This window comes from Opisthocomus hoazin, chromosome 1 (genome assembly GCF_030867145.1).
Source record: "Opisthocomus hoazin isolate bOpiHoa1 chromosome 1, bOpiHoa1.hap1, whole genome shotgun sequence".
Classification (NCBI taxonomy): domain Eukaryota; kingdom Metazoa; phylum Chordata; class Aves; order Opisthocomiformes; family Opisthocomidae; genus Opisthocomus; species Opisthocomus hoazin.
Window position 1 is genome coordinate 123,506,981 of NC_134414.1, and position 129,203 is coordinate 123,636,183.

The 129,203-nt window shown below is 40.8% G+C and overlaps 1 protein-coding gene across 7 annotated transcripts; it reads left to right on the plus strand.

Annotated features, from left to right (window-relative positions):
* Window positions 1-11,771: 11,771 nt before the first annotated feature.
* Window positions 11,772-120,546, plus strand: POU2F1 (POU class 2 homeobox 1). Of its 7 annotated transcripts, none has more exons than XM_075434638.1 (16): window positions 11,772-11,870; window positions 74,781-74,846; window positions 81,765-81,865; window positions 84,777-84,830; window positions 86,457-86,666; window positions 88,243-88,422; window positions 94,476-94,602; window positions 103,071-103,165; window positions 105,456-105,629; window positions 109,366-109,507; window positions 111,669-111,814; window positions 112,658-112,837; window positions 115,492-115,597; window positions 116,022-116,367; window positions 117,210-117,298; window positions 118,509-120,546. In XM_075434638.1, exons 1-16 carry the CDS (start codon window positions 11,807-11,809, stop codon window positions 118,817-118,819), a joined length of 2,391 nt encoding a protein of 796 aa, XP_075290753.1. In that variant the 5' UTR covers window positions 11,772-11,806; the 3' UTR covers window positions 118,820-120,546. The 7 variants fall into 7 exon arrangements, with proteins under 7 accessions (XP_075290753.1, XP_075290714.1, XP_075290723.1 ...); XM_075434599.1 differs by having other exon boundaries at window positions 11,801-11,870; window positions 86,457-86,576; XM_075434608.1 differs by having other exon boundaries at window positions 11,801-11,870; window positions 86,457-86,576; window positions 94,485-94,602.
* The last annotated feature ends 8,657 nt before the right edge of the window (window positions 120,547-129,203 follow it).

A 129,203-nucleotide genomic window follows, 5' to 3' on the forward strand; every position in this document is an offset into this window, starting at 1 on the left:
GGCCATCGTGATTTTAGGTGAAATCAGCCAAGTGGCAGAAAAACCTGCTCGGAGGGAAATGTCTTCCCAACATTCATGCAGGCAGTGACAGGATTAGAAAGATATTACACATGGCACATTACAGTGGACACATGAAGAGTCTTCCTATTCCCTTATTCTACTACACGGACTGAGTTACACACACTAAAAACCATGTTCCTTGCACAAAGGAGCAGAATAAAATATGGTTTGGCTTAAATCTATTCCTGCTTGTGAATGTAAATTAAATCTGTTCTCCTTCATATATCTTTTGTTCTGCTGCTTTTATTTTTGTGGAAACTTTCCTTCGTGATGACTCTGTCATCAATCTGGCCCTGACTGGTGAAAATCATAAACTCTTCTAATGTCACAAGCTCTAGGAACATGCCCTTGGTATCTTCCTGTCTTGGCTGGAAGCAACATGGAGTTAGAGAACCCCAACTAGAGTGCACTGGTACATTGGCTTTTCCTGCCTCTCTTGCACAAGTATTTTGGGGAAAGCTATGAATCTAGGCCAGAGAAATTGTATTCGTAACATCCACTATTTAAGCTTCTCACTCAGGTTCTTTCCTTGCAGCGGGAGCCGACATACTGTCAAGGCTGACAGCACTATGCCAGTTTATTTCACCAGAAGACCTGGCCTTTTCTTTGCTCCCATCTTCTGAGCTCGATTGCTCCCGTTATATGAACCCTGCCTCACTCCTGTCCTTAATAAAATGTCCATGCTCCATATGCTCCCTCAGCCTCCCTTTGATTAGTGCTCCCAGAGTCTTCCTCACTGCTGACGTCAGGTGCATGCACAGCTCTCTATTTTCCCAACAGCTCTTTTCAAACACTGGCTTTTAATCAGGCGCTCTGTTTTACCAGCACTTCCTTCTCTCACAGAGTGCCTTTGAAACGAAACTGCCAATAGTAGTGTGGTGGGGTTTCTTCTCTGCTGCTCTTTTTTGTTGTTTCCACACAGGATTCTAGGACAGAAGGACAGAATTTCATGGCTTTTCAGATGCTCTGATTTTTTTTTTCTGTGTTGTGATCCTAATTTCCTTCAGGATTTCTTCTTCCTCTCCTGGGAAATTTGTCTCTATTTCTGGCATCTGTCCTTCCTAACCCTTCCCACTCTTTTTCCCTTCCAAAGACAGGGGAAAAGAATCCATTTAATATTTTTCTGTAGTAACGTCTATCTCATCTGTCAATAAATTACCCTTTGCCATCTCTGGGAGACCCCTTTGTCTCCCTTCACCGACCTTATTCTGTACCTTGCCTGTTTTTTTTTAAGGGAGGATGCAATATCCCTGGGCTGTCATTCCATGAAGAACAGCTGTCATTCCTCCCATAGTGTATGCGTATTTGTTTGAGGAGGGAGGGGAAAGGGAGGAGGGAATTAGGGGAAGACAGGGAGCTGCCACTGGGAAATATGATGGTCCTATTCACAGTGGTGAATGTTTTTTCATTCATGATATTCAGCTGCAATTCCATTTTTTTCTTCCAGTGGTTTTAGACATTCATTTTCTGATTAACAGAAATCTAACACTCATCTACCTGACATATAACCACAAGAATATTTATTAAAGTAAACATATTTTTAAAGGTCATTATGTATGCATTTTATAAATCTCTAATTTCTTCACAGCCTCTGCAACTCTGAATGCTATCTCACTGTCAGAGCTGCAGTCTGCTACAGAGTAGGATTCAGGAAGCATATCTGTGGCTAAAAAACACATGACTTTTCCATATATTTTCAGTGTTACAAACTGAAATGCTCACTGAGAGGGTTAAAGAGCAGGGTATAGTCCTGCATGCAACTAGCTAGCTGTGCAGACCAGCATAAGGAAGGGAAAGATCCATGAATCCATTTTTTTCCTGCCATTTCCTTATTCCTCCTCGTGCTGTTTGAAGCACTGCAGACTCCCAGAGAAGTCATTACGGAGCATTCCCTCTGTATGTTGTGGTCCAAGAGCTGCTTTGTGCTCCCACTGCCCCTCAAAATCTAGCCATAAATTAGTACAGTTTAGAAAAGTAAAATCTGGCTTTGATCAAATTTTATCAATATATTTAAAGAAACAAAAGAACGAAAATAAATCTATTGAAGATGGCCTCACCTCTGTAGCAGCTGGTAATTACACTTTTTAATGTATTTATTCTCAGAATATGGACATGAAATGCAGTTATTATCTATGATGCAGATGTGCAGTAATGACACATCAAAGTGATCTGAAGGTACAAGACATAGCACATGCCAGGGCCCTCATTCTCCAAGTGTCTGAGTCAAACACCTGGTAGAATGCACCATGAGTCTTGTTTGATCCACCCTTGGGATTTCCTTCATTTGGAAACCAGCAACAGGCACCATGTGTCTGTCACAGGCCAGATCCAGGCATGGCCAGACTCAGAACACCCCTCTGGACCTGCAAGCTCAGAGGTGTTCCAAGGCCCCAGATCAGCCAACTCGAGAGAGAGACTGAGGAACTTAAGCCAAATCAAAAAGGATGTCTAGGTATGACATTCACATCAAGCTTGTCGCTTCCTTGTCCTGTGCTAGTAGGACATCAGCAGAACATCTTTTCCCTTAAAAGCACTATACTACTTATTTTACAACTCTTTTGTGACTGATGTCTGCTCTGGCCCCTTCTCTCTCATCTGATGGCTCTGACTCACAGTCTCTGTTGGATTTAGCTGCCCTAAATGAAAAGGTAACCCATCTCCACAGCTAGATGTAATAAATTCTTTAGCTGCCACAGCAAAATACATTGATATGATCTTGAATTAAATAACTCATTTCTGCAGTTCTCAGTCCAGGGTATGAAAGTAAATTGGTATCAGTTGAAATCAGATGTACATTAGTCCATCAGGCTACGAACTGAAACAGTTAGCAGTGGACACACCATTCATTCGGCTGTATCTTCTTTCGGTTAACCACCTCCAGCACCTCAGCAATGCAGGCAGCTGAAGATGGTAAACTTCTCCAGGGTGAATCAGTAGGTCTTGGGAACCAGAGTCCTTACTTCCCTGGGATGTAAGATCAGGTGCTGGAAACAGTCCCAAGCCCTCAGGGAGCAAAGCTTTGTCTGCATATGGAAATAGGGTTTTCAAATGTGTCCTCCTACTGGTAACACCAACCCCGTTCCAGCACCAGGAACAATGCTGGGAGTGTACTGCAGAATGGCTCCTGGCTACTGCCATCTTCAGGACTACTCCATGTTAATTATTCACGCCTTTTGTAAAAAGACACCTGTGGCAACTGGCAGAGTACCTGCACAAACATTACCAGCCTTGAGGCTGAGAAAGTGTTAAATAGCCTTAGTATTAGAATATGAAAACCTTGATGATGAGTGAGCGTGGGTGGAATAACAGTCTGCTCAGAAAGAGGTGCCTTTTTCTCATTCTATTCCTGTGGCTGAATCCTTATCTCCTGGATAAATAAAAACAAACCTACCCAGTCATTATTGTTCCTGTTCACCTTTTGACTCTTGATTAGATTTACCCCAGATACATCCCTTCGGCAATGACAGTGGAATCAACATAGTTCTGATGCACTCCAGTGGAATTCGCACCCCTGCTCCACCTCAGACTGTCAAGCTCCTCCTTTTCTGAATGGCTGTTAATTACCCATCCGTCTAGCTCATGCCTGAGACAGACGTTTCCAAGCGATCACTGGCTCTGATCAACCGACTGTTCTGTATCACTTTGAATCATTATCTTATTTTTAATCCTCAGCACTTCGAGCCAAACCTGATACCCTTCTGAGGAGAGAAACTCACTCGTGGTGATAGCTGCCTCACTCGGGCTGCTTCTCCGTTCTATAGTTTTCAGTGTTCTCCCAGATGAGGCCCCAGGATTATTGCAAACCAGTCCCAGGAAGAAATGCTGCTCAATTAGGCGAAAAGAAACTCGAAGGAAAAAAGGAGTAGAGCCAGCAAATTGCTTGAGATAACAATCTCCCCCCACCCGTGTGTCTCTGTAACTAAGAGGATTAGCTGAACTTTCTGTGTCACACCAAAACTGACAATAAGCAACAGTGACTTCCCCCCGCTGGCACTTGTACCTTCACATGTTTCATTTTCTTGCCCATACTACTGCCTTGCCCCTTGCTGATTGTATGACAAACTTGGGGATGAACATGATGGCTCTTTCTTTTCCTTTAAGATTTATGACTCAAAGCCAAACAGAATCCAACTCTAGTTATTACATGCTCTGTTTCCTCCTAACAACAACTCACTTTTAACAGTATAAGCTAACCAAGGAAACATGGAAATACGGCCTACTTGATCTCACCTGATCTATCTGCTGTTTGCCAGAGATGCAAAGAGCAGCCTCAGGTCTGCTACCACAGGAGCAGGCATAAAGATGTCCCTTGGGAGCAGCACCAAATCTGCAGAATATATATAAAGCAGAAATCCCATTAAAATTCAAAGTGACTGAGACTCCATGTAGATACAGCACTGCCAGCAAGGAGCTGGATGTTTATTTCAGGTACAGATATATCACTGTGTGGTAGGAGGACTACCCAGGGTGCTTTTGCAGTGAGAGTGTAACCAGGGTTATGGAATCAGTTGACCATAAACATGAACAGTGCTGCTATGTTCCTGGTACAAGCCCTACCCACCTGGACATTAGGTTAGGAACGGAGGGTCTAGTCTCTAGGTAACCATTAACGTTAACCATAGTGGGTAATTGTGTTTTTGTCAAGAAAAATGATGAAGTGTGGTTCTGTGAAACGGACTGAAGAAACTGACCAGGTTTGCCAAGCTTGCGGGCCCAGTGGCCAAAAGGTAATTCTGCCAGGGGGAGATCGCGACCGCCGACTCACTGACCCCCTACTCAAGTAATACCACCTACCCAAAAAGAAACAATAGAAGAGGGTAACTGAGTCTGCGCAACAATTTACGTAAGAAGGGAGAAAAGTTTACACCAGTCGCCAAAGAGAATAATACTGAATATGCATGAATAAAATAAATATGTATATTTTTTATCTATATAAACTGCACGGGAAAGGTATGAGGCATGCACGTTCGGTGGAATTATCCCCCGTGCATCCAGCGCTGTAATAAAGAATGCCTGCCTTTTAACACTACATTGGTGTTACGAGGTTTTATTCACGGATTTTCGGTGACAAGAGGAAATTAACTCTGTTAAAGGACTCTCTCGCTAATTATGCTATCAGCCCCATGTTCCTCTGACAATGACGTGCACGTGGTGAAAAGAATATGGCTTGTGGCTGAAGGTGATCAAACATCAAATAATTTCAGTAGCAATAGTAAACCAATTGCTTTCTGCTGAGTTGCACAGAACATCACTTTAAACCAGGTGAGCAACCCCCTTCCATGAGCTTGCCACAGAACTTGTACGAAGAGAGGAAGTTTGTTCTAAAAGACAAGGCAAAGGATGAGTATTCTCCCAATGAAACATGTTCCCTCCTCTCCTCCACCCCGAGGTTCCACAGAAGACCACAGCAGAAGGTGGTGGAAATACGAAAGCTGAATGTCTCCGATACCTGAAGGGCCACATGCCAGCACACTGACCAAGTAAGCAGCTGTGCCACAGTAAGGAAGGAAGTGCAAAGCAAGAGGAGGCAGGAGAAGTAGAAATATGTTTGCATTGATGTAGGTACCAACATTTAAAAAGGAATATTGTGCTAAAACAAGTTGGGATGTGGGACTCAGGTGACCACCACCAGGGTAGGGATTGATGGAAAATACTGGCAGAGCAAAATCTGCAAGAAGTATTGGGGTTGGGTCATAAAATGCATGGGATTTGCCAGTTTTTGTGAAGCATTTTACTGCATTTTACTGGTATCTGTGCTGTGTACCCTCTCATTGCAACACAAGTCCCTGAACCTAAATTAAATCACTATGGCATTCCTGCCATGTTAAATGGTGTGAGCAGATACTCTCAGGCCACATAAATTCAGCAAAGTAGTGGTTTGGGGGTCCCTGTACAGCTTTATTTGTGATCAAAGGGTATGGTGTTGTGGGGGAGAAATACCTCCAGACAGATTTAGATTTTTACTCCAAAAATCTGTTCAGACAGAGGCATTGTAAAAAATGCCCAGTGTATTGCCATGGGGTAAGACTGCCTTGTCACTCTATAGCAACCCCTGTCTCGCCTATAGGGAGCGGCAGTTTTAGTTCAAAGGGCTCTAGGTCCATTCTCTTTCCCCATTTACATGAAATGGGACTAGAGTGGAGCGTGGCAGCCTTTTAACAGTGCCCCACAGCACTGCAAGAGTTCAGTCCAGAGAGTGAAGGACACCGTGTCCAATTGAAATTACAGAGGAATTTGGGGTAGGCAGAATGTAATTACACAACTGGAATTTAAACTGTGAAATTAAAAGGAAATATTCAAGGATGAAGGGGCAGAGAGAATCCCTAATCTCCAACCAGGCTAGGCTGTGTGCCAGAAAAGTCCCTTTCTGAAGAGGGAATAAGCAAACAGCCTGTCCTGGAAGAATAGGGAGGTAGAGAATAAAGACAATGTTTTCAAAAGCACCCTAACTCCAGCTGTGTGTTTGTTTCATAGGCTATGTCTATTCTACAGAAAACCTTGCGGTTGCTAAAAGGTGTCAGATGTGTCCCTCTTGTCCCCCTCTTCATTGAGGTCAAAACCAATTTGGTTCCTCATGTAATTGGCACCGAAGCATTCCCAAGGTCTACAGCAGAAAGCTTGCTGTATGTCTGGTCAAAAAAAGGAGTTCAGCCCTCTTTTTCATATAGGTGCAAACCAGTCTGTCTTTCTGTATAGGGTCTGCTAAACTGCAGCCACTCTCGCTGTAATAGCTGAGCATTTCCCAAGTCTGAGTTAATAATTTTCAGAAGTAAAAATATTCTGTATTTGTAAGGGTTCCCTTGTACTAAAGGGAGGCAGAGAAAACCACTGAAAACAGATCTGTGGCAGTTTTGAGAGGCAACTTGAATCAGGCTATTACAAATCCCACTCCCCAAGAGATCTGAATGGAGTTGTAGGACCCCATTGTTGTCTCTCGGAGTAGAGAGACAGGTAAAGACGGAGCCAGCCTTGTGCATCTCCCGGAGAGGAACGACAACAACCTGAGCAGGGTCTTTCAATCAAGGCACAATAGAGAGAATTCGGAGCTCCTCTTCCTGCGCTGCCCAGCCACACATGCAACTGAAGACAAGTTACTTAATTTCTCTGCCTTAGTTTACTGTTGCTAAAAAAGCACAGTTATAATTTCCTGAACCTTCTAAGCTGGTAAATTGTAAGAGGCAATTGATTAAAATTGGAAGGTGCTCAGATGCTGCATTGATGACAACCATTGAAATGCACACAAAGAATTGAGCTAGAAAAAGAAAGCGCACCCAAAGCATCAGAGAGTGAGAAAAAGATTGAAAAACCCACCTGAAAAGATAAGTGTCCTTTTAGTGATTACCTCTCCCTTTCCTGAGGATGTGTGAAGGTTCTGAATTACAGGGTTTTTTTAAAATATGAAAATGAAATCCATGTTTCTTTTCGTCTGTGCTTCATTTCTTATCTCCAAATAAAGACTTAGCTGCACCCGAGAGGGGCAGAGTATTATGAGATGGTACAACTTTCCTGCTACCGTTTCATTCGCTGGGAGCTTCAGAGGATTGGTGACAACTCTCAGAAACAGGAGGTTTGGGGCCATCCTTTTTCCAATCCAGAGACGACAAAAGAGGGGCAGAAACAGAGCTAGAAATCCTCTGGGTCTCAAGCCTCTGGGACGAGAGTGGACTGCCTCCTCCATGCTCTGTAACAGGAGGAGGGCAGGGAGCAACACAGGAGAGAAAGGAAAAACAGCTTTGTGGTTCAAGTACTGAACTGCGCAGCCTCAGAGCACCTAGGCCCAGGTCCAAGTACCACTGATGTCTCTGCTGTGACACTGGAGGAACTGCGCATAATCTTTATATTGCTTTTCTCCACTTCTACTCCTTGATCAAGGAGCTACTAATCCTACTTTTCCCTCGTTCTTCGCCTGCCATCTCCCAAAATTGCAGGCTTTTTGAGACATGCACTGTCTTTTGCTGTTCATATCTGTAGCCTGTTCAAAAAATGAGACTGTAACCTCTGTAACTATTACACAGACCGCAACACAGAGACTGCCGGTCTCTCTGTAACGGTGTGTGTTACGCATGAAAAATGGTAAACAAAGGCATAAATGTAAGTTTAATTAAAGGTGAGACAATCTGAGCAGTTTTAAAGGATTTGAGAGGTTTTTGGGGAGGTATGCACGAAAGCGTAAGGGGCAAAGAACAAATGTTTTGAGGCAGAAGCCTCTGTAGCAGTACCTGGAGGACAAAAGGGAAAGCTGAAGCAAACATGACTCCAGAAGCAGAGCCTCCTTGAGGACAGAAATCTGATGGGAAGAAAACATGACAGAGGGAAGGGACATTGTGTGAGAAAAGAAGCATCTGGGATTCGCATCTGAGTGACACAGTGGAATTGGAGCAGAGCAGATAAGTTTGCTCTTAATTTCTCTGTACACTAGAGCTGTGTGGGGAAAAGGAGAATTTCCCTCCCAATGTGCTTTTCGCTTAAATACTGCAATTTGTGTTTCTTTTGCCCCCAGCCTTCCCACCTTGTTCCTTTTGTCCCGTTTCCTCACCTTAAAAAAAAAAAAAAAAGTATCTGAAACACTACTGAATTAATTCTAGCGGGAGACAGAAAATTCAGAAGGTAATATAGCCATCATAAAAAATCTGGGGTTACAGGCACAAGTAGAGCAGGCCAAGGAGGTCTCAGGAATTAGGAGGTATCTGGATCAAATCAAAACAACAGACACAGATACAATGCAAAGCTTTAATAGATCCTGAAATACTATTTCTTCCCTTTACAGGTGCGTTGATTTTGAACATTGTATTGTTTCTCACTGCCAGAAAATATTTTTAAAGCAAAATCCCTGTGAGAGGTGATTCTACAAGGCTGACAAGTCCAGTCAGAGAACAGAAACACGGAGTCCTGTAAGGCACTCGCTGCTTTGGGCTCTGTTTCAGCAGAGAATATAAGTGTATTCCTAACCACCAGTGTGAGCGTAGTCTCGCTGACTGCAGCCAAACAACTCAGTTTCCACTTAGGTCTTTTTGTGAAACGAATCTAGAGTGCTCAGCTTCTTGTAGGACTAAGCTTCGTATCATCTTTGTGTCCAATTATCTCAAATTTCAAGTATTTCAGCAAGCTGCTAACGAGTAAGACACCAGTCAGGCACTGTGTGGCAAGTAACATCAAATAAGAAGTTTGCAGAAATCACAAGCTGTTTGCGGACAACTCACAACTGAAATAGAGGTAAAATTTATCTGATAAATTATTCATCACTAATGATTTGGGCAGCTTTCCTGGATATATAGCCACAGGGATGTATGACACCTTGGGGAAAGCATCAGATAGAGATACATTCAAACTAGAGAAGAGGATGCAGACATAGGTCCAAAGCAATATTTAAAGAGAGGGAGAGCAGCTATGCGGCCAAACAGAATGAAGTTCTCTTTATAGCTGGTCAATTAGAAAACACCAAGCAGGTTAGTTAACTCCCAGAAAAAAAAACAAACTAGTAACTATTTGTTTTCAGACACCTTTTCTTTGGCAGCTGTGGGTTCCAGCTAACTGTGCAGAAGCTGAGTAAGAGCAAAGGCTAAATCAGGTGTGGTAATGAGAGCAAATTCTTCCTGGTGAGAAGCTGCTACTGTCAGGGAGGAGGTTACTAGGAGGTAGCATGCAGGACTGAGAAGAGTCTATGGGTGAGATGTGAAGATATGGGAGAGAATATTCAGCGTAGGCAGGATTAGAGCTGTGCAGAGTCTTAATCTAGGCAGCCCTTTCTCTACACCTTTATCTGTCATGGTGCAGCCACTGCATGCTGCAGTGCTGGTATAACCTGGCCATAAAACTGGATTAACTGGCCTGCAAGGATCATGGCTGAACAGTAGAGGAGCACGACAATATGCCTTTGTTTACATGTTCACTTCCGCGAGTGAAACACAGATCTTCGTGAGACAAAGTGCTTAATTACTTGTATGGATTATCACCACACGAATGTGCAAGAGTAGAATTAGTGTTAAGGGAAGTTTTTGCTCCTTCATAGCGGAGTCCATTTCCTCTAATGTTTTCTGCAGTATCAAGACGCTATTTTATAGTGTGAGGGAAAAAAAAAATCCCATTACCGGAAGCACTTATTTTTAAATAAGAATGTCAAAATTACCTCTCTGATTCAGCCCTTGGAGAGAAACCCTGCTGTCTCCCTCTCTCAGCCTTTCGTTTTTGGCTCTTCCCTATCAATGAGAAAAATCTAGTGACTGCCTCTGATGCGACTCATAATTTCTTCAGCAACAGCATGCAAGAACAGATCCTTGCCAGTTGCTCTTATTCCAACACGTTTTGAGCCCCAGAAGAAAATCGGCTTGGACTCTGACCCACTGAAGTTAATGACGCTCAGAAAACAATTGAGATTGAGCCCTTATTAATGAACGCCATTCTATACCACCTTCTGGTTCTTCTTCTTTTTGTGGATGTACCTTACAAAGCTCAGGGATAACATGTATTTATGCAATATTAAGGTTACGAATATAAGCAAGTTTCGTGTTTACTCTGCCAAATTTGTGAAGAATCAGCAAAGTTTTGCCACTCTCCACGTTTTGCTGAGTGCTTGTCCCGATTTTATAACTTTTGAATCTAAAGCTAATTTTACTTTACTCTTAATGACGGAGGACTGAAGCCCGACTCCCTCTTCCTTTCAGGTTCGTCAAACTGGATGTGGGAAGTGGAGGAGGATACAATATTTGTTTGAGAAAGACACCCCAGGAGCATTGTACTGCCCAGAGCGAGGGGCACGTTACGGCAGGTTTCTTAACAGAGGAGAATCACTTCCCTGTAATTGCTCTTTTCTGAAGGAAAACCAGACCACCTCCTCCACGAACAACCGCCGGTTATGTTATTTCATTTTCCCCGTATGCAATTCCTTTTTATTCACTGGGGATTAATTTCGCTTGGCGCTTGGGGAGTACCTGTCGTGCAGACGCAGCTACGAGAGGTGTTTTCACACCACCGCTCGCAGACACAGCTCTTTTCGAAGCGCCCTTTCAGCCTAACGGCTGCGTCTGAAGATCTTGTCATCCAGTCGCCTCTCTTTTACCACCGCGGCTAACGATTTGCGCTGCTCCCTGGCGGGTCCGGGGGCTGAACAGTTAACGAAGGCAGGGCTGGAAATGCCCCCTCGGCTGGGAGCGGCTCCTCGCTGCCCCGCCGCCGTTAACCCGTACCAGCCTTCGCTCCGCCAAGGAGCCCCTGGCGCCGCGCGGTCGGGGGGGGGGGGTGGACTCCCCTCAGACAGCGGCGGGCCCGGCCGGGCGCCCTCGTCCCCCCCCCCCCCGGGGCCGCCGGCAGCCCCGACTGCGCAAGCGCCCGCGCCCCCTGCCCCCACCCCCCCAGCACAAAAGCGCGCGGGCCCGCCGCGCGACGGTTTACACATTAACGAGCCCTCGGCCAGAGGTGAAGGGAAGGCAGCCGCGCGCCTGCGCCGTGCCGCGCGAAAGCTGCCCGGCGGAGGGGGGGGGGGGTTGGGGAAGCTAGCGCGTTCCCTCGCTCGGCGCGTGCGCAGCGACGCGCCTCACGCCCGACGCGAAGGCGGCCGGCGAGGGCGGGGGAGGAGGGGAGTTTGCGCAGGCGCAGAGCGAGGCCGCGGGGCCGTCGGTTGGCGGCTGCGCAGTAGGGCGGCGGGGGGAGGGGGCGCGCGGCGGGGGGAGGGGAGGAGGAGGGGAGGAGGGGGGGGGCCGGGAGCGAGGGAGGGTTTATCGGGCGGCCGATTTTGGTTAAAATATTCAAAATGGCGGACGGAGGAGCAGCGAGTCAAGATGAGAGTTCGGCGGCGGCGGTGGCGGCAGCGGCAGGTAATCATTACTGCATTTTACATATTCATATTCATACTCGCACACGCGGCCCCCCCGCCGCCCGCCCGCCCCGCTTAGCATAATTTATTAGTACTCAGGATTATTATAATTAACGGCACAGGAGGGAGCGGGGGGGGAAGAAGGAAAGCAGCCTCCCCGTGCGGGGAGACACACACACACACGCACACACGCTCCCTCCCTCACACGGAGCCGCGCTCGCACCCGCCCGCACGGCCGGGGCACCGGCGCCGGGGCAGGCAGCGGGGCGATGGGGGGCGGCGGCGCGACGGCCAGGCGGTGGGGTCGGAGGTGGGGGGGGGGAAGCCGGGAGGGGGCAGGCATCCCCGCACCCAAAAGCGGTCGGAGGTGGCTGGCCGCCACCCGGCCGGGCTCCCCTCCGGCTCGCACGCCCGCAATAAAAGCCGCTTTACATATTCATAGCTTGGGGGGGGGGGGGGGGGGGGGGGATGCTGCTGGAGCGGTCCCGGGCGGGGGCCGCGGGAGGGGGCACGGCCCGCCGGGCTGGGGGCAGGGTTCCCCCGCCGGCACGGCGGCGGCGAGACGGAGGGGGACTGGGGTGCTGGCCCCTCGGTGGGGCCGGGTGAGGGTGAAAGACTTGGTTCCCTCATCTCTCCTCTCGTTTCCCCCCCCTCCCCGCCCTCCTCCTCATGCCCTCCCCCAGCCAGGGTTATTTCCCCAGAGACTGGGGCCTGCAGGCATGGGATGGATGGGTGCGGATGGCCTCGGGGAGGGGTAGGGCGGGAGCGTGGTTTGGCTTTTTATTTAAAGCCCCCCGGCCCCCCCTGTGTGAAGGGCAGTTTCAGTGCGGGGTGACTTGGGGGGGGGGTGTGTGCAGGCAGGGTTTCTCCGTGCCCCTCTCCGACGGGAGAGTCCGCGTGTTTGCACCCCCGAAGGCTGGATTTGCCCCGGCGGCGTTTGCCCTCCTCCTGCTTCCCCCCACTTTCCCCGGGCTCGGGGGGAGCGGGGTGCAGCGGCCCCGGGGCAAGGCCCCCCCACCCCGGGTCGGGCAGCGGCCCCTCGGGCCGGGTGGTGGTGCCGGCAGCCCCGGCGGGCTCTCACGACGGGTGCAGGTCCCGTCCCTCTCCCTCGCTCGCTCTCGCTCCCTGTCCTTCTCATTTGAATAATGTCTAATTCGGGGAGGTTTATATTATTGAAATGGCCGCCTGGCTTTCCCCGCCTCTCATGTTTAGTAATTCAGACCTTTAATAACAGCCACTCAGAGCCCAACGCCGTGTTTATATTTTACATTCGCCCCATGTGCTTTTGTGGTTCAATATGATTCTTCTTTCTCGCTCTCTCGCTTTTTTTAAATTTTCTTGGCAACCCGCAGGGCCCCGAGATCAAACCCAGGCTGTGTGAGGAGAGGAGGGGGGAGAGCTAGGCCCTGGCTCCTCTGGCAGGCGCCTAGGCCTCACTCTCTGCTGCTTGATTTATTTACTAATAACCAAAATGACCCCCCCATCTCCATTCCACCCCTGCCAGCAAAAACAAAACCCTCCTGGGGCTTGAGCAGCATCAGATCTACTCATAGATTCTCAAACACTCATGTCTTTTAAATAAGGAGCTTATTTTTAATTTATAGCAACTCAAGACTGTAAAGCTGTTCCTTTCATATCTGCTTTTCAGAGGCTTGGGCATTTTTGGTCCCTTTGTCCTTGATTCTTTTCCTTAAAGGAGAGTTGCTTCTAATTTACGTTTGCTGGCACTGAGAGAGCTACAGAAGACACACTCAAAATCTGAACAGCTTTCCTCCTCGCTCTGAACACAAACAGAATTGAATACATTGAAGATAATCTTATTCACCTTCTTTTTGTATAGCGTGGATACAGTTTAACAGTGCAAGTGTGTCAGATGCTTTTGTCACTGCTTGTATCTTTGACTGTTCTGGGTTGGGGTTTTTTTTCTTTCATTTAGATTTGTCTTTCAAGACAGAAGATACTACTAGGCAGTACTGGGTCTAGGAAGGAAGATAAGTTTCCTATGATTGTGTCATGAGAACACCAAGTGAAAATTGAAATTAATCCTCTTAAGTTGTCTGGAGTAATTCAGTTTGAAAACAGATATTAGTCTGCTTAGAAAGAAAGCAAATGGACTATTTTATTAGAAAGAGGCAGTAATTAAAAAAAAATATTTATGCAGGGATGGGTTTCAGATAAAAGTGTAGGTTTTCATTAGGGACCATTGTTTTCACTCTGTGGAGAAAACGGACCTAACAGCAGGGTACTTCAAAGTAGTTGTGCCAGATTAGCATGTAAACGTCTTTGAAACATGACTAGGAGGAGAGTTCACATAAAAATGCAGGTGGCATATTTTGTAGTTTGGTTCTAAATTTAATTTGTGACAAAATACTATGCTGCAGCTATTGAAAGGCATTTTGATTTCAAAAATAACGACTCGTTATTTATCCTTTTTCTTCACCCTTGGTGAAGATGGGCCTTGGATACTAGAAGGAAAAAAAAATCTGTAGAAGCAGTAATGAGACTGTTCAGGTGACTGACTGTTTCACAGACCAACAGCACAAGGCTGGCTGGACAAAAAGCAGTAATATGATTTCATGCCTTAAATAGCATATGTTTTTGCACTCGCTTCACAAGATGTGGTCAAGCCAATGATGTCATTGGCCAGAGGACAAGGTGCAGTTAATTTGATTTATTGACCTGGGGTGAGGTGTAGCACTGAAACCTTCTCATAGGGAAACCATTTATCTGAGGACAATTTCCTTTATAGCAGCAATTTAACCACTGCTGAGACTGTAGATATTTTATCCAGCGTGATAAAAATGTACATTGCATCTTGCAAACAAAATTTCTTTGTCACTGACGTTTCAGTAATTTTTATAGAATGGAATACTGGACAGTGGCCTTGTGCAGTCTTATAGCTGAGCTGGGTTTTACAACACTGAGTTCAGATATCTACATGCCAGAATACAGATGTATTTCTTTCAAACATATATTTGTGTGCCTGTGTGGTAGCTTAAAATTTCACTGGAACATGATGCAGATTGAAGTGTGTCTTCACCAGTGAAGCCCATCGGCAACATGTTAGTGGTAAGCTCCTTTTTGTAAACCCTGGCATCATCTTCACTCGTCAGAAGGTGCCGAGACTTGTGCGTGGGTATTAGTTCTCAGTCTTGAGTAAGGACTTTTATGTTAGTTTGTGGGTGTCAGATTTTAAGCTGCTTCTTGGACCTTCGCTATCAGTGGTGGGTGGGAGAGTAAAAGAAGCTTTTTTTTTTCTTGCCTGTGGACTACCTGGCAGTGGTGAGAATGGAGGGTTTTGCTACTGTTGCAGTGCGTCCTAGTTCTTACAAGGGGAATATGTTCTCCTGTTTTGACTGCCCTATCAGCTTTTATTTTATTATGGGTAGAAGGAAGAAGGCTTGTCCTCCCTGTGAAATAGTTCCACTGCCTGATCTGATTACCTCTGCTTAGTTATCAAGGCGGCTCTGCCTTTTTGCACTTTTTTTTTTCTGTTTTTTCTTTTTGCTTTCACAACTGACCAAAACTTACCAATCTAACAGCTGGTTGGAAAACAGACTAAGCTGTGTCAGTAGCCATGCCGCCCCACGTGTGGAGCAGAATTGGGAAGGTGTGTGTCAGTATGCTGATTTCACAACTAGAGAAGCTAGAGCTTACTCCTCACTTCCTAGGAGTAAGGGAGAAGAATCTGAGCTTCCCACCCTGTCATTTTAAGAGGAAAAATATCTCAGGTTTGTTGTCACTAACCATTTCTCAAAGATTAGCCTGCACTAATAATTCAAGCAAAGAAGTGTTAATACTGACTTCCTGGTCCTGAATGTGGATAGCTTCTGAGTGCTTGTCTTGGCGAGTAATGGTGATGATGTCTGGAGTTGCCTCACTTGATGGAATCAGTGGGGTGTAGCCTTCAGCTTGGTCTGTCTGTTAAACCTAGGAAGCACCAACATAATCTGTGTTAGGAGTCTTTTATGTGGCATGAAGAAGTGTTGTTCCTACTTCTGCTCGATCGTAATAATGTATTGCCCAGAATAATGAGGTTTTGAACACCATTGTCACTCAAATAATCTTTTCCAAATTTCAAGTGGTAAATTCTGCATTGAGTAGTGCATTTTTGCAGTTTTCTATAAGTTCTGATGTGCAATGATGCAAATAATTTTGGGGTAAATGTTTTGTCCATGCTGTCCAGAATGTTTTTGTTTGATTGACCTGTTGTCCAGCTTCTTTCTGTTAAATAGTATTTGTCTCCTCCATAGACATGTTGGTTTTCTCTCCTGGTTCTCTGGCAAATTTGTAGTAGTGTTTTCTAGCGTGCAGTAAGTTTTCATTTGCTTTCCTCAAATTTTGGCTCCTGTGAAGTTCAGGACTTCAGATTACAGCATTTTTAATATACAAATCTAGTCAGTTAATTTTTTTGCCTTTTTTCCAGCATTATTTTTTATTCCCCTCAAACTGTTGTTGCCCATAGGAGAATAATCTTGATACTGATATTTAACACAGCTGACAATTAGGCAGCCTCTGCTGCTTGCACTTACAGCTTTATTATTTTTATCTTGAGAGACTAAGCGACAGTTCTGGCAAATGACTGTCTCTTATGACATATGTATTTTCAGTCTCTGTGACAAAGCTATTGTCAAAAGAAGGTGTTGAACAAAATTAAGTATGACTTGAGTGTCCCAAATGTGATATGCTTGGTTTGAGTGCTTAAGCTAGTATGTGAATGAAAGACTGTCTCATGTTGCTGGATAGACTTGCAGTGCTGGCTGTTTACTACTGCAGAGATTTGCTTCTGCGTTCACAAATTTTCCCACCCCTCTTCCTATTGTGTTGCATTGTTGCACAGGGCAAGTTAAATGTGGGATTTGTTGGACTGAGTGCAGGACATAAATTTAAAGGAAAGATACTGGTCTTGGTTAGTGTGTTTTGAGTAATTGCTTGTATTTCCCTTGAAACTGTTTGACAGTTGCTAATCCAAGAAAAAACATGTACATAGATGTATTTCTCTTTCTATAGCTCTATGCATGAAATTTCTTGGGTTGTGTGAATAGGCCCTCATGCTGCTTCATGCGTGCTTATTTTTCTCTGTAGAAAAGGAAATAATTACTTAAGATCTCAGTATTACTCCTTTCCCTAGTTTCTTATTTCACAACTATTTAGGAAATATCCACATTTGTTAACATAACTGTATTATAAATTATGAACTCTAGTGCATTACAAAGTCTTTGCAAAAGGAGTTTTTTTTATAGACTGCTACTGGCTAATTGAATTAGTTTAGGGTTAATAAACAACACAGTTGGGTGATTAAGTGTTGGCTTAGTATAAAGGATTTACTGGGTTCCAATCCTGAGTTGGTCACCAGTTTTGCTTGCTTTGCTGTTCTGGACTACATCTGTGTAACAGGACTTACAGCGCACACTTTCACAGAGATGTTGTTTTGTAGTATTTCTGAAGGTAGGAGTACTGTGAGTCTTCTGCTTTTACATGTAATCATCCAAGCTTGTGCCCAGGTTAAACTTTGCTTAGGATGTTTCAGTGCTGGCACTGTTGGTGCACTCTCACCAGCAATGAAGGCCTCCTGTTGTAAAGGCACAGATTATTGTCAGTTCTAACTACGATGTGATGTAGGTCTGCTGTAGGGTATGCAGGTCAATGACGGTTTAAATCAGCCTGGGCCTGTCCTCATTGCCCTGAGTGTTCCTGCCCCCTTCTCTGCACTGGTGCAGATGCTTGCCTCATTCCCTTGGTGAGCTAGTTCAGGGAATTATGTTGGCAGAAAACAAGCCTTGCCAAAAATAATGAATAGTTTTTTTGTTGGTTTAGCTCTCTGAACTGGCTTACAATGAGATTAGACAAACAGCAGTACCAATCAAGGAAGGGAACAAGAAGCATACGTGTTGACCCAAGTCTTTGTATAATTTTATTCTCTCGGATGGCTTTCCTGTTGGCATAAATGGGGAGTCATGTTCTCAGCCATGTGATCCTACTACTTATTTGGCACCCATCCTAGCACTTACTGGTTTCCGGGATGCTCTAGCTTAACTTGCTAACCCAGTGGAAAACTAGCCCCAAATAATTTTAGATCTTTGGTTTATGAGTTGAAATTGGCTCAACAAAGGCCTTAAAGTGCAAGAGAGAGGGTAGAACCATGTGAGTGAAAGTGGAGGAAGGGGAAAGAAGGAAGAGAAATGAAGCTTCCTCTTTTCAAAAGCAGCAGCAAGCATTCTGGTTAGCTCAGTTATATTGTATAACTTTGCTTTTAGATTGACATAAACCACAGTTGAGTTGATGAACTCGAGTTGATCTAAAATGGTACTGGCCGAAGGGAAGCGATAGAAATGTATAGCTGTGGACACTATGCTGGACCTCCGATTCTAGCAGCAGGCTACATAGATCACTGAAGCCAGTGATGAAACTGCACCTAAGTAAGAGAGTAGTTTAGAAGCCAATAGATGCTGAAAATTTGGTGTGGTTTGTTGCTGTCATAGGTATGATTGCATTAATGATAGCCACGGCAGAAACCCTTAAATAAAAATTGTGGATGAGACCATTAAGCGGCTCCCATTATTTTAGTACTGCTTACAGTGAGAAACCTCTCTAAAAAGGACTGTGGCTTAAAAGGACATATTGGCAAAAGTACTTGGGAAATTACAGACACTGTTACTGCTGCTAAATTTTGGACAGATATCCCTGTAAAGCAGCCTTTCAAAAAACCCAAAAGACCAACCCCCACAAAAACCCCCAAGTGTAACTGCTTCAGCCATTTAACACAATCAGTCTGAGACAGATTTCTCTTTTCTATAAATCATGATATTGTGACAAGGAACCTTTTGCTCATGGTTCCTTTTATTTTTTTTCTTCCCAGAAATCAGATTTGGCTGTATAGGAATGAAGTAGCATGTATGGCATGTTTGACCCTGTAGGACAGGGCATGAAGTTTTGGAAAAGGAAGATATGAACGGCTAAGTTACTAAAATAGTAAATAGATTTGAGAACTTAAAAATACATGTAGAAAAACCTGTTGAATCAGGCTGGAGATGTAGCTGGCTTTTTTCTCCTCCTTTTCTTTAAGAGCTGTTAGGAAGCCACCATCCTTTTTGCAGTGATCTCCTTCACTATTTGTTCTCTTTGTCCTTTCGATGATTCAGTTTTATTTGAAAAATACCATGTGACTTAGTAATTTGTGTCTGACCATACCAGTGTAAAGTTGTAGCTTTATACTACTTGGATATAGCTGAGGCAGAGGAGTATACAGTGAATACAGGTAGAAATGTTTCAGATGTTTCATGAATCACTCATTTCTACATTATTAGTTAATACAGCCTACTGAATGAGAAATGAGATCCATGTTTCTTCTGGGAATCCTCTCACAAAGATGCCTTTCTAATTATTCATAATTTTGTTATTTACTTGTTGATCTTTAGTAGGTTATCACTTTTATTTGAATTTTCAAATGTAGGTTTAAATAGATATTTGAATATGGTTATTTCTAAGGCTGCAGAGATACATGGATAAGCCAGGAAATGTTACCTCCCCTCCCTACCCACTCCTCCGGGAGTGTTTCCCACCCTATCCTCCAATGCATGTACACATACCTGCGTGTACACATGCTTTGTAAGAAGTACCAGAAAGCTTGGGCTGGGGGCATTTTCTTCTAGTTCTGTCTGTAGCAGTAGAAGACATTACTGCTTCTGACAGTTGGAGTTTCCTGTTCCTTTGCATCTATTGGTGGGTCTGCCTATTCGGTTACTGTCTAAGCCATTTCAGTTGAAATTAGGTGGGTTAGTAAAGACTGTGATCTAAGCTGCCTGAAGTAGCCCAGATAATTCTGACGAAAGTGTGTGAGTGAGGGATCGTCCGAGTTGCTTTGTCATCATACCTGAGGGTACAGTTCATGTTACGCTTAATCCAATTTAAGAGTGGGCTGCTGCCAAAAAGAAGTGGGAACTTCAGCAGGAAGAATATTTGGCCGTCACTTTCTGGACTATTGTCTGTTTTGACAAAGCCTGTGTAAAACTGTGTCCTAGCTTCTGGTAGAAATGGGTTGGGATTGTGTGAAGAAACTGGAGGTAGGAGGGCAAAGGCAGCAGTTAACTTTCCACTTGTAATGTTTGTTTCTGAATGAGGGTGTCTGTTCTCAGGGTTAGAAAGACAGGGTACTTTTCAGGCTTTATTGAACTTTCCAGTGGTACTTCTCTGTTTTTATTGAATTTGTGTAGTTCAGATCAACATAATGTAAATTGTTATGAGTATTTCCAGTATCTCAAATGAAGCATGCAATTTACAAGTCATTTCCCTTACGTGGACTTTATCATAAGGTTATCTTTACTTGCTGTTCCATTTCAGTCAGAAAATAGTTACTTTAGACAGCTTGTAGCAGCAAAGCTAGCTAAACTTGGGAACTTAGGAGTATCTTTCAGAACAAATGAGAACTAACACTTCTATATATTTATTTAGTCCGAGGTCTCATAGCTTCTGACTTCAAATTAGTCACACTGTCTCACATGGCAAGTCGTTTGAATCACATAATTGCTAACCTTTATCGAACTATTATTTCACTGCCAGCATCGCTTCTCTTTGGTTAGGATGGATGTACCAAAGTAAGGAGGAAGCCATCAGCTGCCAGGCTGCACCGCTGCCTAGCAAATTTTGCCAACCGTTGCCTTAGGAAATCGTGCTGAAGTCGGGGCAGAGGTAGGGCAGACTTTTAGTCAAAGCTCTCAAATGAGGACACAGGGGGAAAAGTGTAAACCAGAAACCTGATCGTTTTCCAAAGTTGAGTTTGCTCAGTTTGGCAAAAAAAAAAAAAAAAAAATTCCTCGAAAGTTTCAGAAATTTTTCATCTGTCTGGTTTTAAACTAACCTTTACTGCTTACCTTCTCCCCCCCCCCCCCCCGCCCCTTGTGTGCAAGGTTGTACAAAGAAGAGCTAAGCAGTCTGTTGCATGTTGTTCTTCACCTCTGGCTCAGGCAAGTGCTGAGCTGCAAATTCTTGGCATTTGGGAATGTAATCAAAGGAACTGTTTCTCTGCTTGCCCTGTTCTTATATTCTTTCCTAGGTGTCTACTGGTGACTGCACCTTACATGGTTCAGTTCAGTGGTGCAAAAGGGACTTGTTACAAATATACTAGGGACTGACTAAAGCCCAGTGCCCTAAAACCTCGTGAGAATGTACTTCAGCCATTCCTGTGTTGGGAAAAACTACTTCATTAATATTGTTCTCAACATAGTTAAAATTAAAAAAAGATCCAGGCAGGTCTTGTAACACTTTAATAATATCTGTAATAAACATAATTATTTATAAACTAACAGCTATTTTTGGAAGATACAGCATTTTGTTTAAGTGCTTATACGCTTTTTTGTAACTGTGGATGATGAGCTCTGCAGCAGTGGAAAGGATTTGCTATATGGAAATTTGAACAAAGGCATAAAGAGCCAGAATAGTTGTTTGGCATCTTAAATCCCCTAGCCTTTCTCAGCTTGGTTTGCTGGGGGAGAGAGGAGGGACAGGTAGACTGTGTTGTGGTGTCTCTAGTCAGGTTTGCAAGTGTTGTGGGCACCTCTAAAGATCCTAGCAGAAGATTTTCAGTTGTTGCTTCTGTTATAATATTGATAAATGAATAATAGCAGGAAAAAAAACGTTTACAAAGGTGGGCCAGCACTTGCATCTTCTCATTCCCCTATCTAGTGTTTACATAAGCAAAAGTTAGACCTAGCAGAAGGACTGTTGAGAAAAACCTAATTCAACAAGTTCCTTTTAAAGGTATATAAGAAGCTCCCCAAAGTCTTGAGACAATCCATATTTTTCTGCGTGCACATAGAGAGCACACATTAGTTGCTTAAGGGATCAGTTAATCTGTCAGTCTTTCAAAAAGCAAAATTAACTTCAGGCACAGTAGTATTTTTTTCATTACTTAAGTAGTTATTTCCTATTGTATGGGTTAGAGCTAGAAATGCTGTGTTTACTAACACGCGTCATGATCACAAGTGCCCAATATAGTCCCTACGTACCACGGAGACTGGAGGTGTAGGTGGGGTGTACCACAATGTCATCATTTCGTTTTTTCTTTTATTGGTAACAGTTAGGGTACAACATTGGGGATAACAGCGAAGGAGTCAAACAATCAAACCATACAATCCTGAGTTCGCAAACTCCAACGAGGAAAGGAATGTCATTGCCATTTGTCCTGTGTTTACATCACAAATAGGTCTGTGACTTGTATAATACAGGCACTTCAAGAAATTTGTACTCAGAATTGCAGAGCAGTTGAGAACTCTGCATTTCTGACGCAACTTGCTTGAGATTTTATCAACTTCTTTCAGTTTTCTGAGTTTGTGGCAGTTGTCTTAACTGTATTTGGTGTATTAGGATATATGCTTGTATACACAAGTTGTTATCACCAAAGGCACCATTTGTTCCTTAAGGTTTTTAAAAACATGTGGAAGACTAGCAAATAAGCATACTGTTTACTATATAGTGTGGCCTGTTTGTTAAAATTTGTTTTGAAACAATTTCTTTGGTGCTAATCAACTCTTAAGGTTGAACTGTGGAACACTCACTGGTATTACTGATCTACAGGTCTGACTTTTTTATTCAGCAAGTTAATATGAAGTTAATTTTCAGGTGTGTTTTCCTTCATATGCCTTTGTAATACTGAGTGGTTTGTTTCAACAAATATTTGAGATTGCGTCATCAAATGTGGCATTAATGCATTAAATACTTAACCATTAGTCACAAACCTAATTGTGACCTGTCAACTGTTTATCTTTTTTTTTCAAAAAGACTTAATTTCTGAAGCTTTTCTATTTGTGAATGGTGAGAAGCTGGGAACAGCAAATATTCCTTATGTAAAAGAGGACTGTTTAGAGGAAGAGGGATGATGTTATGAGACAGCTACTTTAGGGCTGTTCTTGGAGCCCTGCAGATTTGAAGCATTGCGTTTAGTGAGTGCATGAAAAACACACAACTGGTGTTTGAAGGCCCTGCGGGGGCAGTCCTTAAACAGAAGGAGTTGTGGGCTCTAAATGTGGAATATGTTCTTTATCAATTAGTTCTGCTGCTGTGTGACAGTTCGAGTTTGACTATCTGCCTGGCTTGTTGAAATAAGCACTGGAAAATGTGTTTTGGTCCCCCCCTTTCTTTGGAGTTTTTGCTGTCTGTTTTGTGTCTGAACAGAGATTTGTTGTATATGACTTCAGTCATATGCATAGGAGAGGAAAGCCCAAAGAGAAGAATTACTCTGTACTGGAAAAATTGAGGAACACTGTGGAAGAAAAACATCATTTTTTCAATTAGACACTTTTTATCATGTGTATACTTTATCAGACCTCTTTATGTGTGCCCGAGTGTTTAAAAAGTCTCACACCAGGTGAACAAAATAAGAGGCATTGAAAAGGCAATTTACTTACAGTAATATCTTGTTTCCTGTGTTGTTGACTAGATTTGTGTTTGAATAAGAACATTTCTTTTGTGGCAGCACAGGTGCTCCTTGATTCTGCAGTGAAGGCGGTATTCTGTGCTTGATACTAGCTAGTTGCCATGGCAACAATTATGATGTCATGAATTCAGTACAGTGACTTCACTGCAGTGTATTTTATCTTTATTCTCAGTTTTCTTCAGATCTTGCTAGCAAACTAAAAAGCATCTACGCGTCGTACTGTGACTTGTTTATTATGTGATAATGATGACTGATACAATCCAGACCTCTCTCTCAAAGTAAACCTATTTGCTGCTTACCTTTAAATTCACCTCCAGAGTCTGGGAAACTGAGACCTTGCATTTTTATTTATCTAGACCTGTTTCAGCTATACTACCCCAAAAGTTTTCTGATAGGAATGAAGAGGAAAATGCCTTCTTTTCATCACTCAAATGTGATTCTTTTCAGCTGAGAGAAATGTATGTACTTTTAAAACTGAAAATATGAGAGTAGCAGTGTGCTGTTATGTCTCTTCTCCCAGAATAATTTGTTCAATTCTGGCTTGCTTTTCTTAGTCCTATTCTTTTCCGAAGGAGGTGAACTGTTTTCTTAGTCTCTTTTCAGGGGTTTGTTGACCCACAGATTGTACCAGGAAACTTCCTGCCCATCAGCCTTCGGAAATGGTCGGCTGTTTTCCGCTCTCTGAGCGCTTCCATTTGTCACCGGGTTGTGCACTTCCATTTCACAGGTAGCAGAGCTGACTGTTCAGTGCATGCTCTCACCCTGTCCCCCATTGCTTTCTGATAGTCAAAGTATGTAGTGTTTTCTCTATATTTTTAAAGTGATATGACTTCCAAATTTAGCCCCAGTAAAAATGCCAATGAAAACATGGAGTTTAGACTGAATTTCTTGTTGACATAAATGTGTGTCTGTTTAGAGCTGGCTTATTGGCTTAACTCAAAGATTGCCTGAGACTTCTGGTCCATCTGACTTGACATTATCAGTGAATAACGCAAAGTGTGTTAAAGTGGTATTTTGTAAGGCTTTTTTTGGCCTTGGCAAGTAAAGGTTCTTCACCTTTGGCTCAGTTTGACAAAGGTAGCTTCTATGTGTAGGTAGGGCCTAAGTATGTTGTCAGTGTGCTGAAAACCTTTCTAATAGCAGCAGAAAATACAGGATGTGCTGATTTCTTTCTGTGGCTTACTGCTGCAGGGATCATTTGCATTAAACTGTATTGAGCAAATATCCATTTAGGTGAGGATAGAATTAAATGACCTCTTTACATTTTTCTTCCTCTGAAGAAAGATGGAGACATGAAAAGCACCCACTAGCAAGTGGGAGGATGTCATGGACAGTGTGTAAGGCTGATGAAAAACATAACAGGAAAATCAAAGTTGTAGCTGTCTTTCTGCAAAGGAGAAAAAATACTCTGTAGCCTGTCATTTATGATAAGCATATCGTGGAAGTTGAATTACGGCATGCTGCAGCTGGAGTTAAGAATATACGATGGATGTTTTTGTTAATAAGCTACTAAGAGGGGGAGCAAACTGCAAAATACTGTTGCAGGTACTGTTCTCATTACCTGAGTGCAGAGGTCCTGTGCTTGAGAATTTCCTAGTTTCTGTTGGTAACAGCTGTGCTTAGAATGAGTAGCTTTTTTCTTTAATCAGCATAAATGTGCTATTGATAGCATAGCTGGTGTTAAATTCTCTAAATGCTTTTTAAAATGGTAAACACTTTTGTCTTACTGTAATGCCTATGCATGTGAAGGGTTTTACTAATTTAAGAGTACTAATATGATTTGATTGCTAAAGCTTTTGGTCTTTAGACTAGGTTTACATGGTTCTCAGAATAGCCTTTCGTAATTTAGGTGGAGTATTTTTTGTTTCTGTTCATTTCTAAACATTAAGGGTTTTCTAAACTTGCAGGTTTTCAAGATGCTATTGGACAGGTTGCTAGAGAATCTTATCTAGGCTCCCTTTCCCACAAAAGGTTGGACCAGATGCTCTTTCGAGATCTCTTTGAGCCTGGGTTAGTCCAGGATTCTAGGATTAAACTGCTGGAAGTAATAATGGCTTTCTTAATGGCAAACGGACATAACTATGCGTGAAGAATTGCTAACTCAAAACTAACTTTTTAGTCACGTGGAGATTAGGTCATTCAGTTCCCAGCAGTGTTTGTATCAATGAGTGTTGCATTTAGAAATAGTATCATGGATGTCAGTACCAGGCTGAATATATATGGAATTTAAATCTCTGGACTACAGGTGCCTGGCAATGCAAATTCTTCTGAAGAAGTGAAAGGCGAGTGTAAAAGTTTTTTTTAAATGCTTCAGAAAAATGTTCTCTTTACAAAACTTCAGTGTGTGAAAATGAAAGGAAACTCGGAAAGGAAAAAGCAAAAAAAAGTTTTACTCTGTGAGTCCCTTATTCTCTTTTATGAATGGATGGGTGTATGGCCTATCTGCACTGTATAGATCAGAAAAGAGCCTGGTGCACTTTCTTCAAACTTAACATTTAAGAGAATGGGTTGATGATGTGGGAGGGGGAAGCAAGAACAAAGAAACACTACCCCCTCCAAGCATTTCCTTTTAGGATTATTAAATGAAGCGCCCAAAACTTTCATCCACTCCAAATTCTGCTATGAGAACCAGTTATTTTCTTGGCCACTGGGACTCAGAAAATAAGTAAACTGGCTGGAATTGCCTCAGTGCTGTTGCTTCTACTTAAAAATACAGCATAGAACCAAGGTAGTACATTAGTGCCTAGTTCACATTACAGGCTTCTACGTGCTTTGTTTATACAGACAGACTAGAACCTAGCTTATAAGTTATTACTGGTATTGGTGGTGCATGAAAGAATGGCAATACTGGTGAAGTAATTAGCTTGCATTTCAGGATACAGTGGCAGATAGTGGCTTGTGTTTGTTTGGGGGCTTAGGAGTAATGGTGGTATTTTGGTACTTTTTTTGGCTGCAGCTCTAAAGACTTTTGCTACAGGTCAGCAGCTTGAACAGGACTTCAGTGAAGAGTTAAAATGCTTGGATGGGTCATTTTGCAGTGCCAGAAGCAAGCACTTCACAGCCCAGAAACAAATTTGGTTCAGAACTGCAGTGTGTGAAAGAGGAGTTAACAGTAGAAATGGAGGCTTCAAGGGCTGCTTGCTACTGTAGAAAGGTCAGGAGGCTGGAAATGTCAGGGAGGTATTTCAGGGACAGTACCTGGTGAAAAGCTGAGCTTCTAAACTTGGTCCTGCTCAAGGGTCCCTTCTGACCTATTAATGGGTTCATCTGTCATCATTCTGAGTATCAGGTGACTTAACCCACCAGTACTTTGCTGCATCCAGTCTGCTGGGGAAGGCTATGAACAGCATCACAGGTAGAGACACCTCTTTAGATGTGTCCTGTCCTCTAATAAAACCTCTATCTTTAGAGGACAGGGTTTTATTGGCTTCATCAATGGCTACATCTCTTGCAAAGACCTATATAGAAAATTCTGTATATCACCTTTCAACGCAGTAAGGTTTTGAAATTTAATATTGTGAAGGCAATCAGGAGAATCTTCATCAGTACAGGGGGCTGGCCTTAACAAGCATATATTAAAATCATTATGGATGAGCTTTGGAGAAAACGTGCAGCATTAATTGGGAGCCATATGAAAACCTCCATGACAAATTTGTAAATGGAGATGGGTGATTCACCCACACACCTGGGTCCACAATTGGGAGTCCTGTGGGATGCTGGGGTGACATGGTTATCTTTGCCTCAGCAGGCTGCCTGGCTCCCTTTTTCTGCAGCTCTGATTCAGATTACCCAGCAGTCCTTGTGCTTTGCTATGATCAAACGATACAGCCCTCACGGAAAAATGTGCTACTCAAAGCTCTGTGTGGCTCCTGTAGCCAACTTGATCTATACAATGGGAAATAAGAAAGCCGCCTTTATCTGATTAAACAGCTGACTTTGGCATGAAATCTCCTTTTTAATATCAACTTGCTGGAAGTGCTATGACAATAAGAATGCCTTCCCCCCCCCCCCCCCCCCCTTGTTGGGAAACCAAAAAAAATCAACACTTCCTCAGTTCATGTATTACTTACTGCCAGAGCGTTCTCTGACGTTCTTTGAGTTTAATCGTCAGATGTGATACCTTGGTTGTACTTAAGCATGCAACTTTTTTTCAACTCAGTGTTAACTGCTGGCATCTGTGCTACATGAGGGTTTTTTTGTGGTGACCTCAACTATTGTTTCTTCTCACTTGCTCTATTATTGTTAAATGAAATAATAAAATGAATCATGGTTCAACAGTAATCATTAAATTACAGGCATCAAATCATCAGTTTGGGAAATTACTGTGCCTGCTTTAGTAGTGAAACATTACCTTGCACACAAAAATCTAGAAATACAGTACATTTTCTTTAAAAAATGGCTATTCTTTTTCAGCAGTTCCTTCATAAAGGACTTCCCTGTCCTCCTTTTGGCACTAAGTTGTAATTTTTCCTGAAACGGAAACACACCATTAGCAGCTGAAGTACTATGTTATCATGCATATTATGTTGTCCCAAAGCACAGTAGAAGATACTGTACTTAAGGCACAAACGTAAAGAAACAAACTGTCCTAATATCCCACTTGAACAGAAAGAAAAGGTGAAAGTTTTCTATAGCCCTTTTGGAATTTTCAAGGCTGTTATCTAAATGGTGTTAGGATGAATACATTTCTGGGCCCTGAATTTCTCTTCAAAAACAAATGTAAATTTTGGGAAATTACTTTCCCATCAACACACAAATGGTATTTTAAAAGTAAAAGAAATACGTGGTTAACAAGAAAAAGTTTGTGAAAGTTGTCTGTACAAAAAAAAAAACCACAGGAGGTTAACTGTGTCTTTTTTTTTTTTTCCAAAGACCTCTGTGAATGTATCCCTAACTAATTTGAACCTACTGAGGCTCCCTCTACGGTCAGTGTAGGTGAGGACTCAGGTGGTCAAGTTTGACTTTTGTGCCAAATAGTAGGCATGAAGCAGTGCTCCTTGTGTAGATTCAGATTACCATGAATAATATGCATGTCTTAACTTTCAAAGATTGGTTTATATTCTGTATTATTATTGTAAATGAAAACCACTAGTGATAGCTTTGCTTAAGATAACACCATTTCATGATGTTGGGTGATCCAATTTTTTAACCCTGCATTTGCAGCAAAATGTAGGCTGCCTTTGTAGTGAATGGAGAGAAGGAAAGGCGAATTTCAGTAACATACAGCAGCTTTTGTGATTAAACTTGTTGGTTTCTGGTTTTGCTTTCTGTGGATAATTTGGGGTTTTGGAGGCTTGGGAAAGGAGATATTTTAACACTCTTTTCTTTTTTGGTGTCTTGCTTAAGATTCTCTCCTTGCTTATCAAACACGCATGCTTACTTGTGTTGCAGTGCTGTGGTGGAGAAGAGATTTGGGGGAAAGGAAGTACAAAGGCAGGGGAATAAGCCATTGGAAAGTGTTTGGAGAAAGACATAGCAGGAAGAGAGCAGCTCTGTAGGAAAAGAATACTCTGCATATTCTTTATTCTTTATAAATAGTGCATTCATGTGGGTGAACGTCACATCTGTGTCTGTGATGTAGTAGATATTGAGATACTTGCCTGATTGTAGTTGCAATGTATTGTTGGAGCAAATGCTTCTTGAGAGAAAAGTTACAAACGGTGAAGGAGAAATCTTAGGGTCAGTGGACTTACTCTTTCGTCATTCAGTTATCTGTTTATGCATGTAATTAAAAAAGAGCAACTGGAGTAAGTTCAAGTAACATAACTTCAAGATTTTAGGCAGAGATGGGCGTTTCTTCTGGCTCCCTAAACTGGTGGTGTTTGCATTGGTTTCTGTTTTTCAGATAGCATTGATTGAGTAGAAAAAAAATGACACTGTTTACAGTAAATTCTATTTTTCATACGTAGACAGCAACAATTAGTTGTAGGATGAGGATATTAAATATAGAAGGTTGATATCTAGTTAGACTGAAGAGAAGTATCCTTGAAATGTTCCCTTTAAAATAGGTGTCCATGGCCCTTACAGCAGAGCTAACAGAATTTATTGAGCTCTGAGAGGATCACAAGGTTTCGTATGTGGTTTCTAGGGATGATTTCAGTTCTGAGAGCATGTAGAGCATTGTGCATGTGACAGATCTCTTTTGAAATAAAGGAATTCCTTTTACCATCATGTTTTACTAAATACATGTACATTGTAATAGTTCTGTTCTTTGATCCAGAATAAAAAAATCTAGAAACTCTACAACTCAACTGGTTGAGGTCAGCTGGTGGGTTTGTATTTTAATTTGTGCAGTGTCTACAACAGGAAGAAGACATGCCGACTTGTTAGGAAGAACATGGGTGTCTTGATATTTTCTGTTCCAGAACCTTTGCTAGAGAAGCTGTGTTGGATTTATTTCCTTTTCAGATTTAAAAAAGATATCCTGAACACTTGACTGTTTAAATACTAGTATGATGTGCCACTGCAGAGGTGTTCTCCTTTCATGTCGCTTTCATTCAATAAGATGCGCATTTTTTCTGTATAAATGAACTGATATTCAGTAGTGCAATTGATGAATTCTCCTCCTCATTTCTTCCTGCTGTAACACTGGCAAGCAGTTCAGCTCATCCAGGTGTCAGTGCTTTTAGTTGTGTGATCAGAATTTTCTAATGAGGGGAGGAAATGGTAAGAACTGGTTTGAAATCACTTTTCAAGTTCCAAAAGGAAGTAAGAAAGCAAAGCCATCTTAAAATTAACAGCTGGAGTATTTTATTCTTTATGGCCTTTCAGAAGCGAAAGAATAGAGATGGATTTTTTTTGCTTGTAGAAGTGAAACCTTACACAGCTTTCCTCTCATTTTTTTCTCTTGTGTTCACCCCTCATCTTTATCATAAAAATGTAATTCCTCTTCTGATGACTTTCCTCTGATATTTGTTATGTGTGATGCAAACTTAGTTTGGTTGACACAATCTCTGATTCTGTCCAGTTTTGCTCTCCACCCTCCCGCCATGTCTCTCCTTATTTGTGGTTAATTAATTTTAAAGACCTTTTTAGATAGATTTTTTTTTTCTTTTCCTTTTTTTGTTTTTTTTTTTTTCTGAAGTCCAAGTAAATTGAAAGCAAAAATAAAACGATGCCAAGTGTTTGCAGGGTGCTTAGGACAGAGTAGTGGTTGCACAAGGGCACTCCAGCCCACCTTGTGAATAAAAAGCTTGAGTGAGATACATATTGCTAGGCTTCAGTTGTTGTTTTCTTTTGGCAGTGGTGGGGTGGGTGGTGGGATTGATCATATTTAAATATTCATTTGAATATTTTGATGTGGTCTGCTTTTTTTTTTTCTTGTGATAATATTTCCACCAGGAGTGTCATAAAATTTTTTTTCTTTCCTCTCTTTCTCCTTCCCCAAACCCACCAGACAGAAATGAGAAAGTCTTTAACCATCCAGGCTTGCAGGAGCATAGATGACAGACTTTGTATTTGATGTGAATTGCTCCTGACTTTGCTTATTGGTCGTAAGAATCATTGACTCTGTCACCTATGATCTTCCAGAGAGTGGCACAATGCTAGATCAGAATACCTGAATAAATTCTTCGCTTGAAATACATTGTTTTCTCTATAAAGTACCAGGAGAGCTTGTTTCCAGCTACAGGATACTTGTATCCCATTTGGAGTGACTTTGGCTAATGGGATTCTCTTGGGCAACACTGGGATGAAGCACTTCTGCTAGGCAGCTCTGGTTTTTATGTGGTGCGTCATTGAGTGGTTAAGGCAGATGATGGCCTTTGTGTATATAGTTTCTTTTCCTAAAAACAGTATTTCTGATGACTTTGAGCAGCTGCATTGATGGGTGGTCTACTTACAACTGAGTAAAAAGTGTTTTGAAATAGGAATTGTGACAGGAAGCTGCATAATGCCTTGTCTCACTTCTAGACACACAAAAGTTCTCCAGGCACAGGTTGGTTGGATGAGGATAGACGGTACTGTTACAGAGGCTCAAGCACAGGGAAAAAACTGTGCTAGCCAGACTGCTTGTAGCATTGATGCTTCCAGTGAGCAGAAACAAATGTTTGGCATACAAAGTCTTATGACTTTGACTTGAAAAGGTAGTCCAAGTTTACAGTAATAAAAGCCTATTTTGTTTTTATAGAGTTCTAACAAGGAAGTTTTTTGTCCTTAGAAAGTTTTTGTAGGAGTGTCTGTAAACGGATTACAAGTTGGGATTGTAAACTGGCAGCACAGTGCAAAGCTGGAGTTGAGTGCCAGAACTTAGATTTGTAGTAGAAGCAGATTCTCATGTGCCTTTGCTGCAAAATGGGGCATTCTGATGTTTAAAACAGTAATTTCAAAAGGCCCTTCCCTGAGTTTTCAGATGATGGCAGTTAGATCACTTTTCAATTGAGCAGCAATTCAAAGGTACTCTCTAACTTCCTGAAGTCTCGAACATGAAGCTAATACTGCAAGAGTGCGCTCTGCTTGCTAGAGGAGTCTTAGCAGTATGACATGCTTTAATTGAAGATAAAACTGAATGGAGAAAAATAGAGAAATGATATGACACTTCCTAACTTTCTTCCTGAGAACGCAGCTCTTGGTGCCTGCTGTTCTGTCTCAAGGCTAGCTACCATAATTAATAATCCTCGTGTGCAAAGGAGAAGTGAGTACTCCCTCTGAACTCTTCTTCTATTTGATGGAGTGTCACCTGTTCTGTGGAAAGACTGCTTGCCCTTCTACAACAAATACTTTGTTTAATGTGCTGTTTAACAGCAGCTGAGGAGAAATTATATCGCAAGGTAAAGAATTGTCCTTTTATGAAATAGCCATAGTTCCAATTCCTTTGTTTCATTTTGGAATGGGGAACTTGTCATTATAAAACTTAGACAGATTTGGCTACCTTAAGCACTGTGAAATGAAAGGTGTAATCCAGCAACAACATTAAGTACACGGTTGCCCTTCAACTGAAAGGAGAACATAGTTTTAGATGTAATATCTCAAATTAACTTAATGCCATCATGACAGTAACAGAGGGTCTAGGAATGCTATTATAATTAATTCATAGTTAAAAACTTCATTTTTGCATGTAGATCTTGGGCAACAGCATGTCTGTTCACCAGGATTCTGGTGAAACTTGAAGATCTGTATGAATGAAAGACTAAAAGCTGGTACAGGGGTGAATAGGGATAGCTGAAGATGCTTTTGTAGCGCTGTACTAGCTGTGAAAAGAGGCTAGATGCTATCTTTTCCAAACCAAAAGTTTGGCGTGCTTGTGGAAATTCGTTGAAAGCTGAAAAATTCAGTCTTTCGGAGGGGCCTAAGAAACCAAAGGTCTTAGTGTTGTCTTCCTGCTTTCCAAGTTAGAGGCTTCCAGGTCTCTGAGCTTGGGTCTTGGAGCCAGGAGTACTGCAGCTCTTGGCGTCTAGCCATCATCACCAAAGTTTAATTTTATTGTTGTTTAGGGATGCTTTTGTCTCAACTGAAATTCCGTGAAGAAGCTTGTTTTATAAGTATTGGCAGATTTTCCCCTTTTCCTTCAAAGTTCTGCCCTGTGATGTTGGCTGTTCCTTTCCTACAGTGAGGATGTATGCATTTACTTTGTGCGTATTCAGCTAAAGGTATTTCGCATACATAATGCACTTGCTGTTTAAGGTTTTAGATATTGGAATTGAGATAGGAAATAAGAAAACTGGTTCAACGGGATGAATACCATGCTGTTAACTGAGAGCAATGAAATAAGATATGGAATATGTATTAAAATAAATGGTTTGCAATGTTGTTTTGGCAACAAACTTGTGTGTTGACAGAGCAAGGGAAACTTTGAGATACTAGGTTCCATAGCAAAGCAAAACATGAAATGAAATAAAATCCTTAAAACAAGGGTTGATTACCACGTAAAATATTGGTATGCTGCTTTTAAATACGTTGGTGTGGGTAAATTCAAAGAACTGAGGTAAGGGCTTCAGAGGTTTTTGATTGGTTTGTACTGCCTCCAGATGGTGTCTTAAGCAAGTTCCCTAGCTTACATGTTCCTCAGTTTCTTAGGGTTGTAGGGTTTTGATTTGCTTTCACTTTTTCCAAGTAAAAAAAACCCCAAAACAAAAAGGAAAAAAAACCAAAACCAAACAAGCAATAAAACCACCCCCAAAACAAAACCCCAAATAATCAAAAACTTCCTTGCCTTGTTGGGTGCCTGAGGTTTTAATGTTTGGGATGTATTTTGCGATCATTAGATAAAATATACTGAATAAATCTACAGTAATGATAGATAATTAATTTTTCCCTTCTTCCCCTAATATTTCAATTAAGTATTGCTTGCATAAGTAATACCTAATGTTGTCCCATTGATAAAAGATACTTCTGACCGGATGTGGCTCAATACACGAAGCTATGTTCTTTTACTTTTCCTGCCCAAAAAATAGCAAGTGCCTTGAATTTAATTTTTAGATTTGGATTTTTTTTTCCCATCTGAATCCTCAGTCTGTTTTACACTATGCAATATTCGATTTGTAATTTTCAGAACGTTACTCAAGCTGCAATAACTCTTTGCAGCATTTGGCTTTTATTGCACTGTCTGTTCAGGTTTAGGTCTTCCGATTGCTGTCAAATACCTGCATTGTGCTATTTGGTTAGCTTTGGATAGTTGTCTTGGATATTTTGGAGCTCACTAACACTTGAAGATTGCAGAGGTGGTAATCCAGCACTGATGACAGGAATCTCTTTGGTTTGAATTCTCAAAAATAAGAATTAGTAAGAATAGAAAAGTATGGCTACTGATGCCGTGAAAAGCCAGAATTGAAGACTCAGTAGTCGGCAGACTATTAAGCAGGTATTCTTTATTGCGGCGCCGGGCACACGGGGGATCTCTCCTCCAAACATGTGCACCGAAGAGACACAGTTACTAGGTATTTATGCTATGTTAACATACATATTCATTACATTTCCAAGAAATGTTTATCATAGTAATGGCTTTTCCGAGAATTCATTAATACATGGTAATGTCTGTCGCACATGTTTGTTTGGCGTCTCTCGGCAGGGGTCTTCAGATTATCCTGCAGCCTCTTTATCTCTGTAGTTTGCATACCTGTTCTCCCAAGGCCCAGGCACCTAAAGGGATTATTCAGGAGTCCCTTGTCTTGCAACCGTTGGAATTATTCACAAAGAACCAAGACTTGTTTCTGACCACCTGAAGTGATAACATCCCCTACATGTTACATTTGTTACATTTACAGTTATCACTACCAAGAAAGCTTTGGCTCTGTTATGCAGATTCCTGAAAAATAAATGCCATACAGATAGAAAAGCTATTGTAGCAGCATGCTTTTCTGACTGAATTAATAACGAAGGATGCTTTTAAGAGCATTCGCTATTAACCTGAATCAGTTATTAATACATGGGGACAGCTAAGTGAAGAGTCACTAACAGTGCATTGCAAAAGTTAAGCAATTATCAGAAGGACTTAAGGAATGCTCTTCCTAGGTGGCATTTGTAAACTGCCTGGTATGAGGTGCTGCTTTTGTGAAGTAAGAAGCATGAGCCAGCAGTGTGCCCTTGCTGCCAAGAAGGCCAATGGCATTCTGGGGTGCATTAGGAGGAGTGTGGCCAGCAGGTCGAGGGAGGTTCTCCTTCCCCTCTACACTGCCCTGGTGAGGCCTCATCTGGAGTACTGTGTCCAGTTCTGGACTCCCCAGTTCAAGAAAGATGAAGAGCTACTGGAGAGAGTCCAGCGGAGGGCTACAAGGATGGTGAGGGGACTGGAACATCTCTCCTATGAGGAGAGGCTGGGCTTGTTCAGCCTGAAGAAGAGAAGGCTGCGAGGGGACCTAATATATACTTACAAATGTCTGAAGGGTGGGTGTCAGGAGGATGGGGCCAGACTCTTTTCAGTAGTGCCCAGCAACAGGACAAGGGGCAATGGGCACAAACTGAAGCACAGGAAGTTCCACCTGAACATGAGGAAGAATTTCTTCCCTCTGAGGGTGACGGAGCACTGGAACAGGCTGCCCAGGGAGGTTGTGGAGTCTCCTTCTCTGGAGATATTCAAGACCCACCTGGACAAGGTCCTGTGCAGCCTGCTGTAGGTGACCCTGCTTTGGCAGGAGGGTTGGACTAGATGACCCACAGAGGTCCCTTCCAACCCCTACCATTCTGTGATTCTGTGATATCTTGATCAGTTGCTGTTAAAATGAACGTGATGTCAAATGCTTGCAATTGCCATTTTAGTATAGTAAAATCATCAGATAAATTGGGAGAAAATGAGTCAGTCTTTGTTTAAACACCCATTAGTGCATGGTGCACAAAACCTTGTCATGAGGGAAGTTGTTCCCTCTACTCTAGTTTCCTTTATGAGTCTCCCAGCTTCTCCAGAATAAGTGTGAAGGGTGTTTGTAGTTGCCGTGGAAGTTGTGTTGTGCCAAGACAAGAGGCAGACTCTTTTGGTAGAGTAATTTTGAAGGAGGTATCAGGGTGATAGTGTTCTTCTGGTGCAGAAAATAGAATGTGATGTTATCAAGACGTGACAAACAATATGTGGTTTTTATAACATCATTTAACCAAAGCTGTTGGATTACACTGAAGCCATAGGTCTCAAGGCTACTGTGTTTTCATAAGCTTTATTTGGCTGTTTGTGATAAGGACATGGTTCCTTGTTTTTATGCCTTATCAGATTTGGGAAGTTTACGTAAACTCCTCAGTAGAGTTTGAGACTACTTGACAAGTTGTACTCCATATGGACCAAACCTTACCTTATTTGGGGGACAGACATGCTATCTAATCCTGTGTTTGTGTAAGGGGTAGTGTATCTCTATCATTCAGACAATAGCTTCTCTTTTTCCAACAGCAGCAGCTGCTGTGAGAGAAGGATGGGGAGGCCAAAAAAACAGGACAGCTTACAGCTCGCAAAGCTGGAGATGAGTGGCACTGGGCTTAGGGAGAACTCGTACAGCAACTGCCCAGTGTTTTTCTGCTTCATTAGTGTCAGTAGCAAGTCTGTCTCTGGATAAGAATTTACATATAAGAAAAGCCAAGCTGCCTAAGCAGCATTTCTTTCTTTGAGACATTCCTACATTATGGAACAAGTTGCAAAGATGGGAATAGCCATTGACCACTTGTTCGACCACACTGTTTTTGTATCAAACGGACAAATCTTGGAAGAAGAAATAACTAAACTGGCTTAATATTGCTGCAGAGCCTCATGATCATTCAGGATTTGCTAATTAACAAAATGCCAGAAAATAGAAGCAGGTAGAGCAAGTGTTACGTATGCTCCTGTTCAGTTGGGTGGAGAAGACATCTATCAGGTAAACTCAGTTTGACACAGGCACATGTATAAATATCTAGGGGTACTAAAGGTAAGCAGTGACAGAATTTGTCAGGTTAGAGAGTCTTGTACCAACCAAACTGAGGTTTTGTATTTTGGAATTTGATGATGATGTCACTTCTGGTTTTTTCTTTTTTCGTTTTGATGGTCTTTTGTTGAGGATGAGTTTTATCTGTACTGTGGCTCCTGTAATCACACGGGCTCTTAAGTCCTGCAGAAACGTTACCGCTACTGTAGTTTTGTGTTACAGTTTATCTCATATCAGGCCCCTGCTGAAGGGGATCCACTTGCCTTTGACTGTTGGTTTTTTATACCTGTCCTCCTCAAGTGTTGTTAAACAATTCAACAATTTTACAATTAAATTTGTAAATGAACAATTAAAATATAGCTGGTTTAATTTACTCATTGAGTGGAAATCTATCCTTCTTTTCAGGGTTGTTTTTCCTCTGCATCAGCTAGGGGAACCAATTCCCCTGATGCCGAATAGTAACTGACAGACGGAAGCAGTGGGAGCATTTGCTCTTTGGGGAAATCTTGTCCCTTCACTTCATCTTTGTGCAGCTAACTCACAGCCTGGCTTGTCTGTTTTGGGAAACTGTGGCACCAGTATGATGGCCAGTTCTGTGGTGATTTGAATTTTTTTTTTTTGGTTACACTGACTCAGGTGTGGGTTGCTGCTGCTGAACAGGGAGGATCTCATGCTTCCATGCCCGTCCAGTATTCCTTTTATTCTTGCTCCCACCCACCACCAAGCTTCTGCTAGATTGATTCTTGCTGCCACTTGCTGGGCAAGTGCAGTGGTAAGGTCAAGTGTACAGACATCAGGAGAGGATGGAAAGTCAAGAACTTTGTGTAATAACCTGTGTTTACGTCAGTTCAGGATGGCCGTCTTTCTGGTCTGCTTGAAGTTCTCTCGAAAGAAGCAACCTGATATTAATAAAGTATCTTTGGAATGAAAAAATGCTTTGCCTGATTGCTTCCAGTTCTGGTTTTGTAGTTTTGCTTTTTCTACAGACACCACTAGGAAGCCTAGAGTTCATATTCGTTCATCTTTTTGGGGCTGTGGTGTGGTTAGGAAAGTATATCAGAAAAGTAAAAAGAGGACCAGAATGTGGAGGGATGATTATTATTATGATTGTGATTATTATTAGGTTCTTTACTTCTTACTGTGGGTCTAGTATGGCCCTGAAATCTTTTGCATCTTAAAGTAAAATAACAAAAAACAGAGCAATTACCTGTTTTTGGTAGCATGGCAACATTTCTGGAGATATTCTCAGAAGTATTCCCAGTGGACATGCACAATGAAGGGAAGTAAGTAGTTTAAGATAGAATACATAATCTACATGGTAACTTCTAGAATAGAAAGCCCTTAAGTAGACAGGTGATTGCTGTGCACATCACAGGAGAAGGAAGACTGTATGAAAGCTGTTTATACAATATACATATTCTCTGTCTGAAAGCTAAGTGAGCATCTGCCTGGAAGCTGCACTAACAAAATAAACAGCTGAGATTTCTTTTTAACTTTAAGATAATACAACTGCTGCCTCCAGTCAGTGTCATGATGAATGACTTCTCTTTTGTGATCTGTATGCTGGATTAATGCAGTATATTTTGTGTGGGTTGCTTTATAAATGATTTCTTGATGACTGGTTCAAGTGTGCTGTATACCTGTACTCTGCTTGTTGCCCCAAATATTAAGCGGTAGCTGCACTCTAGAAGTCTTGTCTTCAGCAGCTGTGCTTAACACCTTGTTCTACAGTGTGCATGTGTTAAAGTGATTCAGGACCAGTCTGTTGAAGGAGTGGTTTGACTCTTCTGTCAGTCAATACGATCATGATAGGTACTGGTTGTCTAGTCTTTGGTATTTTTTTATCCATATACTTGAAATATTCTGCTGTGTAAAGCTAGTTTTTAGTTTTTCTTTTGGCTGAGAATGGTCAGAAGTTGGTTGTTGAAACTATTAGGCTTAAGTCTGAAGAAAGGTTTTGTACCAATTGAATCTCTTACTGCGGGAAAGAATAAATTTTTAACTTTTTTTTTTAAGTAGTGGTGTGTCTTTGTTTCCAGTTCCCTGATTAAGTTTCTAATCTTTTGGTTGATTTCAACCAACTTGACAGAAAGGCAGATGTATTTTCTGCAAGTTCCATGACACTGAGCCAGGGGAGGAGAGGGATCCTAGGAGTGTTCTGAGAAGGCAGTAAGATGGACTCGTGTTACAGGCACTGAAGAATTAACGTACGTAAATCCATCCTTAGAAATGTCCCAAACATAAGAAAAGTTTTGGTCAAACATAATGTGTAAAAACTTAGCAGACAAGCCAGTGTTCACAAAATTGCATGTTTAAGATGGCCAAAACTCTGGGTTTTGACAGAACAAAAGTAATTTTAACATCTTTGTATGTTTTGTTTTGTGTTGGTTTGTTTGTTTATTTGTTCTTTTAATATATGAGAACTCTCAGAAACAGCCAGAAGTCATTGTAGTCATTAATATACTTGCTTTGCCAGCTCTAGGAGCTTAAATGCTGTCCAGCATCACCAGCTACTTGTGACTGCACTTCTCTTCAGGTATGTGTGAGACTTCTGGGTGGCAAAGGTAAACTTCCTCTTGCAAAGAGGCAAGTGTGGGGGTGAACAACTTCCAAGAGAAGGCAGCAGAATCTTTGGATTGAATTGTTCTACTCCTAATTCAAAGTTAGGTTACTAATGGTTGCAAGTATTTTACATTTCCATAATCAGTGCATGAGGAGTGTTCCAGTGCTGTCTGTTTTATATGGCTGTAACACTGTCAGTATTCAAAGCATTTTATAAATTTAATTGATACCCAGAGACACTCCTGGTGCACAAAACAGGTCGAATTTTTATCTTCAATTACTTATATTGCTCTGTGAGCTCTTTCCATCTTTGTTTCTTATGCTCAGTATCTATAACCTGAAATGCATTCAGTCTAGCTCATGAAGTTGACATAATAGGTACAGGTTCTGTAATTATCTCAAGTGGAATTTCCCCATTTAAAAAAAAGAACAAAAAAACCAAAAACCAAGCATAATTACTTCAGAAAACACAGCCTTAATCATAGAAAACAAGCTTGTGATAAAGAAACATTTCTACCAATTTTATTTCACGGTGTTTCCCAGGTTGCCTTACCAGTAGCGTACCAGGTTATAGATACGCTGCCAATGTGAGATGGAAGCCGCTCTGTAAAGCACCGTGACAGCGGGATGCGGCTGTGGCGGTGGCTGCACTGGCAGTCTGCTGGAGACCTGGTTGCTTGCCAGTTTATAAGCATGCATTTTTCTATAATTTGCACAGTCAAATTGTGCCTTTCGACTTTCAAATAAAATTAACCTTGTACAGACTCATTAAAGTACGTATCCATAAAAATGGGTGTACTTTATAGTCCTATTTGAAAAAGGAAGAAAAGCGTTTCAAGTTATGGAATTAATTTAAATTTTGATTTTGGGGTACTTTTTTTCTGTTCTCGGAATAGTCAAGTAATGAAAAGAGCATCATCAAGCAGGGAAGTGACATTATGGGTTTACTGTTACCTTCTGCACTCTGGAAGTAGGTGTGCTATAGGTAGATGCTTGTGTTGTCAGGATATGTAAATCAGGAAGGAGACTGGTTAATTGTCGATAAGGGACAACTTAAGGTCCTTATATGTTAAAAATCTTTTTATTGAATTACCTTAAAACAATTATTAATAATTTATTGTGATATCGACACATAGATCTCTCCACATTTTGCAGTCTCATGTTTTATTACGAACACTGCTGGCAAACATTCTCAGTGTACGCATCCGAGATAAAAATCCACACAGGAATACATAAATTGCGTGTCGGTAGTTGGTGCACAGTGTGGAGGGGAGGAGGTGGTCTAGCAGAAAAAAAAAAGATGCTTGAAAACTGTATTCTGCAGTTATGAATGATTTCATATAAATATTGCCGGTGGCATGGATATTCGACGAGGGTGAGGAGAGCCGGTATTAACTGCCGTTGGTGGCTGGCAGGGCACGCTCCAGCGCTGCCGAGAGCAGGGGGCCGGACCTGGCAGCCTGTCGCGGGTACACCCGAATGTTTTTCCTTGGGATGGCGAAGTTCAAGCCGCTTCCTCTGGCGAAGACTCAGTACGTGTTGGTTCTTCCCGTAAGTAACGGCACAGGGTTCCCCCGCACGCCGCGAGTGGGGGGCCGGCGCCGCGCGGGCCCCGCAGGGGGCGCTGTCCGGGCGAGCGGGGGGCGCCGGGCAGGGGGCGCGGCCGGGCCAGGCCGTGGGGCGCGGTGCGCCCGCCTCCCGGGGGCGGCTCCGGGGAGGCTGGGGTCCGCCCAGAGCCGGCTTCAGCGTGGGCAGAAATAGAAAGCACCGGGGGGGGGAGCAGTTCTGGTTTATTCGTATTCCTTTGCTCGGATAGATTTATTTTTCTTCTTTAAATTTTCGTTCTGCTCCTTCTAGCTGTTGTAATAAGAGCGTTGGACAGTTTGTCCCCGTAATGAAATGATATGAAATGTTTCCTGCCCCTTTTTTGAATCCGAAACCTTCAGCAATGCGTACAGCACAACTGGATTTTCAAAGGAGAACTCTTTGAAGTCCTTTTTTCTTTTTTCTTTCTTTGTGTCTCCCTCTCCCCCTTTCTCCATCTCTCCCCCCTCCTTCTCTCTGTCTGTCAAGTTCAAGAGCAGCTCAGATGCCGTGAATTAAGTGAAGCACAAAAGGGGAAAAGGAGACCCTTTTGAAGAACAAAGGCCTCCCATTAGGCTGCCGTGTTCTTTCTCTGACCAAAATTGCTCCCTACATGGTTTTTATTGCTGTCCACATGCTTGGCACATAAGGTAAATACAGTAGGACCCTCGTTACCTCACACTCTCTCTTCCTCTTCCCTCTTCAATAAATGTTTTGTCTCTTTGATGTCCCGAGTAATTCTTACACTGATTGTTCCCACCCTCATAAAAGCCCCAGGGGTAGTCATGGTGGTGGATAGCATTAGATACTGTGTAAATGCTTCCAGAAAAGAAGACAAACTGCAGCCAAAGAATTTATTTCAGGTGGAAGAGAATGGAAAGGAAATACAGATGTTTTCTTCTCAGCATGTTGCCTCTGTGCCCCAGCTACACTTGCGTATCTCAGGGAAGTTCATAATTTTTTCCTGTTTGTTTCAAAAACAAACAAGGTAATAGGACTAAATCAGAGTTATGAGGCAATGTGTGCCACAGGACTTTAAAGCTATAGAGATCTCCTCTTAAGCTTTCTTGATTACTTGTTTTTCTTTGTTTTGGACAGCTGTCTGTTCCAGAGTTCTGGTGAAAAGTACCAGCTAAGGTTCAGACCTAGATAGGGTTAAAATATCAACTTTGTAGTGTGCACTTTTTAAAAAGAAATCAGTCAGAGATTCTTACTGAAGTTTCAAAATAGCACTGAAATGTATGCATGCTTATACAAAAGCTTAAACCAGTGTAAAGCACTGTATCTTCAACCTAAAATTGCAACTAAACTTTTTAGTACTTAAATGACAGAATTTGCTAATAGTTTAAAAGGCATCCTTTGGGCAGTTGATTTTTGTGGCAGAGGCTTGAAAGATGAGAATAGTTGACGTGGGACAGCATAATTCCTGACTAAGTAGTCTGGAAATTGTAAAGCGTACAAGTACTTCTTGGAATTTGGAATTTATGTTCTTTCAATTTCTGCTTCTTTCCAAATAATTATTTTCGAAGGTATCTATTTGGTTTGGTATTTGTTCTTGCTTTAATCTTCTAATTATGCGTTTTCGCTGATAAAAAAATTATTTTTATTACCTTGTGTAACAGTTAAATATGCCTCACTATTTTTATTTTTGGCACTGCTGCTTAATGCTACCACCTCACCTCATGGAGTATATGCTTTTATGAGCATATACTGTTATGATCATAGTAATTCCAGAAAAAATGTCCACAAGGTTACTTAAAGAAATAACAATGACTCTTATCAGTCTATTTTGTAGATTACAAGGTGAGGAAAATCCACCTTGAAATCTGACTTTTCATGGCAAGTTTGATCCTCCTGCCATTGATCAAGTTGCATAAGAAATTTTAAAATAAATTATATTGATTGTAAGCAGGCAGATTTTTTTCACTCTGTAGGTGATTAAGGCTTTACACACCCTCTTCGCTGCAAAGGAATTAAATTCACATTGCCATCCACTGGTAATTGGCCTACTTAGCTTTCTGCTGGGGGAGAGGGGGGAGGTGATGCTGGCATTTAATGAACTTTCAGTATACAATTGGCTTATTTTGATCCGTATTTTATGCAAGAATAGATTGTCCAAAATGGAATCTGTAGCGTCAGGTGTTCTGATAGAATACTATGTAGGTAGCAGTAGTACATCTACTTGTGGTGGATGTGGATGCTATGATTAATGGCAGTGGCTACAGCTGCCAGAGTTTGGAAGATAAACCTTTGTTCTGTCTTTCCCCTCCCCCTTACCATGCACCATTTGTCATGTAGCCTCTCCTGTTGTCATTTAACCTATGTCCTCTTACTCCGTAGTGGAGCTGTACCCCTAGTCGTCTTCCCCAGCCTTACAAATCTGGGCTAAACCCTCCGTCCCCATCTGCCTGTGGAGATGTGCTGCTCACTGACCAGAGTGATCTTTGGCTGACACTGGGAGCAGATCTTCACCCTGGTCCTGAGACACAAGTGCAGGTCTCAACCATGCCAGGATGGTCGCAGTGGGTGCTGCAAGTAGAGCAGTGGGTGAGGAAATGCAGCTGCTGCATCCATAGTTTAGCTACAGCAACTATTCATTACTGTTAACTACCAGTTGCTAGCATGTATGTGCTGTTGTTGGGAATTGTGCTGTGTGCTGGGTGTAATGCGCATACCACTGACAAGTCTGTGAACCACTGGACTAAAAGGCTCCACGTTAGGTAGAATAAGAGTTTCTGAGGTAGGTGGGGCTGTATCATGCAGTTTAGTAATATGATTGTAATACTATTTGGAATTTTTGTAAAGACAAAAAGGAACTTTTATATAAATGCATTTTACCAACACAGTAAATTGAGTGGCACTTTCTGAGTACTCCTTCCAGCACTAATAGGAGAATGATTTTCCCAGGAACATCTTGCAGATAACTTGTCTTTTTAAATTCCTTCAGATTATGTGCTTGCTCATCTTTTTTCTTCAAGATCACATAATGTACGCCCAGAAGGGACCCCTGTGAAATTTTAATCTTAGGTCTGCATAGAAGAGACTTAGGGTCTGATTTTTGAGTGTTATTTGGTAATTTCTGTATAAAGATCAGTGACACATAGTAGAAGGCAGAGGCTTGGGTTCGCTTGAATACTTCTTGAAATAAGTATTGAAAGAACATGCTAGCAAGAGGCTTAGTTTTAATTGCTTGAAACTGTGTTCCTTACTTGTGTAGGAACTGCAGATTTTCAACAATAGTAGCCAGGGCCTTGAGGTGGAGCCCAAGAGTGGAAAAGACTTACATTGCCACCCTAGAAATAAGGTGAGCATTTTTAAGAAGTGGTGATGTCTTCAGAATGCTTTTGCACCACAGTACTGGCACTTGCAATAACACATTTCAGCTGAGATCCATGCCATAGCTTCAAACAGCACTGAATGTGACGAGCAGAGACATGAATCCTTAAACCAGCTGAAATACACCTAGATTTGCTGTTGTGAAGGGCTGGGGGCACGGGGCTGGTAGAAATGTGGGTTTCCAGATAAAAACTTAGATGGATTTATGAGTCTTTACACTCCAAGACTGTGCTGCATGAGGCATCCTGTTCTTCTCTGCCTCTAGATGTGTACTTCTGCTAGTTCTGTTATCATTCGCCTCAGAGCTGGTATGGCTGGAATGTATCCTACAAGAAAAGAGGAATCCTATTTGGTTAGAGCAGCAAGGTAATCTGGCCTTCCTCATGACACCACTGTCTCTCAAGTTGAATGAGAAATGTGGAGATGGAGGAGGGAAAGGGTCAATGGTTCAAATGGTAGCCTCCATTCTGAGCCAATGGCGAGGTCACAGGATGCCATCAGCAGGTGGCTATGCTGTCACCAAATGCCTCTCTAGCCTTCATGCCAGTGTTTTGACCTAAAGCCCTGTGACTCCACAGAAGAAAACAAAAAACATCTTTCAGAAGTCTCAAGCTTTATAATTTGAGCACAGCTTTTGTGAAGATTGTCACTTTGCCATTACATTTTCAAGTTCTCAGCATTCTTGTATGGCTGTGATATCCTGAATGCTCCTTAGTATGAGTGCCAAGCCACCATATGTGACTGAACCCTACAGACTGAACATTTGATACTTTGATTAAAAGGGTTTTCTATATCTGAATCTCTCTCCTGTAGTGTGAAAATGGAATTTATTTCTTTTGCGCTGATGCTGCCAGAAGTTTCTCAGGTTTGTCTTCGTTTTGAACTCTTAGTTGTTCGGGAAAGGCTTGCTTATCAGAGCTCTGAAATAGTAGGTTGGTTATTCTAGTCACTGAGATTCTCACGGGGTCGGCCCAGGGTAAGTGGTCCATTACATCATCTGTTCCTTCCCAAAGGGCTAATGTTTCTTGTTAGATTCCTAGTAGAGCTTTGAAGCTGTATAACTACTTTCATCCTCATCACACAAAATGCAAAATTTGAGTTAAAACAAATACAGTTTTCTGCTTTTTACTCTTCTGTTTGCAGGCAACAATAAGTAAGGCTCCATGTGCTTTGAAGTGTAGCAAGCATTCTGAGTTCTCTGCCACTGGAATGGGCTCTTTTTTCACTAGCTTGCTTTAAGTTACAATATGGAGATTATTCTTTTTATGTTTAACTTGTATCTCATATTTAGCATTTTTTCAGGCTGCAGCATAAAACGGGAACTTATGCAAAAAGATTGTGTTGCATGTTGGACTTTGAATAAAACTTTCAAAGTTTATTACTCTTCTGCTGTGTGTTAAGTCAGTCTCTTATCAGCCTTGTGAAGAGGAGGTTTTGTCTACTGACACTTGGTGTTTTCCTTTCTGAGGGCAAAACAAAATGTTAAAGTAATTAGAAATTGGTGTAGCAAAATCTGTACCACATTCAGTAGTAGAGAGTCCTCTTTGGTGGGTGAATTTTTCAGGCTATAGTGGTTTAGGAAAGGACTACCTGCCTGTTTTGCTGTGACAGTGTGGTGTCTATCCTGGCTAGACATTAGAAAAGAGAAGACAGGACTTCACGCACAAACAAATTACCTTGTGGTAACCGCTTACTCTGAAGGACGTAGAGTAGCTGTCCTTGTATAAGAATGGTCAACACCGTTTTGCCTGTAACCTGTTTTTATTGAGAGCAAAGCTATTCTGAATTATTTTGTACAGCTGCAAGCACACAGCTATGTAACACAGGTTACTGACACACTATAACTTGTGGCGCTGGATACTCGCCTTTTTTTGTGTGTGCGTACCATCCCCTGAATTAGAATGAAAGAATCGTTGTGTTTTCCATGTGTTTCTGTTTCTAGAGTCATCAGGAATACGAAGACAGGTTCGTCACCTTGACTGGGCGTGGGAGTGCTGGCTTCTGGCCCCAGCTCTGTTGTGGGTTTTTTGTTGTGTCCTCCCCACCCCCCCTCTCGTGACTTTGGTCAAGCTGCTTCACTGTAGTATCCCTTCCTTCTTATTTTCATTCCTCCCACTTCCACCCCCCCCAGTTGTTTGGGATAGAGACAGTGGCAACCAGTTCTGGAGCTTTTGGACAGAACTGATAAAATTTGTCTTGATTTCATCTTGTCAGTTTGGGTTCTTTTGTCTCGAGTCACTTGACTGTCTGATCTCAGCAGTACTTAGCTGTGTTTTTCAGGTCGGAGTGGTCTCTGAAAATTACAGCAATACACAGCCAGCCATCCCAATTCAGGTTACTGCTATCAAATCCCATGAGCTATTCTGAAAACTGCATACTTTGCTTTGAAGTGAAACATATAGGTGTTGTTTCTTCCAAAAAAAACCCACCCGACCTAATCCACAAATAAAACAAAACCAAACCCCTCAGACAACAGCAGAAACAAAGAAACCTGCTATACCAAAAAACTCCACCAACTCTAATTCTTCATCTTTAATGTTTATTTTCGTTATCAGTTCTCACTGGCACAGTCTAGGTTATTGTTACTCATTACAATCTATTTGGTTTCACCATTGTTCTAGTTTTTTGGTGCTGCACATCTGAATGTACAGATTTTCAAAGACTTGTCTTGCATTCATAACTATTTCTAGCTGATGATCTGTGTTCCGGGACTGTACTCAAGCCACATCTCTGGTTTGGAGCATTGTCACTGCAGCTACAGTGTCCTAGAGCCTCACAATATCCTGTGAGGCAGGAAGGAGTTTTACAGGTAATAGTTGAGGCTCTAAGGGCAAGTCTATGAAGATATTTAGATGTGGTACTTGTCTCATTGTGGAATTACCTTCTAAAGGTACCATCAGAATCAAATGGATGCCTAATTAATTATCTCTTGTGGATTTTCTCATGACTTGCCCATACATTAGAAATGGGGAATTCTGAAACCAGGTCTTCCGTGCTCAAAGTTTAACTTTATTAACAGTGAGCATTATAAGTTTTTATTCTTTCTTGATAGAGGAGGATTTTCATCTTCTAGGAATATCAATCCTTCCATTGGAATTTCTTGCTAAAAGCAACAATAGTAGCAAAGCAAGCTATGAAACCTATATTCTAATTAGAGCTCTTCCTTTTTTTCTGCTTACCATGACACAATGATCTTTCCAGATAGGAAGGGACTATTGTCATATTCTAAACTTTCAATTGGAGCCTTCCTTCTGTATGTATCTCCCTGTCTATACTTTGTTTTCAGACCAGGAGTCTATTGAGTTGATTTTTTGGCTGTGCGCGTAGCGTTAGAAAGATCCATTCTCGGGAGAAGGTTTTAGATGTGGAGAGCTTCTTAAAATGTAGCACTAAGCTGTTACCTAGAGAGATGTGAGGTATCTACACTTACCTGTTCTCTGTGGCTTAGATTTAGGGACACCCCCCCCCCCCCCCCCCCCCCCCCCCGATTTTTTTCCGAGTTACTTAAGTATTTGTATGAGCATATATTGTAACACTGTGTTGAAGTAAATGTCTTGGTGAGGCCTAGAGAATTGTATAAATGAATTTTGCACTTTGGAGCTGATGCGTGAAATTCACTGTCTAGGATTAAGCACTCTGGGCATAGTACCCACACTGGAAGAGTGGTCCTGCAGTGTGTAATTTTACATTAAAGTCTTATGGATATCCTCCATATCCATACTTGGAGAGCTTAATTAACAGAACTAATTACTGTTCCAGATAGATCTACATTTCCTGATATGTGTTAACATACGATTTAAGAAAATAGAAAGGAAACGAAGCTGTCATGTTTGTGGCTGCTTATCAGCTGTTAAGTCTAAATTCTCAGCTCTCCATGGGAGTTAGGGGCATGGCCCAAACAGTTCTTTTCTCTAGAAGGCATAATTTTCTCAGCTGAGAGAACACAGGTTTCCTAAACAGAGAATCGCTGCTGACAATCTACATTAAAAAACCTGCAGTTTGTGAGGAAAAACCCCTGTCTTCGGCCTTACCAGCACGCACTGAACACTCGTGTGATCCTGGGCAACTGAAAAGTGGTGTTCACAGTTGTGCTTGCCCTTAAGAGAAACATGTATGCTTTCTTCTTGAATTTCTTTCTGTGAGGCCAGTCTGCTTTTTCTTTTGCTTGTCTCATAGCCAGAGTGCAACTTGCTTTGTCTTCGTTTGGAAAATTGCTGCTGCTGTTGGCTGTGCAGGTTTGTACTGCGAACGCAGGCTGGGAGTATCAGGAGGAGAGAGGCTTGCAGGTCTAATCTCTCTTTGCCTTGCCTCTGGTCAGGCAGCCGATTGTTTTTCTGGTTTTGTTCCTCCGGGTGGCATCTTCAGGAAGAATTTCCTAACAGCAGAGTGTAGACTGCTGAGCTGTGGCTGTCTCAGTATTGCTGTTTCTGACTGCTATGCTGAATTGGTTATGTGAGCAGTTATGATGTAGGCACTTTAAATGTTTGTGGCTGTTCAAAATGGAAGAGTTGGTCTTAAATTAATTTCTTTCTCTTCCTCTGCAGCATTTTTTGTTTGGTTTTGATTTACTATTTTTTTTTACTTTTTCCTGAATAATAAAATTTCATGTTTCAAGTGTATAAAAATTGTTTATGTGCCACTTGGGATGCCTTTCCTGTTTGTTAGTGTCTTTTGTGATTGTCAATATTAGAAGTGGTTGACATGCCTACACAGCATTTCACTGCAGTCTTTTAAGCTTTACCTCACCTTAACTTTCTGGTTGTATATTTATTTAATACTGATCAACTGTTTTTTTGTTGCTCTGAATGTTATATTTTAACTCTGTATGGACTCAGTATTACTTGTCCAGTATTACTAGATTTGTCTTAAATTTGTGTTTTAAAGGACTGAAAAAAAGTGTTCTTTAAAAGATTGGATTAAAATTACTTGATGTACAAAACTAAGAATATGTGAACAATGTGGCTGTACACAACCAGATGTTGCAAGATCAGCATGAACCTGACAGAGCCTAGAAGGGATTCTGTTCTTGCTAGGTAAAGACTTGAACAAATACATGGGACTTGCAGTGTTCCCCCAAAGGCCGAAAGAAATGAATTCTCTCAAATCGGAGTGTGATTTCTCTGGAAAAGTTTGTTCCACTGAGAACACCTTCTCAGCATCTCCTGGGACTTGAACCATAAAGGTCTTCAGTTCAAAGCAAGCTGGAATTTGCACAGAGGAAGGGTAGAGAAGTAATTACTCCAGTGAAGACAGCAGAGCTCAGTTACCTTGTGTTTCATGGAGAAAATGTGCATTTGTGGTTGTATTCTGTGCTACCTGAGTTACCTTACTGCTTTCTGTTGAAATATTCTGCTATTAAGAACAGGAGAGCTTTAAATGTTCACTTTTTTGTTTTGTTTCATTTTTAAGAAATGAAGGTTTTCTGGGCTGGGATAGTGATTTATGCCATTCGTACCTGTACAACTGAAGTTCTTCGTAATACAAAAATCAACTTATGTAACGGCAAACAGTCTTCCAAATATAAATGTGCATTATATGGTGTTTTTATTGCTTTGCCTGCATACAGTAAGCTACTGAGATGCATCTGCTGCTCAAGAGTTTTACTGGTCAGTGGCAGACCACAGCTAGTAGGACTCACAGGTAGTCAAAGCCTAATTAGCTATTAAAAAAGTAGCATCACCTATTCTCCCTTTTTGCTCATAGGGAAACCATGACTAAAGACACAAGCTAAAAATATGCTGCATACAAATGGGCAAAATGCTATTAAAATAACAGAAACATTTCTTACCATTTACTGGTGTGTGAGATATACAGTGTAGTGTATTGTAGTTTGCCTTCACAGGTAACAGCTATATTTTTTCAGGTGAATACTGAACCCAGCTGAACTGTTGTGCAACAGATACTTAAACCATTACTGGGACTGCTTTGCCTATTCTACTTCTGCTAAATTTATGTAAACTGTACTGAAATCTAGATTTTGTGGAAATGCACGTGCTGAAGTTTCCAATATTGTTTCTTCAGATGTGTTTTGAGCTTGTCTGATGTGCATGGAGGTTCCAAGTGCCAGTGCTACTTTAAAATTAAAATGATTTTTTTTTTTGCATTTCAGCCTGTGCTGTTTAAAAAGGTGTGTTGCTCCAAATAAAGGAAAGTAACTCTCTTATTCAGTTTGACAGAATTTCTTGAGGAGGAACCTGTAAAAATGCTGCTTGGGTAAATTTTCTTCTGTGCATGGGCAAGGTGAGGAAGGAGGGAAGAATGGGAAGTTGGAACTTGAAAATGGATGTTTCCATATAACTAATAAAATTATTCTTCAGGTCACCAGAGCTGCAGAGTCAGCTGTTGTGTCCGGTGGATTTTTATTAAATTGGAGTGCAAGATTTTCTTTTCCCCTTTGTGTGAATCTGGTTCTTTGAGGCATGCCCTCCTAGAGCACGTACTATTTCAGCCCTTATTTCAAGCATTTCCATGCTTTGTACTTGCTTTGAGCCCTAGGAATTTTTTCCTTATGCCTTGTCCTTGGTGTACTGTACATTTGTGAAGCTAATAAGTAGATTTAAAAGAATGGCCTGTCCCTCAAGTTGAGGGTGAGAGGCTGTGAAATAAACACACAGTGTGTTAGAGAATGGGAGAGAACAGAAATTTGAGGAAGCTAAATTTGCCTTTACATAGTTTCTAGGTGGCAGGGAAAAAGATGATGGGCTGACAAAAGGCTGTGTTTTGTTTCTTTGGGAATGTATTTTTGTGGTTTATTAACCTGTTTACAATCTCTAATTTAGATTTTGTACTAAAAACCTATGAGCTTTATTAAACCTCATAGGTTGGCGGGGGAAGGTTTAAGCCTGGTTTCTAAAGAATGTTGAGATTATTTGATTATGCTGACTGTTAATCCTATCTCTTATAATTTTTTTCTATCCGTTGTCCAGTTGGTCATGCTTGTCAGGGGCATGGAAGTCTCAAGGAGACTCCGTTCTTACGCATTCACCAGTAGATGGTGAATTCTCATTAAAGGAAGGAATTCAATAAGAATATTGCTGGAAAATTAATGCAGAGAAGAGACCTTTATAAACACACTTACTGCAGAAGTTCAGTAAATTAGAGAAACTCATCCTTAATCTATTGTGTGTAGATATAATGTGCCCTTAAGGTAGACAAGTCTTTTGTATGGTGAACTGTACAGTTACTTTTAAGCTCTGTCAGTTTTTTAGTCATGTTCCTGGGAGACTGTACAAATGATCATACTGGTAGAACTGAGGGAGCAGAGCAGGGGTGGAAACAAGTCCAGGGGCAGAGAATTTGATTCAGAAGACACTGGTGCCAAAAGAAATGCTTGCCAAAAAGATGGCTTCTCTGCCACATGGATTCTTGTTCTGAGTTGATGCAGTTCTTAAGCTTTTTGGATTTTCTGGAAATTAGGACATGCAGAACAGCTTTTTTGTAGGTGGATGTTCTAACATAGCAAAAGGGGCAAACTCTTGCTTTAATCATAATCACTTTAAACAAAAAAAAAATAAAAATCAAACCCCAACAAACAAAAACCCACCAAACCAACATAACTGCAAGATACAAATACTTCAGAAAAGAACCTTTGCTGGTTTGATTGCCCATTGAATTGCATTCCACTACCTATTTTTTAATAACGTGTCTATCTTGTGTCAGTTCAAGGGGAAAAAAGTTTTGGAAGACTTTTTACCAAAATGTGAAAATAGTATTTAGCCACCATATCTTCTTGGATTTTTTTTTTTGGGGGGAGGGTGGAATGTGGATAGTCTGTAAATAGATTGCAAGCTTAAGGAAAAGCTGAGCAGTGCTGTGCCAGCTATTTTCTGTGAACTGTCTCTCTTGGAATATTACACATATCAGATTCTAGTTCAACCCAAGGTAAGTATGTTTATAGTTTTGTGGGCTCTGTCGTCTTCTCCATGACTGTGTTAGGTAGTAGAATCATCCTAGAGAAAACAAAATATTTGTGGATGTCTTTTTTATTCTCCATTGGTGGAGAGTTGGTAGAACTCAGCCTCGTGTTATTTTAGTCAGAGCAGTGTGTCAACTAATCTTTAATGTGCTTATCTATCAGCTGTTGATCAATAAAACCTAACTAGTAATTCTAAGAGATGAGCATTGTTTCATTTGTCTTTTGACAAAACATGTCTCGATACTGTGGCACATCTGCTGTGGCTTTCTCTTGACATTGTTTGATGCATTGGACTTTGCACATTGTCTTGTATTTGAAGGAAGCTGAAAACATAGGAATCCAAGTGTGTTTTGCAGTGTGAGTGAGTGGTCATAGTCCAATGCTTTACTTAAGAGGAAAGCTAATGTTACAGTGTACAATCACTAATGTAGCAGAGAAGGTAGCAATTGGCTACCAACAGCAGTGGTGGTGACTTGAGTGACCCCTACATATGTTTATCTGGTTACAACATTATTCTTTAGGCACTTTAATGGTATAACCTTACATTGCTGTGTTGGAATGAGGAGTGTATATACTTAAGTTGTGGTTCCACGTATAGCAAAGCTGACATAACAGGTCTCTGAAGCTGAAACAGGGAAGTTATCCTTACTCCTTGCCTTACTTCCCCTCCCCTTGGAAAACCGTTCTGGCAAGTTACATACCCTTCTGGAAGGGGGTCACTAGTGACAAAGCCAGCATAGCATTACCACAGTAGTGGTGGGAAATGCAAGTGTGGAGTATGGCCTCCTTTTAACAGTGGTAAGTCATCACATTGCTGCACCCTGTCTCTTCTCCTTTATGCTGAAGTTATTCCACAAACCTTTTAAAGTTTCATCCTGCTGGAAGGGCAGACCATTTCCCCTCTCTCTCCCACTCTTTCATGATTCAGGCTCTGTCCTTGTGTCTTTTTTTTCAGTCTTGGACTTCCACACATAGCTGATTTAACTTGAAGGAAAACAAATAAATAAAATCTAAATGTATTGTGAGGCTGTGGTTTAAACAATTTAAACCAAGCTAGACTGATTCTGTTCAGCCTTACCCTCAAGTGGTGTTTCCTCCGTTGCGCTTGTCTGACTCTGTAGTCATCCAGGTTGGGGAAACGAGCTGCAGAAATTATTTTTCAGAAGGGTTAATTTTCTGCCACCCAATTCTTTGAACTCGCTGAACTCACCAACTGTGGGGTCAGTTGAGTGCTGGTATGACTTCATGGGAGGTACGCGCAGGGAAAAAGAGGGCCAGCCTACAACTTTGTCAACTTTGGTTGTTTTCACTGTCACACTAATGAAATGTTTCAGCTACTTCTACATCCGTATAAATTATGTAGATGTGCTAATTGATATATATCAGGAGGAGATGTTACATTAGTTAGGGTAAGACAATGTTTCTTCAGTCCTGAGGAAGATTGAGTTACAGTGAGAGTAATCAGGCGTTCATGAAAAATATGAATCGACAAAGGAGATAAAGGAGGCTCTAATGGGTAGAAGGTACTTGACTGAGGCTTCTGGGAGTCAATATGAGATGTTGTTCTTGGTATGTTCCTGGCAATCATGTTCCCATGGTGATAGGAAAGCACTCTGTTATCTGCCTCTTGAGCTGGACTTGTATTGGACAGATGGAAATCAAAATACAGATCCTATACTTTTTGCATAATTAACATTTGCATCTCACTGCTGAGAGATGTAACTGAGGCCAAAAGATTAACAGGATCAGGAAAGAAAAAGGATTATTCATTTACAGTACATTATGTTAGGTTAAATGAAAGCTTTGTGAAGCCTTTGTAAAGAATTGAAAAACCATTATACAACAGGGAACAAATAAAGTGCTAACCAAAGGGGATTAGGAAGAAACTTCTCTGGTAAGTAGGCTGTTCCATGGGTGTCCACTGTGAGGTTTCATGTGTCTAGTACTGATCATAGGCAAGTTTTAGGTTAGCTGATTCATCTCTTTGCACCGATTCTTATGACCACTTAAACAGATGTTATCTGTTGATTTGAATAGAAATGTGTAGATGGAAAGACTGCTTGGGGAAAGGGTACGGTCTGCCATAGTCAAAGTGGAACCAGAAACCAGACAAAGAAATAGCAAGGATGATTATTTTCAGTAGGGGTGTACGATGAAAATTGTAAGGGAGGAGGAGCTTTTGATATGTGAAATCTGTGCTGAGGTCAGTGGTATTCGCATTACCAATTAGAGAATTTTAACAGCTGAAATAGTGGATGTATGATTTAGAACTGAGCATATCTCTGATTTCAAGTGTGATAATATAATAAAAATCTACTAGTAAAAAACAGTGTTAAAAAAATAAGCTGAGCTCAGCAGCAATAAAATGGGCCCTTAATGTGATGTGTATGTTTCTGTAATTAGGCAGGACAAAACACCGAGAAATTAATTATTAATTTGACTGTCAATAGTCAAACTGATGATTCATTGTGCAGGTAGGATAGATTAGCTGTAAAATGAGATAGTGCTGTAAGATTCCCAGCTTGCACAGTGAAGTATAATTTCAAAGAGGAATTGTGAGGAATGCTATTGGAATACAAGTACACATGGAATTGGTTGGAACAATATCATAATCTATTTTTCCTGCTGGTGTTTAGCAAGCTGATAAAGCTCAAGCAATAACAATGCCTCCACTGCAGAATTTACTTAACCCTCAGTTGGGTTATATGGTAAAGAATATTTCTGCAGATAGGATTTCATGAGGCAAAGTGAACCACCATACCGGTTTGCTGTCCAAAGAAGCAGCGCCACTCCTCAACCACTGCTGCTTGTCTCTTAGCAAGTTCTTGGGCTAGCTATACACCTCTGCAGCCTGATAAAGCAGTGCCAAAAAACCACACCGACCCCAAATAAAGAGGAGATGGTGAGATTTCTTCCCCGCTCTTTGGTGTGAACCAGCATTTAGGTTGACTGACCAGCCCATGGAGCTGTAGTCCATAGTGATTTGAAGATCCGGTAGGAAAAACCTAACAGTACAATGTATACTGTTAAGCAGGTATTCTTTATTGCGGCGCTGGGCAGACGGGGGATTTCTCCTCCAAACGTGCGCGCCAGACACCCTGTTGCTTCAGGTTAAATACAATCACACGGGTAATTATTCATTATATTTCTAGGAACTAATTAGCATATGTAAATATCTTTCACGCATGTCTGTTAGTATTTTTGGGTGGTCTTCGGGGGTCCCAAGATGAAGGCCCATCCTCTTCATCACGCTGTTCACTGATTGACATTTTGTTTCTGCGCAAACTCAGTTCTAGCATCACGTATATCATGTCCTTCAGGTTGTTTTGCTCCGGTCTTGTTGCTCTCTTGGTGCCTCCTTATCTCTGTAGCTTAGCACATTTGCCCTCCCAAGGCTGAGCTGTCTGGAGTAGAGTTATTTAGGAGTCTCTTTTATCCCACAATTATCCCAATTATTTGCTGAGAATCAAGACCACTTTTGTTTCACTTAATTATTTTGTCTAACGACTAAGTGATAGCTTGTGCCCATGTCCTTCCACTACATTCCTTAATGAGAAAACAGGGATTAGTGTAACAGTTATATTGTTAGATCACTATGCATGCAGAAATACAAGTTACAGTACTAAAGACTACTAAAAACTAGAAAATATTAAGGCCTTTTGTTATAGTTTCACATTTCTTACAATCCCCTCTATCAATAGGCACTCTGTGAAACATGCAAAGATGAGAGCCTATGTTCTGACACAGATCACTAGCATGTTTGCGTGCTGCTTAACTCATTTTAAGAGATCCTCCACATGCACACTCCCCCAAGCTTACTAAGTTGAGCTGGCATGACTGAAAACTACATTGTTTGCTTGTCAGAGAAGGGTCACACATGTTCTTAACTCTGTAACATCAGAGTCACAAGTAAAAATACAGTCTTTGAACCTGGTTGGATACTTACCTGCTTTTGAGTGGCATTAACTGTTTCCTAAAAATGGAGAGAGAATGCTGTTCTCAAAGTAAACGGGAATGAGGAGGGAGAGGAATGCTTAAGATTGTATGGGTTGGATTTCTAAAATCTGCAGGATGAGGCAGCTTGCACTTAGTAATTTACAGTGATGGGACAGGAATTGCACTAATTTGTTGATGATATGTATTTGTTCATGTCAGTAAATCTTAAGTGGTCAAGGAAGCTGCAGAGAAGGGGTGGAAAAATGAGCGAATCAATAATGTGGAAAAAATGGGGCAAGTTTATTTCAAAAGCTAGAGGCCAGTTGCACTCACTTGAGTGACTAGATAATTTTATTTGCTGATTGACAATTTTTGGTCAATAAAAATAATGTCAATTTATACAGTTTTCTGGGGCAGGAAAGATAGTCTTTTCAGATGAATTTGTAAGCTTTTTCAGTTCTTGTTAAGATTAAAGCTTTATTTTGTAAACGTATTGATAAAATGTACTCTTTTATAGTGTATCTGATTTAGAATGGCTTACTTCATTGATTACCAAATTAAAGTGATACAAAATCAATAGTAACACGTACTAAAAGGATTAAGGACAGGACAACTGAAAAATCTCAATGAAGTTGTTAATGGAAAGTCAAAATCTACTAGCTGTGTCTCTTCAGGAAGTGCTCTGCTGTATCTGCAAGTGATCAGGAATAAATACGGAAACTTTGCTGGTAAAGTTTTCAGAGTATGCAAAGATGATTGGAGTTGCAACTTTCAGATCAGTTACTACAAAGGGGGATCTAAGATTCACCAATTTTTCTGTGAAGTAAGCCATGTATTGTAATTTAGTCAAATACAGTGTCTGCTATATATACCTGTAGCAAAAGATGGGATTTCCACTTCTGGAAGTGGAAACACACAGACTCTAAAAGTGAACTAAATTGTGATGAATTACAATCTGAAGCGAGTAGCTTTTGGAGTGAGACTGTACCTATGATAACAATTACAATACCTGAACTATCAGTTGAGACTAATCTCATGGTGCTACTAGGAAATTTGTGACATCAGAAGAGTTGCTGCTAAAACTGAAGATGTTTCTGAGAAGAGTTGTGATGAATTCAGAGTGTGAAAAGCCTGTCAAACTGATTTTAAAATTCAGAATCTTTGGTTGAACCAAGCTGGACCAAGTGAACAGTGACTTGCTCACAGTACGTAAGGGGACTTCTGTTTAAGGAAGCCTGTTTAACCTGCCGAAGGTGCATAACAAGATCCGGTTGCTGGAAACTGATCCTAGGTGATTTTGGTCTTAAAGGTGCCTTATAAAAACGGGGCTTGAAGTTAACAGCTAAAGCTAAGAAAAGCGTAGAGCTCCATCTCTTGGAGTGTGTTAATCAGAATACAGTGTTTTTCACGTAACCCGTCACCTGCCAGTTGAGGCTGAAGTTACACAGGAAAGCTTAATGGTCTCCTGTTATTACAAAAATGCTGTGCTCGTCTCCAAGTCTCTTCAGAAGTCAAAACTGTTACCTGCCTTGTAACTTCCTGTGTCACCTTCTCCTTTTCCCTCCACTCCCAATTTAACTTGTTTATAAGCAAGTACTATGTGCAGGGTTAGTGCTGATCTGGCCAAATGGCATTCTAATTATATATGGGCAATTTCGTTGTAAGATTATCCTCAGCATGCATCAACTGTCATGAATAGAAACCACAGCAGAGAGAAGAGCTGTAGAGGGCAGAATCTATACGTGCTTACATCTTCTGTAGATTTGAGATGTACAAAACCTGACTTTTTATTGGTCTAAAAGATACACAAGAGTGAGAGTGTGTGTGCACATGCATGTTTGCATATTTGTGTCTCTAACACCTGACATTAAATACTTACTTGTTATACGAGTATTAGCTGGTACTACACTTGAAATTCTTTCAAAATGACGTTCACTTTCAATGTAAAATCTCTTCATTTTTCAGCTTCTCAAATTTCAGACTCTGCCATATGTATGTTTGTTTCATTTCTTTCTGTAAATTGTGTTAACCTGTTGCTTGCAATGCAGACCGACAGCCTTCAGGTTTTAATTCTTTGGCTTCTATTAACATATGATGGTCTGTTAATGTTGATATGGTGTGGTTGTTAAAGTTCATATTATGCCAGGCCTGTAGGGGAATACTGATTTTTTTTCTTCTAATGAATTGTGACTTCCCCTGCCGCCCCCCCCCCGCAATTGAGTGGGCTTAGTCATCATTTTTAACACTAAATGGCATGTTTCACTTGCTCAGTGGTTGTACCCTGTTAAAGCTTTGTGTGTTTCCCTGGTCATTTTAATGCTACCAGCTCAGCTGTTTCTTTGAAGTGCTGCTGATTAGTCTGAAAAGAATTTAGGAAGGGAATACAGAAAGGGTAGAGAAGAAAACTAAAACTACTTAAGCAAATGAGCAGCTTTCAAGTTAGTGATGGATTAAGGCTAGTTCCCACAGGTGGGGTAATGGGTAAAGCTCACAGGTGTACAGTGTCATATATGTTGATGGGTGAATAAAATTCATAGCTAACTTCTAATGTGCACATTAAACTGCTCCAGTTTGCTTGTATTTCCTCTTTCATATATAAATATATAGTCCCATGTGAGACAGCTAGCATAACGGTGGCCTGTTGCGTAGTTAGAAGCTGAATGTTCCTGGGTAAGCTTACCTTGCCCTTCTTGAAAAACAGGGGTCGCTTGCAGAGAGATGCTTAAGCCAGGTACAAAGGCATTTTGTAAAGTCAACGCAAATGTCACTGATACTGAGTCCATTTCTTATCAACCGCCTGGTTTCTTGTAAATAGGCATGCATCATGTTATTTTTGTTAGCTAGATTTTGTAAGCAGAGAGGTTTGTGTCATTTCTGTCAGACTTTTCCTTTCCTCTCTGCCTTATATACAGCTGGCCAATTTTAACCAAATCGAACAAATTATGATACTTCAATTATACTAAGCTCCTGTAGTTTTCCTGAAAGTGGTGAAGAAATTGGAGATAAGATCCTGACTTTATGTGCAGTAGTATAGGCACTCTTAATGCTGCAGGTATGAGGTCTTTCATGTTACGATTTTTCGTGGATGGACTGTATTTTCATGCTCAACAAGTAGCCAAAAAGCAAATCAAATACTAGGACTTACCAGGAAAAGAACAGAGTGCAAAGCAGTGTAAGAAAAAGCAGTGTTGTGCCACTGTCCATTACTGCTTCTTTCTCCTGGGTACTGTACTGTGCAGCTTTTCTCCCCCTACATGAAAAAGATGTAGAAAAGCAGCATTAGTAATTATTGTACAGAAGCCATTCACACTTTTTATGAACAACTGTGTAGGCTAGAGATTATCATTCTAGAAAAGATAGAGCTAAGGGGGGATATGGCAGAAGTCAGTGAAGTGTCATGGTGGGGTGAATAGGCACTTACAGTTCACGATCTCTTTTTGTGCGAGAAGTAGGGGAAATTGAAGTAGTGCTACAGAAGAAGAAAGATTCAAAACAAAATAAAAAAAAATGTGCTTCAATGTTATACTTAAGCTGTGGGTCTCCTTGCTGCAGGCTGGCTCCTAAAAGTTTGTGAGGGTTCAATGGGCTGTTGACGTGGATTCATGGAAGTGATCAATCTGTTGGGGGTTACTTAGTGTCTGTCAACATCCCCTGCCATGAAAAGTCTTTCAGTTGTAACGGGGGGGGGGGGGGGGGGGGGGCAGTGTCTTACGTACCTTCTGTGTTCCTACACTCTTGCCTAAGCATTGGCTTTGGGTTCCTGCTTCCCAGCTAGCTAGGATACACAAGCCCTTTTCCCTAAGCCTGTATGGCTGTTCTTACTTGAAACTACAGTCTGAGCACAGGCAGGATGTCATGTTTGGGGTGATGCTAAAGGAAAAGCAGAGAAGCGTAGCCCTTAGCTGTATTGTTTCTCTGGTCAGTTGACCAACAAATACGTGCCTCTGGCCAGTCAGTACACCCGCGGTTCCAAATTAGCCCCAGCGCCTTCTCCCTGTTGTTTAGCCAGCAAATATGGAAGGGGGCATGGTGGGGAGGCTGGGATGAAGCGTAAGGAAGAGTTGTGGGCTTGGAGGTAGGCAAAAGCAGTGAGCTCTGTGTGCAGGATGCAGAAAGGAGTGGAATGCGTAGAAGGTGGGATACATGTTTATAGGTAAGGAACAAAGGACAGGATTTGTGTGCGATGAACTGTTGTTTGTCAGTAGCAAGGTAACTTCAGATTTATAGGAGACTTAGAAAGCTGGTACAGAAAGAGTACAATTAAAGTTGGAAATATTACAAAACACTTATCATGAATTTGACCAGAAGGATTTGTATTTGGGTTTCTTGCTTCTCTCTTTCAAAGGTATATTCTTGATTGCAATTCAGAGAATAACAGGCGTTTTCTAAATGGTGTGTAGTGTTTCTTAAGTACCTTGAAGCAGAAGAAAGAAGCTGTTTCCTTTGCAGGCATCACCGCCTGTAAATAACAGATATTCACTTTACATGCTGAGCAGTTGCCGAACGAGGAGTATATCCAGAGTTTTATTTTCCTGTATTAAGGAAAAATGGGTGTGCTTTTTAGTAGGTATTTCCTTTACAAGAGGCGGTAATTGGTGTTTCACTTGCTGGGTGTTTAAACTCTGTAGCCAATATGAAGCAGATACAACCTCTTTCTCATGGCCAGCTGTGCAGGTTGCTATGGGAACTCGGTGGGGACTATCTGTAGATTACTGCTCTGGGGACCACACCTGCCTTATTTGCATTCAATTTAAGTTGGGGAAAATTCAAAAGAAGAAAAGAGGAGTGTAGGGTAGCTGGTAGGCAGGCAAAAAAGGGCTTGTCATTTTGAGACTGTCACATTGGATGGAAAAGCTGCTCGTATTCGTGATTCTTGCAGACTCATGCAGCGTTCTGAATTTTGTAGCCTATTTCGTGCAATTTGCCAGTGTTGTGAGGCTTGTTGGAAATGCAGTGTCACAAGGGATTTTTTTGGTATTATTGGCTCTAACTTCGTTAATTCCCTAAGAATTTGTTAACTTTCTCCGTGTTTTTAATCGGTAATCTCTCTGTTATGGTGAGGGATTGTGAAGGCAGTATGGAGTACAGGTCATTCTTTTAAATTGGGATGTTAGTTCAACTCAGTGCAATATTAAAATATCAGTACAATGGTGAGTGTTGCTGGAGAGCTTAGCTTGATTTTTTCTGAATACTGAATTGCTTTTCTTTTGGTGATGAGTGTGACTTCCTAAGAAGGTTGTGAAATAGTTTTCGTTGAAATCAGCAGCAGTGGTAAACTAGCAGCTCTCAGGCTGTTTTGTGGCTGGAGTTCTGTGAATGACTGTGTCCTGGCACCTAAGCACTGTGCTGCTTTCTTGTTTGTTGATTCTCGCTGCATCAACTTGCCTCTTGACCAAGATTGGACAAAAGTGATTAAAACAGTACTGAATGCTGACTTGCTCTTTGTGCTGCTTCCGCCACTGGGTTGACAAACTGCCTTGGTACCTGCTGCAGGAATGTCTTACAGGAACATGCAAACTGTTTTCAGTACAGCAGGCTTAGAAGCTTTGAGAAATCTGAGATTACCTTAGTACTTTTTATATGTATTTATATGCATATAGTGTATATATACTATATATACAATATAGTATATATGTTTTTAGATAAAACATGTAAAGTATCTATTGATATATACAAAAATATATGTTTATATATAAAACATACAAAGTTTGTGTGTGTATACATATAAAAACATAATTCTGAGGGTTAATGGCTGGTTGTCTACCTGTAAGCTTTTTCAGGTCTGATCTGTTGTCACCAGAGCCTTGAACCTCGAAGGTTCAAGTTTTCAGCCTGTAGCGATGCTGTAGACCAAGATACAGGCTTTTCATATAGGTGCATCAGACATTTGTGAGATGTACTTTTTGTTTATTTGTTATAGTTTGGTCTACTGTAATATTAGAGGGTTAGTAGTAGTTACTTTTAAATTCTTCTGTGAATTTGGGATTTAGCACTCAAAGCTGGGTCTATACTAAACTACTTACTGGTATAAATGTAGCTGTTACTATGCTGTTGCTTCTGTTAGTTTCTTGCCAACACTCCCCATTTTCTTTGCTTTCAAAACCTTGTAGTTCTAATGCCTTCTTCAACACATCTGATGAAAATAAGTGATTATGTGTTTAAGTCTTAGAGTGTAGGAACTACATTTCCATTTTTGAGCATGGAAATGGCATGTATGAGGAGACTAGGAATCAAAAAGTATTCTCCAGAGTGGAATTGGGTGGGTATGTGCATATGTAATTGTACCAGTTGATACAAGTTGTCAACATTAGGGCTGAGTGTCAGTGTGCCAAAAAGGAAATAAGTAGTTGTTACGAGATTTTAATTTCTCCTATTTGTCACGTAAGTTGTATGATAGAGTTCAGGAGTATGTAACATACAGGTGGATTTAAGCTGCAGACAGTAAGAGTTTTAAGGTAATACTGGTGCTGAAAGTCTTGCCCAGTTGTTTGTTCCTGGCTCCTTGCTGCCTTTGTACTTCAACAGGGTAAACACTTCTCCCCTTGGATTAAGAAACAGATTTGGGTTAGTATTGTCTCCTTGTGACTGAAGTAGTTTTAACACAGATCAATTCTCTTGCGTAGTTCTGCACGTGGCAGTACAGCAGTGGGGATGAGCAGGGCTGCAGCTACTGGTGCTCCTGCTGGCTTTTTTGGTGACTCAGCAGTCATGGCTGTAGTACTGGCAGGCATTTATTTAGAGTCCCAAATTAAGTGTCCTATTTTCAATTTTTGGTTTCTCTGTGAAAACAGTGAGATAGGCATTTATGGAACTTGTGTTTTATTGAGGAATTGGCACCTAAAAATTAAAGTATTTTGGGTATCACTTTTTAACATTTTTTTTTTTAGGCCTTTTGGCCAAATTTTTTCAGTTGACTTCTTTTACCCTGTAATTTGTGACTAGATCATGAATTTCTTTTGAGACGATTCTGTATTTGTCAACCTAACACTTCTAATCAAAAGAAGTTACAGAAAGTGGGGCAGTGTGGAAAAGTTGACTTCTGCTCCAGTTTGCTGGAGAAATCAACAAGATATTCCAGTCTTCAGTGGTGTGTGAGCATGGGCCTCCAAATAAAACGTGCATGTCTTCCCAGCAGATCTGCTGCAAACACAGCCACAGATGGTAGTCATACTGCATGCACTTCAGCATTGCTGCTAGGGAACCTGTTCTTGGGGTTATTTCCTGGAAAAGCTGATCAATACCGTTTCTGCTTTTGTACAGCGTAGCTGCTAAAACGGGCAAAGCTGTGCTTGTGAACATTTCCTGGAAAAGCTCATGTAGATAGTACTGTATATGTGTAGCTACTATGCTGTCATTTTCACTTTCTACTGTTTTTAAATTATGCATTAAAGACCCAGGTGCCGAGGAACTTTGTATTTTTATCTTTTCTGACTGATAGCAAATGCAGTCTCATGTTAGCTCTGACCATCCAAAATGATAGATACTTGGATAGGTTTGCTGATGGATGGAATCGGTGTCTGCAGTGTGAGTAACTCTGTTTCTTCAGATCTTGCATCTGGCAATTTTTTGTTCAATTTGTACCATACAAAGCAGCTTGTCTGGAATTTGGCCTTTTCCTCTTTGAGATCAAATAATTTACGCTTCAGAAAGAAGCATTCTCATGACATGTCTTGTGGTTCCTACAGGTGTTAATAGTGTCTGGATCAGTGTGCTGAGGGCATTAAAGCAATATCCTCCTTCAGGTTTGAGATAGTTATTAAGGAAGAGAGAGCAAAAGCAAAGGATGATGATAACAGAAGTGCAACTTTGATTCATGCCATGGACTGTGTTTTGCATGTGCTTTTTTCTATTAGTCAAACACTCTAAGGCTAACTAGAGCTAAATGCTGTCTCTGCTGTTGATCTTGATATATCCAGTTGACTGCAGCAGAAATCATAATCAACTTAAAACCTGTGACTTTGGTTTATGTATTTTGAGAGTGACCTGTACTATATTTAATGACAAGTGGTGTGGTGACTCTGCCCTTTAAATTGAACTGAATTGTATGGTAAAGTCATATACTGAATTCGTCTGCTCTTTGTAGAGCCCCTATGCATCAGGCCGGAGTAGTAATTGCTACTTTGGCAAAGTGGAGAACAGAGAAACAGCATGTTTGCATAAGGCATTATGTTTTGATTTACAGGTGAGTTTAAAAATAAAGTTTTGAGCTCTGAAGGCCTGTCCCTGTTATGTGAGTGGACGTGAGGCTGCAAATCTAATGCTTTTGGAGTGCATTGTTGATGTTTCCAGAAGGTAATAGGTCATAAAACCGCTAAAACAAATACTGCTGTTCAATATTTGAGCTTGGCATAAGTAGCCTTCATATGTGTCAGATCAATTATGTTGTGATTTACATATTAGAAAATATTTATTTTACTCACATACTTGGTATTTCTAACGTGTATTGCAATAGCAGTTTGAAACCAGCAATATTTATGCCCTCTTCATTGCTTCAGGTTTTGATAGTATGAACTACATTTACCTTTTCCATTCAAATGTGTGCACAATTTCAGTGGCCACTGCATGTGTGGAAGTCGTGTTCCCATAACTGTCATCCCAACACACGAGCAGTAAGAGACAACCGCTTTAGGTCCAGGGGTTACATGAGCACGGGCTGACATTCCCTGCCAGGGGAAGTTTGGGGTCACCCTGCTCCTCATGGTGGCTGGTGCTTGGTGGCGTTCCAAGTTCTCCAGCTGCCTCAAGCTGTAGCGTCTCATGAAAGCTTGCAAGCTTTCAAGGTGGTGGGTGTTTGGGGTTTTTGGGGGGTTTGTTTTCATTTCAGTACTGTTGTTACATAGATCTGTGCCCTAAAATCGCTTCTTTTTTTTGTTTTTCTTATTCTGATAAATTTTGAAGTTTTACTGATCGTGTTCTTCAACTCTCCCTTGTGTTTTATTTGTGTAACTTCACATCCGTCTTCGTTTCAGTTTTTCTCTACTTTGTGCCCTGCAGTACTTTTTTGAAAAGCAATGTGAAGCATGCGGATCTTGAAAAGTAGCAAAATATGAGGTGTTTATTGATAAGACAATATATTCTGCTCCAGATGTTCAGTACTTGCCAGTGTAAAGTATTTCAGATTTGACAAACCAGTAATTTTAAAGGAAGATGAGACTAACCTATGTATATGGATAAAAACTCAAATAGAATCACAGAATCACAGAATAGTGAATCATAGTCAGTAAGGGGAGGGCAAAACTGTTGAGATATGCCTGAATGATAGAATTAGCCATGAGTTTCAAATGAGGCTCAGTTTGCTTGTGAAAGCTATAATGCTGTAATTTTTGAATAAGGGTATTTCTTTTCTTTTCTCTCCTCCTCCAACTCCCCCCCCGCCTTTTTCCCCGTCCTCATATGATGATACTGTACTGTGAGTTTGTCATGACCACAGTTTTCTTACTGTAAGAAAATTACTTAAACCATGATAGTTGCTACCTTCTGTGAACAAAAATAAGTGAGATTTATAAATACAAACCCACAAACAAACCCCTTTATATTAATGTGTTGGGTGCTTATGAGTATCTGCTGTCCTGCACTGATAAGATGAATTAGCATTCCTGCTTAGCTGTCTGCATACTTAATTTTCTTTGAAAAAGGTACACAAAAGAATTTTGAAAGACATTTTTTGTGGTGGAAAGTTTGAAAGGATAGTTATGATTTGAGTTAGTGAGAGAGAAGTAAAATTAGATGTAGACTAAAATTCCAATTGATAGCAATGACCGGTAATTCTAGAACAGGCCAATTTTATTTGACTTTTCCAGACAGCTGCTCTTTGGCTTTCAGAGCAAATTTAGCAATTTTCAGATAAAATCATTTTTGTTAGCTGAAGGCAAAGGTGGTGGCTAAAATTATAGCTTAGTTTGCAGCCCTTACGACGAACAGGCTGCTGTCTGTCTGTCCATAATTACTCCAAGAGGATTGTGCCACCTTTAATAGCAGTTTATTTTGTTGAAATACATGGAGTTTATAATTTTTTTATAGCATATTGGAGTTCTGTTTCATGAAATTTTTATTAGATTTCATTTAGCTTGTGGAATGGAGACTTGAAAATGTCTTTAGCTAAAATGTAGTAGCTCTGTGTAATGTCAGCTTAGGGCTAGCTGTATCTTGGTTTTGGCTTTTGTGGTGTGTGGAAAGCACCCTTACTCTGAGTGTTGCAAGTGTTCATTGACGTTGTGCTTAGTCATCCACTGTTTTCAAAGCTATGGTGACCAGTTTTCTTCAGTGATTCTTCAAGTTGAGATATACTAGACACTGATACGCTAATGAAGGCAGTATGCTAATATGTTACAATTAATACCATATTTCCTTTCCTTGCATCATTCCAAGTAGGGAATGATGGGTTGTTGGCTGATTGGGTAATCTCGCCATGTTCTATCAGGAAGCATGCCCGCAAAGTTTACAAAGGTCATACTTGTTGTGGACCTGGCTAGTGCCAGAAATTTCCTAGCTGTCATTGAGGGCTTGGAATAAATGACATTTTACTAATACATGGAAACATATCTATATAAAAATAAAGATTCTTTTCCCCCATAAAGGTGTTGAGTAGAATAATGTTGATAATACCTTTGCCCTTTAATTCTGCCTCTTTTTTTTTTTTTTTCTTTTTTTTGAAAAGAGACACCTTCTGACCGTGTGAAGATAAGGGTTTAAACATCCTTTCCTCCTAGTTTGGAACAACTTTCACTATCTAGAACACTTATTTACAATAGATGACACTGGGGAATAATTTTGTGGAGTTTACAGTCAGTCAATTGCGCATAGTAAATGGAAGAAAACCAGGAGGAGAAATAAAAGAAAAGATGCAAATGGTGGTCTAACCAAGAGTTGTATGATCTGCAGGGGGAAATTAGGTTTGATTTCCAATAAGTAAGGTATTAAAGTATCAAGTATAACCATTAGAACTGAATAGTGACATATTGGTGAGACGAACAGCAAAACAGAAGTATTCATTAGAAATGGAAAGGTATGGGAGAGATGTAAAGAGTGAAAGAAGAAGAGAATGGAGTAGAAAGTCTCCTGAAGCCTTATCTGCTGACCGTGAAGTGTTTCACTGAAGAACATTTGCCTTTATCATACCTGACTCCATGTTAGTTCATTAGTTCCTTTGGTTCTAAGAAAAAGTATGAACAGAATTATGTGGGGAAAAATAATCAATGTAAGAACTGTAGAACTGGGTGAAGAGGAGAGAAACATTTTTTGAGATGTCTGCAGTTGTGTGGAATGTGGAGAGTTTTTTGCACTGATGATCACAAGGTGCACCACTTTCTCTTGTTAGAGGTGCCTTTGGAGGAAAAACAAAACTTCATGTGCAAAGCCCAGGGTGGTATTTTGCTTAGATGTGAGTACCAGAAGTATGAGTTTGGTTCAGGGTGTTAAGTAGCTTTTAATGCAAGAATCCAGAAAGAAAACAACAGCCAGTGATGTGGCAGAACCTCGACAGAAAGTGGAACGAGCGTATTCCACCACTGTTTTTGAAGCAGGATGGTATGCACTGTTCCTCCCCAAACCTTTTCCTATCTGAGTCTTCAGGCCTGCTTGGGAAGCCTACCAGATAAATAGTTGCAGTAGTGTGGCCTAAGTGGTACAATGTGGGGGTGGCCAAAAATTAAGAGCTTGCATAAAGGGAAAGATAATAAACTTGTCAAAGAATGACGTAGTCATTGGAAGACTTTTTTTTTTTTCCCCTAATTGTTAGTTTGAGAAGTCAATGTATAAGGTTTTATTTCAATTAGCAGGTTAGTGAAGTTACAGTTCAAGTGAACTTTTGTGTGGAGGTTGGTGTTTCTAAGGCAGATTGCTTGACACAGTTGGGAGCGGGAAGAAAATTTCTACGTTGTCCTTGTTGGCTTTCAGTGCAGTCTTGATAGGATGGATGATAAGTAGCACCATGGTACTACCAGCACAGTTGCTAACACTGCTTCAGGCACCTCCTTCCCTGGCCTTAATTTACTGTTTGCTTGTTCTGTTGTTGGATACAAGTCATCCATCACTACACATGTGCCTGCTTTTAACGGTCACTTCTTGTGGTCGTGCGCTTTTGATGCTGCACCTGTGTTCAACCAGCTCAGCACAGACTCTCATTTGAAAAGGGTCCCAAAGATAACACTGCTGCCTCAGCTCAGCCACTACTTAAACTGGCACTTGCTTTGTGAAGTGCTTGGCGTGTTATACCATTTGTGTACAGGCTCTTCCGATGAAGTAAACAGATTATCTCCCAGTGCACTCCAAAAGCACGTATGGAAGAGTGAAGTTTACTGAAGGTCTTTGAACCATGGAGATGTGCCTCAGAGGTCTCGGTGGGATGCGTAAACGTGTAGAAAACCAAGCTGGAAACAAGGTATTAGGAAAAGCTATTCAGCACACACAGTTGTTTCCCTGAAGTTGGGAGTACCTTCCCTGCTTGCAACCTTTTTCAAGTGTAGATCACTCATGTTAAATATATAGCAGGGAACATCTTGTGTTAAGTAGAGATATGAACCTGAACAGAAGAAGAGGTCAAGCGTGGAAATAAATTCCGGTCTGTACTGGATGACTGAGAAGTTCCTTTTCTCTTGCTCCCTCTTGTTTGGAGAGGCGGTGCTTGAATTCACTTCAGAAATGAAGAAAAGAAAAATACAGCTAGTTTGTATGGGTGTTTTGTTTTTTCAAGAAAAAAAGAAAAAAAAAATCAACTTTTAAAATTCACATTAACATCTGGAAGTGGGTAGCTCAACCTTGTGGTCATCTGCATCATCCCATTATCTTTTCCTGATCAGAATATGGAATATTAAGTGTTGCGATGTCCACATTATACTTGAATTTTTATAAATGTTCTTGCCTCTTATAGTATGTGAGTGATAAACAAACTATTTGGGATGGTTTAATCTAGCCTCATAGTTCGTCAGTACACTTAGTTGTGTGGACCACTTCTGGAAAAGAAGATTGATGCTTCCACAGATTAAGGCGTCTTCCCAGTTCTCCAGTCCTTTGGTGTACTTTGTGGCCACAGCAGCAAGTGTGTTCTGGTTATCATTGAGTGGTTCAAAGATGCAACCCGGTGTAAAGTGTCCATTTCAAAAACTGTAGATCCACAGTAAGCTTTGTTTAGCTAGATTGTGTGTGTTTGTGGAAGGGATTAATAATAGGTTTCTGTTTTTTCTTGGAAGTCATTGGTAAGTAAAAGGCTAAATCTATTTTGATTTCACTTGGGTTAGCTTAGTGGGTGTCAAATGTTACACAATACTTGACATATCCACTGCTGTTAAGTTGGCCATGGCAAAGGGATTACCCGATAATGAATGGCCAAGCTCTTTAGCCATTTAAAGGGAATCGTGCCGAGTCCTTGCCCTGGTGATACTCTCTTTCCTGACCAGCACCTTCTTGTGACAGTTTGTGTTTGGATGTGGAAAACTCCATGCAGATGTGCAAGCACTGGTTCGACAGTTCTGTGTTCAGCTTCTACCTTGCTAATTGTTTTCGTGGGATTATTTGGATTGTGTAGAGAGTTTTTTCCAAATCCCCTTTATTACTGAAGTTATTGTTGCCAGCAGGAATAAGATTAAAGGTGCTTAAGTCTGTAGAGTTGTTTCTAATTTGTACGTGTCGTTTCAGTGGCATTTGAACAGAACTCTGTCTCTTCCCCTCCCTGCTCCCCTGTGGTACTGTGCTTGAGTTAAGGCTGAGAAGGCAAGCTATTGGAAGAAAATTCATTTTGTTCCCTAATTATTATGCTGGCACTTGGGAGATAATTTTTCCCTTCATGCACTGCCAATTAATATGCAAATGAGCTGATAAATATTTATACCATGATTTAAATTATGCAGGGAGCGCTTTCAGTGTACTCTGCAAATGAATTGTTCATGGACTTCAAAGTGCTGGCTGCTGTGCTAACGAGGGGAGATTTGCATAAGGCCCTAATCAGGCGCATACTGATTAAGCTTCATTATGGAAACTGCCAGCTGCAATCTTTGTTTCTATTTTATTACAAAAAGGGGAACTTTTCACGCTTCAGTCGCCTTGACAATGTCAGACACAGCTAGTAGGAGAGACTAAAACTCCACAGAGCAACTGAAGTTTCCCTGTTCAGTTGAAGATTGCTATGGTGTAACTGAAGTTGTATTTCTCCTCTCACCTCCCCACTCCCTTTCGTGTTTGGTTGAGAGCAGTAGTGTAGATTTGATAGAAATTGCCATTCTCCCTTTCCTTGGACTGTCTGAACCTGTAGAGGATACCACAGCAATGCTGGACTGCAGCGACTACGTTCTAGGTGGGTACCAGCTCAGCTCTTTCTTATGAGCGTTTAATATGGAAATAGAGGCTGTGAGGTTGACTATGCATAGAGGCTTAATCACATATGCAGAGGCTAGAGAAGGTATTTGTAAGGCTGAAGCTCACCAGTGAATCGGCAGCAAGTAGCTGCCTGGTAGATAGATAGATCGATCTGTACCAGGGAAATACACAGTTTGTTTGTGGTTTTTTCATTCTTCTTTCCCTTGCTCTGGGAGAATTTTTCCTCTGCACTGGAGAGATTTGCTGCTAAGCTTGGATAATGTTAATACAGACCTTTTGCTTTTAGGATTTCAATCTGAGAAGCATTTGACTTCAAACAAACATTGGACTTGACTTGTACATCTGTGTGTTATGAATTTTAAAGCATTAAAATGAGTGAGAATCCCGGTCTCAAAGAATTTAGTAGCTGTATTGAGCAATTCCCCAATAGAATGTATATTATATCTGTGTATTTTTAATGTAATAGCAAGGTTCTCCATGCAGAATAGAAAATAAGGTGGAGTGCACAGTGGTTGCCATTGATACCACTGCAAGCTGTGCCTAAGGTTACTGGGAATAATGTATTTCCTGCGCTGAGATTCCATCAGGACTGCAGAACAGACATACCATAATTTCTTCTTCATGTCTTTGAAAGTTGTTATAAATAACGGATCATCCCAATTTTCAATAAGTTTTATTTATTTTCAAAGCTCTTTACCCAAAGCTCAATGTATACATTTTTAAAATTATTATTCTTTTGATTCCGTTATATAAGTTCATGTAAGAACTTCTATGTCAAAGTAAGAGAATATCTTTTTGGTTGGTAAATTTTAAAGCAGACATCTGAATATTTGTTTCTGAGTATGAACTGCTTTTTTGAAAATGAATTTCTAGAGAATTCTTGGCATGTTTTCACTCATTGAACTTTGGTTTTTCAGTACGCGTCAGTGAATCATTTTTGCTGATGCTGATGAAGTATTAGGCAGTTTCACTTTAACAGGTGAAAGGAAATAGTTAATGATATATTCCATGTTACAATTTTCTGTGTTTTACTAGCTATATAGAGTCCCTAATACTCCAGGTTGGTCCAGTGTCCGCTTCTTCTTTCTTCTTAATACCTCTTGAAACGTTACTGAGGGTGTGTGAAAGCCTGGCACAGCATTGCCTGGCGACACCCTCAGCCCTGCTAGCGGAGTAGCAGTACTGAATGTATTCACTCCTGAGAGTTTGATTTCAATCATGCACCTGCTGCTTTCGATCCTTCTTTCTGTGGAGTTTGTTTTTAGATAATGTTGGCAGAAGTTGTAGCCCAGGGCCTTTATTTAAAACCCGAGTAAAGTCTGAAGGAAAAAGAAAAGGTGAGGGCATTATGGTTTGGCTTTTTTAGCCCGCTTCATTTGTTTGTTCTTTTAACTTTAAAGCAGAAAATGTATGAGCGTGCATAAACCAAATAATCTTTTTATTTAACATATAATGAATCCATAGATTTAGTATCCTGCGGATATGTGTCTGTTTTGCTGGTAGCAGTTTTGTGCTTCAGATGCATGTCATACCATTTGCAATGGAAATAGCAGCATTGTTCTTGATGCTTTACAGGCAGAAGGCCCACAGATTGAACAAGAAATAGTCAGCTGGTGAAATAATGGATGCTACCCTTCATTTGAACCTGAGCAGTACCAGAAAGATGTTTCTTCATGCAACTTGCTGCTTTTTTGCAATAGCACTGTTTGAGGTCTTTGTTAGGGGTGAATCTTTACAATAAAATATCCTTCATTTAGACAGGATTTTAGTAGTTGAGTAAGCTTTATGTCTAGTACCTAGTAAACACTGAAAACCTGTTTTAAAGTGATTTATTTTGCAGCATAGCCTGACAGAAAAAGTCTTTATGAAGACGTCTGTACAGTTATAACTTTGTTCTGAGTAAACTTGCTGGTCATGCAGGAAGGTTTGTGTGTGAGCCTCCTCATACAGAGGGAACAGTCACTACCTTGCTTGGAGTTCTGTACACGGAACAGTTGTGTCCCCTCTCAGTGTTTAGCTTGTTTATTTTGCCATTAGTATCCTGCAGGGAGGGTCCAATACTTCAGTTTCTGCAACAAACTAGCACAGGAGGCCCTGTGTTGTATTTCTAGCAAGAGCTTTCTGGAGTGGTCCAGGGAACGAATCCCGTGTTACTGAGAAACGATCTTCTCAACCTGTGCTCTTCCCTTCTGTGGTCAGTGCTGTCACGAGTTCAGGCTATCCTTGTGCCCTGAACTTAAAAAATACACCCTATGTCCAATAGCCCAATGAGTTAGCCTAGTTTCCACAACCAAATGTATTGGACTTCTGAGACCTCTTTGCTCATTTTCCTGTTGGGTGAGGACTCTTTGTGGTTGTGCCCAAAGCGAAGTCTTCCATTCAGTGTGCTCTGAACCTAAACTAATTTCAGTAGCCAGCTGTGTGTTGAGGAACGAACTAGGGCTGTTTATCAAATGAGTGTTGCCTATAATCACTTTAAATAAATATGCTGTTGCCACAACAATAAACTCAATTTAAGGTACACACGACTTCTAGATAGAAACATACTTTATATTTGTTTTACACACAGATCTGTCGGTGGGGAGGGGCACATCAACTGCAAACATTTCTGTGCAGTCAGTGGAACCCATGTTCTGTGTCTAGAGTGTGGATCGTAGTATCCAAATGTGGAAAATGACAAAATAAGAGGCCAGGAAGCAATAGGTTCTGTATCTGCAGCCTCAGCAGAGCTCTGTCTTTCAAGACTATGAACTCGTAGCGTGAATCTGCGAAGCAGAGGTTGGGAAAAATGGGGCAAAATTTGCAGCCTTTTGCTGAAGCGTGGGTCAGCAGCACTCCGCTGGAAAGTTTCTCCTCACTTACTCCCACTTTCAAAAAGCAGTTTAACACATCTGCCTTTATACTAAGAGTAACGTTGATAGTTCAGAACTCTTTTACATGTGTCTGACATTTGAAAGATTTAGACATAGGAACTTTCTGAGAAGAGCTGAGGCTCTGGAGATGTTAACTTGTCAGGGGAAGACTCCTGTTTGTTACAGGCCTCTGGGTTTTCCAGACCCTACTGGGTTCAACTGCAACAGCTGTTTATGTGGAAAATTACATTTGTTTTAAAAATACTGACACGTCTTAAATTGTGTTTCCTCACTGCTTATTGGAGTTTTTCCAAGGTTGATGTCTCTTACCTTTTCTCTCACACATCCTGCATTTCTAACTAGTTCTCTCCTCTTCCCACCTTGTACTCCCAGCCAGGCTTCATTGTGACTTCTGTTTTCATTCAGGCCCTGTCCACATGCTTTGTTCCTCCTGGCTTGTGCTGGTGTTTCTCTGCTGCTGTGGCCTCTGGTTCCGATAGCCTGAGCGTGGCACTGGTCTCTCGGGCTGTAGCAGGTGATAGTGCACGGCAATAGTCCGGCTTCTCACTTCCAACTCTCATAGACTGCCAAGCAGTGAAGTGTCTGGATGTTCTTGGAAATATCTGGGGGAAAGATGCAGCAGTTAATGCTGTTACTGTATTCTTCTTCAGCCTGTTGGTATTTTGGAAATCACTGCTTTGATGAAAGTGTGTGAAAGAGATAACCTTTTAAGCGCCTAGCAAGAGAATAACCTGGAGTAAAGGGTTTATTTTGAGCTCATTGCACTTGCATTTAACCACTTATGGGAATGGAAGAATGTGCTTAAGGATTTGCTTACGCTTCATTTTATGAACTGGTCTGTCTTGAGATTCTTTTTGTAATTTTGGTTTGTGATAATGTGGCACACTGAGGTCGGTAGCAAGGAATGAGGAGGTAATAAGCTGGGGAGCTGATGCTGTACACAGAACATCTGTATAGATTCCTATATAAGGAAACTATATTCTCTGTCTGCCATCCGGAGAGGCCCTCTGCATTGCACTATATTCAGCTGACAAGCTTTGAAACCAAGAGCAGACTCTTCAGTAGATTCATCCAGAGGGAGAAGGAAAAGGAATTATTTTGTATTTGTATGGTTTTGCATTCATATATAGGAAACATAAAATAACTTTGTATCACTGACATTCCTGTAAAAAAAAAAAAAGTGGTATTAGAACAATGACATCTATTTAATGATAATGATTGAATTTCCTTTCTCTTATGGGGGGGAAAACAATACAAGAATAATGTAGGCCATGGTGGTCAGACTTAATGTTTTTGAATCTTGATGTACTCATTGTTTCCCCCCCTGCCCCATTTTTGCTGCTGTGACTTTCATTGTACTGAAAATTAAGGTCTTACCTATCTTTGCCCTCCAGCATCCTGTCTTTTATTCCCTCAACACCATGTTTTCATGTATGGGAATAATGACATACAAAATTTTGAAACAATATTTATCTGGAAGATTCGGTATTGTATTCTGGTTCTGATCATTCTTTTCATGTTATAAGCTGAATTAGGGTAAAGTACATGTCAAATTCCTGATGTTCTGTACTTCCCTTGGACAAGATGGTATGAATAATTCAGAGGTTTTTTGCTGTATTAATTTATCATTATTTTTGTTTTAATGCAGACTCAAGAATGAACAATCCGTCAGAAACCAGTAAACCATCGATGGAGAGTGGGGATGGGAACACAGGTAAGAAATGATGAAATGCTGCACATATATTTTCTGGTGGAATTGATTGGATATTAAAAGCAAAATTTCTTTACCAGTTTACAGGAATTAAAAAAAAAAAAAAAAAAAGAAAACTATGCACACCTACTGTTTTTAGAGACTTGGGAACATTTTTGTCTTGTCATTAACCCTACTGTATGCAGGGCATTATTCACACCTACTGTATCGGAGAACTACCCGCACTTTGTATATAAGATTCCCCTTCCCTGCTTCTTCTGTCTGTAATGTTTCTGTTATTACGGAAGGTATAGTGACACTAGCTCTCCCTAAGCGGTCTCATTTTTTCCTGGCAGAACATACCTTTGGCACTTCAAACTTTGTCATTTATTTTGGGGTTGCCACTGGTTGTTCTTTTTTCCATTTTAGACTTCATTCAAGCTCTCGCAACAGTTACCAAGAACAAGGCAAAGGGAGACAGCATCATTTCTCAACATTAAAAAAAAAAAAGTTAGCTGGCTTTTCTGTAGTTTAATTATGTATTAGAATAGAACCTTGAAATTTGCCTGGGGAAGAATAGCCTTTGTGTCAGGGCCAATGTGCCTTTTGGCACATCCTTAAGAGGTGGCCAAGTTCTAAGTCATTGAAGAAGCTTGTTAAGCCACTATAACTCAATCATGCTATCTCATGCTTTAATTACTTTCTGGAGGTAATTTAATGTTCATTTTAGAAGCATGAGAAATGACAGTTCTGAATGGAAAGTAAATAGTTCAACCTAACTCAGAATCTGCTCTGAGCTCAGAATAGCATTTCAGAAGAGAAAATTTCAATGGGAAGGATCTTGTTCTTCTTACTTTAAGAGAAGTCTAGTTACCTTGTACGAGGAAAATTATTTTTCCTCCTCTTGGTTCAATAAGAGTTTTATTTTAAACTCGGGCATTGTGATGAAATTAACAATATATTTCATTTTGTGCTGCTGCCTACTCATTCTTTGTGCAAGGCTTTAATACAGCTAAGAGTGAATGTTCCTGGTTCTGATCTGAGCGGCTGGATGTTTTCTGCCAGTGCATGGGGTTAGTCAAAAGGGGTTCTGCTCATTTATTAATGTGTGTTTTGTTACTGGCTTCTCAGTTTTTATAATTTCCACTGTATTTGTAATAGGAGAGGTATCAATTCTTTTTATGTACGAAAATGATTTATTATGTATTTCATACCTGGTTTAGGATCATATAAAACATTATTTCAAAAAAATATATGGGCTGTACATATTTCATACTTATAAACAGCATCAAGACAGCAATGGTTTTAAATGTCCCTGTAGAATCCTTGTAGCTGGAGGGTGTGCGTAAAGTTCTGAGAAAATTCAGACTTCCTGCTCTGTATGACCGCAGTTCCCTGCGTATACTTTCTTCAAAGAGTGCATTCCCAATGCACTTCCTTAGGTGCAGCTTCAACTAGCAGTTTCACCTAAACCGAGCTCTTGAAGAGGAGGACTTGGTTTATTCAAAGGTAGTCCATTGTCACAGAAATACTGCATCTGCTTCAGCAGAACCCTGGCTCTGCTCTCCTAGGTAAATAGTTTGTCAGTGTGAAGGTGGTGGTCATGGTATAAAGAAATTGATGGATTGTAAAGCTGCATGTAGGTTCTTTCATCACAAAAGGGTATACAATGTCTGTATTTTTTTTTTTACTCTAATGCTAAGGTGACTCTTACTGGTGTTTGGACCTTTTGCAAACATTGCTTCCGTACTTTAAATATTCCCAGTCATTCCTTTCAGTTTTATTTCTTGGCTTTTTTAAATGATGCAGACTAATCTCGAATTTTTGAGGACGCTTTGTTCTGCAGTCATTGTTTTGTTTTTCAGTATAGTGCTCATAAACCACTGGAGGTAGTGATTAATGGCATTTGTGACGTTCTTTGGGGGGTCAAGCATCAGTTGCGTTAGTCAACTGGCAGATGTTAAACCCTGAAAGAAGTACTCACGGAATGTAATTTTAGGCTGCTGATCAGGGTACTTAGATTATGGTTCTGGGCTCTGTGCATACTCAGTGAAAAGAAGTGAGCTTTCAGCTCAGATGCTAAGGAACTGGAAGTGCTGTTGATTGTGGACCATAGGCTCTGAAGCAAAACTCGTGAAGATGATTTTTGTAAACAGTCCTTATTTTTGTAACTTTCTGTAACTGTCTATTTTCCAGTGACATTTGTAAATCACTTGAGTCTGCTGTGTAAGCACTACTAGTCTATCTTTTGAACCTCAGTGAATATTTATTTGGATCATTCCTGTTTTACAGTGTACTAAGCTGATACAACTTGAAAATTTTAAGGGAAGTTACTGTAGGGTATAGAATTTACATTTGGCAGAGTTAGTGTTCTTAGGGGGGGAAAAAAAAAAGGTTGCCACTGGTAAAAATGACTTAGCAACAGTAGTTCTCTGAGCTAACAGCAAAGTTTCATGGAAGTTAGCAGATCAGGGTTTTGTATTTCTAACTCTGACTATTTAGGGAACATAGTAAAGTCCCCTGAATACATTGCTCACAATAAAGTGCCTGAAACAGTTTTTAATTTCAAAGTTTTTGTGCGAACTGGACTCCCCTTTTAAGCATCTGAAAAAGCAACCCATATTTTGGATGGATTAAAAACAACAACAAAAGTCTTAAGTACAAGAGTTGTTGGATGGCTGTTTTCACAAGAACATGAACTGATCAACTTGTTGCCAGTATTGCAGAATGACACAAATCTTTTCCAGCCTTCAGCTGTGGGTAGACAGTCTAATTAGTATCTACTGGAAAAAAGAGAGAGTGTCTTACAGTAAATGGATAGCCCTTTTGGTTTCCTTTTTATAGGTTGCAGCATAATTTTTTCCAAACCAACTCAACCTTTTTTGTTTGTTTAATGCATATTCCGTTTTAAAAGCCGTGTGAATGCAATACTATGAAAGCCAAGGTTATAATGCCTATGGAAACGGTAGTATTATGACATGCATTGACATAGCAGCAAAATAATAATTTTTGTAGATGTAGTATTTGAAAGGATTCTAAGGATTCTTGTTTGCATTCCTTCATTTACAGAGATTGATTTTGCAGTTTCCATAAGAAGAAGGTCTATAAGAAAGCGGGAGAGGGACCACGAAATATTTTTAACTGCTAAAATTCTGGGCAAATATCAATGCTAAACTTCTTAGTAGTAATGTGGACAAGGAATCAACAATTTCTGAGTATTGGGGATACATCTCTCTCTTTCTCTCAACACACACATATGCAGAGAGAGAGAAATGGAGAAGCATACTGCTGGAAGATGTCTCCCAGAGCACAGTGCAGATACCCAGCCAAGTTAGTTTTGAAATCTTCCTTCTCCTTGTTTGCCTTCCCTTCCTGAGTCTTTTCTTGCACCTTACTCCTCATCTCATGAGACCTGTAGTTCCTCACTCCTCTTCTTTTGCAGTTTGTAAACTCAGACTAAAGTCTGATGATTATGATCGTGGATTTTGAGAGTATGTTCTTCTCCTGACTGCAGGTGCAATGTTAACCTTGTCTGCTCCATTTTTTCATGCTTTTACCCTCTGCAGGTACAATTCCAAAACAGCATAAACTAATCAATGTTCAGGGTGTCCTGGTACTTAGTGTTCAGTTCCTTTCCCTGGAGTGGCACTGAGTGAGATGGCTCAAAGATTTGGTTTGGCCGATAATTAATCGTGCTTGGTATTAGTCTTCATCCAGACCAACTCTGTGAAGTAGCTAACCACATGGCTGAATTTATGCCAGAATTTAAACGTGCCTAGGTTGCATTGGACTTGGGCTATAAGGGTGAAATTTCATCCTACAGCTTGATTCAGTTTTAACAACTTGCTGGGTGTGGGGGAGGCTCGTTTCCCTACTACCATGTCTCTGACCTCCCCTGCTTTGCATTATCTGCTGCTTGCTGGGGCCTAAGGTAAGTTAATTCATCTTACAACTGGCAGAAAACTAGCTTGGCCAAAACCAAAAAGGTAACAGTTCACATGAATAGTTTTTTACTCAGAAAGGTGAATTGGCTTAGTGCTGTGTTCGTGAACTACCAGAAGGGGCAGGATGGGGACGGTGTAGCTGGAACCAAGAAGAAAGGGTAGATGGGAGATTGAGTGTCCACTCCTGGGTTTTTGGTGTCGGTGAGCTGTTAGATCAGCTTTAGCAGTTTTGGGAGCCAGGATGGAGATGGACAAGACATAAATACTTGGGATTGTTAAAATCACAATATATGTGATTGCATCTGCCATGTCTATTAATCACCGTGGGGTTCTTTTGCATTTAACTGTTATCTTCAGCAGAAGTGGCGTTCTGGTCCTTTGATGTCCTTACAACGTGCTGACCTTCTGCTTCTGACAGCTCGATTTTCCAGTCTCCTTATCAAATTTCGAGGATTCCACAGGAAAGGTGTCACATCCCTATGAGCACCTTAAGAGCAAAGCCCCTCATGTGCTCGACTCAGTTAATTTTCTCTGCTGTTCTTTGGAAGACATAGGCATCCTGTGATAAATGCAAGCAACCTGGGTAGCATTCCTTCCAAAACTAAGACTGTATCCGAAGGGGAAGGGACACTGTACTTCCAAACATGAAAGAAATCTTAAGATGCAAGTAGAACAGAGAGTGAACAGGTGTGGTTTGGGTGTGGTTTTTTTTTTTCTCCAAGTGGTTTTGGGAGGCATGGGGAGAGGCAGTTGGAGTCCTTCAAGGTTGAATTTAAAGAAAACCTTGGTTTTTGTCAGTACCTGTCTAAACTCTTTTTTTGGACCCGTGGAGATTTTAAGCTCAGTCTTGGAATTTGCTTTGTTCAAAACTATCAACCCTAGGAGGCTCATTTCAAATTTGCATATTAAGAGTCAGCAGAAGTGCTAACTGGGGCATTTCTTCTGCACACATATACAGCAGTGCTCTTTTAATATGGTATCGTGATTTGAGGCTCATTTTGGAAGACAGTTAACTAGAACAGCTTTACCTATTTATTTAAGGTGAGGCTTCCACCTAGTCCTCTCAGAGATGGGTAATTTTTTTGACCCCTGCAAGTTTCCAATTGTAATGAGGAATATCTGCCTCACAGTGGATTGTCTTATTTGTATTTTTTTTTCCCCTACTTGGGGGTCCCTGATCACAGGTTGAAAACTGATTCAAGGCATCTGCTTAAATGAGAAGGTGGTAGATGGTTTCCTTTGAAGCAGCTGTTTGTCAGGAATTGTTTTTATATATTTACCAAATCATCTTGTTTTTGTGTATTTACCAAATCATATTCCCACTCCCTCTGGCCTTCTGCATTGAGAGAATTCTGCAGTTTACTGGAAAGAATGGAAGTAGATGAGATTCTTCTATGTTTTTCCAGCAGACCTTATTATCTACCTTTCTTTGGAGAAATGCAACCAAGTTGCATTCATTCAAGATGCAAAATAATTTTGATTTAAAATGTGAGTATTTTTAACATGGCTGTGGATCTTTTGCTGCTCATACGTCTCTTAAGTCTGTAAACTGTGGCCCAAAGCATGAGAATTAAAAACTTGAGAGTAGACTAACTCTTCCCCCACAGCACCTCCACTAAAGATGCATCGAATGGCTGCCTTAAGTATACCTTACATGAGTGCTAGAAAGCTTGACTGTCTACATTGTATCTCTATTTAATTGAAGAGTGACTCCATCTTTGGAAATTTTATCCATGTAAGCTGTTTGTAGGGCAAAATAGCAATGTAAAATATTGGATAGTGTATTTTACTAATCAAATTTTAAGCCTGCTTGCTTTTGCAGAGGTTTCTAAGGAATAGCAAACCCCTGTTGTTGTTGAACAACTGTGACTGCCTTTTGCTTAGTAGATAACCTAGATTTTTATGGTGAAAAATGTAGACGATGGAAGGAATTTTGAAGTAGGAGTTAGTTGAACACCTGTCCATAGGCACTGAACAAAATCTGATTGTCGTGAAGAGTAAATATGCAAGTCTAAAGCTGGTTTTACTTCATTTCAGTCATGCAGTTTTTAAGATTGCATCATCTGTTGTAGAAATTCCACACAGTCTGATAGAGTCAGAGTCTCCCTTCTGGTTTTTAGCCGCTGTAGGTATTAATACCCAACATAGAAATTCAGCTGTTGATAATGTCTAATGTTGATTTTATCATCTCCCCACAGAATGATTCTTAAAAGTTTGTAGTTATAGTTCCTCTTGGCAGAAATCTGTGGTAGTTTCTTGTAGAGTTTTGGTGGGTTTTTTTTTTCCCTCCTTTTCACAACCAGATTATTTGGGGGTAGTTTGGGGGTTTTCATATCTTCTGAGCTGTTTAGGAAGAACACAACAACAATGTAGGAAAATAATTAGGTTTTATTTATATGAAAGTGGGTGAGAGCAAAAGCAAGCCCAGGCAGTTATCTTCCGTAATGAGAGCTCTGCACAAATATTCATGGAAATGTGGAGGTTATCTTTCATCAAAAGAGTAAAACTGTGGCCCATAACTGCTATGTATGTGTGGTACTTCTGTTTTTCATCAAGTATTATTTTACCTGTCTTTAATGAAATCTAACTCCATATGAGCCCTGTTCTTGCTAGTTTCTGAACATGACGATAATCTTCATCTGCTGGGTAGAGAATGTGTGGAGAGTAGAAACACAGTTTAACCTTAGCAGCTGCACCCATTTGGTTCTCAAACCGTGGTAGCCATTGATGGGGTAATAGTGTACAGAGAGTAGGTATCACAGAAACTAAGGAAAATAGGATGTTGATTTTGTTCAGCTGACAGATGTAGTATTACCAAAGTCTGGAAGTGACACTGCTGCTCCATCGCCCCTTTCAGTAGAAAACTTCAATTCTTGTTACTCTTAGAGTATTTTTCTACTATGTAGTATTGAGAGAATAGCAGGAGACTTAGGAATAGTAGTTCCTACTCCATTTCATAAAAGTAATAACTAATAGTTCTTAATATCTCTTTCTCCAGGCACGCAAACAAATGGCCTGGACTTTCAAAAGCAGCCTGTGCCTGTCGGAGGAGCAATCTCCACAGCCCAGGCCCAGGCCTTCCTTGGGCACCTTCATCAGGTAAGAGAAGACCCATTTCGGGAGACACGGAACACAGCTGTGCTTGTATGTTCTGTGTTCTCTCTTTCTGTGAATACTGGATAGCCATGTAAAGGAACATATGGGTAGACCACATGCTTGATAGCTTGAATGGGAAAAAGTTCTTATTGTGGCACTCACTTCTTTGCATTAGGCTGCAGAATACATCAAGATAGGATGAGGCCTATTTGGGGGAACTAGAAAGCCCCTTTTTGGGGACTTGAGAATGCCTGAAGTTTTTTGGTTGGTTTTTTTTTTTGGGGGGTTGTTTGTTTTTGTTTTAAACCTTAATGGAGATACCGTATTGAAAGGCAAGGCAAAACTTAATCTTTTTGGTGAAGGATTGTATTGGCCCAACAGCTGCCAAGGTTCTGATACTTTTACTACCTAGTTAAGAAACCGGAAGTGTTGTTGAATGGTAGTCAGCGCTAGGCTTCAATCTTTCAAGCTCTTATGCATTAACTAGAAATAGAGATTGTACTTACTAAGCATATATGGTTTGTGAGTTTTTTTTTTTTAAAGTTATTTCAATGACCTGTTTGTCAGATGATATTCAGGCTTCTACTGTTATCCCTCTGTTCTGCTGCTCCTGTGTTTAGGGAATCAAAGCTGAACTTCAGATGTAGGCTGAAGCAAAATGGGGCATCCTTAGGTGAAGAGAAGTATAAGGGGCATTTTTTCTAGTTTTTTATCTGTTCGTACTTGATGTATGAAAACAAATGTCCTAATTTTTTCCCTTCCTCAACACCAAGTTTAAACTTTAAAATACTGTACCTAATTGGCTGACCTTGAGTGTTTGAGGTCTGAGGTTGCACAGTTATTGTGATATAATTGATGTACTGAAGCTTTTATGCCCTTTTTTAAGAGCTCTAAACTGCCATTTTATTGTATGGAACATTCCACACGTCTTGTCACATAATTACAATTTTCCTGGTAGTTTGGGTTATATAGGACCTAGGGAGTGCCAGTGTTTGAATCTGCTGAACCAATAGGCTGTTGTAGGTTGCCTTTATGTGGAGGGAAGCTGACTAGTTTTCATGGATTGTCAGTATGTGTTTAACACAGATACAGCTGTTCTGCAGAATTTTGTGTGTTTGTTTTAGTCCTGCGTTTGTTACATAGATTGATCCAGGACAGTAATTGTGTTTAGCACAGTGCTTTACCTTGCTTTGGAAAAGTGTTTTTTTAAACAGTTGTCAGGATCTTTGTAACTTCGTGTTTGATAAAGTGTGATTCATTTCTTGAAACTCTAGTTCAAAGGAACATCTCAGCTATTCTTCTATGCACCTGCAGGTGTGTGGGAATCTATTGTCACACTGTCCTCTTCTAGTGTGGCTGCTGTTAGTGGGGTGTTATTCAGCTGTAACATACAGTGCTTTCCTCCAGACTAATACGAAATGTTAGATTGTAGGCAACGTTTGGGAACAGTTTAATTTCTAATTAGAAAATGTTTGTTGTGTGGTGGAAGGGGTGCCCAAAAGGTATTCAAAGAGATTTTCAGGAATACACTGGCTGTACCAGAGTGAGATACATTTGCAGTCTTTTATGTGGGGTTTTCTTTTATTATGTAATTTAAAAAGTATTATTTCTGAGTATATTTTTTTGGAAGGCAGATTATTATTGTTTAGATTATTCTCTGCTGTTTATTCATGTTAAAAGCTCAGATTGAACTGTGTCAAACTACATTTTGCTTGCGATGAGGAGGAGCTTTTCTGGGAGTGTTTGCTTAGATGCAGAACATGCTTAGTAAGTCTAGTACCTTCATCTAGAGTGGCAGGAAATATTTCCAAGGTCACTCTTAAGGGCCACCTGTTTCAATATTCAGTTATCAGTTTCATGTACTGCAATTTAAATTAAAGCTCTCCCTCCTGTGCTTGCAGATATGTGGACTCTCTTTTGTGATGTATATTATGTGGGCACATCTTTTTATAGAGGAAAGAGTGCTACATTTTGCTTTGCTTTATGTATCCTTATGTGTTGCCTGGTTTTCAAATGAGCAGTGGTTTTCAAACATGGTCAGAGATGGAATTCACTACAGGCTGCAACTCTGACCTTTGAAAGCGTTGGTGATTAATTACATAGCGTTACTTCTTTATAATAGGAGTAGTGGTAGAGACAAGGCGAGACTGATTAAAATGGTCTTCAGTAAATGAAAATTTAGCATGTGTTATACAGAGAAAATCCTTATTAGAGATAAAATAACACTCTTTAAAAATCTCACTTCCTGAAGCATCAGTTTTTCTTTGCTGCTAACCCACAAGAGCTTCTTTGAACCTGTTAATCACAAGCATTGAATTCAAGTTTTGAGTATACCTGAATCAATATAGCCTTTGTAAAGTGTCTCCAGCCCTCTGTATTGAGATCTTTTCTTCAGTGGCTGAGGACTTGCAAATACTTGAATGGGTTGATTTGAGGAAGAGTGTTTATACTGTGGGTTTCGTGCTATACAGGTGATTGCTCCTCTGTCGTATAAGGAAGCGGGTGAATGCAGTGTACATATTTGGGGTAAGACCCATTCTGAAATATTAGAAGGATGATGATGAGTAGAGTTTAACGCCCTCCCCTGAAACCTGGATTTTTTAAATGGGAATAGGAATAGGTAGTCTGTCCACCCCAAAATGCTCTGTTTCAACTCAATTTCATGACAATATCTAGATCCCTAGGCAGGAATACATTCAGCAAGAGGTAGACAAATAACACTGTGGAAGAATCTTACAGTTTTTTTTCTGCCTGGAACACAACCCCTATTTCACTGATTCAGGTGTTAGAGGGGCATGCATTCTTCTTGGGGGAGTTTTTGTTGGGTTGCGGGTGGGGAAGTTGTTCTTTTTACATTGTTAAAGTTTTATGTGGTTTCTACGTTATTTCATTTCCATTTTTTGCATTGTTGTAGGTCCAGCTCGCTGGAACAAGTTTACAGGCTGCTGCTCAGTCCTTAAATGTACAGGTAAAAGACAGTCGTCTCCTGCTGTTCCAAACAGCTTTATGGTCCTATTAGGGATACTTTTTAACCTATGATATGTTACTCTGTTTTTTCATTGTGGTTGGTTTTGCAAATGAGAGGTAGAAAGGAATAATAGTTTTACAACTGTAAATCAGGTTCAGGATTTTAAGCATTCGGAAACTGGAGTTTAAAACATGCAGTGACTGTAACATTTCAGTCAGCTGTTGTATCATGAAAACTATAAAACTTCAGCAATATTTCATGTTCTTCCATTTATTCACTTATTTTAAACATAGCAACTATTACTTCACAATTTGTCCTTACTGCTGGTAGCTGAATATAGGAGTATACTGTAATGTTAGGTACGTAAAGTGGCTAGTAGCTTGCTTGTGTAAATGACACATAGTGATTTCAAAATAAGTTGGAGTAATTGTTGTTTAATAATGTACGTGAGACAACAAAGCTTTCAAACTTTTTTATGATGCTGAACACTTCAGTGTATCAGTTAACGTGCCACTTCCTCTCAGTACTATATTAAGGGGCAAGGGAAGCAGTTTTATTGAAAACTGGTTTCAGTGTTGCTTGTTATTAAAGAATGTAGGTAGTGCATTACATGAAATGCAATAGAATGTGGACCCACTTATACATAATAACAATTTGGAAAGAAGAGGAGGTATAGTGACCTTCCTTTCTAAGAGGAAGGAGGCAGAAAATTGCCTTGGTTGCCATGGTAAACTTCCATCCCTGAGAGAGATGTTGGCAAACAGGCTGTATCTCCAGTGCAGAATGTTTACAGTCCTGCGCTGTAATTATCGCTCAATGACTGGCAGAATTAATCAGAGCCTTTATGTTAATTAGCCTGCTCTGCAGTCCCCAAAACAGGTGGTGGAAAATATGCAAATCTATGCAGAATTTTAATGTTCTGCATAACCAATTTTAATTATCATAAAACTCTCTCCCTGTCTTCATGCACTTGCATTTCCTCCCCTAAGTCTTCACAATTTCTTGTGTTTAAAAAAAAACCCAAACCCAAAAAACAAAATCACAAAAAAAAAATCACCCCCCCATCTTTTCAAATAAAACAGCATTCAATTAAAAAAAAAAAAGGTAAACTTTGACTATTTAAAAGCGCTGTGTATATTATGTATTTTGCTGTAGGTAGATAAACCTGTGAGGATTTCTCAAACCAGTTCCGTATAAGCAAACAGTGTGATGGCTTAGAGGTGCAGGATGCAGATATAGAAAATGGAAACACAATCTCCTTTCCCTCGTTCCATTGTTCAGGATTTTAGGCAATGAATAATTTTAACAACCTTTTCTTTCTTTGTGGTGAAAGGTAGTGTCAGCTTCAGTTGCATTGCGTAAAATGAAAGACCTGAAAATAATGTCAAAGAGTTACAAAAGAGCTGAGAGTCTTTTTGTTTTGATTAAACTGTATTACCTACAGACACGTTTGAGCAATCATAGCTGAGATGGTGGGCACATAGAGCCATTGCTTAAACACCCTTAAAATAAATCCAAGGGCTTTTTGTATGCACATGAAAGAGTTTTATTGTGCAGCGTTGAGATAGCAGTGTTATACATTAACATCTGTTTTACACTATAAAGAGTTGTATTTTTTTTTACTAGTCTAAATCTAATGAAGAATCTGGGGACTCTCAGCAGCCAAGCCAGCCTTCCCAGCAGCCTTCAGTGCAGGCGGCCATACCCCAGACCCAGCTCATGCTGGCCGGAGGACAGATCACTGGGGTAAGATTTACCCAAGTATACTGCAGTAAGCCTCCAGTCCGGCAAATGATGGCAGTATCTACGGCAGTCCCCACAGAACTGTCAGTGAAGGTTATTGTCATTTCCTTTAACATGGGAAGAAACTTGGGTGAAAGAGGGGACAGAAAATAGCATCCTATAAAAAAGCAGACTTTAGTCTTTGGGTGCAATTAGATTAAAACCTGTTGTGTGTACAAATAAGAAAGTCACTGTTGTCTTAAAGAGGATTCCCCCCCCCCCCCCCCCCCCCCCCCTCCAAGATTAAAATGAGGCATGGGAGCATGGGACTAAATCTTATCAGATAGCTGGGTGAAGAACAAAAATGATGGGAACTGCTGACTCTAATTCTTCCTCTTCTCAAACACATTTCTTTTTAAGTAACTATTTTAGTGCTTGCCTTAAGCCTATTCAGCCCTTCTGTTTTAACCTATCGAGTGTTTTAATTGCAAGGCTTTGGGAGTAATTATGGAATAACTGTTGTTTTAGGATTACTGGTGTTTCTGAATTGTTGTAAATGCTTTCAGTCATTTAAAAAAAGAGCAAGTTTTGTGAATGGGCTGGTTTGGTTAAAGAGTTTGCTTCCATGTAATCAGCTTTGCAGTTTTAAGAGTTTGCATGTTATTAAGGAATTTAGGGCAGTTGCTCCAACAATGTATTTATGATTTGAAGTATTAGGTTAGATCATCTCTACACTTGGATGAAATGGTGTCTGAATTTCATGTTCAGTTGTTAAATCTTCTCATATGCTAGTGTGTGAATAAACATCCTATTTAGTTTTTGGTTAATTACATTTGAAAGTTCTAAAGGTGAGACTGTTTTACAACGTTACGAAAACCCAGCATATTTTATTATTTTTCTCATTTTCAAAAAATACTGGTTTCTTTTAATTTGTGATTGTCTGCAGTGGTGAAACATTCAAAACTCTGGGCCTAAGCAGATACGGATTGTAGTAAATATGGGCATCAAGATTCATTTGCATGTAAAGGAGATACTGCTGCCACCTGTTTCACAGAGATAATGTGTGTTTGGGAAAGGGAAGGGATGTAAACTTGCCAACTCTATTTAAAAAAAAAAAAGCAGATGGGAAGACTTGGAGAGAAACAAATGGAGCTCATGTTCTTTACTTGTATCTTAGGGCATAATGGAAATGATGGAATATGGCAGGGATTCATGCTAATGTGAAGCAGCTGGGGTGTTATCAGTTTGTGCAGTAGCCATAGCCAGCATTCCTGCTTCTCATTCATCTGGCTAATCACTTGCTGTTCTGATGGGTGTAAATTTCCTTTCAAATACTGGCAATGCTGATTCTTTTCTTTTGCTTGCTACTTAATTACCTTTTTCCTGAACCTCCTGGTAGAGCTGTGAAGAAAACTTAGGAGTAAGGTTAGGTTCTTTAGGTTCTAGTAAGTGCAAATGTTTGCGTTTGTGCGGTTTGGTTTGTCAGGTCTGTGGTAGGTTGGTTCCTAACCTGTGTTGAGTAGCCAGCCATCCTTACTCAAGGCCAGAGTCATTGGCTAGTTAATGGCTGAACTGTAGTAATAGTTCTAGGAATGTCTGGTTAATACAACTAGTAACGAGCTAGCTAATGACTTTGTAGCTCAAGTGGCTCTTTCCATTATTAATGGCTGTGTTTTCTAATTATTTATAGCTCACGTTGACGCCAGCCCAGCAACAGTTATTGCTACAACAGGCGCAGGCACAGTTGCTGGCGGCTGCAGTGCAGCATTCAGCCAGTCAGCAGCACAGCGCTGCTGGTGCCACCATCTCGGCCTCTGCTGCAACACCGATGACGCAGATCCCTCTATCTCAGCCAATACAGATTGCACAGGTGAGCCTTGAGGCTTGAGAGGATGGAAAATCAAGAGGTTTGACTAATTGCATCATTCAAATAATATTTTTATTCCTTATTCAGTGAGTTTCTAGAGTCCTTGAGTATTGTTAGTCTTTCCTCACGCATCCTTAGCTGGCGAGGTTGAAGTTGATAGTTTTAGCAACGAATGCATACCAGCTGCTCATCGGTTCCACTGGGCTTCTAAGTTTGTTTCAGAATCTGGCCACATGCTGTATGTGATTTTTTCCTCCTTGTAGTTAGCTTGAGAAAGGAGAAAAAGGAGTATAGAAAGATGCCCATAGAAATGACACTTGTGGAGACCTGTATGGATGGGAAGGGGTACCTATGTATCACAAAGGATGCTTGTTAGATCCAAACAGCAGAATGGTAGAGGTGAGGAAAGGCAGTTTGACTTCACACATTTGTGTGCTATTTTGGCTTGGTGCTTAATGCTCAGAGTTCAGTGACAAAGAATGGGTGCCCCTGTATGTCTAGAGGAAGAATTTGACAGAATTAGTCTGGTGTCGGAATCTGTCTGGTTTTATGGTCTGCTGCTAAAGACCTGTTAATTCTGAAGAACCGGTTGCCAAGGAAGTTCTGCTTGCTTAGGAGCAGAAAAGATCCTCCTCAGTCCTCTAGGATTGGCTGAATTGAGTGTGAAGAGTTCAGTGCCTCTGACTCTACCCTTAGTGTATGTAGTGTGGAAACTCCTTACAGTTCTGGACAAGGGTAACCAAATGTATAGTGTAGGCATCTTGAGTACTATTAGTAGGTGATTGTGTTGCTGGCACTGGGGTCCATCTTTCCATAGATTAAGATTCTTAGTAGGTAATGTTTCAGTTTGATTAGTCTAGTTGTGCAAAGTACGTTGGCTATATAATCTCCAAAGTTGCTGCTTCTTGCAGTGGGCAGGTTCTTTTAAGACTGTCTTATGCTTTCTATTCAGACTGTTTTCACTTGTATGCAACTGAGATGAAGTGTCTAATAAGTGAAGATGGGGGCTGATTAAGTAAGAGAACGGAAGCGTCACAGTTGTCTCTGAAGCTCATTGGTGAAATGTGCTATTCCTTTATTGTACTGGTCCACTAGCTGAACAACAGCCTGGTTGTGCTATATCAGTTTTTTATTAGTTGAAGTGACAAAGTTCTGTGGTGTTAGTGTGAAAGTTCTGACCTCTGTGGCTGTCCTTACAGAGGGCAAGGTGATGCTATCCCACATTTAAAAGGCCAGTACTGATGTTACCCACAGACCCCTCACACAGAGCTGCTTAGTGCACGGTAATGAGTCATGTGACCATATATTAATACTTCTTTTAGCAAAGGATCCCACTTCACTGTCATAATCTGGAGATGACTCAAGGATGTAGCATTCAAGGAAACTCTTAACTCCCAAGACCATCTCTTAATTTTGTTATGCCTTTGTCTGTAGCAAATAATACAGACAGATTTCAAGAAAAGAATGGGAAATCTCCTTGTCGAGGAGGCTGATGGTGAGCTTCTAACACCTCTCCATCCATCTGTCAGAGTTTCCATTTGATACTATGCAAGTCTTTTGACCTAGATGTGATCCACAGGTTTGTGCTTCTTGTCTTCCAGGTGTGCAGCTTAAGGTAGCGAGGTCTGCTTTTGAAGTGTGGAGCATTAAAATTTCATGTTTAATAAAAACTGTACCTTGAACTTTCTGGCTTTACGTTTGTCAAATATGCCACCAAATTAGTGGATACTTTTGAAGGCATTGTTGTGCATATGTGAGATGTTACTAAACTCGTTCTTCCACTTCAGTGGGAAGCTATGAAAATGTGAAGCATTTACCACTATTATTTTAGTACTGGGTTTTTCTCCAGAACTTATAAAGTCTTCAGAGGAGTGTTTAAGAAGAGTTGAAAAGATCGGGCGTGTGCCATCAAATAGGAGCTTCTGAAGTGAGCGTTGTCTGGTTTGTGCTTGTGAATGAGCTAAAGGCTCTGAAAAATAGCGTGTAATCATGTAGGTGCCACCATATAATGTGTGTTTGTAGCAGAAGAGGAACAAATTAAAGTTTTACTTGTTTTTTGGCATTCCTAATTACTTAAATGTTTGACTCTATTTCTTTTAGGATAGGTTATTTTTAGATATAAACATAGCTTGGTTGAATCTTGTTAGCTGCTTCTTATGATGAAAGTGCAGGGCGTAATTTGTGCAGGTGTTGGATATAACTTGAGATACTTTATGGAAAACTTCTACTGTCTAGGTTTGTGGGTGGGTGACACCATGCTTTTTGATCCATCTTGACAATGATTTATAAACAGTGCTCAGCTTTGTTTGTGTTGCTGTTGTAAACATATAGCTGATTACACAAACAGCTGAATGTTTGTTTTAATTGATGGCTTTTGAATAATTGATTAACTGGCAGGTCTCTTCAGCAGGGGGATTACCATATTTATTTTAATTAACTAATTGCACAAGCATGACTTCTTTAATGTGCACCGCAGTTAATGTAAGGTATCTGCTGCAGCGATCTGGTAAGATGTTAGTGCTGCTGCTGCGCTGATTCTAAATTGTCACTCACAGTTGTACCAAGTTTTGGAGTTCTTCATAAACTTTACTTGTTTTCAGGATCCATGAATGTCAAAACGACAGAGATACTTAAGTATGTACTGAAGTTGTAACTAGAGATAATGGCATTGAATTTACAACTTTAGATGATGCTTTTTAAAAAACAAAAAACTTTCTCACATCAAGATCCCATGCCTGGAGGTGTTTAAAAATGAGTATATGTGGCTCTTCAGGATATGGTTTAGTAGGAATGGTGGCATTGGGTGAATGGTTGGACTTGATGATCTTAGAGGTCTCTTCCAACCTATGATTCTAAGATGCAGCGCTTCTCTTGGCAGATTGTTCTGTTGAGGTGGGAGTTGGATAGTTTTGATGTCTCTAAATTGTTGGGCAGCACCAGAAGACACGCATGTTTCCCCAAAAATCTTTCCATCTCTTTCTATGTGCTTGTGCTAGTATACAGATTTTACCACTGAGAAAACAAAAGATCAGTATAGGAAAACAGTGTCAGGGGTTGTTCTCGTGATTGCTGTTGGGAGATTTATTGTAGTTCTATAATTAACTAAATAATAAAACTTACCCAAGGTAGAAATAAAGTTGGATTTCAAATGGGTTTGAGGGGTTTGTGGGGCTGTTTAAGAATGATTAGCCTTGGAGGTATCATTTCTATTCTCTGTTACAGAATTATATTTCTGTATTTAAACAAGACTCGGCGAAGATACCGTTTACTAAGGCAGATACACAGAATAAGATTGCTTATACCAGTTATCCCTGAGGCCTCAATTTAAAAACAGTTTTCTCATATTAAAGCATAAGACCCTGATGATAAAAGCTGCCATGTCTTAGCTGGGTACCCTGCGTTATGAATACTATAGTCTTAAACAAAAAGCTCTCCTCCTTTGATCTTACAAATAAACTGCCACAGTTTCTTTCTATTCTTTCTTATATGTAACTCCATCTCCTGTGGTGGTGGTGGTTCAAATCATCTGAAATCTACTTGGTCATCTGGGGGGTTTTCATTCGTTTACTTTTGGTGGGGGAGGTCTTCAACCTATCTGGTTTTCTGTCCATACTTTTTCCTTCAAAAATTTCTTCCCAACTCTTCCTTTTGTGTTTCTACTTTTTCTCTCATCCACCTCTATTTTCATCCTTCAGCCTCTCAATTTCTTTTTTTTCCACCCAGCATTCACAGTCTTAGTTGGCTTTCCTTACTCTTGCTTTTTCTGTTTCTTCCTCTGCGTCGAATCCTCACATCCAATTCAGTATGAGCCCCGCTGTGCTGGAGGGTCTGCTTGATCTGCAGAGGTTACCAGCAGAACATAGAAAATGGATGAATAAATGAGTGGAGGTCCCTGTCGTGTTGGGCTCGAGAAGTGAGAGTTTTCAGTAGCAGTTCTGGCCAGTGTCACTTTATGATACGAAGTCAGAAGAAACATGGAGTTCCTGGGAAAAACTGGAGCAGTTATGTCTCTCTTTTTTAGGAGGGAAGTTGGCCTCGCTTTTGTAGGAAAGGTTGCAATACTTCTCGTTTTTTCTGAAAACAAACAATACTATCAACTTTAAAAACACTCTGTTGCACTGGGGTGTGGTTTTCTTTTAAATGTTACCATTCTCTTATAAAATAGAAGTTTCCATTTCTTGAAGAGCATTGCTTGATCTAGCCATCTGGCGTCTGTCTACCATATTATTACACTGCATCCCTTTGACTTAAGATGACCAAGTTGCCTAAGTGATTGGTGGCCAGCATCTTTATAAGGCAGGTTAAGTAGTCATTTTCTTCTAAAGCATGTCTATGGTCTCATAAATCAATGGACTTTTTTTTTTACCTTCCCTAGTCTTCCTTTCCACCCACTGACACTCCCCACCCCTCTTCCCCAGAACAAGATTGTTGCAACTTCGAAGTCTTAGTTTAACAGTTTTAAAATAATGTAAGGTCATAGACAAATAACTATGCTCTGCAAATGGTTGTATTGTGTAAATAAAGAGTTATCCTTGTCAGTCTGTCTTGTCTTTCAATCAGCATCTCCATTGCTGGCAGTTAAAGGCCTTTCACATCTGCTGGCTGAGCAGCTTGGGTGAGTGCTCAGTAACCTGCATCAGTCAAAATACGTGGGGGCTACGTTACTGGCCTTAAGAAAAGCAGGTCCTTGTTAGTCTGGCTGACTTTAACTCAAGTATGTTAGGAAGTATGTTAAAACGAGCGGCTCCATTCAAGCAGCCAGGTTGAGCACTGGTTTAGGAGCAAACTGGCATTGTTAACAGTTTCAGTTTCAGCCACAGCTGTACCTAGAAGAGGATATCTGTCTGCAGACAGGTACCCTGGTATCTGAGTAACTTGTCTGAAATAGAGTTTTGGGAGTTTTTCTGGTGGGTTGGTTTGGTTTGGTTTCCTTAGTGGGAGGTTGTAAGTATGGGAAGTATTTCAGGCTTTTATCCACCTGCTTGGTGGGTATTTTGAAACAGCTCCTCAGAAACATGGAAAGACTTTACAAGCATATAAATAGTTTTCATAGATTAGCTCTGTTACATTGGCTGCCTTCACATTGTGCTTCAATTTTCAGATTTTAGTTACTCTTGTTACTGTCCTGTTTGGAGAAGATGAAAAGAAAAAGGCTAGTTTTGGGGGGAATATTTTTAAGCAGTTCTCTGTTTTCATTCTCCAGCGAAACAGCAAATCGAGGCATTTTTCTTCATGATTCAGTTTCTCAGAGATTATCATTTACATTGAGACCGGTCATTTAATTGTGGTGAATTAATAGTTGTGAATGGTTTAAATACATAAAAATAGGGTTCTACAATAGTGCAGTGTTTTTCGTTATTCCTTTTAACCTTAATTATAGCCATGTCTATGAAGCTTATTGTAATTTGTTTCAGAACTAATCAAATATATTTATTTACCATTTAAGTTAGCTACTTCCCTAATTTTGACCTGAATAACCAGTGTGCAAACTAGGAATCTGTAATTTTTTGCTTTCCTGGTGCTGATTAGAATGGTAATTGCAGATTGTTGTTGTTATGAACAAAAATAGCTCCCAGCTAATATGCTTGATTTGTCAACAATGAATTTCGTACCAGAATTGCATCTTCAAAAAATAAGTCTGAGAAATGTGGGTGCTGATAAGTCTGAACTATTTGAAAACTTCTGCATTTAGGGGGGAGGGAGATTGGATTTTTTTGTTTGTTTGTTTTTTGTTTTGTTTTGTTTTTCTCTTTTTGAAAAGCAGAACAGTGCTAAAAATATTTTGTTGGGTTATTTGGTAAACAATTTTTCTTTGGTTTTATGAAGGACAGTGAAATTCAAATGGCCAGCCTAAAGGATATTCCGTAGTAGGACTGCTGTGTTTGACATCCACTTTTATCTCTAAATGTTAGAATGTAACTGGCTGATAGGAAATCTCATTACATTGGGAGTCATGGCTGACTTAAATGTCTAACACACAGCTCTTTCTTTTCTTTTTTCTTCTTTCTTTTTTCTTTTTTCTTTTTTTTTTTTTCCCCTTCCCCTGTTTCCTTAAGGATTTGCAGCACTTGCAGCAGCTTCAGCAGCAGAATCTCAACCTGCAACAGTTTGTGTTGGTGCATCCAACAACCAACTTGCAGCCAGCACAGTTCATCATCTCACAAACACCGCAGGGGCAGCAGGGTAAGTGCTCCTTGCCAGAAAAGAAAATCACCCATAGCTTTTTAGAGGAGAAGGTGGAACTCAGATGGTTCGTACAGCTTCACTAACTGTTGATATTCCCTAAGAGAAATAACTCTTGCAATGAGGAGACTCTATCAGGTTGTCCCTTTCTGAGTGTTAGACCTCAGCCTTGTCAGAGTGTAGCTCACTTCTCAAGGAGGATCAATCCAGAGATCATGTCATGGGAACTGTAGTGAACAACAAGACCTCTTGGGAAGTACTGCAGCATCTGAATTTCTGGATCAGGCTCTCAAGAAGGAAGTCCACTGGGAAGAGAACTTGGAAAAGGCAACTCTCCAGAACTCAAAGGCAGAATCCTAGGAGACAGAGGTCTTAGGAGGGTGTGTGGGCTATCTGGATTAGGTCAGTACTAAAAGGGCTACAAAATTGTAAGACTAGAAAAAGATTACAAAATCAAAAGTCCTTGTGGGAGACTAGAAAAGTCCTTAAACCTAAAGAGGATATGGTGAATTTTGTCTTAAACTGAAAGAACAATTACACCTCTGGAAAAGAGCTAGAATGCTTGATTTTGTGTAACAACTCTTGGAAATAATATTTTGGCGATGCACTGGGTATGGCTTACATGCTAAAGGCAGACCAAGGCAGTGGTAGGTGGTGGTGTGCCAGACCAGTTAAGATGTCACACAGGAACTTGGCTCTAAGGGCTAATGCGTTCAAGTTGCAGTACGTCACAGTGCTGATTGCAGCCCGTTTGTTGATGCCCACAGAAAACTGCATTTAGCTATGGCTTCGTATGCTGTTATAGCCCAAAGGTCTCTTTTCCCCCCTTTCCCTTCTACATGAACTCTGCTCCGTTGTTCAGGTCCAGTAATCCAAAGATTCTTGCTCAGAAGGCAAATCCTGTTATGCTTGAAGAGTCCTCCAGAGCCTGGCTGTCCTATAAAGCAGCTCTTTGCACCTCATTTTCTTCTGTTCCTTTCAATTTTTTCATGCGTCATTCTTTCTTATATGCTGTGACTTGGATGGAACTGACTTTCCATTATGCTGAAGCGCTCTCACTGTCTGAATGCTCTCACATTTGAATAAAGGGTTAGTCAAAATTAACTTTCTTTTAATAGGACTTGATTCAGGAGAGCTTTTGTACCAGCAGTGGTAGAAAATGATGAAGAGACTATTCATGGAGGCATTTGGTGATGCACTAGTTTCTTAAAACGAAGCAGAACTTACAACCTAACATATGCTTCTAGAAGAAATCAAACCACCAAAATTTAGTTCAAGGATTCTGTAAAACGGGCTTTTTTTTTTTTTAATTAATCCTTTCAAGGAAACAGCAAGCACAAGAGCATTGTTTTGAAAAACTCACTAATATTAATGTCTGCCTACATTTTTCAGCTAACTTGTGCTGGTTTTCTAAAATATCTCTGAAGATACTTCACAAAAAAGGAAACAAGCAAATTAATATTCTTCTCTCAATATGAATTGTTTGCATTATAGAAAGGAAGGAAGACTTTTGTTTCATTGTTTAAAATCTTCTGAATAACTACCAGAGGAGGTTTTCATAGTGCCTTTTCCAGGGGCCATTTCTGAAAATTATTTCTTCGCTGCAATTTAAGACCTGTATATTGCTGTCATCAGTGACGCAGTGTGTGTAGAAACACCATGTTTTACTGGTAATATGCAGCCTGGACAACCGAATAGCTCAAAAATGTAGGAAGATTTATATTCTGTGTTCTGACCATAGGCTGTTAGTGTGTGACAACCTTCCAAACTGAAATGCTTGAATGGATCTAATTTTCTTCATGAGCACTCAATGTTAAAGCAACATGTATGTCATAATACCCGTTATCTCACTTTTTGGTATGGCTTTTTGCAGTATTTCATGGTTATTGTTAGAAAATCTCACACAGTAAGTTATTTATGAGAAAGACTGAAAAAGAGTATGTGTTTATTTTGTTTTTTTTCTGTTGCAGCTGACTTCTCCATGTTGTTCTTGTCTAATGGCTCCATTAGTCAACTTCATAAAATAATAAATATTCTGAAGAAACTAGCATAGAGCTTTCTTTAAAACCAAAAGCATTCAGATTTTCTTGGATGCCTCATTGGTACTGCATGCAGCTTTACATATATATACATGCATTTAATAATTAAAATGAAAATTCAGATTTGTGGATTATCTATTCTGGAATAAATCTATTGCTTTACAGACTACACTACGTATTTTGTACATGCCATGTAGTCATGTAAATGAGAAACATTATTTTTAATACAAGAGAATAGTTTTGAGGGAAATAACTGAAGAATAGTATCTCTGAGCAAGATTATAGAAGACAAATATTTAGTAGAGAAAAGCTTCTTTTACTTGAAGAGGTGATGGGGTGCAGAGTAATGCAATCATCAGCAATCACATTGAGATTCTTGGAAGAGGTTGAATGTCATGGCTTAGATCCAACTTCTGAAAAGTTTTAGAAGATTCAATACCTAAAATACTAATCAACAATCACGATGTTATTCTGCTATCTTTCTTCAACATGTGTTAAGATTACAGCAGCAGATGTGACATTCTCCCCATAAATCCACTGCCATATGTCTATTGTAGTCATCTTCGTTTTCCACGTGATTTCTGGTTATTCAGTGGCTTACATGGAACAAATTGTAAAGTTCCTGTTTTTCATGGCTCGTAATAGGTAACATCATAACTGAAGGAATTATTTCAAGCCTCAGAAGATGTGCAGAAGATTGGATGAAAATAGTAATTTGGAACAATTTCTTATTCAGAGCAATTATTGTCCCCATATTATTTTTAAGTCACAGGCAGGAATGTGGCACCTTGTACAGTCTGTACCTCTTATATCTGTTCTTGTATTTAATAGATCTGTCTCTAGAATAATCAATTCAACACCCTTTACTGCAATTAGAGCTGCTTCTTAAAAATATTACCCTCATCAGATGACCATTTGCCTTGCTACTTGGAAGATATTGCAAATAAAAATCTTACTGGTAAAAATCTGAATGGAGAGGGGGAAAGGTGCTGCATTTCATTTAAATTGATCTTGTGAACGGAAGTTGTTAAGGTCTGAGAAAAGACTTGCATCACTGTCAAGGAAGTTTAGAAACAGTACTTACAAGGAAAGTATCCAGAAAGGCAAATGTGGAAGACAAGCTATTGATTAGGTTTAAACATTGAAATTGGGCCTACCTGTTCTCAAGTTATTGCTGTTTATTATTAAATACCTTGTTTATGATTTCTTTTTTTAATTGTAAAAATACCTGGGATGATGGTAGCAGGCCAAATCCAGTCCTGTTCTCTTCTTGCATACTTGTCCTAAAGACTTGGAGACTTTGCTTGTATCATTGCAAAAAAACCCACAGTTTTAAAGTGGGTAATGAATGTTAAGTGTTGGTACCTACGCTGCTGGCCTCTGGTACCAGAAGTCAGGGTGCAGCTTCCTCACCTAATGTGAGGATGGAGGAAGATGCCTGAAGGTGCCTGTGTTTCTTCTCAGATGCATCAAATTTGTAATGAGCAAGTGTTCCTCTCATCTGAGATTGTGCACCTGCACTGCCCTTACTGGACGACTCCTCATTGTGTTAATAATATGCTGTGTGAATCATGTGAAAGTGCTTCGATCCCCTCAATATGCAGAAGAGGAGACCCAGCTCTTCATTGTCAAAAAGTTCTCGATGACAGCATATTTGCTGACACAGCAGTTGAATAAAATGTACCTGACTCAAACTCATTCCACAAATAAGGGGGGAGAGCTTGAAGTGGAGCAAGGAAGAACTTGGAAGAAGTGATTTAATTGGTGACTTTTTCCACTGTGCTGCAAATACCCATTACCAAGATATTAATTAAATGCTTAATATTTACTGTCCTCTTTGAAATCAAGTCTTTGCTTCTAACCATATGAACAGCATCAATGGGTAAAATGTGACTTTCATTGAAATAGTGTGGCAGCATCTTTGCATGGATCACTGAATTGGTACTCTTCAAAACCGCAGTTCTCGAACTTTTGTGTCATGTTCTTGAACTGATCTTAAAGGGTAGCTGGATACTGCAAAAAGTGCAGCAACATGCAGCACCTTAACACCTCAGTGGAGCAGATTTCAAGGAATGCATAGGTTAGCACTTTCTCTCCTGTGTTGGGTCCCAGTATAATTCCAACTATGAGTCTCCGTGTTGGAAGATCTGGATTTGATACTGCATCAGCAGTGATAGACAAAGTTGATCAAATGGCACTGTATGTAATGTGTTATGACACCCTTCCTTCTTCCCTTTCTCTTGTTTCCAGTTAATCAAATTATGACATTGTAATGGCTTTGTCTTGCAAGCTGACTTCCAGGATATGTCTGTGAGAAGGTGGACAGCTTTGGCAGAGAAAAAGGAGTCAAGTTATTCTTAGATGAAAAAAGTCACTCTCTTGGGAGATCAGTTAGGAATGAATTATGCATTATGCTCCTGGCCCAACCTTTTAAAAATTATGCTGAAAAAATCTGCACTTGAATGTTTGTTTTATGTTTTGTTCAATTTCAGATAGTAACAACCCCAGATCAGTCCCTGGGGTATGTTGGCTGGCAGGACGCGTTTTTTGGCTTGGGCCATTATTCACTCTACTCATAGATATTAAAGGAAAAGTCCTGGATTGATTGTAGATGCATTTACTTTAAGTATTAAAAAAAAAATTAAATACCTTGAACGCATTGTACTTTTGCGTAAATCCTTATTTGCCTCCATGCAGTCATTCTTTTGGAGCTTTATGTAGGTGATTTATATGCCATATTTACTGCAAGAATACCACTGGGCTCTTAGAACCCAAAACAGAGGGTTAGAAATACTACCTCTGTAAAGCAAAGTATACAAGTACAAGATTAGTTTTTATAGATTCAAAAAAATCATGTAAATTGGAAGGGACCTCTAGGGGTTATTTGCTGTTGCTCAAAGCAGGTCCAATGACAGCAGGGTGCTCAGCGCCTTGGCCAGTTAAGTTTTGAACATCTCAAAGGATGGAGATTCTGCACCCTCTTCAAGTACCTGCCCAATAATGACTACTCTCGTGTTAAAAAAAAATAAATGTTTCCTTATATGAAGTTGGAGTTTTCTGTGTTCCACCTTATGTCTGTTGCTTCTCATTACTGTGCACCCTCAAGAAGAGTCCATTTCTATCTTTGAAGACAGCAATGGGATCTCATCTTAGTCTTCTCATAAGACTGAACAAACCACCTCTCTTACCCATTCCCTGTATGGGTGTTCCAGGCTGTGAGCCACCCTGGGGGCCTTGGATGTTCAAAACCCAGGATGTCATTGTGTCTTGTACTGGCAAACCCAGAACTGAACAGAGTATACCAGATGTGGTCTCACAAGTGCCAAATGGAGAGGAAGAATCATGACCCTTGACTTGCTGGCTGCAGTCTTGTCAATACAGCCCAGGATGTGGTTTGCTGTCTTTAATGTAAGGACGCACTGCTAGCTCATGTTCATCTGATTGTCCTCCAGGACCCCTAGGGCTTTTTTTCCACAAAACTGCTTTCTAGCCAGCCAGTGCCACCTTGTATTGATGCACAGGGTTATTCCAGCCCCCATGTAGGACATTGCATCTTCCTGCATTGATCTGCATGAGGTTCCATTTGTGCAGTCCGTCTAGACCCTGACTTCTGGCCTATTGACCACTCTCCCCGTGTTTGATATTGTCCACAAATCTGCTGAGAATGTATTTTGTTCCGTCATCCTTGTTGGTAATAAAAGTGTTAAACAGTATTGATGCCTGTATGAGTCCCTGAGGAAAAAGCAAGATTTGAAACACCAGTATCTCAGCAGTTGCCTAAAAGGTGCAGTTTTGAACTTACACTATATTTAAAAGGCTGTGCTTTGTGCCCTACAAGTTGTCACTCAAGTTATCTTGGACCATAATGGGGACCAGTAGTTTCTTCTCAGAAAAAAATGAAGGTGAATCTTAGACTAGTGCAAGTCATGTCTGAAAAGAGCAAAACTGCAGCTGCCCACCTGTGGAAGCCAACAACACTCCAAAGTGTGTGCATGGCAACTGCCTGAAAAGACTGTCAGTCAGTGGAAGAGATGCATGCTTTGCCGAAACAGTTCAGCTGCTTTCCCCATCTCCTGATCATTACTTCAGTCAGCTGCAGGTTGAACTAACTTGTTCTTTCTCCGGTTTCTGCCTGAGATGCCTTATATCAGTGTTTCTTAAATAGGATAAAATGATTAAAAAAAACTGAGTAGATTAAACATGTTCAGAATATTTTATGCTGTCCTTCAGTGATAATTACTTCAGAACATAGGAGTGAGAATAACATGAGAAAGAATGTAGTCATCTTGTGCTCTTCAGCAAAAGTGTTATTGCCAGAAATCATCCTCTGGGATTTCTTTGAGGACAAAAAAAATCACAAAAGGACAGTCCTAATTACTCTGATTACAGTCATAAGATGAGTCAGTGACTTGTGATTGATGGTGTTTCCAGTAGTCTAGAGATCAAATGTGGTCAGTGTCAGCTGCCTATTTTTTGTTTCATTGCTGGTCAGCTACTCTGTAGTGTCGGTGTGATGGCTTGCCACTTTTTATTTCAAGTTGTCAGTTAAAACTGTTACTATGTGAAGGTCAAAATCTATTCACTTAGAGGTGACTGTTCACTAATTACTATTTAGATTTGGGCAGCTGAAATAATTTTTTAAGTGAAAAAATATTTGCATTGTAAAAAGCACTGTGTAACTGTAGTAGGTAGGAGTCTTGGAAGTTCCTGAAGCTGATCTGTTCCCTCTCTGTGGCTTTTAAAAAACACAGCTGGAACGTAGAATCGTAGAATCATTAAGGTTGGAAAAGACCTATAAGATCATGAAGTCCAACCATCAAATGTTGATGATGTGGTACAAAGCAAATTTACATAGTTGTCTATGCTGTTCTATTATGTTGCACAAGCAGCTGGCTTTATAGGTCTTGAGCATTTTGATAGCAAAACATTCTGTTTAAAATACACATTCAATACTTTGAGGGGGGAAAAAAAAGGTAACAATAACACCACAGTCAGAAGACAGTTCTTCTGCAGTTGTGTATCCCTCATTGAGGATACATCTTCTCCTTCCTGCTCGTGGTAGTTCCTCTTTTCATGTCTCCTGTGGCCTTAACCTCGCATAAAACATCCAGTTTCTCAATATTTATTATCCTATGTTTCTATGTCCCCCTACCTGTATTCTTCTAAGAGGTAGCTGGTCATGAGTGGTGTGCTCTGATTGACTGGCCAGCTGATGAGCCAGAACAGACCACATCAAACTCAAATTACAGAATTTAAGTGGTACTTACTTGGTGGTCTGTCCTCATGAATGGCTGTAATGTCCAGCTGTTGTTGTTGTCATGCCATTGTTCTCCCTTGGTTTTAGGAACATGATATACTGAAAATGCCTATTAAGCATAGGTTTAATTAGGTTCTTAAATTATTATAGAGGAAAATGACAGTCATAGCCAGGAGTTACCTAAAGAATAACAGTAATAATTTTCATAATAAAACTGGGGGAGTTGACTAACTGTAGGTATATTTTTGTCATGATTCTTACCCCTTAATAATATATAAATTATTAGAAATGCAAAAAAACCTCACAACCATATAGCTTCTAGTTGAAATACGTAAGTGCAAACATATATCTCAATTTCCTGAGATATTTAATAAACCATACAAATAGTGGACTGTAAGAGAACTTATTTTTAGAATGCTACATATTGTGTATATTGGTTGCATCAGTCCCAACTGTTCTTTAATGTCACCTTTTTGTAACAGCAGGGGTTTCATATATTCGGTGTAATGTTTATTTTGTTTGTGCAATTTCAGCAGTGTTCAGTATCTTGCATAAGCTTTAAGTTCTGATTACTTTTCCAAAAGATGCCTTTATTTCAGCCAGGAGGAGGTTATCTAGGCTTGTTTTGTCTTCTGGTGTGGTCTGCTTAAGTTTGCCAGAGAAAGTTGCCTTCTTGTTAGGCAGCTGGCATAGGGTGATACAGAGAGGAAGAAGGGTGATCAAGGAGCCAAATTTATGGTTTTGATTAGCATTCAGATGTTGGATTTGATCTGTTCAGTGGTCAGTTGCTTAGTTTTTATATAGCGCTCTAATTCTTGGTCAGCTGTTGGTTACAGGAAGAGGTTTACCTAAAATCTGCAAGCTGAAAGGGGCAATAAATGATTCCTGCACACAGAGCTGGGATAACCTAGATCATTACGAATTCTTTCTGCAGAGGAGACTAGTACAGACCTCTCTCTTTTACCCTTCTCTCACCATGTATACTTCAGGAAAATGCAAGGGGATTTTGGACTGAAAAGTCCAAAGTCTGAAGTTACCTGTGCAGGGATGAAATGAAGGGGTGCATCTCCGATTTTTTGTAATGTTAATTATTTGGCAAGAGCCTTGTTTCACTTCGTTTCATGTTTTAGTATTTTTAAATGACAAACCAAACCCACCCTTTCTCTCTCCAGGTCTCCTGCAAGCGCAGAATCTCTTAACGCAACTACCTCAGCAAAGCCAAGCCAACCTCCTGCAGTCTCAGCCAAGCATCACCCTTGCCTCGCAGGTCAGGCTTATTTCTACAGTTCGTGGGTTGCTTTGAGGGGACTTAAACTACTGCAAGTTTAAATGGACCCTTTGTATTAGTTACTGGAGTAGATCTTGTAGCTATAATAGTGAGTTTGTCTTTCGAGATGGATTCAGCGTAGAGCTGAAGTATCAGTAACTTCAGTTTTGTAGTTTCCACCCTAATGTGCCTCTTTTCCTACATTTAATATCCTAAATTTTGATTTTTAGCTGAAAATTTCCATGACTGATATCTTGAGTTAATGGCACTAGAGTATTATTTGATAGTAAGGCTTTCTTGGCCAATCTACAAATTTATGAAATTCAGAGGAGGAAGGTGTGGGCTACCTAAAAACCTCAAAAAGGGGATTACCGACAAGTATCTTTTTTTCTGAAGATTGCAGTGGTAATCTGTCTTTATTGTAGCCTAGTTGTTTTGCTATTACTGCTAAGTCATTGCCAGTGTTATTAGTTACCTTCTGTGAAAGTGAAGAGATTGTTAGAAATGCATTAAAATATTCAGTTAGATATATATTAAAATATTAAAGCTCTATGATTAAGCTTTCAGAGTGTAGGAAAAGCAATTTTAAGGTTGCACGTGCCTGCAAATTTAATTTTGCTTCACTCTGGGTTTTACTGTGCAGTTTAGTTACATGACTGCATGCTGCTTCTCAAATACCGTGTAATATCATATGCTATCTTCCTGCCAAGTTGGTTACGTATAAGAATTTTTTAGTCTGTAACAAGATGCCCGAGTCTATCAGAGTCTTAGAAAACTACATTTTCTATTATACCACCTATAGTATTTTTCATGCACCATGTGGAAAATGGAATTTGTCTCACCTCTGTAGTTCATACCTCAGTTAGCAGCATGACTTCCTACTAAAGATTATACTTGGATTAAAGAAAGTATCAAAACTACAAAGAGAAAATTAATCATATAAAGGTGGTAAAGTCAGTAAAGACATATTGCAGTAATTACCTGCTGTGTTTAATGTAAATTTAAAAAATACTAAAAACCTTACAGTGTGACACGTCGATCTGCAATCCTAGAAAGATGGTATGCGATTACATTATTTCTCAAGTAATGGAATTACAGATCCTGACCTCCCTCTACCATCTGCTGTGCACTGCAAAATACTGCAGTAACCCCGGAGAAAAACAACATAAGGAGCTACGTAAAGACTCAGCTATATGTAGGCCATTTCTTTTAGAACAGCCATTTCTGGACTTTTGCATAGTACCGTAGTGTGGCACAGACGTGAGGCTGTTCTTATTTGCCCCAAAGGAGTCCACAGTTTCAGAACTGGGCGTAGGACATAAAAGCATGAAGTCACCTTTACTTAAGAGCCTCAGCTGAACTGAATAAAATTTAGCTAGAGTAAACGATTTGTCTCTGCATCTCAGTTCAGCTATGGCATGTAAGAAAGTAGAGTTATGCACTCAAAACGTGTTTCCAATGTTCCTGTTGCACATAAAGCCTGAGCTGTGCAATACAAGTTCTTAATATAGTTTGTTCATCAGTGAATGCTTTCCGCGATGCTTACGTTTTTTCAGATTCTTACTATTGCTACATAGCAAAATGCTCTAGTATGCCAGTGTTCCAGAATAGTGAACCTCATGTGGACTTCCTGGAAAATTAGCCTTTTATATAAAAGCAAAATGTGACCTGAAGGGAATTATTTTCTGCAGGTTGCTTTTGCGTAATTTCTCATATCACCAGTACATTTGTTCTTACTGTTGCAAGTATCAGCAGAAGGGTTAGAGTTAGATCTAGTTTCTTCTTACTGGAAGAGTTGAGTCAGTCACAAGAGGTGGTATTAAAGGAAACTTGCCATGTTTGCTGCACCTGTATGTGCTCACTATTTTGGGCTGATGACAATCTGCCACCTCACACAAGCAGTAAATTCAATTTTAAAATGATTAAAAGGGGATGAATGCCAAGCTGTCTATAAATGATAGAACTGTATCAAGTAAGACTGTCCAGCATCTGTTTGAGCAGCTTCTGTAGCAAGCAAAAGTTGTTGGTTGTCTGCTGCATTGAACATCTCTTACTTTTCTTTATTTGGTTCTGACAGAGCCTTTAAAAGTCTGTCATTCTAATACAGTTTTCTGGGTTGTGATAGCTCATTCTGTAGAGGAACGTAAATAAATTGGAGGAACTTTCAGATTGCTGGAAATGTCAAATTCATTGATCTTTCTTACAGTAACCTCACATACTTTTTTGAATTAAATTTTTGCTGATTATTCTTTTAAGTCTGATTTTCATCTTTTCCTTGCTATCCTAATAGCCAGCAACCCCAACACGCACAATAGCAGCGACCCCCATTCAGCCACTTCCACAGAGCCAGTCAACACCAAAGCGAATCGACACTCCCAGCTTGGAGGAGCCCAGTGACCTTGAGGAGCTTGAGCAGTTTGCCAAGACTTTCAAACAAAGACGGATCAAACTTGGATTCACTCAGGTGAGACTGTGTACCTTAGTGCTTGCCAGTGTGGAATCTGAGGTCTCATCTTTGAAGTCTGGAGGGAGACTGCAATTCCACCTTTTCCTAGGAGAACCTTCTTAAATAGGGTTATGCTCTAGCCTTTATGTAGGGGATTTGTAAGAAATAACAGAAAAAGCCGTACATCCATCTTACTTCCCTGTTGGTTTTAAAGCATAGCCATTTTCCCAGCAGGTATGTGCATTTACCAGCTCCAGATGTCATTGCATGTGCACTGTTCGTTCTATAGGATGTAAAATGAATGGGACAAAGCACTTGAAAGCTGCCTTCAGAAGTACAAAGTTCCAAAAATCATACAGCACAATTAACTGCTCTGTGTGTTTAAAAAGTGTATCACAACTGTGGAGTTTCTTTGGATGTCAAAGGGTTTTTATCTCTCAAGCGTATTTTCCTATTAAACATCAATGATTTCTGTATTTAATGCTTTTGCTAAGGTTCCTAAACAAAACCTGAAAGGACTGTCACCTTTGAAGTTCTCTCCTTACAGAGGTGAATTGGAGTTGTGGCTTGTTTTGGTTTGCTTAAAAAGCTCAAAAATACCCACAGAGCAGAAGAAAAGTAATCCTGAACATAGTGAAAATGATTGAACGAGGAGTACAATTAAAAGTACAAAGTGCATTTATATGCTCCATTATTCTGTTGAAGGGAAATGCTGCTTGATCCAAGAGTCTTTTCTTGTTAAAATAAAAATGATTTGTTTTCCCATGCAAAATTAAAATACCTGTCCAGGTAAACAATTAATTTTGGCAGGAGTCTGTGCTAAGCATAGGCATGTTTTTGCCAGAAGAAATAGCTTGCAAAAGTCAAAGTAGGTATTTAAAAGTCTGAGCTCGGAGTAGTCAGTCCAACATATGTGATTTGTTCCCCCCCCTGGAATAAGTAAATCTGCTCTAGCTGAAAGTATGTGCTGAAGTCAGTTTTATTTTTCTGGCAAAGTGTTAAATGTTTGAAAAATCAGGGTTCATAATGAAAGTTCCTGGCAGCATCTTAATTATAACTCAAGAACAGAATGTTCTTAGCACAATGAAGTGCATTTTGCTGGCATGTGTGCCTCCCTCCCTCGCTGCTTTCCACTAGAGGGAGGCACAGAAATGCAAGTGATGGACACACACAAAAGCTAGAATAGAGCAGAACAGAATAGAGTAAAATACAATAGCTTCCCTATAGCCTGACTGAGGAGGTTCATGTAGATCTTTAGTTATTATGTTTAATCTTCCCTGCTGTGAGATGATTATGAAGGCTCAACTGGACATTTTAAGTTATGGGTTAACCCTTCTTTATTGACCCTTTTGTGAATTTTCATGGTGAGGAAAAATGAACACAACTGCTCAGGCTTACATTTCAGTATTTGCTTTTGAGCTTAAAAAAGGGGAATCTTGAGAGAGTGATAAAATTCATTTGATCATTCCTATCCTACTCTGAGTTTGTATGTGTATAATTAGGCAGTTCTAATGACTTCTACCTAATTGCATAATTGAATGATAATTAGAGACCCCTATTACTTTGGTTTCCCATAGTTGGGTAAATAGACTGCCTTTCAGAGGATAAAAGAAATTTATTTCCAGTGGTGTACTGTAAGCTTTTGCAGACTGATGTCACCCCTGTCTTTCAAAAATAATTGTAAGATTTAGTTTGCATTGCAAACTAATCACTTACTACATTCTGTCATGTGAACAATATAACAGGTTTTGAATTTCAGCAGTTCTGTCTCTTCTCCCACCCTGAAAAGTGGGCGATGAATTTAAATCCTTTTGTTTAATTGTTTTCTTTAAAAATATCTCCATGTTTGACGTACAGAGAGACACAATGAGCATACTGCATCTTAGCATTATTGCAGGCATGTGACTGATTGGTTGGTACAGATTCAAGCTATATGATTGAACACTTTAGGCAGTGTTATTTTTATTCTGTAAAAGCTACTGCCTCTGCTAGTCTGTGTGAGCTTCTTAACAGACCAGTGCTCACAACAATGATGTACCTTATAATCAGTTTGATTTCGGTACCAGAGCTCGATTTGACCTTCGGAGTAGATCAGATGTGTATACAGTGCCTTTATCCCCTGTTCCATCCATCCTTTCAGTGACCTATCCCATAGATAAAAGTCTCATCCCAAAGATAAAAGTCTCATCCCAATATGTAAATTGCTTTGCCTACTGCTGAAATGCTGCCACCTTTTGGCACTGAAAACTATTGACAATGAAATAGTTACTCATTTTAAATGAGATGGCAAATGTTAGTAAGAACAACATAAATACCGGAATTAAATTTAGTTGAGGGACTGGAGCAAATTTCATAACTCTTTCCTGCCAAGACATAAATCAAGTTATCTCTAAAATGGTTTAGATAGACAGATTTTCTTCTTATAAACCCAGTAGAGCATCCATGTTACTTCTCTTGGAATGATTTATGAGTTTTAAAATGCATGGAATCCTGGCGTATGGGTAGAGGTATAAACATGAGTGCCCATGTGTTTCCTCTGATTGAAGGGTGTACAAACCATTGTTTTGGTCCTCTTCTAGGAAGGAAATTGTCTTCTTAATGCAACCTGCACAATTTACTAAGCTTACCAAAGGTTGTTTTCTTCCTTGCTTGGATGTGGCCACTCTGCATGCTATTAGTATACTTGTATCAAGCTGTGGTTGTGTATCTGACCTAAGAGGAAAGAAAGCAAGCTTTACGCACAATCCAACTAACCCACTTGCAATTAAACTCCACTAACTATGCTCAAGCTTTTCAGTCTCTTCTTCTAGACTTTTTGTACTTTTTTGTGTTAAAATACAAAAATCTAAATTAAACTACTTTAGACAAAATAGCATACTTAAAAAATAATTACCTTTTTTCAAAGGGCAGGACCTTCCAGCTTTAAAACAAAACAAGAAAACATTATGGTGTTTTTAGTGGCCACAATCAAGAATGGATTGATTTTTTTAAACAAATCATTGCAAGTTTAAACTATGTAGATGTAGATACATACATATATATATTAGGATAAGCAGAATGTTAGATAGCTAGCTAAAACTGAGTTTTGAAAAGCAGTGACAGACGTAAAGTGATAATCATCTGTCTGTAAATCTCCCGGATAGCTTTTTGGCAGATGGGTAATGGTAGTGAAGACTGCAGTCAATCATTATTTGAAATGGTTCAACTTTTTGTCTGCTTTGAAATGTACATCTGGGGGAGAACTTTGCTTTGAACCTCAGAAGATACTGAAAGTTCAGATAGGAATTACTTTTTTATCTATATATGTTTTCAGATACCTTTCCAAGAGTGTTTTCTGCTAATTTGAGAACATGAATTCACTGTATTTCTGCTTATTTGAACTTCTCTTCTTTGGTGTGAAATATGCAGATACTTAAATCTGCTGCTAAAGAGAGCTCAGCCTTTACTTATTTTAAAGAACTAAGAAAAAAATTACAGGTTAATATTCAGTGGAATTTTCTGCTCGGTGATAATGCTAAGAAGACAAGGCATCAGGGATTTCCTGGAAAGAGTTACATGGTTAAACTGACTGAGGTTTGACATTTCTTTATGATTATGTGCTTTAGCATGAATCTTGGTAGCACCGAGCAAGTTTCTGTGAAACTGAAATCCCACACAGCAGTGGAGTCACTAAGACAACAGAAGAATGTGACAGGATTCCTTGCTTTGGAAGTGCCTATGTTAGTGAATCCCTTTTTTCTCTTTCTTTGTCCAGGGTGATGTTGGGCTCGCTATGGGCAAACTCTATGGAAATGACTTCAGCCAAACTACCATCTCTCGCTTTGAAGCCTTGAACCTCAGCTTTAAGAACATGTGCAAGTTAAAGCCACTTCTGGAAAAGTGGCTCAATGATGCAGGTGAATGAGTCTGTGTATTTCTTCACCAGCCTACCAAAATCAGTAGGATTCTGAAAAACTGCTTCGTTTGTGCCCTTATGGTTTTATGAAGCCACCAATCTTTGTAACTGTCCATGGGACAAATAAAGGTGTAGGAATAAGGGTTCATGCTTCCCTTTTGATGTGCCTAAACACATCCAAAATCATTCCAATATGAACTTTCAGAGTTGTGTTCTGCAGCCAGCTGAATAATTGCATGGGGTGAGGTATAATATGTGTCATGGTTTTCCTCCTTCATGTATGTTAATGCATATAACTTCTAATCCTCTTCTAGCTTTCTTTTTCAGATGTGTAGTAGAGAGAGGCTTGCATGGTTTGTTGTTTCAGTAGGCAGAGCTTATTGCATTCATCTCCTCCCACACCTCTACGTGCATTCTTTTCATCTGTCTCCAAGGGTCCATATAAACTCTCTCTTTCTCCCCATAAGATTTTTTTGTGGGTTAGGTTTTGCTTTTTCCTTCCAGAATTGTTTTTTCCTGGGATAGAAGTTATTAATGATGCCAGTGTTGGTAGTGTTGGGGTTGGTTTTTTTTCCACCAGTAAAAGGAGCTTGGATGGTGGTACAGGGTGTTAAGATAGAAACTGGTTAAGAATGCTGTCAGCCAGTTTTTTCTTCCAAGTATATAACTGCACATAGTATAAAATGGATGGATCTGCTAAACAGATGGCAGGGACGGTGTGTGCCTGCCTATTTTTACCAAAATGAAGGGAGCTTTATCCTGGCGTCTACAGTGTTCTCTGAAATTTTGAAAGTAATTGGATGCAGTGTTGAAAATTTGTCCTGCATTGAAACAAGGAATTGTCATTCTGTTGTGCTGACAGGAGTTATCTTTAGGTAATCTAGATCTGTGAGAGAAAACATAAAGATCTGCACACTTAGTGCTGTAGTCCACAGGCCAGGGGTCCCCAAACCTTCCAGCAACGCTGGATGAGTACAGCGCTGCAAGGACTGTCATCGTTTGCTTTTCCTGTTAGCTTGAAGACGTGCTTAGATCTGTAAAGTTAAGGACTGTAAACAGTGTCAGGGTCCTTCACAGCCTAGAAGGTGGGAACCATTGCTTTTGGCTCTGGTTCAGTTTCATGAAAATCTTTGGAAGAAAGATTGAGATGACTTTAAAGGCTACTTTTAGGTAAAAACAGGCAGGAGAAGCATACCAATGATCCCTTCCATTACATTACACTGAAGTGTTGGAGAATTTATTGTTACAGAGCTCAGCTTGTTCTGTGGGGTTTTCAGGATGGAGAGGGGGTTTCAGCACTTTCATGGGTGCCATTACTGGGGAAAAAAAATATCAGAAAATAGTGAACTGAATCTACTTGCCCGTTTGAGCCTCCCAGAATGATCTCGGGCATTGTGAACTTCAACACCTGCTTATCACCCACAAACCCCAGTGCAGTGAGGGATCTCCAGCCACTATTAATCATTTTGTTTAAATTCCCACTGGAACCTGCCTGTTGGTTATTTTGCACTTTCTGCTGCAAAGTGGGGTCAAGTGTGTTCTCTCTTGGCTCTTCTGTGGAGCCAAAACAACAGGATTAGGGGTTGACAGCTAAAGACTTAGCGAAGCTAAGTAGGGGGAGCTGCTAGCTGTGTAGGCTGTGTGGTAGAACTGCGTAACACTGAGTATCTGCTAAGATCTCCAGAGAGAAGAGGCTGAACGCTGTGAAGCTGGCTATGAACTTCCACTTCCTCTAGTGTATTGCAGAGCGGGTAAAAGAAATTTCGGGCTGCTCAGGTTTTTTCATAATGGCCTGTGACTTACAGCTGTGGCGCATGTGTATCAGTTACTGCTTTTTTTCTTTAAACTGTAACTTGCAGTGAATGAATGTGAGGTGAAATGAGATAAGAGAGACAAACTTTGTATAGGTATGATGAAAGGGATACTGTGGTAGCATACAGGGGCAGAGTGCCCTCTAGGTTTTCTTGCAGCTTTTAAGTTTCATGTATATATTGTAATTTACAAGTACGACAATTAATGCATGTGATCATCAGAAATCTCGATATATCTGGAATAAATACAGAGTGGGTTTTAACATACCTTGCACAGGTGAAGAACACTTGCATTAGACTGCACTGCATTGAAATAAAATCTCCTGATTTAGGTTATTTTCTTTTTTTCAGAAAACCTGTCATCTGATTCAACTCTCTCCAGCCCAAGTGCCCTGAATTCTCCAGGGCTGGGGATCGAAGGCTTGAACCGCAGGAGGAAGAAACGCACCAGCATAGAGACCAACATACGTGTGGCCTTAGAGAAGAGTTTCCTGGAGGTCGGTGATCCTGTTCCTCTGCTCAGCTTATAAAGAAATGAAGAAACTTTGTTTAACAATCATACCTGTTGGACTGAACCCATTACTGTGTTATTTATGAAAGTGCTTGTACTAAACAAGGTGAATACAAAGGCTGTGCCAAGAAACATGCATGAAAGGTCTGCTTCACTTAAACTCACACAAAACCCCTAAAAAACCTCATTGGTTCTTGCAGTTCACTGACTTTGTGATTTCACATTCCAAGATACTGAGCCATAAATCTAAGCTTGATATTGTGCACATCAGAAAGAAGAAAAAAAGATTACGCTTGCTGAGGATGGATAAATGGGGTGACCGTCTAAACATACATAATGAGAGGTTTTTAGATGGCTGTACGTTACTCTTGTAAGGCACTTTGTGTAGCTGTATGGGCAGCTAGCCTCTGTAAGTAGCCCGTTCAATCTACCTGTCTTTCATACAACTTGGGGTTTCTTTGGCTGTTACTATAGTTAACCTCTCCTATTCCTTTTCAAGAGATGCTGAAAGAAGGATTTCCTTATCAAGGTCTAGAATTCCTTGAAGGATTAACTCACAAGTCAGATCCCGTCCTTCAGAAAGAAGCATATGTGAGCTTAGTCTTCATGACGAGTCTCTGAGGAACACAGCTTACTGCTGTTATAAGCGTTCCTGTAACTAGGAAGATGGAGGGCAGAAGTATCTATTACAGTCTATCACTACTGTACAACTGACAAGATTCTGGATATAAATGGCCCATCCATATTTCTGCCTTGTGAAGTAGAAGCTATAATGTAAAACTTCATAAGGTAATTTCACAGCTTTTTAAGTACCATTTTCTTTTCACAGAACCAAAAGCCTACCTCGGATGAGATCACCATGATAGCTGACCAGCTAAACATGGAGAAGGAGGTGATCCGCGTTTGGTTCTGTAACCGGCGCCAGAAGGAGAAAAGGATCAACCCACCCAGCAGTGGTGGAACCAGCAGCTCGCCCATCAAAGCAATTTTCCCTTGCCCAACCTCACTGGTAAGAATCAAGAAACTGTTGACAAAGATCACTGGAAGAAATGGTTCTGTTGTGCTCACTGTGGAAATTGCACATGCTACACCACCTTTGTACAGCAGACTAGTTCTCACAAATTTATATTTTACTGGCATTTTAAATATCCTGCTTGCATACTATGTAAGAGAGATAATGCTTACAAATCAGGCACTAGTTGGGCCTTGAGTTTGGGTGTTTTATTTAGTCAGCTCGTGAGTAAACATTCTGACTAGCAAGTTTGCAGTTGGGGTTATTGCTTTGAACATATTCCAGGTAGTAACTCCAGTTTATATCTGGACTTTCTCTCTTGCCCAAACTTTTTTTATAAAATAATAGTAATAAAAAATGCTTAACAGCTCTACCCCTCCCTTCTTATTTTGGCTACTCTGATCAGTAGATGAGCAGCGGTAAAACATATCATTTGGAGACTTAAGTCACACAAATCCAATGATACTGTTGTTGTCGTCACTTTTTGTCAGGAATGCTTTATATAAAAAAAGACATGGAACAAAGGAACAATTTAGCTAATATTCATGTAATTAATTTCCCACACTTGTATTTGCCTCAGGTAAACACAAACTTCATGAAAATAAGAGTAACAAAACACATACATCAAGGTTCCTTCAGCTCCTTTGCTACCAATGTCCGTGGAGGTCTGTTTTCATAAATAGAAACAGTAGCTATTAGATTTCATAGTAGCTATGCTAATAGGAATGTGGTGGAATTTATGTAGCCTGTAGCTGTCCTTTTGTAGTACTTATTCCACCCTCATCCCTGTAGTAGCTAATATCTTCCAGTACTTCATTAAACCATTAATTTTGGTGACGTGTCATTCTTTTCCGTCATCCTTGTCTCAGGATGTGTGCATGCAACCTTTTGTTTCAGGGGAGGGGATATATTAAATGTACTTACTGTTTTTTGGTTGGGGTTTGTTTGGTTGTTTTTTTTTCTCTCTCCCAATTGGAAAGCAAGGTTGCATGCTTTGCTACTGAAGCAGAACATAGTGAGAGTTATGATAGTGTGTTTTAGTAACCATGCAAGCTTACTCAGACTGCAACTTAGGAAAGTTTTCCTACATAAATTTCCCTTTTATTATAAACTGCCATCGTATGTAAGAAATGAAGGTGTTTACCACAGTCTTCATTTTTTCAGTGATGTTTCACTAAGCACTTTCACTTACTGTAAGCTTCTCTTAAGACTGTGCTACCACTCAAATGGATGTTCCAGCCCTGCTGCCCCAGCCTTCATTTGCTATGTGCTTTGTTGATTCCTTGAGTCAGCTCTGGAGATAGTGTCTGTAGGATGACTGGGCTTAGTTTGCTAGTGTGACTGCAAATTAACCATCTGAAGAACAATCGTGAGTTTTCAGTATGGCTGGGTAACCAATCTGTCTTGTAGCCTGGCGGCAGTAGGGCTCTGAAGCAGAAGTGGAGGGGAATGCTCCTCTTAATGGCAGCCTACGTTTGCACTGGCTGAAGTCAGTCACTGTAACCACAAGGTTAGCTGTATTAATTCTAGGTCATTCCCTGCCCTGAAATATGGATTGTGACCTTAGCCTTAACTGTTCGTTGGACAGATGACAGATACGATGTCTGGGCTGCATTAGTCGGAAGTGTACTATGTATCTAGCTGTTATGTCATACACTATTTGAGGTGGGCAGGAAGCTTTTAGATCTGTCCCAGTTGCCCCCGTCTTGTTTAAAATGCACGAAGCATTTGACTTCCTGTAAGAGCATATGCAGCATGAGATAGATTTCTCTGATCGTAAACTTAAGGTAAGAGAGAGGAAAAGAAGAAGGGTTTAGCCTATATCCTTAGCTATGTTCTCTTGGGCAATTCTAAAGGATTCGTTTCTCTCATTGATGTATAACAGCCTTGAAGTATTACTGTTGGACACCATTTCTTGTCCATAAAAAGTCCTTTCTCTCCTAATATTTAATTTTTCCTCATAAGCTAGTTCCTCCATCCTTAAGCCTTCGGTGTTTTTTATCTATAATGTCTTCAGTTTATTGTAGCTTTCTTGTAATAAGCTGTCCACAAGTAAAATTAGCTGATGTCATTTGAATGTTTTAAAATTCAGAGATCCTTCCTCTGGCACAAGGAAACTTATCAAAGTAGAGCTTATAGTTTGGTTGAGTAAAGGTGACATTTTATTCTGTTTATCTGTGTAAACACATTACCCTAAATACCTTTGGTAATGATGGGGCATTTAAATAATTTTATCAGAGAAAGAGATTTGGAGCTGAAAAGGTGTTTAAACAGGAAAAAAAAAATCCATGCAGAAATAATGTATTTTGTAACTCTTTCTATAAGAGTGACTCTTAAAACCAGGTGCTGTCTTTGGGGGGAGGCAGAGAGGGAGGGCTAACTTGCAGTCCTGAGACAATATGGGTATGATGGATGTATTTCCCTTCAAATACTGAATGATTAAGAATAAAGATATTGCTGTTAATTAGAGAAGGTACTGTGGTTGGTCCACTGAATGATAAAGTAATGGAATTACAAAAAAGATAGTTTGTATGCAGTGTTTTGCCTGATAACTTCCTGAGCTGAGGATGGGTAGAAAGAAATCCAGATCTCGTAGCTAACTTTTTTTGTCTTTGAACAGTTAAGCAGTTGTATTCTTTTTTGACCTCCAGGTGGCAACCACGCCAAGCCTTGTGACTAGCAGTGCAGCTACAACCCTGACTGTCAATCCTGTGCTCCCTCTGACCAGTCCTGCTGTAACTAGTCTCTCAGTCACAGGTAAGGGCTGATTTCTCTCGGCCCGACATTAACGTCTACCATTTTCCCCTTTTAAACTCTTCAAAAGGTCATTCAGTATTGGTCACTGGTATGCCAGGACATTCTTGTCATTGTTCCTTGTTACTGTACTAGGAAACTTCAGTCTTTGTGACCATTCAGTTGACTTTTCTGGGGATGAAATCACAGGTGGTGCTGAAATGAAATATGCTATATTCTAATGCTAGCTTCTAGAGCTCCTCAGCCTCCTGTTGGGAAGTGTCATTTCATTGTAGTCTGAGCTTCTCATTTGGACTCTTGGTGCTTCTTGGTCCTACAGAATGTGTGTTTGTCTCTTTTTCAGTTGGATATGCAGTTCAGGTGGGTAGTGGTTTCTGTTCAGTCAAATCTGTGTCTTATACTGATCTAACCAGAATCAATCTTCTAGGCACAACAGAAACCACCTCCAACAACACGGCAACAGTGATTTCAACAGCACCTCCAGCTTCTTCAGCAGTGACATCACCCTCCCTGAGTCCTTCCCCTTCTGCCTCAGCCTCCACTTCAGAGGCATCCAGTGCCAGTGAGACCAGCACAACACAGACAACCTCCGCTCCCTTGTCCTCCCCCCTTGGGACCAGCCAGGTGATGGTAACGGCATCAGGGTTGCAAACAGCGGCAGCAGCCGCGTTACAAGGAGCTGCACAGTTGCCTGCAAATGCAAGTCTTGCTGCCATGGCTGCTGCAGCAGGGCTAAACCCAGGCTTGATGGCATCCTCGCAGTTTGCAGCTGGGTAAGGATGAATTTTTCACACCTGTTTAGGTGAGATGACAGAAAAGGGAAGGAGAGTTCTTGGGATAAATTGGGTCTTTTAAGTCCCTATTTTCTGGCAGCTCACTTGGTGATTCTAGTGTCATTTATCTCAAATTCTGAAGGTTTGCCTATAGGTGGTAATTGGCCATTCCCATCAGTGTACACAAATACTGTGTTTTCATTTTACTTATGAAAAAGCTGTGTTTCAGCAATGTTGTTATTTGGTAAGTCATCCATCCCACTGCAGAGCTTGACTTAAAAGCTGCAACTTACCAGTGAATCCCAGAATCTGTTCTATTAATTGTAAAATGGAGAGCTAGCCTAGAACCACTTCACACCTCTGTATTTGTTTTGCCATCACGAGCAAGAAGCTGTAACAGATGCATGATGACGTATTGTTGAAGTTTTAGTTTTAAGAATGTTGCTCTGAGAGATAACTCTGTTTCTTCAGTTCCTCTTGTTTTACCTATTTCTGATCTGAATTTGGAGATGATGATAGCTCTCTAATGAGTGGCACTTTCCCTAAAATACTTTACAAGAATATTTTACAGCAACAATCAATGTCGTGGATTTACAGTGCTGGTACTACGGCATGTCACTAACTACACAGCTGAAAGGCAACGTCTACTCAAGACATCATGGAGCAAAAACTAAAATAAACTAAAATTAGCCCTTAATCTCTGGTCTTCCCTCCCTCACCGCCCACCCACCCCCCTTTTTAAAAAGATGATGGTGTACTTCTGAACAGTGACAAGCTTTTCTTAAAAGTAACACTCCTTCTCTTTGTCTTTGTTTCTTCTTCCACAATCTTTCTTCCTGCAGAGGTGCCTTACTCAGTCTCAATCCAGGGACATTAGGTGGTGCTCTCAGCCCGGCCCTGATGAGCAACAGTACACTGGCAACTATTCAAGGTCAGTAGTGTTCCGTTTAATGCATCTCTGTCATACAACTTCAGTTTACATGCTTTGTTTTCCTCTACCAAAAAAGAACACTGACTACTCAGCACTGGACATAAATGTTACAGGGGTAAAGGTTTTGCAAAGTGTAAATACAGAAATACATTTTATGTATCACAGAGATAACAACAGGTACAACTTCAGAAAGGAGATTAGAATTGTGTATGATCTTGTAGCGATTTACAGGAGGCATTTTAAGATACTGAATGTGATCTGGAATTTATTTTGTTATTCTCCCCCCATTGGCATGCATCTCCAGCAGGTTAGATTTGCTTTTTGTAGCTCTTCTAGCATAAGCTTGAGCAGAGTTGCACTGTTTTGAGGTCTGTGAAGAGGGCAGTTCTCAACAAGACTTGATCCTGAATTCTTGTACTCATATGTATTTAAAAAGAACCTACAACCACCTGCCTCCTGAAGTCCTTATGTAGCACTTTAAATCCGTAAATCGTTATCCAGAGGAGTAAAGATTTATTTTGGAAGTGTTATGCAGCCAGAAGTTTCCATTGACTTCGGCAAGAGTTGTTCTCTCAGTTCATTGTTTGTCACCTGTAAAAACTAGATAGTGCAAGTGCTGAAAAGCTAGCTAACCTATGTATTCAAATATCCTCTAAACTAGCTTAACAAATCGTGTTTCCAGGGTATAAGACAGAACCATTTCATAATGTGACACAGATAAATTTAGAAGATCATAATCTAAGGCAGACTGAACCCTGTAGACCAGTGAGAGTCAGTTGTAACAGTAGCTGTATGTCAACATTTAAAATGTTATGCTCAAGGTTACATGGCCTTCTTTGTCTTGTGATAGCTGCCGTTTCACGTGCATGCTCATCTCAACCCTTTCCAGTACAGGTTGCCTGAATATACAGGTTTTCTGTGGCAGGAAACATAGACCAGTATTGCGCTTAAAGTTCTGAAGAAAGGCATGATGGAATTAGTTTAGGAGCAGACGACAGAGACATTTTAGTATCTGCAAGGTCTCGTCCACTCTTCAGAAAAGAGTTGTTTTTTTATAAAACAGCCTGTGATGAGTGGGCTGTGGTTAGTAGCGTAGAGAGCATGCGTATCAGAGAAAGGAACGTGCAGACACCAGTTGCTTTCAGGCACATCTTGCATTATTGATTACTGCTAACGTTATCTCCTCCCTGCTCAATTTTCCCTTTTTTAGCTCTTGCATCTGGTGGCTCTCTTCCAATAACATCACTGGATGCAACTGGAAACTTGGTGTTTGCCAATGCTGGAGGTACTCCTAACATCGTAACTGCCCCTCTGTTCCTGAACCCTCAGAACCTTTCTCTGCTCACCAGCAACCCAGTTAGCTTGGTCTCTGCAGCTGCAGCCTCCGCAGGGGCCTCTGGACCAGTCGCCAGCCTTCACGCCACCTCCACCTCAGCCGAGTCCATCCAGAACTCTCTCCTCACGGTGGCCTCTGCGAGCGGGGCCACGTCCACCACCACTACTGCCTCCAAGGCACAGTGAGCCGAGCTGAGCTGTGCTGCCAGCAGCCTGTTTCACTGTGCGGTGGGATTGGCTGCCAGCGGGGTTTATAAACTGAAAATGTGATGGGCATCCTCTCGCCGTGTTGCTGGGGACAAGGGAGAGAAGGAAAAATACAAAAAACAAAAGCAAAACAGGAAGGATTTAAAGCTGGGACAGACATTTGCCTAATTTTATAATAAACACTGTCTTTTCAGGATCGCTTCATGGATCGGAGAACTTTCTAACCAAAAATGGAAAAAAAACAAAAAACAAAAAAAACAAAAAAAACCACAAAAAAAGTGAAAGGACTACTTATCATTTCCAGCAGTCACAATGACAAGTTAAGGTGGGTTATCAGCTCAAACATAGGAAGGGGATTTCTTGTTTCTTTCCGGTCTGAATATCTTTCTTTTTTAATTATCATTTTATAGGTCTGTTGTACAGGCCATTATGTCATACAAGGTGTTTATAATCGTATCAATCGTGTTGGGGGTTCCTTTCTTAACTGGTACAATTTAGGCAGGCCTGTATTACTGGTGTATCTCTATTATTATTATTATGATTATTATTATTATTATTTTTTTATATATATAGTTTGGACGCGTTTGTCTTTTGCTCCTGGATTATTTTCAGTGAGCTCCCACACCATGGGGGGAGGGCGGGGGGGTGGAAAGGAAGAATGGAGCACAAATAGACTTTCTGTCCTAATCTTCTGGGAATGTTCTGAGCAGTTTCCTCATCCTTGAATTTGTCTAATGGTTACTCGTGGAGGTCACAAGAATTTATGTTCATCATTTGGGCAGGAAGCTCAGTGTAGCAGCAGAGATCATTGTGTGCGAACTTCCAGGCTGGTCTATGCTTTTTAAGCAGAGGTAGGAGTTAGTTCTGAACTGCAGTTCTCCTTCTCTCAGTTACTTATAGACAAAACGGCCAAATTCTGCTCTTAGCTTTGTGTGCATCGTTCCTTTTTACTTCACAGAGTGGGATTTGACCTCCTGAGTCGAGATTGTGTGACATACTGATGGCTCTTCTGTTGTATTGATTTGATTTTCCTCTTAAGAACATACACAAATATTTTAAAAATGTCAAGTTACCCAAGCTAATTGGCAGTATGGAAAGCAGCATTTGCAGTCCTCGATTCCCGCCAGGTGAATTGGTACAGGATTCCAAAAGGTCAGATTCTCCCCATTCATAGCAATATTCCTTTTCCATTAATTCCGATGCTTCCGACATCGTATTGAGAAAAACTTTCTAGTAAAAAACACAGAAGCCAACAACACAAGAACAGAAGTCGCCATCATTTACGCCAACACAATAGAGCTGACTCTGGGGCTTTGCACATACCTGTGTGATCTCATGTAGTCTCTGAGCCGTGATGCTGCTAGCTGTGTAGAAATGGCGATAAGCATCTCTGCTCAGAGCGTCGGGGCTTGCCTGCCACTGTCACCATCTTTTCAAGGTTGACTCTGATCCGTGTAGCAAAGGATATTTACGTGGATGAGGAAGAGTAACGAACTGTACAGAAGTTAGATCTGTATATTCTTAAATATACAATCTAGTATCTGAACCAAAAAGAAAGATTTTTAAAAAGAGAAGACTGGATCACTGCAATGCAGTTCACTTTGAACTTTCCATTCCTGATGGATTTAAAGGTTTCTGCCATGTGTATAAAACTAAATTACTTTTAGCTAGTGAGGGTATTAGAAGAGTCCCTTTCCCCCCCCCCCCCCCCCCCCCCACCTTTTCTTTTGTCACCAGAGTGTCCTAAAATAATGAGCTGATGCAGCTATGTTCATTTTGTTGATGATTCAGGGGGATCCTGGAGCTTCTCATCCAAGATCCAGAAGGCAGCAACTTTAAACTCTACATATGCTTAGGTTTGTGACCTGGGCATGTGGGATTTGTGTTTGCACTCAAGTGGCAGAACCCCTTATCTCTCCCCCCACCGCCATGGTTTTGCTCTGTTCATCTCTAACTCTCCGCCTTCCTGTTTTACTGAGTATTTAAACCAATTATCCCTAAAACTTCAAAACTAGTGAACTGCAAGCAGGGAAACTAACAAATGTCCGTCCACCGTTTCTAATGTGTTTTTGATTTTTTTATGTTTTATTTTTTTAAAACTAAGCTTGAACCAAAGTCAATTTCTAGCAAGCTGCTGTACTAATGGACTAGTTTGTATAAGTGCAGTTCAGATGCAGAGAGGCGATAGATGCTACTGACAATTTCTTTTTCATTTGTCTTTTGTTTTTATTAATTTTATATAAAAGTTGCTGCTTGTTTTTAATCTTTTTTTTTTTTTTGGTTGGTTGGTAATTTGTGTTATCCTTGGGGCAGACTCTTAACTTGATTTTAATTTGTTTTCTTTTGTTTGATGTGTAAATAGAATGGCAATGTCAGGGGATTGTTAATCCAACAGGTCCCACCCTCATCCCACTAGCATGGATAAATCTAAGTATTTTTGGTGTGTCTTGATGACTTCAGGCTGTGCAGGAGACTTTTAGGGCAATGAATGATGCTGCAGAAGTGGAAATGGCCCACAGTAATAGCTTCAGACTAGTAAAACATATAGCTGGGTGAGCTTCAGGGAGGTCGGGAAGAAGTGGAAGAGGAGGTGCTGGTACCCAGTATGTTGGTCTGGAGGCCATAGCACAGACTACAGTTTCTACCAAAGGAATGCAAGTCCCTGGGGCTTGTGTTCAGTGAAGTGCGAGGGCGGGGAAAACTGCAGCTGTAGCGTTCATTCCTGACTCTGAAAGTTCCTGCTTACTTTCACGCCTGTGCAAAAATACGATTTATCAGGAAGGGTTTTTTGTTAAAGGGGGGAGGGAGGATACTACTGGTCTTTTCTCCGATGTATCCTCTGTTCCCTAAGGGTTTTGTGGCGGGGTGGGGGGGCATGGTCCTTGCGTATATCTAGGAAACACAAAGAAAGGTGGGCCTTAAATCAGCGGAAAATCCTCTCTCCACAGTTCAAAGAGACTGTGCCATTAGCTGTCTGAATGAGTTTTCATGTCCCATTCTTGCTGGTTTGTGGTTGGGAGAGGGTCTTGTTGAGTACATATCTGGAACACTAATGCAGCTTGGATGGTTTATTTATTATAAAAATCTGCTTTTTTTCCTGACTACCTTTGCATTGGTCACATGGCTTTGGTGTGAGCACCTTATACCCCCGTATACCCCGTTACCCTCCTCCTCCCTACCCCTTCACCCTCTCTGGGGCCCAGATTCCAGGGAATTTCTTAGCAAGTCTTTTGCCGAGAGAAACTGGAAACTCAAAAGTAGCCACATGTCCAGAAAGGGCTTGGTTTTGCTTATGGAAGCTGACATAATTGCCCCAACAGCACATATCCCACGGTGTCCATCACCACTGTGCTCCGATTCGTTGTCCTAACACATCCCGATGACAGACTGTCGCTCCTGGAGCCTTCTTTTCGTCCCTAGCAGTGTTCTGTCTCATGGATGCTGGCCACCTCCAGTGTTCGGGTGAAAGATGGAAATCAGGTTGGCAGTGGGTGTACCCCTGCCTAGTCAGAGCACGTACGCTGCTTCAGAGCGCAGAAGGAGTATGAGATCATGTACTACATTTAGCAGAAGGTTTTTTTTTGAGTTGAAGTCATGCTGACCGTAGACATTGATGCATCTGAAAAGAGACAATGACAATTGTTTACAGACCTAGTAAATATGATCATCGTCCGAGTTCGTGGATGTTGAAACTGGAGAATTGCTGTCCCAGCAGACTCTGGGACATGCATTGTCACAAACTTGCTGACAGACTCAGGACATTTATTTAGCAAACAAGTTTGATTTTTTGAACAAAGTTACATCTCTGATTCCAGTATCAGTGGGTTCATAGGTTGAACAGAGATGATTTTCTGTTACATGCTTACAGTCTTAAATCCTTACTGGTCTTTTTAGGGAAAGATTTGCTGTGCAAGTGTTCATTTCTAGACAGTTTTCTAGCTATGTGCTGGTACATTTGCTCCTGTATTGATTTGTCAGTCAGGACCAGAAGGAATTTCGTAGCATGTTAGAAAAGGATAATAGCATCTCTTTTTCAGAGCTCCATGTCTCTGTATTTAAAGAGGCGTGGGTTGCTTTTCATGGTTACAAGCATGCCAAAGGACATATGCAGGAAAAGAGAAGGTGACAAACTCTCTCATTATAGCCAAGGACAGTTAGCTCAAAACGCAAGAGATTTACAGAGACACAAGTACATATATGCCCTGAAGGTCTAGGAGAACAATTTAGAAAATGGCTTCAGGATGAGGTGTAGGCTGGTGATGAAATTTTTACTGAAGTTAGGAAAATGTATTCCTGTTTGGCTTTAGCACACTTGATCTCCTCAGAATGTACTCTGTAGTCATCATAGAGTGATTCAGGAACAGCTCATAGAAAGTACGCACGTATATGGCTGCTTACAAGAGTCACATCTGTCTGTTTAAATCTCCTGAAGAGGATTTATTTTATTTCTGAGTTACTGTGCAGTATGTGTTAGTCTAGCTACATTGTGTCACGTTGCTCTGAGATGGTGTGTATGTGCACGCACTCAAAAAATTTTGGGGGAGATACCATGCTTGTTACAGGCACAAGTGCCTGATTTAATTAAGAGATTTCTCCCCCTCCCGGCCCACAGGCTAGTGCTACTTCAGGTTTTTGTTTTTCTTGGGGTAACTTGTGATGACACATCGTTGTTCCACTTCTTAAGATCCTCTGCTTCAATAAATAGTTGACAAAATGCAAGTTAAATTGCATTAAAAAAAGTCACTTTGCCATGAATGGGAAATCCGTGCTTGGCTGAACCAGCAAGGAGAACATGCTTGAAAGGTAGCTGGGTCTCTGAGTAGGAGTGTGCTGCTGCTGTTGCTCGGTAATTTTGTCTGAGTGCTAGTGAGGTTATCTTGTAAGAGAAAACTAAAATGCCAGAACATTAAGAGGAAGACATATATTCTGATGGCTTGAATTATAGACCTTTTAGGACATCAGAAGCTTCAGGTTTGAATTTTATCTTTAAATGAACAATCTAACAAAGAGATTTTCAGGGAAAACAGTATAGCTCCTGATGTACTTGGAGTTACAGCTTGTGATTCGTTGCACCTTTTAGGTTATTAAGGAGGGTGACAATACTGAGCAAAGAAGCTATCTGCTGATCTTAACACACAAGAACAAATGTTTTCTTATAGTGTGACAGCATTTTGTTTGAGCAAGAGCCATCTGCTGCTTCTACTTCTACCCTGTATTTTAATTTTACACTTTTTACAGTGAGCATTAAATGTTGACAAAAATTTTATACTTCTGATCTTTTGGTATCTTCCCAAAATATTTCAGGAGAATGAATTCTTTTTTTGTTATTATTTGAAAAAAAAAAAAGCATAGGAATAACCACTCTTGCTCAGGGGGCAGTAAGCGAATGGCTGTTACCAAACTACGTTAGATAAAATTCTCCATGTGCATCCAAGCCAAAGATTGTGAGTAATAGAAAATTTATTTTTTTTTACTTCTGTTGGAACTATAACCTGATATTTTGGTTTGTTCTCGTGTTTAAATGTCACCTCTGGAAGCCTTGTAGTGTGCTTTGCCTCGGCACATGTTTCTGCAGTTGAGTTCCTGAAGGAGACAGCAGTGTTAATTCCTTAACTCTGTGCACATTCCTGCAGAGCAACATTTTTTAAAACAGAAATTCCCTTTCTTTGTTACAAACGTAGCAGAACACCGGTGACAGCAGGAACCATACCGCAGATACTAAACCAAAACAACATCTGATTTACCTTAAATGTCAGTTGATGTTGATGTCGTGGTCATTAGAGTGTTTTGGGACAGACAAAATGGCGTGTCTGGTCCGAACTGTCAGTGCTACTTGGTTTTAAACCAGAAGTTTAAAACGTAGATCTGTTTATTGCCAGGTTAACTTTGTTCAGAGTCACTGTTCCTGTTCTGCCTGGAGGGGCTGGAGGCTGTTTGTCTGCAGGGTGTGGGTACCCTGTGGGACGTGCGCCTGGCCCTTGCCGAGGGTGGGGTGTTACCAAAGGAGCCAGCTGCCCCGCCGCCCCACGGGGTTTGTGGCTGTCAGTCCTCACGCAGCCAACTCAAATTCTGTTGTATTTTTGCAACCAATACCTCTTTTTTACTTCACCTTCCCTTTCCAGAATACTATAGCAATACAGACTTCAAGATATATAAAGATTTTTGGCAGAGAAGGCTTTGTCGTAGAATTATTAGCTCACGGTTTGCAATGTCTTAAAATGTTCACAGCTTTTGCTCCGTGATCCGAGCACTGCCCGGTTCCCTGCGTGTCTGCGCAAGTAGTTTCAGTGCTTCTGGGACGATGGGCAGAGGCGATTCCTGCCCCTGCATATCTTCACAGGCAAACAGGCACGGTAACGCATGAAAATGACCTTGAGCTTTTTTTGGCTAATCTGTCCTCACTGGATCTGGCTGCTGCTTCTCCCGGGATGCTCTGAGTGGGTGCGTGCTCTGAGCTTTTACCCCCGTGGGAAGCCGTTAGAAGGGTATTAGGAAGAGTGCACTGGAATTACAAATAATTGAACCGTGGGAGAAGGGAACAGGCACCTTTTAGTTGAGTAGACAGGTAAGGTCAGGATGTAGAGCACACCACGTTCTTCTTTTCTGACCAGATTCCTAAAACCGAAGCAGCTGCTGGGCTTTGTCCTGGGGCTGCTTTTAGCTCCCTCTGCAACACCCTGCTAAGAACCGTCCGTAACTGGAATAATCTGGGCCCCCTCCTTCCCTCCTGCCCTCTCCCTCGTTCCTTCCCCGTCTTCCCTCAGCGAAAGGTAGCACCATACAGCTCTGAGAACAATACTTGTGGGTAGCAGCTGGCTTCTGGCACCTTCATAAAATACCTCAGCATAGCTTAGCATTGTCGCAGAACTGGTTTTAAACTGAAAAAATCAGAAGAGAGAAGCAAACTTTATAAATAGTGGAGATAATTCTAGCTGTAGAGTTTAGTTGAACTGATGTTTATTATGATTGATAAACATGATTATGCTGTATGTATTTGAGATCCTGTTTATAGGTTACAACTTTATAGGGTTGGGTGGGGGTGGGTGGATGTTGGGGGCAGAGAAGGGGTTGACTGTGTTAGAAGGAAAATGTTTGCTCATGAATTTTTTTCCTTGTATCTGTCTTGCCAAAGGAAACATTTTGTCGCTCCTGGGTTTGGGATTGTTGTTTGGTTGGTTTATCTGTGGTCTAATCTGCAGCTCGGCACGTGGTGGCATGCAGGTTACTGGTTGGGTTGCTGTTCAGGGTCCTTTCGAGCGCGCGTGCGCACGCTTCCCTCCCGCTTGGCCTTTCCTTGCCCTCCGCTGGGATCTAAAGACGAGGCAATGCCTGTCCCGGAGGCTCGGGGGAAAAAAGATGGCTGTACTGGGTTGGAGCCGACCCGGGTGGTGTCAATCCACTGCAGTTAGCTGAGTCGCTCCAGAGCTGAACTGGGTCCGTGGCGTTTGGCTTCGGGGAGGGAGAAGAATGGTTGTCGCATCTTAATCTATCTGGGAGAGCAAAAGTGAAACAGGTTCCTTTTATCCCCCTTGTCTTGTTACTGAATGTAGGGCTTGTAGTGCTTGATAATAGGTGGAAAACTTTTTAAACACTTCCTTTTCTAATAGCAATGCTAATCCTGTCTAGACCAAAAACTATGAAAGAAAAAACCAAACTGAGAAGTGAAAGCGAACCTACTCCTGACACCTGGCTGGCGTGCCTGAAAGGGTTGAAATACTGGGAGGCGGTGGTGGGAGAGGAGCTTGGGGTGGCTGCTGGCGAGGGAGCGGGTCGTTCCCCTCGCACATGTCTGGCTGCTGCGGTGGGGGTAGAAGAAGAGTGCGTGGTTCTTGCCTTGGGAGGGTGTTGCAGCCCCCTCCATCCGGAGCCCGAGGCTCCCGTCTCGGGGAGGGGAGGGCTGTGCGTGGGTGTGTGTGCGAGTGCGTGTGTGCGCAGGCGTGTGGCAGCGGGGCGAGCTGGGTTCCTAAGGGAGCTCGGCTCCGCCGAGGCGGGAGAATTCCCAGTGGCCTCGCAGGGAACCAAAGGCACTGAGAAGTTGTCAGCTCTGCTGTTCTCGGAGCGGGTAGGAGGAAGAGCTGGGCGGGTTTTTTTGAGCTTTGGGTCAGTGTCCCTTTCTGTAAGGACCTCTTCTTTCGCGGGTGCTCCCACCTTTTCTGCATGGAGTTGCTTTGGCTCTGTGAAGACAAACGGCGTGTGGGGCTTGCCCGGTGCTGCAGGTCTTGGGCTGATGTTGGGATACGGTCAGGGAAAACTGTTTCTTTCCTTCGAATGTGGAAGCAGTGTGGTCCAAGGTCAGAGTCTGTTCAACAGCTTTTGCATACGGTCTTTCTCTCGAGGGAGGGACCTTGAAGACTCCCTTCTTTGCTCCCCAAAGTAGCCTTGTACATGTTCATGTATCGTGCTATTGGGCTGAGTTGTTTTACCGGTGAGCTTGGTGAGCTCTTGTGAAGGAAGGGCGGGAGGGAGGGAGGGAGGAAGGGCGAGAGGTGGGTTGTCCAGCTGCTCTTCCTCCGGACACCAGTCGGGTTGCAGAACTTCACTGAAAGCTTTACTAATAGAATTGTTGTTCTGACATTATGTAAAAGTGGTATTAATATTGTGTGACTTTTCAAAGAGCTAGTTAGATTTATAGATAGGTAATAGGGATATTGAAGAAATGACTTCTCAAAGAAAAGAGCACTTGGAACAAAAGTGGAAAACAAGGTGTGCTTTAAGGAAAACAAATCTGAGGAAGGAAATGAAACAGCTTGTGGGAGGCGAGGGAAGATGATACCCTTTGGCGTTCCTTAGCGCTGCTGAGGCTCAGCCCCAGAACTGGAACATACCCCCTCTGCCTTACTTCATCTCTCTACCAAACAGGACATTGTCAAGTAGCTCAGACCAAAATGCTGATCTGTCTTAAAACTGTGTCGGTCTGCTGGCGAGTGTTCTCCGGCAGAGCTTTACGTAAAACCGTAGGATGCTTACGTTAGCAAGTTAGCTTCCCCTTTCCTCCCAAAATTCTCTTATGTGTTGTAGGCCCCACTTCAGGATTCACACTGCCTTTGCTGGATGTTGTAGCAGCAGCTACTTCAGCCCTATTCCCCAAATGCGATACCGTTGCGTGCAGATGAAGCTGGCGCGTTGCGGTGCCAGTAGGAATCTGCAATTCTGAAACAGAAGGAATCCTAGGACATTGGACATGGCATGTCGAGGGGCAAATGGGGGAGACCGCACGGCCCCCCTGAGAAACAACTTAGGAACGAGAGCACCCGTGACAGTGTCCTGAGAACAAGGCAGTCGAGACAGAACCATGAGTTCTTCCCCTGTTCACTCTCCGTGTGTCGGCCTCTGTGACCCCGGTGCTCCTCCGAGGGGAGAACGCAGTGCGACAGCCTTGGAGATCAGCGCCGCTCCCCGTGCGGTGCGGGGAGCTGGGCCGGGCGTCGCTGCGGAGCGGGGAAGGGAAGGGAGCGCTGCAGAGCCGCCCGTGGGTGGCTTGAAGAGGTCTGGAGCAGCGCTGGTCCCCGCGGGCGCCTCGCCTGCCCGGGAAGGGCCCGGGCGGGAGCTGCTCCATCCCCGCCAGCGCCGTTGTTCCATTTCCTTCCTCTGTGGTAGTGTCTAAGGCTAGGTGTGAGTAGGTGTGGGGTGTTTATCCGCCACAGGTACAGGAGCTGTCGTATACCTCATTTCTAACTCGTAACTGAGTAACTTGCTTTAACTTTCTCCAAACCCTACAGAGTTGCCAAGTCTGCCCTCCCTCCTTCGATTAACACTGAGCTCTGGCCTATAGCGCCCCGTGACCTGCGACCCGGGGAGTGACCCCCCAACGCCTCTGAATGTCGCTGCTTAAAAGCTACTGCAAAGTGAGGGCAAATTGCAATCGTATCTTATTTTCTTTGGTAACCAGGGGTCCCCTCGGTTAGTCTGTGAATATCCACCCCCTCCCCTCCGCTCTCCGTGGAAAAGGGCTGCCCGCGCTGCCTGTATCCAGCTGCCCCGGGGCCATGCTGAACTCCAGGGCCTGGAGGCGCTCCCAGCCCCGTGCTGCCTACACGCGACTCACTTTTTGACATGACCAAAAAAACAGAAAAAAAAAAAGAAAAAAAGAAATTCCAAATATTTCATTTTCTTCTTTATTATTTGACAATCCTGTATCCCTTCCCCACTCCCTAGCCTGGCCAGAAGCTGCATCCTTAACCCGGTTCATCTTTATTTGAATGTAGTTCCCCTACCCCCATGGGAAAGAGAAGCTTTGTCAGGTCACGGTGGCTGCTATAAGTTGGGAGGGGGCGGTTTCTTTGTTTTGTTTTGTTCTTTTAAAATTTCCAGCCAAAACCAAAGATTTCCTAATGATTGTATAAACTCAAAACAAACAAACAAA

Excerpts from the sequence above, each read along its gene's own strand:
- POU2F1 (XM_075434638.1), top strand. The coding sequence starts at position 11,807 with ATGGCGGACGGAGGAGCAGCGAGTCAAGATGAGAGTTCGGCGGCGGCG. Across the intron at positions 112,838-115,491 it reads TCCCTTGCCCAACCTCACTG|GTGGCAACCACGCCAAGCCT; the intron begins GTAAGAATCAAG and ends TTTGACCTCCAG. Across the intron at positions 115,598-116,021 it reads AACTAGTCTCTCAGTCACAG|GCACAACAGAAACCACCTCC; the intron begins GTAAGGGCTGAT and ends TCAATCTTCTAG.